This window comes from Polyodon spathula, chromosome 20 (genome assembly GCF_017654505.1).
Source record: "Polyodon spathula isolate WHYD16114869_AA chromosome 20, ASM1765450v1, whole genome shotgun sequence".
In the NCBI taxonomy this organism is placed as follows: Eukaryota; Metazoa; Chordata; class Actinopteri; order Acipenseriformes; family Polyodontidae; genus Polyodon; species Polyodon spathula.
The window spans coordinates 23,121,261-23,236,605 of NC_054553.1; the positions used below are offsets into that span (position 1 = coordinate 23,121,261).

Sequence of the window (115,345 nt, forward strand, 5' to 3'; positions counted from 1 at the left end):
GCTGAGCTACATTGAGTGAACTTAATTGGACAGTCTAAGCTGGGGAGAACAGTGGTTAAGTAATTATTTTATATTTTGTCCATTTCACCCCAATATTTTATTGTTCCAGAATAATAAATCATCTTCAAATATACTGTTTGAATAAGCAGCAACCCCTAGCGATACCCCAATATTATTTGTTCACTATCAACGCAGAACAAGTTTGTTGGACATTATTTTAATCTATCAGTTTACCACCCCAAAAAAGACTGGTATAACCTTCAAAACAAAACGAATGACCTACCCCAAATTATATTACATTTCACCATGTGCATGGGCATTTGTCAAAATGCAATAAAGAATTGTTCATTTCAAATTTTGTGGATGTCTCCTTTCGGAACTGTTTAGAAAGCTACACTGTTTTCAAGAAATGTAACTGCAATGTCTCAGTGTCACACTTCTCAGTTCAAAGTCATGAAACTATTTTTAATGTAAGCACCGTCTTTAAAAAGTTATTTGAATATTTAGCATATACTGAAGACTAAAGTTGTTTAAGTATGATTTCGCACTGTACTGGGAAGTGTGACAGAGCCATTGCAGTTAAACTTGAACATTTCATGAAAATTGACTGTTGAATATCCCTTCTGGCAATTGAATTTGGCCCAGAACTACATCTGTAGGTTTTGTATTAGTTCTATCTCTATTCATTCTTCCAGCAAAAAGAAAACTCCATTTGGAGAACAAGCCTGCTTGTATTTTTTTGCTGATGACAAAAAAGTTTTTACCTCATGCTTTAAGTAAATGTAATCTGATTTTAAACATGTAGAAACACGCACTTAATGTAAAATTGAATACTGCTGTGGGATGCTGTAGCTTTAAAGATATATAGAGCATACTGTACAACTTGAAAAACAAAGTTAGTAGCAGTAAAATTGAGTAGAATAGTTTGCCTTGTTTAAAAATGTGGAAAGAAACTGCACTGTACTTCAAAAGACACATTAAGTGACCTGGAGTTTCATAAGTTATATTAGAGCCTCTCCTGTTGAGATCAGAAAGCCACCATAAAATAAAAGTGTACTGACTCAAATTATTGAAGTCGTCAAGTTCAAGTTCAGGTCAAATTTATTCCCAGTCCTTCTAAAGCCTGTTTGATATTTTTGAGGCAATCTGTGATTTTTCGTTTCAAAGCTCTGGCATACTGAGATTCTGACATTACAACTACCTAAGGGTATGATTTATTGGTGAAGCTGTACAAACTACCACATTCATCTTAGGCTAATGTAACAAGGACTGTTTACCTTACATGCACTTCAGCACCTGAACAATAGAATAGTACTTTGTTTATTTAGTTGCCAATGTAATAGAACTTGAAGACCCCAGCTGTGTTTTGGCGCAACAGTAAAACTCACTGATCTAGATCTGTTCAAATGTGATTAAAAGAAAAATAAATCTGAGGTCCGATCATCAATGTTTATATTTTAAAAGCTTTTTCGTGATGTCTGTTCTGTGAATAAATGTTGTTTAGGAGAAAATAAATTACAAAAGAACAACAGAAAAAGGAACAAACGAGAAGAGGCCCCAAAACTCCTTGGATTTAGTAGCTGATTGATGTTAACGCTTATTATAATTCTGGCCTGACAGGAAGGTCACACAGGTTTTTCTCAGTTTCAATTAACTGGGACTTGTTTTCAAATATTATCTACTAAGGCTTTAATACTTTAATACTTTCATTACCTTATTCAATATATTTGAAAAAACCATAGGGGCATTATTCATTTTAATATTTTTGATTGTATATACAGTAAAAAAAAACAAAAAAACATGCATTTTAAAAAAAGAATTTGAATCAATTTTGCCCATTTTTTCTATACAATACGAAATGCCCAATGTAAATTTTGCCTGACTGCTGCAACCCGGCCACCTATTTGCTAGAGTGAAGATCACAAGTCAATCTATTCTTTTCTTCTGACTACCAAACTGAAGTAACAGATGTTAGTAGGCGAGGAGTGCCCAGCCTGGGAAATCACTGCTTATCTTACATAAGAAAACTTGGTGCCGTTTTCTTGGACGCATAGCAAAATGCACAGAGGATTGGTGCAACAGTCAAGGCAGTTCACCACCGCGATTGTGACACAGAAAGACAGATACACCACACTTTTTTGTTTTTAATGAGGACCTGACACACCACCACAAAACCAATGAACTTGTTATAAGCCAAACTATTCAAAAATCAAATTGTATTTTATTCATCACAGAGAGAAAAAAAAAAAAAGCCAACTTAGAAGTAAATCACAAGTTTAGGCTTTGTGAATATGGTCCACTGCTAAGGATTTGTTTTGCATCTTGGTTTAACAGATTAATAACTTCACACATTTTCTAAAAACAATGCTTTTCATTGTGAAGTGGTTTATCTTGTGAATCAATGTGGTTTCCACAGTAAATGCAGTATATAAACAATGTACAGGTGTGGTATTTTATGAAAGAGACTCTTTTTCTCTTGGGGGTATGCATAGCAATTATCTCAACATATAACTGAGTAAATAGATTACTTGCCAGAAATTACATTTAAACTTGTTTTAAAATGCTTTGAGCTGCGTTACCTCAGAAGTCATACAAGACAAGACCACAGCGCTTGCCAACTTGAACAAAATAAGAATCTTATGATAACAGAAATACTGGCATTGTTTTAATAAAACAAATATTCCCTGCAGTGTCACTGGTATAAATATGAAGTCAAATTGGTGTGCTTTACAAAAGAGCCAAAAGCAGCCTGCATTTGATGTGGTTGCCCACAGGGTAGAACATTGCTTTGCATTCTGACAATCTGTACGTTTTTGTGCGCTACATTGGACTGATAGTTTAAAAGCAAATTGAAATGTCCTGGATGTTAAATGTTATGGTTCTTTGAACTGCATTCTGCAGCAGTGTGTTTTTTAAACATTTTCAAACGCAGTATTAAAAGGTGTAATAAGTTCACATAATAGAGCCAACCTCTGCTTTGTGGCTATAGTTGCCCACAGGGGACGTATCAAATGACACCAAATGGACAGTCCATATTGGTGTCTTGATACCAGTGGTTACTTTTACAGCTTCTGCACTAATTAGGATTAACTATCTTCAAAGAAATCCAATCAAAACAAAAAAATGGACATGGAATTTATTACAACCATGCAGAACATTGCCAACTTTATACAACCACATAATTAGGATGATCCCAATTTTAGTCCCACAAAGACCCTTAAATGCTGATTTCAAACATTACATCATGAATAATAAAATAAACAAAAGGGAGAGAGTAGCAGAGCTGTCCAACAAAACTGAATACAATGTAAATATTTCAAACCTTAAAAAAGGCATTGCTTCAGTAGTTTTGCGTTCGTCTTGACTGCACCTTCTACCAAAGACTACTACTCTTCCTCAATAATTGGGATGCTTTTCCTTGCAGTTTACTACAATCAAATCACCGAAGAACCATCAGATGAACAACCCTGGATTATAGCATTTAACAGTATTATGACTAATGCACAATTAAGAGTTGTCCTATTTTGTTCAATTAATTAATTGACCAATGTAACCTCTCATAAGTACTTAGTTGTTTCAATTAATTAATTTAGGGTACAGTTGGAACAAAAACCAGGATACTGGCACTCCAGGGCCAGGATTGGAGACCTGTGTTAAATGATTGTATTACTCCCTCTAGTGGTTAATCACCAATTCAAAATACTTTCTTGTTTATGTTCAACAGTCACTACATGTTTATTCTTCAACACAATCTATCCATTCCTTTATGCTACAAAACAAACTGTAATGTAGTGTGAAAGTGAATGCACCACCACTTTAAAGATAAGCATTTCTGCAGAGGCTCACTTATCTACAGTGTTACACAACAAAACTGGACAGTGTTCCTTTTAAACATTTGGGGAAAAAATGCTCACGTGAATTTGTTTCGTTTATCATGCTTTATTTAAAAGAACAGGTATTTAACAGAATAGGTCAATAATTAACACAGGTTAAAAAGTGCCTAAGAATTTATCAAATTACTTCAGACATATAAAAATATCAGTCTTTGAATGCATAGGTTAAGTCATCAATAACGTTCTACTCATTGTACATACATAACAATTAGTACACAATGGTCACTGTTGTAGTTTTATGGCGAACCAGTTCGTGTCACCAGTACATGAATGGCTGACACTTGAAAGGTTCAGCAAGCGTATAGACATGTCAACCTTTCTTCTGAAGAATGGAGTAGCTTGTTATTAACAATTTACACTTCTTGCTAATGGAACAAAGTCTGTTTTAATACATTCCTCTTACACTGTATGTAGAATCAAAGCAGCCTGTCAGTTTTGCATACTGGCTTGCAAGTTTTAAACCTATTCTCTATTGTTTGAAAACCAAATTGCAGCCATTCTGCGTGTTGATTAAAGTGTGAACATACATTAATGTCTCCATCATCAGAATACCAGGTTAATTTCTATAAACAGTGATTATGTTCTTCTATCAATGCTGGTTATCCACCTGAGAGGGGTCAACACAAAAAGGAAGACACAAAACACAATCCAACCTAATTTCAGACCTTACTTGGAAGATACCTGTTAGTAGGAAAGCCTAGGATTTCAATAGTAAGGGTTAATGATCTCTTTGCACCGAGATTATATATATATATATATATATATATATATATATATATATATATATATATATATATATATATATTATAGTATATATAGTAGAGTTAACAGAAACAAATGGATACACTGTTATTCGTTCTCATCTTACGTTATACAACTCTCTTAGGCAAATATATCTACTATCAACTTTTCCTTTATATACCTCCAAATAATTGCACTTGACAGAATTGGAATGTACTGTCGTGTCACAGTGCAGTTACTGTAGTAGTATTTCCACCAGGTTATACCTTATGCAGTTTTATTTGAGTTACTTAATGGATAAAGACGATATTAAGTAATATCTTTTTTAGAATCAACTGAAACTACCGGCAAATAATAAAGGGTTTCACTAAATGCATGTAATAGTGGTATATCTGTACACACACACACACACACATATATATATATATATATATATATATATATATATATATATATATATATATATAGCATATTACAAGCACTTACTGTATATAGTTAAAGTAAAACACTAAGCAAATTAAAATGCACAGTGGATGAACAAGTTAAATGTAGCTATGTTATCCTCTAAATCTACATTCCATGCAGTTGCTCTCGTTTAGACAAAATGCAATAAAAAAAGAAGTATCTGAACAAGTGTAGTACTGTTCGTGAATCTTTCTTAGACCACCTTTACTGTGTTTTGATTGATTGGTGTTCACCCGAAGAACGAGCAGTGTTACTTAAAGTGTTTGCTACGAGGTAAAATATAAAGGTATATTAGTCACAGGAATCCATAACACTCAGATTTTGGTAAGAAATCAGCTATTGTAACATTATTGTTTAATATTAAAGTTAGCAATAACACAAAATAAACTATATTAAACCTGAGAAACTGATACATGAGTAGCAATACAAGCTGTATGATTGGTAGCTACAGCACTAATTTACCAGCTAACCAGTATTTAAATAATTGTGCTTTTCTGCTTAAAAATATCTAAAAAGTAACTTTCATAAAAATAAAAAATAAATCCCCGTTCAATCCACATTAAATTTATTTCATTTAAACCCACTTGTAAACACACTATAAAGTTGCCTCACCTTGACATTTGTAACAGAATTGCCATTCTGTCAAAATGCAGCAGTGTAACAGTCAGCGACCTGCCATACTGGAGAATGCTCGCCTCTATAGAATAGAAGCTCTAGAGCCATGGCACTTCTCTCGTGGATACCTCACAGCGTAAAGACCAAAACATTAGTAACTCATTAATTTAAAAAAAAAGTAGTAAAGCAATAAAAAAAAAATCTAGTATATATATATCACAGGGTAACGACACAAGGGACCACTTGGCAATGTAAAAGGGCTTCTTGATTTTAACATTTGCAAATAAAAAACTGAAAACTTTGATCTAAACACAGATCAACTTTGTCATTTAACATCTAACACTTTCACACATTTAATCACATAAATAACCACATTTAATAATGTAGAACAGATATATAATGTTATGTAAAAGGATGGACAAAAACAACAGTTTCTATTTTCAACTTCTGCTAGAAATGCTGTGCATGATTAGGATATGTTTTACTTGCAGATTTTTTTATGTTTGACAATTAAAAATCACCTACTGCAGGGAAGACAAACATGTCTATCTACATATTTATGTCTTTTTAGTATACTTACAGTAGTTATATGACAGCAAATAACCCTGTTATACATGCAAGAACCCTATATATTTTATTAACACAGCAACTTTAAATTAGTCCAGTGCATTGTGTCATTGTTCACATATTAAAATCAAGATGTTAATTCCTCTATTTGATATGAGTGACATTTGCTTTAAACTATGAAATACAGCTTTTAAAAAAAACTTTTTCAAAGTCTAAAATCTCTCAGTATTGGAGCCACAGAACTCAGAACCATGCAGCATAATTTCAAACATAACCAAATTGAAGGGGAAAGGTAACTGAAATAGTGTTTGATGCTATGCAACCTTGAAACTCTAAATATGATTTATGAGGGGGGTTTCTTGAGTGTTTCGAAGCAGAGGCAGATACAAAATAAGAGGGTAGTTCTTGGGCTGATACCATTTGTTAGGACATTTTTCCAACCAAAACTGTTTTTGTGCTTTTTAGAAAACAATTCCAATATCTATTTTTTTGTTTAACATATTTTTAAGGTTAAATATTTTACAAAGTCTCAAATGGAGTAGCAGACACTTTTCAGGGATTTCACCTAAACTTTACAAAAGGTCAATGTGTTTGTACTGTCACTGGTTTACTAGGTGTGTAGTGATGCATTGTGTATCGATAAATTGTGAAACCTTCTACACGATATATCGGCTCTTAACAGAGGTACGTATTGTTTGTACTGTGATACCAAAAGCATATGATAGTTCACTGTAGTTCACAATGTTTTATAGTCCGTATGAATACACACCCTCCCCATCTCATTTAAATGTTTTTAACAAAATAGTCCCATCATTAAATGATCATTTGATCTCATTATGCATCACACAAGTAGCCCATCAGGACCATCACATCTTGTATAACATATCATACCATGACCTGCATATCGTGATATGCATTGTATCGTGACACTTGTGTATTGTCCCCCCACCCGACTGTTTGCAAGTTGTTCAAAAATTATTTTTTGTAATCCACCACACCCTTTAAACAATACATCAAACTTGTAGTTTTTTAAATACCACATAACTGTGAAGTATTAATTTAAAAATGCATCTGTAGTGTTTTATACTGTTGACTGACACCATTATGGGGAGGTGGGGACACAATATAATCCACTGATAGCTGATAGAAAATGCAGTACCACTCTTTTGGAAATGTAACAAGCTAGCATAAACGGATAACCAACAGGGAAGTGAAAACAACACAGGATTAACTGTTTTAAACAGAATTGAAGTTTGCCTTTCACAGAGCCCCAAAACACATAATAATGTAACTTGCACAAATCGATCAGTAGCAGGCTAATATGTTAGCTTTGAAGCTTTCCTATTATAACAAGGCCTCTCAGTTAAGGAGGCTTGTCCACCTAAAAAAGACAGGGTTCCCGCTTTTTCGACAACGACTTCCAGCTCCTGAAAGTCCTGTAGTCTTGCAACATCTTTGTCCTGAAGAAAAAAAGAAAAAAAAAATCTACAAAGTAAGAAAAAGGCTAGAAAATGAATCACTCCATTTGGATTTGCTCTAGTTCCTAAAAACTGCATCAACAATGGCGAACATTAATACTGTGGACATAAGATTTACAAACCTGTTTTTTCATGCACTTCATTTCACTGTTCAGTATGTGGTAATGTTAATGTGTCAGCGAACCGCTTGGGGGGTTGGGGGAGTTAAAAGAGCGGACATATTTAGATTTGCCACTGGTTACAATATTCATATAGATTGCAGTACTATGCAATTTCTCAGTGGCTCAGTTCACTAGGAGTGGATGCAAAGAGTAACAGGTGCAAGTATTACACTGAAGTAGACCCGTAGTCACAATCTAGCAGAAAATGTGTTATTTAGTTTTATTTAGTTATACAACAAACAGTTTGACCAAATTCAGGTATTACAGATCACTAAATAGAATTTAAGGATGGATACCAATTATATATTTTTTAAGTGTTTAGCAAACTGTCTGAATGCTTTTCACAGATGTCTGGAGACTTTTGATTAATAATACAGATGGGAAACTATTTACAAATAACACTTCCCACAAAATACGATTTCCTAATGGAAGATTTCACTGTAAAGGAACCTGAGCAATCTACTGTAATTAATGTATTCCCTGAACTCTGATCTGGTGGCTGATGGACTGAACAGCTTACAGGCCTGTGCTAATTTCAAATCCTGTCAACAGTATTTTACACTGATTTTACACTTACTTTACTTTCTGTATGTTTTAAATGTGGAAATCCCTATATATCTATTATTAAAAAGCCAGTCGCTCAAATGGAGTCCATTTTAAAAACATGTAGGAACAATGCAGGACAATGCAGCTGTGTAGTTTTATAAATGAATAGCCTAACCCCAGACCATCTCAACTGACAGTTGAGATTTATTTTTTTCTAGCCCTGTAAAGAGACTAATATTGTTTTTGGTGTGAGGCTAAGATGCTTTTTTTAAATTTAAAATTATTAAATAAGTATTCTACTCCTGATTCTCTCCCAATTTGGGATTGCCCAATTATTATTATTATTATTATTATTATTATTATTAGCTCAGGGACCCAAGGCTCAGTGGGCATCCTCTGAGCCCACAGGGGAATCAGTGTCTTTTTCTACCCAGGAACTTGGGAGCAGATGTCTTAAGTCCAGCCCAGCAAATCTCCGCCCCCCAAGCTCACTCAGCGCCTGGCCTGTAGGCGTCGCTGCAGACCGGTGAAGAGAAACAACTTAAGCCGGATCCCACTTCCCCAACCCTGGGAGCACAAAAGCCAATGCGGCACCCCCACGGAACCCCCAGCGATGCTGGCTGCCTCGCACAACCTGGATTCGAACTTCCGATCTCTGGTTGTATGACTCACCTGGTTGTATGACTTACCAGGTGAGCCGTTCAGGGACCCCCAAGGCTAAGATGTTTTTGAGTCTTGTGACACTGACAAATTCTACTGGTGAGGTATGAATACATTAATTTGCCTAATTAATGTGTAAGTAGCAAGGTTCCATAAAATACAGCTTTATATATCTGAAAACAATTAAAAAGGTCTAATTAAGCAAATTACCAGTTCAATTAAAGGTCTGCTTAAGTAATTGAGAGCTCAGTTTGGAATGAAAACCAGCAGACACGGTTGGTCCCCAGGACCAGGGTTGAGAATCATTGATTTAAAGGGCAGATCTCAAACCCTAGTGCACTACAGAAGCCATTTTGAAAAGATCTTTTAAAACAGAGTGTAAAAAGTTGTCAGGATGTTAACAATGAAAAGAAAAATGACAGGAATGTTATTTAAACAGTTGTAACAACACATGGGGACGTGTACCACTATATTTTTCAGAACCCCACTACTTTCTCTCTAAAGCTAATAGGTATTCCAGTGGGCAATTCTACTTAACAGTATTGTAGGACGTCTTAACTGTATGCAGTTTAAAATCTGTGATGGATGAATAAATATGTAAATAAATAAATGGCTGTTTTTAGATCGTACCTTTCGCAACACTGTGTTTGGTAACTTTCGGATCTTCTCCACGTGGTCAACACTAACGCCAAGCTCTCGACAGCACACTCGCAGTAATGCTCGAAGGGTCAGTTCTTGACGATCAAGTTCAATTTCAATGAAGTCGTTCTCTTTTACTGCAGGGTCTTGGATTCTAACTTTCAGCACCAGTTCTGAAATGTACATTTATAAAACAGAAAACAAACTGCTGAACACAGACTTACACTTCAGTGTCTTAACAGGGTCCGCCAGTACAATAAAAAATATTGATCTATAGCGAGGCATTAAAAACCATCTACTGAAAACCTATGGTAATCAATCTCTATTGATTATCAGCACGTGGGATGGGATCATGTTAGTTACTCTTAACCTTAATACTACCCGTGTCTATTGCAGCATGGCAATAATAAGAGGTTGATGCCTGAAAAACTAACTGGATTCCAACAACAACTTAAAAGGTATCTTTTCAAAGCTGCTTCCTGAGTTCTAAAAGCTTGAAGATGTACTGCTGCAATCAGTAGATACTGAATACCTATTTGGATCACAGAATGCAAAGCTGGTTACAGAAGTCTGTGTCCCTGCACAAACTTATCCAAACTGTACCCAAAAGTTGATCAAGGTCTGGTAAAGCAGAGAGCACAGAAGGCTAACCCGTGGAAGAATGAGGTAAGCAATCACTGCAGCTTTAAACCATTTACAACTAAACAGTGCAGCAGTGGCTGCTGACAGATTTATAAAGCGCTCTGTATTTCAATTTCTCCATAGCAGCGCACAAGCGGGTTTTATTAAATTAACAGCAGCTTATCAGTACAAGCCCTGCTTCTACCATCCAATAAACACCAAAACAAGCAATCAATTAGGCTCTATCCATGTTCTATTTCTATGTAGTCATGCTTTTAGAGCGCCATTCATTTGTTCTTGATTTTTATTTAACAAACAAGTCCCCATACTATATAGCTCATTCTTTGCATTACAGTAGCCGCACAAAAACAAACATTCCACAAACCCTTAAAATGTGTCATGTTTTTGTTTACCTGGATATTACTATAGGGGCTATTCTCATTATCATTTGGTCATTGAGCTGTTGCTATGAATAATGGTAATTCGTATTTACACAAGCCATGGATGTGATCATAGGTTATAGATATTTTCAGCTCCCTGTCTTATTTAGTTATTTGGATACTATACATTTTAACTAATAAATGACATTTAAGATTGTATATAGATGGTTGTAATACAATTGTGGGGTTCTGGTGACATTAAGTTACAAAGTAATATATGTATTGATATTTGTTTAAAACATTTAATAGTTGAAATCACCTCGTTTGTAGGAGCACACAAGTTACAGCTATGCTGTACAGTCATTACAGAAAACTAAAATTAGCCAACTTAAAACCAATAGCACATACTGTACATTAGGTATTAAATACAATCTGCTTTTAAGTATTCCAATCACGAGGGTCTCTGAGTGCATGAGCTTGTTTTCCTTTACCTTGCATATTCATCGGAAAAGCCCCAGTGAAGAAGAATGGCTGAAACGTTGGCATGGACCCCATCGGATTGCTATTGAGCTGCTGAGGTACTGACTGTTGTCTGGTGGGTGCGACTGGTGAACTTGCATTCCCATTGGGGGCCAGTAAAGACGGTCTGTTCTGGGTTATGTGCTGCTGTGCGTACTCATGGTGAGGTTCTGAGGAGGTTCCGTTCATGGCTCCTGGTGGAAGCAGGGAGACTCCGTTCTGCGCAGCTACAGGTATGTGTGTGCTCACACTTTGTGCATCTGTGTCAGAGTGGAGGCTCGGATCCGGGGATATCGCAGGGGAAGAAGGGCTGTCATACTCGGATTCTTCTGATATGCATGTCGTTCCGCTGTGGGGTGCGTTGTGGGGTTCTGATATATCTGTCGTTTCAGTCTTAACATAAGGAAATGGGGGATTTGCTAGATAGTTTGGAATGATTGGCAACTCTGTTTCCTTTGTTTCTGTTATTTCAGTTTCTTCTACTGTGGGTAAAAAAAAAAATAATAATAATGAACAAATGGCATACAATATTATACACTTAAAACCAGCGCTCCAGATACAGTTTTGGAGCTGGGAGCAACTTAACCTCTAATTTTAGCACTGAGAGTAAAATGCAACATTACCTTGAAGTCATGAGTAATCTCAATAAATACTGTACAATCTTTAATGGTAATAGGGCAGGCATTAAAAAAAGAGCCTTCCATTTTAACTACAGTACAATCACGAGTGTGTTCTACAAGGTTCTTTATCGGCTCAGCGCCTTTTGTTGAGGTATCACACTGCAAATCAATTACGTTACTTATATTTTAACATTAAATTCTTAAACCCAGTGAACATGTTAAAACTTCAATATAAAGCCATACAAGACCATCCATAAGTGCTTTTTCTATCAACAAAATAAAAGTTAAACTGTATCACTTAGCATGAACTAATGAATTCTGCAAGAATTAGTTTGTACTTTTTTTTAAATGAAGTTAACCTTAACATTGTGATTGCATAAATATCATTTGCTGTCTATTTTCTTATTAAACTCTAATACTTCTAATAACAGTAGGCACAGATTGGTTTGCACTGTTAAAAATAAATATATTTCTCATCTACAATCTCCATCCACTTTTTTCAGAGGTGCGTTAAAGAACACAAAACTGCTTCAAGAGGCATTAGCTCAACTCTGATCTTTTGAAAGCAAAGAAGATGATCTATGGTATGCAGATACCTGCTGTTGTAGATATTAAATCAGGGAAGCTAGGTTTTTCATCTTTTGCTGAAGGGAAAGCTTTACCATATGTTTTGAGTGCAAGAAGAACTCAGGTTCTCAGGCGCTTTTCAATCTCATGTTGCATGTAGTAGGAGAATCTGGCCTACTATACTAGTTACAATTTCCGACAATATTTCAGTAATTTTATTATTACAGAATTATCATTTATCTGTACGACTGCTGTAGGACACCTGAAACTGATAAATAATATTAGTGAGAGAAAATAATTATCGTCCCAACCCTAGTTATTCTTATTGTAGCAGATGCTTTTATCCAATGAGACTTACAGAGAGTAGGGGGTGAACTATGTATCACAACTGTTGCTGCAGAGTCACTTACAATAGGACCTTTGTATTTACATCTCATCCAAGAGCAAAAGGAGATTAAGTGACTTGCTCAGGGTCACACACAGTGAGTCAGTAGCTGAGCTGTGATTGAACTGGGAACCTCCTGGTAACAAGACCCTTTCTCTAACCACTGGACCACCACACCTCCAAAAAATAGTATGAAAATTGTAGACATTACGATCTGTCACTGGTTTCAGTGCATATAACTAAAATGGTCCCCTTTGTGTTCCAAATGTATCTGTCAGTCTTCTCAGTTTGGGAATTTAAACTCATTTAAAATGTGGATCAATCTTCACGACTACAGCTTAGCAGCATCAAATGGCAGGTCTTTATATGCTGAGCATCAAAAGAATCATGTCACTTATATTTGAGCATCAAAAGAAACTTATCACTTATATTTGGATAAAATTCACTAGATGTGATCAAAAAATGACAAACTCTGTTTTAGAGCAGGTGCAGTAACTTTTTATTGTGCAGATTAACAATTGACATCAAGAAGATGCTGCAAAATGATCTGTCAATCTTGGACAGGTGTTGCGACTCTTGGTTTCCCAGTTCGTGGCCTGTCATTGACAGAGTACGTCTGGTTATACCATCTTGCCAGGTTTGAAATTGCTGGCTTTGAGCACCCAAGACAGTGAGCCACAGTAAGCTGTTTTTTTTTCTTCCGCAAAATAAATGTGTTATAATAGTGAATGGTTTCTTTTGATGCTCAGTATATTATAACACTCTACAATTACTATGTTCAGATCATGTCAATCTAGTTTTTCCAGCTTGAAGAACAATAATCGCAGCTCAGGTTATCTGATATACAGAAGACACCTTGCAGCAAACCTCAGCAATGTGACAGGTAATGATTAGAAAATACAGGCTACGGATATGTTTGGCACTGTAGTTTAGTAAGATAATACATTTTGCTAAGCCTTTCACTTGGATTTTATTTTACTGCTGCATGCATCTGCGATGGGCTATTTGTACTACCATCTTAAAAACAACTGTGTGGATTTCAGCAGTAACTCTTGCTAAATTATTTGATTTACACAAATAACTGGTCACACATTGAGAAAGAACGCAATAACCATTAATTGTTTTTGAAAAGAATCTTGGATACCACAAATTATGGTTTTGTTTTTCTTTTTTTGTCAAGAGATTTATTGATACGATTTGGCTTACCTCCCAGAAGTTTTCTGATATCAGGTTTTGAAGTCAGCTGGGCTGCTGTCTCTCCTTTTGAAGTAAAAACTTCTTTGTCAGCACCTGCACTTAACAGATAGGACACTATGTGTCTGTGATTTCGTTTGCATGCCCAATGCAAACAAGTCCTGAATGAAAAAAAAGGATACTGGAGTCAAGTGGGGTAAGGGACAATAAAAATAAAAAAAACACAAAATACCACAGAAAGAACATTGCTTTATTAATTGGGTTTGTTACGGTACATATTGTACAATAGTAACATAACCAGACTTACTACTTTTCAATTTTTATTTTACAGGGGCTCACAAAATACTGTAATAAATTACTGTGGTAATTTATACAAGTGGTTTCCCCATGATTTAGGGTGATTGCATGGGGCAGCAACACTGGTATCCAAAGTCAATAGGAATTTCCTTAGATTGGATATCTGGGCCCTGAACACATTTGATCAGAAGCAAAAGGAGGTTGAAAAATATTGCGTGATTAGGCAGCAAACCTCCTATCACCCGTAGCATTTTTAAGTAAAAAATAAATGCTATATTCTTTCAGCAGTAAAATGCTCAAATTGCAAAAGAATGGCCAAGTAATGTAATATCCTATAGTCTGCAATGTATGTTGTCACGTGACATGCCTTGTGATCTACTAACTAGACCTATATACGCTGTACATAAACCATAAACTCATGTTTCTTAACATTTTTGTAAATGTGTTTCCTTGTGCAAATGGTGGGAATTGAACCTGATGTATGAGACTGTAATGTACTGTTTGTAGTTTACAATACACTACTACAACTTTGCAACAGTTAGACTGCTAGTCTGGAATCTAGTGTAGAACATGTACAGGCAGAAACCTATTTTGCTTTTAAAATGCATTCTGATGTATTATTTTAAAAGAACTGCAGTTAGGTCCTCTCTGCAGTATTCCTCTACAGACGTTCTCAAATAGCACAAAGCCACAATACAGGTCTGTAACAAAAGAAGGACCACAAACATCGACTGTGACGACAAAACAATTCCATGGTTGCATAAAGGTTTTTTATGCAATGGATTTTATGTCATTTAGTGTGGCAGCTTATAAGAGTTGCAACCCAACAATGAAATGTAGTGCACTTAAATTAACATCTGTACTACTTCTATGGTAATACTGTAAATCTTGCCCAAACTATGAGATAAAAAATGTCAAGACTGAGCAACATCCTTACATTGAGGTGCAAGTTGCAATTCTGAGACCTGAAATTAACCCTGGGCTGTTTTCACTTGTTTCAAACATTGTCACTTAATTTACTTTCTCAAACAAATGGTGCAAATTGCATTTTGGATGTAACATCTTGATAAATGCGGCATAAAATGTATGACTTGAAACTACTGTGCGCTTTGTTTTATTTTTTTAAAGAACAGGCAGCTGTTCAAACACCTGGAAGCAGGTTATCCAGATAGTTGAGACCACATGTAGCAGTCCGAAAATTTGGCCTGGTTTTGGAGCCATGCCGACAGGCAAGAGTTTACGAGTTATATTTGATCTGTTTAAAACAGATTGGGCTTCTTTGTTCTTGTGTAGGTCATTGAATATCATTTTAGAAGAACAGCGGTCCTGCAACTCAGGATTAAACAAAACATTTAAATAATTCGAATTTATTGCTTCTGACCAGTAAACCAAGTTACTCAGTGGGTTTTATTTTACTAGAACTATAAAAGCATAGTCACAGCAGAACTTCAAAATTAGAAACACATTGGGCATAGAGGGTGTTGGTCAAATAGGTCTGAAACTTATTTTCAGCGATTTAATGTATATTTATTGTATTAATGTATTTGGTAAACTGGTCAGTTCAACTATAATAAAAAGAAATTAAAGGGTCAGTATTAAATAGAAACTTACACAACATTACAAATGACAGCACTGCAGCAGAATAAAGTAAAAAAAAAACAACCTTTGTATCTTTTTAATATGCAGTATGTCGTCTCTATGATTTACACAAAGTTGGTATTTTGTGCGCATAATGCCCCTTTGACCTTGACTTTGTTCATAAAATAAGCCTATAAGTTAGGTGAACTCAATGCCTAGAAACACCATTTGTTTTTAGTTTTCCAGGAAAGATGGTGTATTTTTCTTTTTCTAGGGATGTTAATAGTTTGGAGTATAAACATTTTCCAGTTGTTAAGTGTGTATAACTGTCCCTAAAGGTTGATTTCCAAAGATATGCATGTCCAATTAGAAAGGTCAGTTGTGCTGTTAATACAATTATGTACAGAGTAAGGTTTTGTATTCAATATTAATTCAATGTCTTTTTCATATACACAAACATGTTGTACGTACATAGTCTCATCCACATTATGTTTTCCCATAAACACATGTAAACCTGAAGTTGTCCATGAAATTAAAAACTCCTATTTGTTCATGACCAGTGGTACTCAAACCCAGTCCTGAATGCCTGTTCCAGCCCAAGCCTTTGTTCATTTTATATTCAGTTGAATTAACAATCTGGGTAGTGGATGAAACAAAGAGCAGGTCTGCAGTGCATGCCATTCAAGAACAACAGGAAAACAGTGGAAAGGGAAGATTTTATTATTATTTTTTTCTAAATCCTTCAAAAGTCAGGAAATACAAACATATTGGGAAAGTTAAAATAAGGAGGAGGAAACTAATATTAATAGACTAAGGTTAGGACATACAGCATTTAATCATCATTTATACAGGATTGGGAGCCATGAGAATGGGTTATATAGTAATTGTGGTGAACAAGAAACAGTGGAACATATATTTCAGGAGATCCAATACATATATTCATCAAAGAAATATATTAAAACAGAAAGTTAAGGGAAATAAAATTGAAGCAGGGTCATTCCATGCCAACTCAACCACAGCCTTTGCCCGACTGTCATTTTTTGTTTGTTTTTATTTCCCCTTCGAGCTGTGACCTGGGCTCAACTTAGACGCTCCCATCATGTGTTGCACCTCATTCGACTCATAACACAGTGTAACAAATTTTTTTTTTTTTTTGGTTCCTGGGTAGTAAGTGTTATTTTCTAATTGCTTATGCCTCAAAAGTATAGAAAATGGCTATTATTCCCCACAAACTTTGCTTTTGCGACCAGGACAGTGATATTTTGAAATTTACCAATTTTCCAGAACATTCCAGATAGATTCAGTGCTGAGTAAACTTGCAGTAACTTCTAGAACTTTCTAGAACTTTCCAGTAATAAATAGTAGTATAAATACAGGGGCCTTAAGCCCACCAGTTCAGTTTAGTTCCAGCTGCCTAAGTGGATACATATCTGCATTTTTCTGAGATGGCATCAAGAGGCTGCAATGGTGGCATTCCTGATGGGTCTCCAAGGTGGTTTTACCAAGTTTCCCTGCTATCTTTGCCTTTGGAACAGCAGGGACACCAAGGCGCACTACCACAGGCAGGACTGGCCACAGCGGACCGAGTTCTCTGTGGGGAGGAACAACGTCAAGTGGGAGCCACTGGTGGATCCCCGGAAGGTTCTGATGCCACCACTGCACATCAAATTGGACCTTATGAAACAATTTGTCAGAGCTGTAGATAAGCAGTCGGCAGCCTTCAAGTACCTTCAAGACTTCTTCCCTAAGCTGTCTGAGGCAAAGGTCAAAGCCGGTGTCTTCGTCAGACCACAGATAAAGGAGATCCTGGAGTGCAATGAATTCCCCAAGAAGCTCACTAGTCAGAAGAAAGCGGCTTGGAACAGCTTTGTCGCAGTGGTTCGGGGCTTCCTGGGCAATCACAAGGCCGAAAACTATGTGGCGCTGGTTGAGACTCTGGTGAAGAACTACGGCACAACGGGCTGTAGGATGTCCCTCAAAGTCCATATCCTTAATGCTCATCTTGATAAATTCAAGGAGAACATGGGAGCGTACTCGGAGGAGCAATGCGAGCGCTTCCACCAGGATATACTGGATTTTGAATGCCGCTACCAAGGACAGTATAACGAGAACATGATGGGAGACTACATTTGGGGGCTGATTCGTGAAAATGATTTACAGTATAATCGTAAATCTCAAAACTACTCACTTCTAAATCTTTTGTAGTCATTTTTGTATTACTTTAGTATAAATACATGTTAATTTGGATTCATATGTTGTTTTTTTCTGACTTTATGTGAATGAAAAGACCGTTTTCTCATTGGAAATAGGTAAATTTCAAAATATCACTGTCCTGGTCGCAAAAGCAAAGTTTGTGGGGAATAATAGACATTTTCTATACTTTTGAGGCATAAGCAATTAGGAAATAACACTTTTCATAATTTCAAAAATTTTGTTACACATTGTAATCAACAGAGCTTTCGAGAAAAAAAAAAATACCAGGAGCACCTAACTCACTTTTGGAAAGCTGCCAGACGAGAGGTAAGTGACAAGTTTTATTTGAACTTCAGCCCAACCCTTTACCCTATAGGGGATGCAGGTCCTAAAATGTTAGTATTGCTGTAAGAACCTTAGGGACCACTCTTCCAAATATTGTGAAACAGTAGTCATTGAACCCCTCTGAAATTTGACATTTTTGGTATTTCCACCAAGTTTAGGGTCATGTTTTTACCAAGTTCTAGAAATTAAAAATTTCCATTGGGGTATGTAAACTTTTGACTACAACTCTGTGTGTGTGCGTCCAAATAAAAAAGTAATGAGAGCCACTGCTGCCTCAAAAGGAGTATCAAAGAGCTGCTTAAGGAAAAACAGACAATGTGACGCCACTCGGTACATTTTGATGACATCGGTGTTCACGTTTGACTCCCATGTTTTTTACTTTTTTTATTTTTATAAACTAAAGTAATACGATTGAAAGCATATAACAAAGGATCAACTTGAACTTAACAATAAAACAAATACATGTTATCATAACCTCGGCTTATCCAACATGGGGGGAATAAAAACGGGTGAGTTTGGCAATGGGTCTGGTACCTTTAATTTCTGTACAACCAAAAGTCATGCAGTCTGTTACTGCAGTGTTCAATGTGCACAGCTTTTGTGTAAGGAAAATAAAACTGACTAGTGCACATCAGGACTCAAGCAGCTTATAAAATTGCACCTGGGGGTAAAAGCATTGCGTCTGAGGGAGTACTTAGCCTCCTCGCATAACTCTCCACGTTCACAGCTCGCAGTCAAATGATCAAATTAGTGCAGCGCACGAAATCACTAGCTTTACATTACAAGCACATATAATAATAATAATAATAATAATAATAATAATAATAATAATAATAATAGTTTCTCTGGCTTTGCTACTTTAAGATCCTTAATTGGAGTACGGTTAGGTCTGAGAAGATAAAGGAATACGATAACAAACTTACCATCCATTTATTTCATTTTGCGAATTGACATGAACTCCGGACTGGACTAAGGTTTGCACCTCTTCGAGATCGCCGATAGCAGACGCTTCCCTCAACCTCTCCTGCAATTCTTTATCGATTGACGGGCTTGTCATTTTATTAACAAAATACAAGCCGTATCTTCAGTAATAACAGAAATAAACGGTGTTATTTTAATTTCGTTTCTCCGCGCCTAATGAATCGGAAATGTAGTTAGAAATTTATATTCGCCCACCGAAAATAAATCAGCTTGATTGCGCACTTCCTAGAAAAAAGCCTTTTTAAACTTACAGTTGCAGCTGCTCATTGTCAGTTAATGCAACACAAGCCTATCTTAGTATGTCAACCTATAGTATCTCGATAAAGCAGTTGTTGCTTTACTGTACTTTACTGTGTTTGTCAACTAGCACTAATCGTCCCAGCGGGTAGATTTAACTGTAACAACTGAGAGCTGCAGTTTTAGTTCCTACCCTAAAAAACAACAACAACAACAACAAAAAAAAACACAACACTTCCGGACAGGCAACAGCATGCGTGTCAAACACCGGGGGGTGAGGAATGGGAACACAAATAAATTAATTAATTAAATTAAATATTTTAAAAATCACATGAACAAAAACATATGCATTTAATATTGCATTTTGAAATAATATAAGTAGTCAGTGCTGGGAAAGTTTTTTTTTTTTTTTTTTAAAGGAACGGGCTTTAAATGTTACTAATTACAAATCACAGTGCCGGTATTTATATTTTCTTTTTGTAATTTCCAGCTATTGCAGTTCTCACCCACCCACCATCTTACTGGGCGCTTTGAAACAGCAGCTCTAGCTAATCATCCACACTAGGGGGCGCACGTCTCAATTGCGAGGTACAGTGTGGCGCAATTATCCACATTTGGTTTTGTTGTTTCTACGGTGAGTGACCCATCTCGTGGTGCCTTGTGGGTAAAGCACATTGTGCTGTCCGCCATTTCGTTGCTGATTTTGGATCAGTGAAGACGAGTGAGTAAGAAGGAGAGAGAGAGAGAGAGAGAGAGAGAGAGAGAGAGAGAAAAAAAACAAAACAAAACAAACAAAAAAAAAAAAAAACACTACCGAGACAAAAATGCTTTCCGCCGCCCAGTTACTCGACGAGTTAATGGGCCGGGATAGGAATCTGGCACCGGATGAAAAACGGAGTAACGTGCGTTGGGACCATGAGACTGTAAGTTTAGATTAATAAATGTCACAAAAAAAAGCGGCGAAGGTTGTCTGTACGGCGGGCTGAGGGCGGCAGACTAAAAACAAAGGAACGGTCTGCAACGGAAAATCCGCTTCGTAGTCAACGCGGTCCTCGGGCTTAGTACTGTAAACCTAGTACTAAGTCTGTAAGTCTGAACATTGCAGCATTGTTGTGTTTCCCTAATTCTTATGCGGCACTAAGAAGTAAAAGTGAATGCAAATACAATATATACTGTACAGCGTGTCTCTTTCGTTTCAGTTTAGGTTTTATAGTACAACTGGGCTTCCTGTAAGACAATAACTAGAAATGGCAGGTTTAAAAATCCGAAATAATTAAACGTTTTGTTTGCGAGATTATTAATTTTGACAGGTTATTTAATGTATGCACAATGTGTACAACGTGGAATTGTCCACAATCGTGTTTATAACAAAAACAGCACTCGACGAGTATGTTATGTTATTGTTAACAGTCCACATTTTGTAACTGTCTTAACCATTTAAACTGTAGACAGATTTACTGAATTGGCCATTTTCTTATCCTGTTGCTCTAATAAGAACACCAGTAATTGGTATCTTATGGTTCTTTTTTTCAGGTATGTAAATATTACCTCTGTGGATTTTGTCCAGCAGAATTATTCACAAACACACGATCTGATTTGGGTAAGTGAATACTAGTCCCAGATTCTTCCCAAAGTTAATTTACAAACGCCAAGTCTTACTAAATACAAAAAGAGTTTGTACGCCTACGGTTGCCATTCTGTAATGGAAATCGCGTAAAAATAAATATATTTGGTAGCAAATAAGTGTTAGATGCTATACTGTACCTGTATTGTATGCTGTACCATTTTTTTAAAAATCCGTTGAGGAATCTTGTGGTCCTGTAGGCTTAACACAATGGTAGTAAGGTATAAGGTTTCCCAGATGTTTCATCAATAGATTCAATAGTTGCAACTTGTTAAAACATCTTATAATTCATTAAGTTCTTTAGAAGATAAATTCACTATTTGGCAATGCATTCCACATAAAACAGCAGAAATATTTTCTTACACATGCTTGTTGTTGAAATTGTTTTGTGAATCTGAATGCATTAGATATACACCCTGTTAACTTATTACAGTTGTTATATTTGAAACTTACAAATACAAATCAATATATATATTTTTAAATCCAAATAGGTCCATGTGAAAAAATCCACGATGAAAATCTACGGAAACTGTAAGTCCAGAATTCCTTCCTACCTTTTCCTTTTTTTTACGTAACTGATGAAAAATGTGTGCATTAACCAGTGATTTTCTGTTATGGCAGATATGAAAAGAGCTCGCGCTTCATGAAAGAGGGCTATGAAAGAGACTTTCTTCGGTATTTACAAAGCTTGTTAGCAGAGGTTGAGCGCAGAATTCGCAGGGGTCATGCAAGACTGGCACTTTCTCAGGCCCAACAAAATTCTGGGGTAAGTTCTGCATTGTGATTTTTAAAACACTTATTTTGGCCACAACCATGTAGGAAAGTATAGCTTTGTTTTTTAAAATGGGATGGCTCCACTTCGAAGTTTTTTAAACATTTTACACATCTAGTTTTAGGTCTGCAAGAGCCAGAAATAGGTAATGCGTTCTTTCTGCCTCACAAGCATCCACAGTTAGCAGGGAAATACTTAAAACTGCCACTCAGAGGACACATTGTGAAGCTGTAGGGCAGCATGACCTTTGCAGCGGGACATGACCATGTACACCAGAGGCAACCCATATTCAGTGTTGCATATAACTAGATTTTTTAGAATATGCTGTGTGTTCTGTAAACCACATGCCCCACATATACCTAGTTTCTTGGCATTGTACTATTGTTTTCATCGTTTTACCATTGTGGATTTTTGTAATCCATAAATTTAAACACTATGAACCACATCATCCACAGTACAAAATAAAAATTGGCACACATCAATTCAGTTTTTTTTTTTTTTTTTTTTTTTTTTTTTGGCATCTAGTCATTTTTAGATTTGAGTATTTCCTGGTTGAACATGTTTGGATGGAGAGCCCTGATTGCTCAGTTCAGTAGACATACTACCAAAAATAGAAGCTAACAATCTTGCATTGGTCAGGTGTCGCTTTGGGTGGAAAGTGTTCTTATCAGTTCTGTTATTTGTAATGCATCACAGCACATGGTGTTTAGGGGCCTTTAGGCATGTGAACAGAATTAGGAGGGAGAAAGAATAATTTAGCTTAACCAATTTCACAGGTGTGTCTGTAGTAGCAGGAGAACTAGTTGATGCAGTTTGCTGTGTAGTGGATACAGTCCAATGTGATTAGTAAATGAAGATTTTGAAAATAATTCATTTTACAAATAATTTTGAAGTGCCTTTTTGGTAAACCCCCATTCACTAGCGCCCTGAGCAAATCCTTATAAGTTACACAGACTGGTTTTCTTTTATGTGAGATTTGTACTTTGTTCAACACTCTGTGGTAAGTCTATTTATGTATTTATAATATTCCTCTCCTATTTGTTTAGCAAGCTCCAGGGCCTTCAGGCAAAAATGAGGAAAAAATACAAGTTTTAACTGAGAAAATTGAAGATCTTCTGCTACAGGTAGGTCCTTTCCATTTGTATACCCACTGGAAAGAGATTCCAAGCTGTTTCTATGACACATTTAAATACTGTTCAAGTGTAGTTAAGCATACATACATATACTTTCCTGGGTTTTATGTTATTTTATTTAATATTTTTTTTAAGTTGACTAGTCTTGCTGTAGTTTAAACACTGGTGTTTACTCTTGAAACGCTTTGCCATATTCTTCCTTGTTTTATGGTCCTCTATATGTTTGTCTGCACGTTACTGAATTGATTGCCTTCTAGAACTGTTGCAATTTAGTTTGAACCAAATTGCTAATTTACTAGATTAATATGAAATAAGCTGTTTTTTGTACACCCAGAGGGAATCCTTGTTTTGAATTTGCAATTTATTTATATTCAGCTGAATTGTCTTGTTGAATTAAATCTAAATTACCTTGCTTATGACACAATGAGATTAAATGCTTTTGAAATAAAACACAATCAATACAACAGGGTTCTCCCCAGGAATTCTGTATAGCCGGGCAGCAGAACATTATAGCCAGGAGCACTTAACGGAAAAACAAACTTGACTTAACCTTAAATATATAATACGACAACAAATTTAAATAATGTGTTGTCTTTCATTAACTGTATCTGGTTGCACTTCATGTTTTACGTTTTATTTTTAATTACTGTTTTTTATTATGGTAAATTAACGTGCTTATTTAGGCACTCTACAATTGATTTGACTGGGGAAAGATAACTTAGGGTTATTGGAGTTCACACACAAAAAAAACCGGTAACCATTTGTCACAAAGACGGCCGGAGTGGGTGGCGTCAGACCAGAGCCAGGAAATAAACAACAAGAGGTGGAGTTTGGTGGAGCTGAGCGAATGGTTTCGCTCAGCATTTAATAAATAAACAGAACAGAAAATAAAAAGGTTGTAACAAACAAAAACACAGGACACGGCACTTTCGCCAAAATAAATGGACAAACAAAACGGACTACACAGACACACACGGTGAGCTTCTATTTTTCTTACAATTATCACAATTACCTTAGTCTCCAATCCCGTTCTCCACTCACCGAACACACAACCCTGAGTGGGTGAAAACATGCAACTTTTATGCAGCTGTACCGAGACTCGACTGCTAATCAATCATTCAGTTGGAGTCGCGGTACAACTGCATGTGAATTAATAAAGTGCAATTCCCCGTGCTCGCATATTATTACTTTTTACTTGCACGTGAAGTGCTGTGCAATCCTCATGCCTAAATACAAATATACATTTTAAACATTTGTGTTACACAGACCCGTTTATATCCTGTGTACCGATGACTATACACCAACATTAAAACAACACAAGACAAAATACCACAGGGGCCGGCACTTTGCCACACCATTTCACTTCCTTTTTAGCTTAATTATTGAGCTTGTTTCATTAAAAAAAAAAATTCTTTAAGTTTTCAGGGCATTTTGTTAACGCATGTCTATTTTAGTTTTTCGCTATTCTACATTTTTTGAATGCAGCTGTTCATTTTAACCATTTTTATTTAACACATCAGTACTCGCACACGTTTGGTCACCAGCACTACTGTTGCAAGAAACCGCAGTGTAATTTCCAGCACCTCTGCACTTAAGCATTGGTATGTCAGCTGATATCCCATCACAAAGGTGTACACCCTCTATAAAAGAACCCACAATATCTCTCACAAGCACCTGGGTAAATATTGTTACAATATCACAACAAAAGGAATAGTTTTTTTTTTTTTTTTTTGGTGCATATGTATAGCTATTATGTATATCACCTTACAATACAGTAATATTACAAAAAATGCACTGAATGATAATACCAGAAAATAATCTTAATATTTTTTTTAATAAAGTAGTCAGCGCAAATACAGTATAGTAATTGGTTATTTTTTTTAGCAGTCATTTTTAACGTTTTAGCCTATCGAAGTGCTTAACACAGAAAACCCGCCCCTTCAGCGCTCTGATTGGTTAAATGTTGTGTCAAGGCGATGTGGTTCCAGGATTTTATTTTTTTTCACCCAGCAGCGTGCAACTGATCTAGTCTGCTAGAAACGCAATCAGTCATTGTTAAAGGCACAGTAGCATCTGCAAGAGGGGCGGAACTGTTTTTTTCAGTCCGGCGTCGACAGTCACTTTGCCACTTTGAAAAGGCCTGTGGAGAAACCAAGTGATTGTCGATTGTGTTTTTAAATTAAAATAGATTTGTATTGCAGTTTTTCAGTGTAGGTATACATCCTGTATATTGTAATCTAAAAATGATCATTGAAACTGTGTCTAACCACTCTTTACTGTCACTGGCTGCAGATCAGCTGGCAGTTTGTGCAATTCTTGTATACAGCCTGTAGGCTGTTAATTCGCAAGTGGTTATTGGAGAGTGTGGTTAACGGGTGTTTCTTTCAGTGAGATGTGAGGAATAAAATAAGAACAACCACATAATGAAGAGTGCCGTTTCATGAAGTACAGTTTGGTGACACTTCTGGTACTAACCTGTTTTTTGTGGTCTGATTTCCTGGTTTAATAGATTGAAGAGCTGGGTTCAGAGGGAAGAGTGGAGGAGGCTCAGGGAATGATGAAACTTGTTGAACAGTTAAAAGATGAGAGGGAACTGCTTAGGTCATCAACTTCTGTAAGTATGCCTTGCGATGCATGTGTAGTATTTTGCAGCAAAGGTTATTAAATGCCTCTGTTATTCATCCTGTATGTAGCTTTTAATATTCCTACAGTTAATATATAGTTTATATTTAATTCTTACTTTTTTATGTAATATGTAAACTATTACTATATGGTGTGGAAAGGGCATGCTGTAGCTTTCCAGCAGCTACTTTTATGGAAGAGGCTATGGAAGTATTTTCAGTATTAAAGTTGCAAATTATTTTAAAGAAGAAAAAAGTTGGTTGCAAGTGGTCTTGAAAATGAAACCTGGCAGGAGACTGAATGTATCACTTTTCTTTCTTTCAGACAATTGAAAACTTTGCAGCTCAGGAAAAGCAAATGGAAGTCTGTGAAGTTTGTGGCGCTTTTTTAATTGTAGGGGATGCGCAGTCCAGAGTAGATGATCACTTGATGGGAAAGCAACATATGGGCTATGCCAAAATCAAGTCTACTGTAGAAGAGTTAAAGGTGAGTGTTGCTTTAGTATAGTTACTTCAGGATTATCGTAGTGGGATGTAATATACATGCAACTATTTTTAGATGTGCCAAATACAATACAATTTGTAAGGGCTCTTTCAGAACATAGCTAAACAGAATTGGGGTTGAAACACTTTTAAAAGGTATTTGTTTCAAGAGTGGCAACCTCAGTATCCTATCATTGCTAATCAGCGTTCCCTCTAAGCGCGCATTTTTCACAGTAACACAACAACCTTCGCACTCAGTTTACTAACTTTCACAAGTTATAATAAATATCAACCTCAATCGAGACTCCAGTCTCTCGAGGTAAACCTATTATTTTGAGACCATTCTTGCAAAGTATTAAAATAAGCATATTTGTGTCTGTCTTGCAGCTGATTCTCTGCTTTCCCTCTGTAAAAATGCACGTCATATTAGTGCAGAGCTCGCTCGGGAACCTGCGAAACTACTGGTCCAGGGTGGGCAAAGCAGGCGTCTGGCGATTCTGCCTCTATAGAGAGCGCTGCTTGTGAACTTTACGGTTTTTAACTCGTCGTACAGCTGAATACTAAAATCAGTGAAGCACAGTCTTTCTGCGTTATTTAGGAGTAAAGTACTCTGGTAAACATAAATAAAAAAATGAAACAGTTAGTAGCCCTAGAGATGGTTACAATTGAAGGCAGTGCACATGCCAGTGTTTTATGCAGTAGTATAAAGCAATTTTATGCAGGCAGTTAAGCATGCAGTCTATGTCTATAACAACCAGCAGGGCTGCATAGGATCAGAGGATGATTCAAAACTGGAGGCAGAGCCAGTAAATGTCTTATTTAAATGTAAAGTAAATTGTAAAATTCTTGAGATACTTGTGTTGGAGTATTGTTCCAAAATTGTACAATGCAACAAAAATATATTAAAAGGGTTAATGTGTAGCTGAAGGTTTCTCCCTGATAATTTACCCTTTCTCGGTCAAAAAGGCAAGTTTCTGAATATCTAAAATGCTTAGAGGGAACGCTGATGTTAATAAAGTGAAAACTTAATGCAAAAGTTGGCAAGTAAGCAAAGGTTGTATTGGGATGACTGTTGCCAGAGAATGAACTCTAAAAGGAGTGAGTGCCTTGTCAGAAACCCCAGCTGATGGAGAATTGTTCAAAGTAATTGTATGTAATACATTGCAAGGTAGTTGCACTTTTTACCAAGGTGCATAGCATTATAACACAGGGTTAAAATTGGAGAAGTGGCTGATTTAGACTAGCCAGTAGATCACTGTGCCTCCAAGTATTCAGATTACTTTATGCATTTAAACTTGCTCGGAAATTCAACACTTCAGGATTTTGCTCTAATTGTTCAGTGGCTGCAGCTTTAACATGTCATAAAAATTAAAGATCATTAATGGATATTTGAATGCAATACGTACTTTTATTAAAGATAGGTGATGCATTTGTAGCAACGGTGTTACTTGTGCAATATTGAATCATATTTTTCTCCCCACTAGGACAAACTACGCAGGCGGTCAGAAGAGCCGGAACGTGATGACAAAGGAAAAAAAGAAAAAGAAGACCGAGAACGTGAAAGAGAAGAGAGAGAGAAGAAACGGCGGGAGGAAGAGAAAGAGAGGGAGAAAGAGAAGGAAAGAGAAAAGGAGAAAGAGCGGGAAAAAGAAAGAGAAAAAGAAAAGGAGAGGGAAAAGGAAAGGGAGCGAGATAGAGATAGACGTCGGCGCAGTCATTCACGCAGCAGACACTCCAGCAGAACATCAGAGAGGAGGCGCAGCCGTTCAAGAGAGCGGAAGAGATCCAGAAGCAAGGAACGGGAGAGGAAGCCTAGCAGGTAAATCAAGCAATGAACCGACATGGAAATGTGGCTTTGGTTTCAAGCAGATATGTTGTGCTTTTGGTGTGTATAATAAAAACCATAACAACTACGCACAGGATGGGGCCATTCAATTCCAGTCTCTTGTCCACTTCCTCAGAGCTCATCCTATTAAGCCCTGGGTTAGTTTGGTTGCTTTTTGCTGACTTTCCAGAGCCAGAATGTCCTTTTTGTACAGCAGAGTGATTTAAAATAAATTATACTATTTTTAGATTTGTACTACACTTGAGTTACATAAACAAGCATCCCTATTTAGGTTGTTAGCTCTCTTTCTTATCAGACCTGTTTGAGTTTAGTGCCATTCATTTTGTATTGGAAGCATACAATTTGTGTCTGGGATGCAAGCCTCTTAATCTGTATTTTGTTACCTTAACAGGAGCAGAGATAGAGACCGGCGCAGAAGCAGCCGGGACCGTTCAGAGAGGAAGCACAGATCCCGCAGCAGAGACAGGAAGAGGTCGAAAAGCTCAGAGCGTAAATCTCACAAACGCAGGAGCCGAAGCCGGGAGAAAGATAGAGACAGGAAGTCAAAAGACAAAGGTTAGAAGTGAAGCATGCAGAGGCACCACAGACTTGGTGGTTGTATCTTAGAACAATATTGATTTTAATCCCTCTCCTGAGGAAACCTCTGCAACCAAAAACAGTCGTGAGATACATGGCAGCAGAATAAGCCAGGAGCTGTCAGCAGTTATGGGGTGGTTAGTTATTTGGCAGCATTTTAAAGGTAGTCCAAAGCAGTAAAGTAACATGTTTTATTTTCACCTTGCCGGACTGCCAAAATTAAGTGTTTACATATTTGCCAGGAAACCCAAGATTGAGCGCACAATTGTGACTTCTTCCACAGTACAAACCTGGATGCTGTTGTTATACTGTGTCTTGGTTAAAGGAGTGGTACCTATGCGTAAAAATCTATATCCTATTGGCTGTAGTGGCCTATATGTGTGTGTGTGTGTGTGTGTGTGTGTATATATATATATATATATATATATATATATATATATATATATATATATATATATATATATATATATATAATAATTTTTTTTTTTAATTCAAAATTCTGGATATGCAAATATTTCAAACTTCTTACTAGTTGTAGAATTTCCATTTATTTAATGCAATTGAGTTTTTTGAAGTTATGGAAAAAAATTATTTGTTTATTTCATTGTAGATCGAAGGGATCCTGATGAGAAGAAAAGCAACAGGAAATTGAGTGGTGATGAAAAGCAGAGTGAAGTTTCCAAGCCAGAGCTAATGGAGGTTGATGATCCAAAGAGTGAGGTCAATGGCACCAGTGAAAACATACAATCTGAAGGTGACACTCAGTCCAATTAAAACTGATCTGATATGACCTCAGATCAGGCCGAGGTAAGTGCATTCTTCTAACGTTGGCTAGGTTTTTTGTTCTTGTTTTGTTTAATGGTGCAGCGTAAGTATGCACGGATGAAGATGGAACTAGCCCGATGAGAAGAAATAGAAAAAAACATACCCAGAAGGGAAGGACAGAGTAGTCCTGCCAAACATGTGGAGGTACCTTATTTTGTGTCGGCTATTATATAACTAAAGGACATCCCAAAACTTGTGCCTCTTACCTTTTTACTGTAGCGCAACTTTAAAATGTTTCTTGTAAAATGTTACCTTCACGCCCCCTCCAGTGTCTGTCTGGTTTTTTCTGTAGTCAATTTAAATACTAAACCTTTTTCTTTATTCGTTTTAATATTCTGATCAAATTCCTATTGATTACCATTAGAGGCACATGTATTATATATATATATACTCTTGCTACTTTTATTTTTTTTATAAATGACAAGGATGTTTGCAGTTTTTTGCTTTGCCTTGCATTCTAATGCAGTTTGTTCTGTAACTCGAGAGCCAGTAGCACTGGATTGATGGAAGTGTAGGGTTTATGAATTATTGCAGCTGACTTCCATACCTCACACAGCGTTGGTGTTGTGAGCGACCCATGAAAAGCCAAATTAAAAAACAAGGATTCAGTCAAACTGTGCAGGTACTCAAGCCAGGTACTCCTTTCTCTACCCACATCCATGTTTGAATGCTGTTGCCTGTAAACTTTAAGCTTGCTGTTGTGTATTTTTGTTTTAATAGCGTTGTTCAAAAGGTTTTTTCTTTCTTTGTGTACTACTTGTTCATGCATTATCACCATGAAATTCTTTTTCAACTGTATGTAGGAATGCAGTGCTGCCAAGAATTAGTTTGCTTAAAGAGTAATTCCAATAAAGTGGCATAAAAAGCAGCTTCTTATTACACATTCAGTGCATTCAAGCCTTAAACTGAGGTATGTGTTACATTTTTCCTGCAGTGTAGGAATGTATTTTAATGCTGTGGTGGCTACCGTAGTTTGATAAAAAGCTGAAGCCGTTCCATAACAAAAATACGTTAGAAATCGAAAGGTTGAAAGACCGTAAGAATTGACAACCAGTTAACGTGTGTTCTGGGTTTTACATTTAAATACTAGAAAGAACTATTGCCCACTGTGTGGTTACAATACATATTCCAGTTGGGTGAGGCTGGGGAGGACTGGAGCATAAATGTTTTTGGATACAGTGTTTTGCCCTTGTGTGCTTTGACTAAATCAACTTGTCTGTTTTCTGCGTTTTTAATTGTGTGGTTTCCTAACATTGTCACATTGTAGGGTGGAATCCGAGAAGTCTGCAGGAGGAAGAGCAACTGAAGACAGTCTGGCCTGAAGTTAGGATGTCGCTGCTTAAAACAAGGTGAACAAGAGCTGTAGTGGCCCAGAAAAAAATAAAATGTAAAATAGTTCAGTTGCCATTTTCAAGCTCATTTGAGGACTGGTTACATTACTTTAGATAAATTGCCACAACACATACCACCAAGAAGTAAATTTGCTATTCATTTGTGTAATTTCTGTTTACATGTATTTATAAACAAACAACAATTCTTGTACATGTGGTTTGTTCAGTTTGTAACTTCAGGTTCTACTTTAGTCATTTGAAGACACCACACTGATTGTTATGTTTGTGTACAGTGTTTGGATGGAAACAATTTATTCTACTTGTTTTCCCCATTTTTTTAATTTATTTTTTTCATGCAAGGTATAGTGCAAAAGGCCTTTGGATCACTTCTAATTTTGAAAAGTGTGAATGAGTTTCTTTTCATTGTGTTGGGATTTTAATAAGACCTGTGTCTTTTCATGTTGATTATGAATAAAAATAAACTTAAAAAACGTAAGTGTCACGGTCCTTTTATTTTTTTTTTTAAATCTGATGCAAGCCTTTATGGATTGGTATTCAAGCAGGTTTTGCTATGTTTGTTGCAATCATTAGTATCTGGCATGGGTAGAACAATACTGTGGCCTCTGATTAAGTTGATAAAGAGCTTTTGCCTATAAAATGTACAAGTGAAAAGCTCATTACATAATACTCTCAATGTACTGCTGCACATATGAGTTTGTTTTATGGCTTGGAGAAAGGATGCTGTTCATACTGGCTACAAAACATTTGTGTGTGTTTTTATTGACTTGTACATACAGTAGTTCTGTTCTAGCAGCTGTGGCAGAAGAAAGTTGTCTTAGGTTAATATAACTGATTGTAAGAACTGGGCCAGTTCCATTAGGAACTAGCAAGAAACCATGGAGATTTAAGCAAGAGCTTTTAACTTAATAAATATGCTGTATTTTAATATACAGTTTTTTTTTTTTTATATATAACCTGTACAGTTGACTGTTCTCGCCTTTTCAGCTAAATAACATATTATGCTATCCCAAGTTGAAAGTATGAAAAAATCAGAAGTAGTCATGATTCATTGGGAGTGTTACTCAACCAAAATACGTTTGTCACAGATTCAAAACTGGTGAGTACATTACTCAGCAGTGTGTACAATTTTTTCCATCCCTCTTCAGTTAGCTTTGTTTGGAAATACTATTAAAGTATTTAACATGCTGGGTCCAAGAACCTAACTACTAGTTTAAGTATTTTAAGGCAGGAAAATGGCCCTGTGGACAAGCTTTGAAGAGAAGTTGCAGAAGTAATAACATGTATGAAAGTTAAACCCTTGAAGAAAACACTATGTAACAATTTTTGTTTCTGGGTAGTAAGTGTTATTTCCTAATTGCTTATGCCTCAAAAGTATAGAACATGGCTATTATACCCCACAAACTTTGCTTTTGTGACCAGGACAGTGATATTTTGAAATTTACCTATTTCCAATGAGAAAACGGTCTTTTCGTTCACATAAAGTCAGAAAAAAACAACATATGAATCCAAATTAACATGTATTTGTACTAAAGTAATACAAAGATGACTACAAAAGATTTAGAAGTGAGTAGTTTTTTGAGATTTACAATTATACTGTATTTACAGTAGAATTGTAAATCTTGAAAAACTACTCACTTCTAAATCTTTTGTAGTCATCTTTGTATTACTTTAGTATAAATACATGTTAATTTGGATTCATATGTTTTTTTTTCTGACTTTATGTGAACGAAAAGACACACATTTGCCCATTTTCCCATTGGAAATAGTGATATTTTGAAATATCACTCTCCTGGTCACAAAAGCAAAGTTTGTGGGGAATAACAGCCATTTTCTATACTTTTGAGGCATAAGCAAAAAAAAAAAAAAAAAAATTACACAGTGAAATTTTACTTGGTTACTTGCTGGATCCATTGCATAACAGAAAAAAAAGTTAATGGCTTAGAAAGTGATGCATTTACAACAATAAGAGTGACACTTTGACAATTTCTGTTTTTCTTTAATAAAGACACTTGCACTGTAACAAAAAAATGGTTACAGATATGCATTGGTATACAAATTAACCGCATCCTTGGTTATCATATATATAGTAATATATATATATATATATATATAATATTATATAATATTTATCTGTAAAAAAAGTTAAACTTAAACTTAAATACAGTACAAAAATATAGAGAACAAATATTTAAGTTGTAAAAAACTTGGTTGCTAGTCATACTTGCATATGTACGAAATCTGATGTGTGCAGAATAATCCATACATCATGACAACATACATTCACTGCATTGTCCCTTAACAGTGGAAAAGGCATTGCAATTTGTAGCAAATGGTTTTAGGCCAGTCCAGCATCTTTGGCCATACCGTAGAAAATTCCTTTCTTTGCTATAAGGTTTGTCGGTGTGTCAAATTCAGCTATTTGTCCCTTGTCCAAAACGAGAACCCTGTTGGTAATAAGAAAAAAAGATGAATTCACTTGCTGTAGCTTTGTAAAGCTTCCAGTACACTGCACGGGTTGGTTATGATTGGTATGATTTATCAACTCTTTCAGCTGTTTTTGGCATTAATTGTTATTTGGTAAATCTAAAATGAAAGTTTAAACCCTTAAAACTTGATTGTACTTGTGCAACCAAGGGAACGGGATATACCACAATTATACACATCTTAATATTTTTAACACAACTGTGACAAGCTGAATAAAGTGTTATTGTATCACTCATACTAATGTATTCTGCAATTGGACAATGTATAAAGAATACTATAATGCAATGAGACATCAAACTTTTACATTTAGTTTCCCGGTGCCCTCAGTCACCGCTGTCAGTTGGAAGTGACAAATCACATCTGAGTAGGTCTGCAGCTCGTTTTTTATTTTTTTTATTTAATAAATATGACTGCTTCAAAGAGAAAGATCAGATGTTTGGCAGCATTTTAAGATTGTTTCTGAATAGGGAACCCCACAGCAAGCTATTGTAAAAAGAAGGGTGAAAGGAAACCGTTCTAATTTAAAAAGTCACCTAGATTGGTCGGGTCGGGTCGGGTCGGGTCAGGTCAGGTTGGGGGGGGGGGTGACAGACAAAATCTAGTACTCATACCCCAAATTCTCTTTAGGTGTGCTGGTTTATTAGAATTAGAATAGCCCATTATTATAATACATATGATTCTATGGATAAGACCCTTACCCTTCAATCAATGTACTTATAGAATGCAGCAACAAAGTAATTGGACAAACTAAATATATACACAGTAAATAAAACTACCTTGCTTAATAAAAGTAAACATTAACCAGAGGCCACGTTGTTTCTTCTGCTAAGTGGTCTTCTTGGTTTGAATAGCCTTTATACATTGTGTTTGAAGCATGATGATATTGCCAAGCATGTCTACCATACACATCCCACTGCTGCAAATGCTGCATACTTAGTATGAAATAGTAAAACCGTCATGATACCTTGAACATATACAGAATGACATCATAGCAAACAGCCTTCAAATGGTATATTTTATATTTTGAGTGGTTATGAAGTTAATATTGTCCATCTTGTATTGTCAATATGCAGTTACACATATCTGAATATAGAGACCTCCTAACTGGCACTTCATTTAAAATCATGCATCACATATCAACCCATCACAGTGAAGTACCTCTTATCCTATGTACAAATGTCATCCTGTGCATAGAACACCACACCTAATTTCAAAGTTAAACTTACACCCAACCCCCTTTTGTAAAATGGGGCATCCTATTAACTTCACTACAAAAAAAAAAAAAAAAAAAAAAAAAAAAAAAAAAAAAACTTCCATTGTACAGCGACTCCTGCTTACAAGCTTCATTAGTGAGTTAGTATGTTGTGTTGTAGGGTGTCTCTTATTGTATAATGAACACCATTTTGCACAGGTTGAGCAACCATAGTCGCTTTGCGGTCCACTCGCCCAAACTTCCTGAAATTACATGTCTTATACAATAAGCGACACCTTAAACAAAACCTTATTAACTTGTAGTAACCTTTTAACTGAGACACCACTGCAGTAGTTAAGTATTATCCAGGACATGACTCTTTGTATATTTCCCTGTGGTAGTTTGAGTAGCATCAAAAGGTTAGGTTGCTGTACTGGGATACTGAGCTTTCTTAAAGACATAAACCCTACTACTTTATCCAAGATAAAAAGGGTTAAATGTAATTACTATCCCTTGGTAACTGGTTTCTCAAAACCTGATTGGAACTAATCTTGGACTACCTTATGGCAACATTAAGTAGACCAAGGTTAGTGCTACATGAAATCAGCCAAAACTGCATATTGAGTAAAGCTATAAGAATTTCCCCCGTACTTACCTTGTGTAGTCCAATATAGTATTAAGCCTATGTGCTATAGTGAAGACTGTACAGTCTTCAAACTGGGTTCTGATGGTAGACTGGATCAGATCATCTGTCTCCAGATCTATAGCAGCAGTAGCTTCATCCAGGACCAGAATTCGAGTTTTCCTCAGCAGGGCTCTTGCAAGACATACAAGTTGTCTCTGGCCAACACTGAAGCCAAAAGATAAGTTAAAGTTGTAAAATAACTTACACCTAAGCACATCCATCACAGAAAAATATCAGCATGCACTGCACATCTCAATTAGTAAAATGACAATGCTGGTCCATTTATGAAGCAAATAAAAACAGCATACAACTACGTTAACATTCTTCCTGGACAAATCCTTTAGTGTGACCAAAATGTCTTAAACATCATGCAAATCATGATGGCTATTAGGGAGTTAACAGGTATATTCATTGTAATCCTTGTCAGGTGTGGCTTGTCTGGCTCTGGGTCCGGGAAGGGGGGGGGGGGGGTTAGCTTATTTGGAGCTTTCTCCCCTTTGTGCCAAAGTGAGCCATTGGTAGTATTGTTGGGTGAGATGTTGTACCACCAGAAGTTGTGCAATGGCTGTCATGTAAAGTTAGCATCCCCTCCCCTTCACGCTAATTCATCATTGTGAAAACGTATTTTTCAAATTTTGCTGTACCTGAGATTTTCTCCGCCTTCAGAGCACTCATGGTTTATCCCAGCAGGCTGACTGCTGACAAACTTATTCAAATGAGAAAGCTCAAGCACTTTCCAGATGTCTTCATCTGTATATTTCTCAAATGGATCAAGGTTCATGCGCAGGGTTCCAGAGAACAGCACAGGGTCCTATATTTCACAAAGAGAATGCTTTACAATTAATATTATACTTTAAACCACATTAGAACTTTGATAGGAAGGTGTAACAGGTACACTATTAAAACAATAACATCATACAGCCCTGCTGGTGGTTTGTTTAAATGCTGAGCAGAAATGTCTATGTATAAGCGAATATGGATAATTACATACTATAGTAAATTGATCAGAGGTAGGGCTGGGATTTTGTCACGAAAATTTGTACTAAAAATGACAGAGCAGTCATGGTAAATTTGTTTAAAATCACGAAGGAAGGCTGAAAATTGAACTTTTTTTTCTACATAAAAATAAAATTAGCCTGTATAGAAGTAGGAAAAAATGAAAATGATTTATTTATTTAGATTTTCACATCATTAGGTTGAAGCTGTAATTTGTAAGCTTCACAGCATATAATATAAACAAAAATGTTAGTTTTACAGAACATTTGGAGGGTTCTTTACAGGACAGCAAGCAAAAACTAGGTTTTACATACTTTTAAAAAATAATGTTTTAAGTTTAAAAAAAAAAAAAAAGATTGCCTGTGTGCATCTGTTGCTTCTGTGGTAGAGTTTGCAATTATTTTACATTTTGGTTTGTTGACATATTATTCTGATACAACATATTGTACATTGAGAGGTTTGATGCTTTTGTGGAGCACTGGTCATCCCGAAGTATGTATGCAGAAAATGATCTTTCTGCGTCAACACTATTTACTGATATTGACAAGAACCTGATAGCAACTACAGCAAGTGTTAGGAATCTCATTTCCATGTTTTTCCAGAACTGGTAAACTTCACATTTCATTTCACTGACATTTTCATAGTAAGGTATTCACACTGTGCTAAACAGTTGTCTTCAAACAGTAGAATGGCCTCAAACACTTCTTTCTCAGCTATGCTGAGATATTTCTCTTTATTTGAGCCAAAGACCCTGATAGGCATTCAAAAATGCAGCTGCAGGTTGACAAAATCGGGCAGTAGAGTCCCGTTTGGGACACGATGCCTCCAAATGTTTATCGCAGCTGGCTTTATGACTAATCTACCAGTATGTTGCACGTTGAACAAATCAACAAACCTCTGCTTTCATAAAATACATTTTGGGGTTTTGTGACGCTCGTAACTGCACTTATTTTTGCTGTTTTGTACATTTCTAAACTGTTTGCAATGTGGCAAAGTATCGAGTAATGTGAACAGCTGCATTACAAAGTAGGGCAACCATGCAAGTTCAACATCATTAGCACAGACATGAAAAAAGCGTTTCTTTGGGTTTTTTTTTTGGATGAGATGGAGTAAAATCACAGAATCTGTGACACCCGTGACTTAATCCTAGCCTTAATCATAGGCCCCACCACACTTGTGTGGAATTTGCCCAATGAGCCGGCTAAAGACAACAGAAGTCCACTGCCCTTTTTTTGTCAGATTTATTTATTTCTTGTTACATGTTTTTTTTATTTTTTTTATTTTGTCTAAGGTAAAACTATAAAAAGCCAATTAGACATTCAGCCAGTGCCATCCTCAGAGTACCAGTACAAGAGGAAAGCACTAGTCGAAACGTGTATACAGTACCAGTACACTGAAGGAGGCACTAACTGAAACGTTGATCCAGTAGACATAGTTTCTATGAAGTTTTACCTTACAATTCGGATGGAGTGTTTTGAAGTTACCCCTGTGTCCCAGGGATGCACAAGGCATGCTCTTAAAAAGTGACCTCTTTCAGTGGACTACAATGATTATTTTAGAAAGAGATACACAAATAAAGAACATTAACAGTAGTGGTACAGTAGACAATGACATTACTGTGGTGTATTCCTCTGTAATAATGAAACTCCCTATTTCAAGTCATACCCTTATCCTCCTGTCTCTTACTTAATTGACTCAGGACACTTTCATTATTACCTTGTACAAAGACACAAGTCGGTCACACAGGTCAAAGGGATGGTCCTCGCACTGCTGTTGCACTGACCCAGTGAATATTTCAGTTAGATATTGGAAAGTTGTTGGACACAGTGGCTTACCTGAGGAATGATGGTAAGCTTGGATCTCAGGTCATGGAGACCAATCTCTGAAATCTTCACCCCATCTATAGTGATCTCTCCTGCTGCAGCTTCCAGGATCCTGAAGAGGCACAGAGTCATGGACGACTTGCCAGCTCCGGTCCGCCCCACAATGCCAATCTACACAATTTGGACGAGAGCATACTACCAAATAGTAACTCAAGATTCATACCATTGTCTTATCACACTTCAAATTGGGTGTTCAGTTATGTATTAAAATGTATAGTTCAAACCACCTGGAAAGCTTTAAAAGAACAAATACTAAGTCTGATATTTGTGGTTTAGCCAATTAATACTTTAACATTAACAGGTATAACATTTTACAGGAGTTGGTATTTTCAATGTGGGCTTGTAAAGTAACAATCTTATGTGAATTTTAATTGGCAAACTTTATGGGGCATTACACCTTTAAGAATGTGAAGTGGAAAAAAAGTCGACTACAAAAGTGACAGTCGGCCTCTGGTAGATGACTAATCAGAAGACACATTCCGGCTTTGAGCCTAGTACAATTTGATTTCATACCAAGACACAGGCTGGATGTCTGCTGGCATTTATCACGCAGCAGTCCTGCAGTGTTGCCTCCAAATCCTTCACAGTGGGGTTTTGCAGCAGCTGGGAAAGCTCAGACTAAACTGTGCTGATATTGTGCATTATGTATTTGGTAGCTGTAGTTTTAAAAAAGGTCTTCAGACAACTCTGATAGACGGTAGCTAGGAGCCTTGACCATGCAATTCTTATGTAACGGGTTTATTCCTGAAAAGGGTGCCTTTGTAACTGCAGGTTTCTGCCATATGGTTTCCATGGTTTTCCAAGGGGGAAACCAGAGTATATGTTAAGAAATGTACTGCCCAGTTGATTTATAAATCATTATGTGCTAACATAATGCATTCCATGTTCTGTAACACTTTACACTTAAAACGGTTTAACAGCTGATGTATGGTCCAATGCCTTACCTTCTCTCCTCCTTTCACCTGTAGAGTCAGGCTCTTCAGTACCAGATCTAGTCCCTCCCTGTACCTCACACTGTAATCATTGAACTCCACCTTCCCATGGGTGGGCCAGTCCTCTGGAGGCCTTTTGTCTGGGACAATCCATGGTGCCTGTTCAAACATTGCAGTCCAGGTTAGGATACTAAACGCCAGCTTGCAAGTGATTGTAACAAACAAAATGATCGTATAAATCGTTCCTGCTTGCCTAGAACTTAAATGTGGAGTTTTGAAAGAAAAAAACAGTTGAAGAAAAACTGTTACATCTGATAGCGCATTAGGTTACAGAAAGGTCTCAGTTTCTATGAAACTCTGAGGAAATCTGTTACACTTCATTGGTCATTTCACCTCAGCAGTGTCTTCTGGGCCAACACATGTTACTGGCTGAAAGGATGTCAAGCAGCTGTTTGGTGAATGACAGGACAGGGACAATTTCAACTTTAAACGACCTCGGAAGTGCGTTACTATGAACACTTTCTTTAACCTAATGCTGTACCAGATTCCATGTTTTAAAATAAAAAAATACATATTAACTGTTTACTGTATAGTTGAGGCCTTTAAAACAAATGGAACTGCACAATAGGTAAGATTTGTGAAATTAATTTTTTAGCTACAATCAACCTAACCTGGTACTGGTATTGTCAAATAAAATTTTTGTAAAACACTAAATTCTTCTTGGCTTTTGTTTATGCAAAACATTTCTTCTCAATAGTTAACCAAATACCAAAGTTAATGTACTTAACAATGAAGGGTGTTACTGTTGAATGTCTTACATTTCTGTATTTTCCACTGCAGGCTAACTGAAGGCAAATGTAGATGTTTAAATTCAGTCTGTAAAAGGGTTTCTCTCATTTTCTTACCTCAGTCTCAGTTTCAGAATACTCCTTCACTCTTTCCACCGCCACAATGTTACTCTCCAGGTCAGAGGTCATCCGAACCATCCAGTTCAAAGACATTGTGACCTAGGATATGTAAATCGAACATATTTCTCCACACACATCCAGACCTGCATCACATCTAAGTTTATAGCACTGCTATTTTTAATCCAGGCCCTAAAATAGAGGATATTGGATGAAAGAGGATAGAGGATGAAAATCCATGCCATTCAGTATTTATGTCACAAGCAGATGCTGTGCATTATTTTTACACCTGTCCTTTATGTAGACTATGGATATTGGCATGCCAAAGGGAACTGCACAATGCCCATGACTACCGTATCTCATGGTTTTTCAATAGATATCTTGCTTATGACACAAATAATTACATTTTCTATAAATAGGATATCAAAAAGATTTCCGTAGCTACCAAGAGCTCATTTGAAGGTACCACATGATAATCTATTACTTTTTACAAGGCAATAAGAAGTAGGCAGTACAGAGCTGGTCCGTTTCAACAGGTGTAGAGAAGTGCATTTTTCAGACCCGGGGTTTGTATAGTCTTTTTGAAATTCCTCCAGCTTAAATGTTTGGTATTTTGTGAATATCAACGTTTTGTGAATTGAGTTTGTTTTAAATGATATGCAGTGCTTAGCAAAAGAATGTAATTGCGTTGTAGTCTTTCATAACAAAATAATTCACAGAAATGTAGCCCCATGAATGGTATAAAAAACATTTATCAAACTCCTTTTTTTTTATAAAGGCGCAGGACTGTAATTAAAGCATCATGTTACGAATTTGCAAACAAAGTCAGCAAAAGGTTTGTTCTTGATTTAAACCTTGCTGCTGCAATTTATACAATATATACCTGCAATGCGTAAGACACAGAGAGTCCAACCAGGCCTGGGGTCAGCTTGCTTTTCTCAATCACTGCGAACAAGGCAGCAAACAGGACAACGCAATTTCCAATGAATTCAATTCGAATGCCAAGCCACCTGCAATGACCATGAGCAATAAACACATCACAGGACTGGCGCTCTTGGAAGAGCAAATGAATCTATAGTGTGCACAAACTCATGCAGATGAATTTTGTTGGAATTGTTAGTAATCACTGTAAATAATGATCTAAGTAGTAACAAAAGAGAATCATTCAGAACACATGTAATAGGATTTGAAACAGGCAAGACATGAAATATGCAGGAAATGACAAAAAGATCTTACCTGTTGGAAACAATACCTGGGTAGTAACTTTTCTGGTTTTCATCCACTTTCTTGTCACTTATGAGAACGAAAGCATCTTGTCGCCCGTATGCACGGATCACACTGGTGCCTGTGATTGTTTCTGAAAAGTGGGAGTATATAGGAGATCTGCTGACAGACTCCAGGCGTTTAAGCTGACGAGACGTTGCCACATAAAACCGCTGTAGTGGACAAAAAAAAAGTCAATTAAAACAGCTGAAAATTCAACATGAAAAATACATGTAATGGGCTGATTCATGAAGCATTTACTTCCCTGTTAAAACTGGTAATGTTACATAAGTAGGAAGTTGCGAAGGTTTATGTAGGAGCTCTTATAATGAACATGTTGACTTATTTATTGAATTATTATTTTTTTTGTAGCATTAAATGACCAGGTACTGTAGCTTCAAATTTCATAGTGATCCACAATTTGTGCAACATTGCAAGCACAATCATGCAAATGTTAGGTGGACAGTAAATAGGTAAATAAATAAATAGACAATGTTTCATTTGTTCTTTAGAAAATTGAGAAAAACTGGAATGACTGCTTACTGAATCTCACCCATTTGTTTTAGGAGAAAGAATCTATTTAAAATACTAAATCATAACAATCAATACATGTATTTATAATGAAATCACAAGGAGACTGCTTACAAAAGGGCCTTTTCAATTAGGTAAAGGGTTGATGGCTTTTTACAGGCTTGTTAGTCTGTGTTTTAGCAGTATGCAAGTTTCAGCATCTGTATTTTTGCAAAACACTGCTAAGACCCACACTAATTTTAACACAGCCCTGTAAGGGTTAAATATATATAGATGCAGTTGTTAGTTTTAGTGCAAAGCAGCCATGCAAAGAATCACACAATGCAAACAGATATAAATCAAAGCAACTCCAGACAAACTCAGCAGCACTGGGGGTTTCGAGACTAGGAAATCAGTAACAGGCAACCTGGACTTAACTTGAATTACACCCCTGCAAGGAGTACTAAATTACATTTTAATCACCTGGACTGTTACCATGTACAGCATTTAGACAGAACCCCAAAAACTACAAAATAGGGAAAAGGTATACATTACAAACGACCCTGTGTTTTTTTTAAGATAAAAAAATGTATTATTTAAATTTGGCTGACTTCCATTTGAGTTACAACCAGGTCTTATGTTGTTTTCTCCAACTTATTTCACTTATTGTGTTTTAAGTTGATCACTTTAAACAAGACCTTCATGTTCTTGTCTATATATCAGTACTATGCCAGTACTGGCTTCAGCTAGCTCTCAATATACATTTACCCATAGCCACAAATAACGTAAATAATATTACGTTAACATATTGAATCACATACTGCTTTGTACAGTACTTAACGAAAAATATATATATACACACACACACACACACACACACACACACACACTGAGTGTACAAAACATTAGGAACACCTGCTCTTTCCATGAAATAGACTGACGAGGTGAATCCAGGTGAAAGCTATGATCCCTTATTGATGTAACCTGTTAAATCCACTTCAATCAGTGTAGATGAAAGGGAAACAGGTTAAAGAAGGATTTTTTTATGTGTGCAATTCAGAGGGTAAATAGGCAAGATAAAACATTTAAGTGCCTTTGAACAGGGTATGGTAGTAGGTGCCAGACGCGCCGGTTTAAGTGTGTCAAGAACTGCAACGCTGCTGGGTTTTTCATGCTCAGCAGTTTCCCGTGCGTATCAAGGATGGTCCACCACCCAAAGGACATCCAGCCAATGGCAGGCCAGTGGTCAAAAATGGCTCATTGGTGAAAGAAGCCAAAGGAGGCTGACAAGAATTGTGCAGAGCAACAGACGGGCTACAGTTAGTCAACTGACAGTGTAGTACAACATTGGCACCAAAAGACCCATTAACAGAATTCACAACTCGTTGTACCTTGACACGAATGGGGTATGGCAGCCGACAACCTAACAGAGTTCCACTTCTTTCAGCAAAACACAAGAAACTGCGGTTGCAGTGGGCTAAGGAACGAAAACACTGGACACTGGAGGATTGGAAAAACATTGCCTGGTCTGATGAATCCCAGTTCCTGCTGTTTCACGCTGATGAGAGGACTAGGGTATGGAGAAAACCACATGAGTACATGCATCCATCATGCCGCGCGCCAACATTGCAGGCTGGTGGTGGTGGTGGTGGTGTGATGGTGTGGGGTGTGTTTTCATGGCACACATTGGACCCCTTGATAAAAGTGCAGCAACGTTTCAATGCCACAGGATATCTGAACATCACTGCCAATCAGGTGCATCCCTTCATGGCAGCAGTGTATCCATCTGCTAATGGATTTTTTCAGCAGGATAACGCCCCATGCCACAAGGCTAGGAATGTCCAGGAATAGGTTCCACGAACATGACAGTGAATTCAGTTTATTGCAGTGGCCTGCCCAGTCACCAGATCTCAATCCAATTGAGCATCTGTGGGATGAGACGGAATGAGCGATTCGGAATAGAGATCCACTACCAGCCAACTTGACACAACTGTGGGAAGCATTGGAATCAACATGGGCCAGCATCCCTGTGGAATGCTTTCGACACCTTGTAGAGTCCATGCCCCGACAAACTGAGGCTGTTCTGAGGGCAGAAGAGGATGCAATTCAATATTACGAAGGTGTTCCTAATGTTTTGTGCACTAAGTGTGTATGTGTGTGTGTGTGTGTGTGTGTGTGTGTGTGTGTGTGTATATATATATATATATATATATATATATATATATATATATATATATATATATATATATATATATATATATATATATATATAATATAGGAAAATAATTCCATCTTGGGTTTCTGTGACACCAAGAGGTCCATCTATTATTTTTTTTTTATAATAAATGGATACCTTTGTGATGCTAATATTAGACGAGGTTCATTAGTGTTTTGTTTTGTTTTTTAACGTGTTTCAGTGCTGTACATACGTTCTATGTCGTTATCCGTTATCAGAATGATTGCCTTTACCTTGTTTTAATTTTCCATTCCTCTCCAGTTTCTCGGAGATACGAATGTACAGCTTTACATGGTTTTTTTTAACATATTCTCATTGTGTTGGTCATTAAAGAACATTTCTGTAGTGGGTGTTGTCGAGTGATTGAAAACGAGACATTTTGTGTTTGAATTGAAAGCGATGGTCTCGAGGAGTCGAATAGGTCAAAGTTGAAGTGTATTTTCTTCTAGGGGAATTATCACTTTTTTATGTCACTGCTGTGGTATTATGCCTTTTTTTCCAAATAGATCAGGAAACAAATATAGCCTTCATCCATGTGTGTGTGTATGTATATATATATATATATATATATATATATATATATATATATATATATATATATATATATATATATATATAGTTTTAATTATGTCTCAATCCTAAAATTCTAAGTGATGCAAAACTTTTGGCCACAGCTGTAATTCCACACAGTGCACATACACACTGCAGCGTGCCACGCTATGCTACCGTCCTTTATATATGGGACTATTTAAATAACAATTGACTTGCATGTACGGTGGGTGGTACCAGCTACACATGTGATAAAGAGTGTGTTAATAACTAAAGTGATATTATCATTGACTCCCATTATCTACCGGATATTACAATAAAAGCAGATGTTGACTTTAACAGATTTCGACTGTATTTTACTTTACAAAGCCTGCGCTGTTATACCTGCTGGTCCAATATAAGTCACAGAGTGTGGCGTACATCTTACCACCTACTATGGGCAATACTGTGCTTTCTGACACACTACCTTTACAGTGTAACATGGAATATCTGGTCAATACAGGCTATTGGAAATGTAACTGTATTTGAAGGCTGTGTAAAGAGACGCCTTCCTGTGCTTGGGGGATGAAAGATGACTTATGATTCCTAACTGAGGTTAACCAGATATGAAATTACTTCTAGATTGGTGATCCTCAAAGCTCGCTGGCCTCTAGTACTCCTGTACCTTTCTTATAAGGTTAGAGGCATGGTATTTTTTGATTGGAAGGGGTTTAGTATTTCAGTTCTCTAAATTGTGCACCACCGACACAATTAATGGGTAGAGGTATTTTACATTTAACAAGGAAAAAAAAACTACAAATATTTTAGGAAGTGAACAGGGTGACAAACAGTTGTTTTAATATCCAAATAAAAGGTTGTGAGCCATGCAGTTATTGCAGCCATTTCTATTCATTAAACAGTATGCTCACAATATAATGCAGCACACATGTCACCAATATGAAATAAAATTGTACTACATTTGTTTTTTACTATTCTATGTAACATACAATTCCCCACATTTACACCATCTACTACCGAACAGGAATACGGTTCTTTTTTTCTACCTGACATCATCTCACTTTTCCAATTCACATATTTCCAAACTGCTTACAAAATATTTGGGATAATACCAAATATTTTTAAACCAAACTGGTAAAATAAAAACCCTAAAAAAGGTCCTTCTGTAATTACTATTAAATAAAATGCATTTGTAGACATTGTATGCAGTTTGGAATGCTGTGGGGTCAGTTTGGCTTGGGCTAGCATTAAATATATTTTGTATTTGTATTTGAAAACTATATGTAAAACAGAAAATATTTCAGTCTTTATTCCACATTTTACTATTTTTTTTCAAAATGACTTATTTTGAAACCTCATTTGTATTTATTTGTATTGTTTTTGTTTTCTTCTTCATTTGAGGAAATTGTCTGCAGAGACAAAACATCCAAACACACTGTAGTGTGCAGGGGTGACTAGAAAGACAATTACCTTGTCAGTTTATCATGTTAATTAGATCAATAATCAAAATTTTTAAAAAATCATGTTTGAACTAGTATTTGCTACCTGCAGTTAGCCGTTCTTTTTCCGTTCTCTCCCACAGTAGTGTGGAGATAGTTGAAGTAATCTCCACAGATAGCAAGATAGCAGTGTAGCTTATCCATTTAAGCTTTATTGACTGTCAGAAACATGATTACCACAGATAATATGAATGTAGACCGAACGATTAAGATGTACAAGTGGATGATATCTGAGTCAAGGGTCACACATGACCTTCCTGTAGTTACAGTTATTATATTAGTGTTTTGGCCTCGCTACTTATTAAAGATTTTTAAAAAATGGTGCTGTTTCCGCATTAAGACTTCAACTCAATCAGTCATCTCACTGAGTTGCCCAATGTGACACTTTTAATCCAATCTGTATTGTTTTATCACAGAATAACAGGATTTGGAATCCCAATTTAAGTGAATTGCAGAATGGCAGAAATTATTGACTAACTGTACCTAGTTACAGTTAGCCCAGTCATTCATTCATATCTAATGTCTAACACGTGCAAAATCTATTAATACCATTGAGATATTCACTTGGGATGGAAGAACACACTATACATGGATATACAATTGTGAACCAAAATTAGTTTCAACATTGAAGACGGAGAGAAAAAGTCAACAATTTGTCTCTGAATTTACACATTTCTTTTACTATTTCTAAATTGAGCACTTTTATAATTATGGATAGATTATCTTTACATTTACATTTGTCAGTACATCTCCATAATCAATTATTGTTTCAAAACTAGAGACAATACTGACGAAAGTATGTCTTGATTTGGTTACAGATCCTGAAGACAACGGAGCAATATTTTATGGCAGTTATTTTTGTGGACTCCAAACTCTAAAAGTTAATAACCCTATAAAATCCTTGGTCATTTGTTTCTGCATATAGAGATTAGTTTAGTTTAGTTTAGTTTATTTTTCACAATGTCAGGTAGTTATTAAAGAACAGCAGTCAAAAATATTAGCATCGAGTCCTGTGATTGACACAGAGGATGGATACTAACAAGACTGACCACACCACACAGGTATTAAAACATAGAGAAAAAACAAAACACATGGCATGCTATATCACTTAGTTAGCTGAGTTGCTCCAATTTACCTGGACCCACCAATAGAACACCATTAATGGCACTATCACTATGAGGAAGATGGGGGTGAGGGTTGAGCATATGAGCAGGACAGAGGCAGTGTACCAGAAAGTCCGCATCCAAATGTCAATATTTTCAGGGATGTGGGTATCAATTGTGTCGATGTCTTTGGCAAATCGGTTCAAAATTCTCCCAGAGGGAGTGGCTTCAAAAAAGCTTAGAGGGGATAGGAGGGTGCCCTGAAGCATTTGCTGATGAATCATCTGGGACGCTTTCAGCATCAAGTAGGCCCGGCTTAGAAAACAGGTAACGAAGATAAGAAGACCTGTGTGGTATAGCACAACAAGAACAACCGTGATTCAACATGCACATAGGGGGAAAAAAAGAGGTACAGTTCTTTAGAATCCGTGATGCATTCAAACATTTTGTCACCAGGTGGCACTGTGTGCCATTCAAAAATCTCATTGTTAAAAGGTTGTGCTTTTTTTCACTATAACGCTTTGCAAAGTGATAAGGTAAGCAAACTGCAAGTCGTATAAGACTTGAGCATTTTGAAATAATTCATGATAATTCAACTTCAAACATACCCGTCAATGGTATTTACAACGCATTACAGGTAACCTCGACCTACACTCCCAGCTTATATTGGCACCATCATTAAGCAGTTCCTATGATACAGCCTCTTCTCAATCGGGCATCAGACCTGTGACAAACTAGGTCACCATCACCACAACACATTAAACAGAAGTTTCAAAAGGTGTTCTGAAGATCTTGCCTTCAACCAACCAAAAGAAAAGTAAGTGGGGCACCAAGTAGTAACAGGAGAAGACATATTTGGCTCTGAATATGATGTGAATGTAAACAAACTGAACTTCTAACAAAGCAGGAAGATTTATGTTTTAGTGTAAAATTGAACGACAGACACTATAGCTTTAAAACTGTTTGAAAAAGAAAGCCAAGAGGCATTGCCAGGTAGTGTGATCTGTAAAGAAACAAACTGGATTAGCTGATCTGCTTCTAAAACTATACAAGCACTATTAAACAGCACACAAGCAAACCGGGATCAAGTCAAAACACTCCCTGTTAATACTGTGGATATAAATGATAGCGTCAATGTACACACAGGACAGGTAATCCATTTGGATGTTGGGAAATATCCGGTCTTCATCCTGTAACCAACGCGTTAAACAATCTAAGTTATTATGGAGAAAAACAAAGCTGATGGTCTCTTCAATATAAAGTACCATACAAAATTAGAAACAACTTAAATAAATGAAAAGTACGTCAACTAAAACAGAACAACAAAAAATGTATGTATTTCTTAGTTACAAAACTGCTTGTGATCTTTTAACTGCTATTGTAAACAGAGAGTCTGAGGTTTGAGATTCCCAGCCCCAGTACTGCCATCTAGTGGCCAACACTACACAGCAGAAATAGAGATAACCATAACCTTTGCTGTAGACAACAATAAAAGAGTTTAAAAAGCAACTTCCCCTACACAGGTAATAAAAAAATTTCTAAACATGTATGCCCAATCAGTAGCAAACTAATTTCACATGACTTCCTGGTTGCAGAAATCAGGGGGGAAATCATATAATCACGAGATTCAGAGCAGACACAGCGATTGGAAGATAATTCCAAGGCTTCTTCAGAACTCCCAACAGCCTGTGCCAGAATCAAACAGTTGTCAGGTGTAGCTGAACAGTTTCACACATTTTTTTTTTAAATACAACAAATACGAGAATTTGGCTTTTGCACATTGTAGAAAATCAGAATACATTTTGGAATGGATGATGCATGGCACTATACCTCAGCGAAGCGCTAGTTGAATATCTGTATACAGCTATTGCCATGAACAAACGCTAGCTGGAACCAGCAGCAAGCCACAGCATTTCCATGAAAGGAAAACACATTGCACAGTAGTGCCGATACAAATACACTAGAACCAATCCAGAGCCAAGGTAATGCAATAAATTCGATCCAACCAAGAAAAAATACATTTTATACACACACACACACACACACACACACACACACACACACACACACACACACACACACACACACAGACATGCTCAAATTTGTTGGTACCCTTACAGCTCATTGAAATAATGCTTCAGTCCTCCTGAAAAGTGATGAAATTAAAAGCTATTTTATCATGTATACTTGCATGCTTTTGGTATGTCATAGAATAAAGCAAAGAAGCTGTGAAAAGAGATGAATTATTCTACAAAGATATTCTAAAATGGCCTGGACACATTTGTTGGTACCCCTTAAAAAAGATAATAAATAATTGGATTATAGTGATATTTCAAACTAATTAGTTTCTTTAATTAGTATCACACGTCTCCAATCTTGTAATCAGTCATTCAGCCTATTTAAATGGAGAAAAGTAGTCACTGTGCTGTTTGGCATCATTGTGTGCACCACACTGAACATGAACCAGAGAAAGCAAAGGAGAGAGTTGTCTGAGGAGATCAGAAAGAAAATAGACAAGCATGGTAAAGGTAAAGGCTACAAGACCATCTCCAAGCAGCTTGATGTTCCTGTGACAACAGTTGCAAATATTATTAAGAAGTTTAAGGTCCATGGAACTGTAGCCAACCTCCCTGGGCGCGACCGCAAGAGGAAAATCGACCCCAGATTGAACAGAAGGATAGTGCGAATGGTAGAAAAAGTACCAAGGATAAGTGCCAAAGAGATACAAGCTGAACTCCAAGGTGAAGGTACATCAGTTTCTGATCGCACCGTCCGTCGCTTTTTGAGCAAAAGTGAGCTCCATGGAAGAAGACCCAGAAGGACTCCACTTTTGAAAGAAAAACATAAAGGCAGACTGGAATTTGCTAAAATGCATATTGACAAGCCACAATCCTTCTCGGAGAATGTCCTTTGGACGGATAAGTCAAAACTGGAGCTTTCTGGCAAGTCAAATCAGCTCTATGTTCTCAGACGAAAAAATGAAGCTTTCAAAGAAAAGAACACCATACCTACAGTGAAACATGGAGGAGGCTCGGTTATGTTTTGGGGCTGCTTTGCTGCGCCTGGCACAGGGTGCCTTGAATCTGTGCAGGGCACAATGAAATCTCAAGACTATCAAGGCATTCTGGAGCGAAACGTACTGCCCAGTGTCAGAAAGCTCTGTCTCAGTCGCAGGTCATGGGTCCTCCAACAGGATAATGACCCAAAACACACAGCTAAAAGCACCCAAGAATGGATAAGAACAAAACATTGGACTATTCTGAAGTGGCCTTCTATGAGTCCTGATCTGAATCCTATCGAACATCTATGGAAAGAGCTGAAACGTGCAGTCTGGAGAAGGCACCCATCAAACCTGAGACAGCTGGAGCAGTTTGCTCAGGAAGATTGGGCCAAACTACCTGTTAACAGGTGCAGAAGTCTCATTGAGAGCTACAGAAAACGTTTGATTGCAGAGATTGCCTCTAAAGGTTGTGCAACAAAATATTAGGTTAGTGGTCCCATCATTTTTGTCCATGCCATTTTCATTTGTTTTATTATTTATAATATTATGTTGAATAAAAAATCAAAAGCAAAGTGTGATTTCTATTAAATATGGAATAAACAATGGTGGATGCCAATTACTTTTGTCAGTTTCAAGTTATTTCAGAGAAAATTGTGCATTCTTTGTTTTTTGTGGAAGGGTACCAACAAATTTGAGCATGTCTGTGTATATATATATATATATATATATATATATATATATATATTATATATACACACACATATACACACACATATGGTATCTTTCTACTAACCGTTACAGCTGTCCCTGTGAAGCCAGTTCTTGGTTTTCCAGATACAGTAACCTTCTTTACAAACCATATACTGTGTATTAGTGAGTTGTCCATTCAAAGAGTTTTGCATATAACATTAAGCAGTGCAGCGTGGGGAGGAGAACGGGTAAAGCGATTTGCAGCTAGAGAGACTGTGAAGATGGGAGTACACGACAGCCAGATACAGAGAAGAGAAGTGTTTTGAACACAGTGAACCTGCAAGACTCCTTGCTTAAAAGGTGCCCCACCATCAAGTGAATTTAAAACACTATTGGTTTCTCATTCTCACAGTGATGGTGCTGGGTTTAGGATTATAATATTGGAAAGAGATAGTCTAAACTTTAACTCACAGCTACTAAAAATAAAACAACACATGTAATCTGATTTCCATGTATGAAATATTTATAGACTTTTTTTCTTTTCTAGAAACAAAAAGCATTTTTAATGAATATCAAACTGTATTCAGTCCTTTTGTACAGACTCTGGTAGTGGATGGAATCCTATGCTGTGACTTTGTTTCTCAGCCTACCAGGATTGCTAATCAACTTGTTTTCCAGAAAGATTTTTCCATCAAAATGCATTCAAGTTGATTTTTTTTTTCTTTTTTACTCTTCGTTACCTTTTTATGACGTTTGCATTCATTAAGTGTGGTTTTTCTTGGTTCCTAAATATAGTGTTGTCTTCAATGATAAACATTTCAACTAGAATGTCCATGTCGTCATTAAAGTGCTTTCATCTGGATTCAGGAGCTGCTCTCCAGTTATATATATATATATATATATATATATATAGTATATATATATTATTCTATATATATAGGGATATATATACTAATGTGTGGCACATAATGTGTAAAGGACAGATACCGTCTTAGATTTTTCGTCGAGGACTTTCAGTGTCATGGAACTGTGTCTGTTGTACGTTATTCTTGTTGAGTCTTACTAATGTATATCATATAAAGGTAAGGGGACTGTACACAGAATTGCAAGCTGCTTTGTGTAATACCATGTTAGCTAGTTTTATTATATGATAGGGCACCTTTAAGCGAATATATCTTTTTTTTTTTTTTTTTTTTTTTTGCATTTGTGTGTGTAAAAGAGTTCACAAATACCTGCACAAAGAAGTATGCAATTGCCAGGGGCACAATGACCACAGCAAAGAGAGGGGTGTTGGTAATGATTACAATCATGGTGGCAACGGAGGTAAAAAATGTCGCCAAGAACATGAGGATGGTGTGCGGGATGACCTCATCAATCACGTAAATGTCCTTGGAGAAGCGATTGATTATGCGGCCTAAGGGGGTGGTGTCAAAGAAAGCCTGTGGCGTGCAGAACTTATTCTCCAGCAGGGCTGAGTGGAGCGTTCTGGCGGCGCCAATGCCACCCAGTGCCAGAGTAAAGGACGAAATCATTACCAGGACGCCTGTTTCGAAAAACAAAACAACAATAAAAAAAGCCACTGGCAACATTTACACTGAAGTTTACAGTGGTACATTTACATTCTGAATATTACTTTTACTTGATGAACTGTTGTTTGGACATGCATGCATTACTTTTTGTTATTACTGTACCATAGTATATCACAGCATTTTATAAGAGGAGAGAGTAATACTGTCTGTAGCCCAAATTAGGCTTTTTCATTAGTTGACTCTTATCTTAACTTTTATCTAGTCTGTCTGCTCGAGCTCCCTGGGCCAGTAGGGGGCAATGTAGCTCTGTGGCCTCCTTAGCACATGGGAGTGCCAGAGCCAATGCTACATTTCTTGTGGAATCCCCAGCGAAGACCAGCAACTTGGCACAGCCAGGATTTGAACTTGCGCTCCCCTGACTGCAGTGTTTATACCACGTTATTGGGGACTTTTTTCATTTATTTGAAATGTTTCACCATGGAATCAGAGATTGAGTTTACTAATATAAATTTTCAAGTACAGACATTCAAAGAGATAGATGCTCTCCCAGAACAAACCTGGAAATTAAGTAAAGGTAATGATAATACTGGCACTTGGTTTATACAGCTTTTATAACTTCAGCTGTGCCACAAAAATGCATCAATACAAACACCTTAATGAGCTTGTGAGGGTATAAAACACTGCTCTCTTCCAACACACATCGATATTTATTTAATTTATATATTGTTTGCAGACATTGACAAATCTGAAATCTGAAGACCGTGGTGAAGAGCAACTTGCCACTTAAAAGTGTAAAAAGTTGTAAACATTGAAATGACAAATTACAAGAACAACGCCTGCAGGGAGCTCTAGTAGTGGCTCAAAACAGCAGACCTGTAAACAAATCTAATACACTAATTTGTATTTAATAAGTTATCCCATGGCAGTAACTTAGTGTTAAAAGAGTGGAACAGCTGGGAAAACATGAGATCAAATAGAACTCTGTAGTTTTGTACAACTACCAAGTTGCAAAATGATTTGCATATCTAAACAATACATTTTCCCTTACAAGTGATTCCTACCTTGAGTTAGCCCCAGTGCTGCATACACCCCAACTCTCATGCTTGTTTCTGTTTGAGTTCCGTTAACAACAGAGTCACTCGTCCATTCACTGAGCCATACGTTAGCCCCTATAGCAGCAGCATTCTGACAGCAGTACAGGAAACATATGAACACGCACAAAACAGGGCCCACTGCTTTCACATACTCCCAAAACACCTGCAGCTTCACCTAGGGTAGAAAGAGGAGGATATCCAGTGATTTCTTATTCACTACAGAAACACAGCAGTTCAATCTTACATTTTAACTTTAAATTTAATGTATGTTTTAATGCAATAGGGTAGAGGGTGGGTGCGAACCGAAGACTGGTGTCTTAAACATGGAAGAGCTTTTAATCTGTGAGGTCTTAATCAGAGGTGTGATATACCCCCCCCCCAATTTAACTTTACAATGGCACCTGCAGATTCTATTACATCTGTGCAATATTTTATTCATGTGTATTTTCAGACAAATAATATAAAAAGTATGACTATTTGAATAACTGGTTAACTTAACAAATTCATTCACAGACGTACTGTATAACCTAGAATCACAACTCAAGCAAATCAATAAAATGTAATTTGCAATACACTGTGCACCCCACAGTGTGCTGCGCTGGGCTGGCTCACTCACTCTCCCCGTCTCTGCGGTCTCTGTGTGAATGAGCTTCTGAGCTGATGATCTCTTGTCAGGTGGGTGTTCAGCAGCTTTCCTTTCGCTGCACTTTCTCTTTCTTGTAGACATTTTTTTGGGGTTCTCCAGGTCTACTGAAATGACACTAATTTGCCTGAGAAGTTGTAGAAAGCAAACATGAAAAAGAGTTACAAACAACGAAAAACAAAAAAGGGGAAACAAAAATACCCCTTCAAATTACTAAAGCATTCTGCGAAAGGCATTTTTGCTCCTTACTGCTGTCTACAATTACCATTCAGCTACATTCAATGCTACTACTGTTACACAGTGCCAAAGTAAACCTGAAATACCTCGAAGCACCTCAGAACATACTGCTGGTTTCATGCGTTGCAGCTTGAAGTGTAAACCCAATCCTTATTTTTTTTCCCCAGCAGAGTGCACCACAGCGCTTTTAGGAATTCAATGGGCTCATACTGTTGTTCCTTAACAAGATGATTTCTGCTTCAGAATTGTTAGACTGTGTACCTGAGTGAAGCTGCTATATATTTCACAAAGTCTATTCACTTTGTCCTTACCTAAAGAACTGCTTGCGAGCTTCATTCGCTACTGGCTCGTTATCTATCATGTCGACGTGGTTACTCAGGGTGTCTTCTGGGAAATCCTCTTCTTCCTCCAGCTCTGCAACCAAGTGAGATTAAATCTACAGTGAGCATTTAGCAGTGTTGCAGATCTTCAAGCTGAACAAGAGTGCCATGTGGCTTGCAACAGTGTCTAAACCAGCATCCTGCATCGCCTTGCACACTGTACAGAAACATAGCCGGTTTCAGATTGTAAAGCTTTCAGAACATTATTGGGGGGACTTCTCACACAATCTTGGTGGTTGAGACCACAACTGTTGCCCATTGAGGAAGAGATGTACAGACAGGGAGACTGGATAGAGGAGGGACATTACTGCTTGCAGTGACTATGCAAGGGGAAAGAAGTGAAAAGAAAACCACTGTAACAGCACTTTAATACTGACAAAGAACACAACCTCATTCATTGGCTTTAAAGAATAGATGAATAATGTACTAGGTGTCACAGAACAAATAGGAAAATATATGTATAACATTTCACATACATACTACACTGAGTCATGATCAAGTACAGTAGTGTGTAAATGTATTAGAACACCCCACCGCTTCTGTTGTTTTGATTTGTTGTGTATCTGAAATTAAACCACCGCAACTCAAAATAGGCAAATTAGTGATTGTCTAATTTGTTGATGACTTTAACAACACGCAATTAATTTAAAACAGTAAGAGAAAGGGAACACATAGCCACAAATGGTAAAATGCATGAGACTTTGTTGTTTAAGATGCCTAATTAAAGAACAAAGTGGTCTAACATTTTCACACGAGTGCCTATTGTTTCTATATCACTGATTACTGCCCAAAAATTGAAATTGTCACACCCAGAGGTTGTTATGCAGGTAGGCATACAAAGGATATAAATGACTAATGCTGAGGTGTTCTAATACATTTGCACACAACTGTAAGTGCTAGAAAAACTACAAGCCTTTCACACTCCTTTTTCCACGACTTGAATTGTAGCAAATTACTTTGCCTGAAGTCATATGCTTTCTGACCTCTTGGGATCACTGTAGAACCATGCCCATACACTTTCCCTTCCTAGCCTGCAGGAGCGCAAAAGGCCAATGCAGTGCTCCCTGATTGACAGCTCTCCATCACGAGATTCGAACCAGCGAGCTCTCGCTTGCAAGAGTAGTTCAGCCACAGAGGAACTAAACACAGTCATTGTAATGAAACTAAGAGGCAAGCTTTAGAATACATTAAGCAGAAATATCTACTAACAGCCTAGGGATTATCATGCCAGTAAAAAAATAAACTTAACCACCTTTCCCCATTAACTCCAAAAAGACAACTTACCTACTGCTTCTGGGCCGACATCTAAAGCACAGCATTGGAAAGAAAGCAAGTTAAATGAAAAGAATATAAAGACTGGCATACAAGAGACAGATAAACTTGGGATTGGAAAAAACGGTGTTCCCGTGCATATTATGACATGTTAGTGAGGACTCAGCATTCTGACAACCGCTTGCTGTTTGTTTATTCTCTTAGGATTAAAGGGAAACTAATAGTAATTCGTAATGTGAGAAAACATCACCTGGTGACCTATAATGCATTTATTATTTTGTCTGTTTATATCTTTTTTTACACTATCAGTTTGTGAGGTGGTGGGTGTCCATTATTTATTGTATACAACAATTCTATTGATCGAAATGCCAGCTTTTTTATCATTAATAAAAATACATTAAAAAAATAAATAAATAGGGCTGTCTCATGTATTGAATTTTTTTAGTTTTCTGTCGTTTCTGAAAAATCTACAGCGCATTAGTAAAATTATTGAATTATACAGGATCCATGCAGTAGAGGGTGTGACTACTGAGGAGCTATAGGCATCCAGACTCTTTATACCAGAACAGCACGGAGACAGCACTACAGAGTGGCAGACAGTTTCATTTGCACATCATCCTCCACATACCCTCCAGTTTTCACGATGCTCTGACAATGTTGCGCAAATTATGAATCACGTTGTACAAAAAAGCACCATGCAGAACATGTAGAATAGAATATGTTAAAGCCAAACACGTAAGCACTGTACATTTAAGCCCCTATTTGTAGTAAAACGTGTATTGATTTTCATAGGGTGCATGAGATAAAACCAATATATGTTAGGTATTTTTTAACAAAACTCCTAAAAACTATTAAGATTAAAATAATTTTAAAAAATTCAAACAAAAACAACAACAATGGATGTACCTATAGCCTCGTCTTCCTCCACAACGTCTTCGAGTGCATAATTTCGGAGGAATTCTGCAAAGGCACCATTCTGTGTCAGCAGCTCCTGGTAGGACCCCATCTCAGACACACTCCCATCCACTAGCACCACAATGTTGTCAACCAGCGGCAGGAAGGTGATGCCATGTGTCACCAGGATTCGAGTCTGTTTAAAATGAAGAAGAAAGTCAAGTGCACAGCAGCCATTGACCAGCACTGGAAACAACCAAAGCCAGTCCAGTCTCCAAAGCTTTAACATTTGTGCATACCAAATACCATGATGTTCACAAGAAAAGGTGCGCACTATTACAAATATTAGTGTTCTACACTAAGAAATGATATACCAAGTTCTGTATTATATGCCAAGCGTGCGCTGCACTAGGCTAATAGTATTCTATATACCGTATTATTTTGGTATGGTAGCATAAACGAGACTTTTACACAAATTATGCATTCACATTGTAAATATATTTTGGGTGCCGCCATATGTGTACAGATGTATTTGCTGGTAAAACACTACAACAGTAATAAGCTGGAAACCCCACATGGTGATAGCAATGTCTTTGCAAACCTCATTAGCTAATCCCATCCTTAAGCACTTACTTTGTCTTTAAGTAACCCCTCTGGACCAATGACTTTGTCAAAGATATGTTTTGCTACATGTGCATCCACTGCAGACAGAGGATCATCGAGCAAGTAGATGTCTGCTTCACTGTAGAGAGCCCTGGCAATGCTGACACGCTGCTTCTGACCCCCGGACAGGTTAATACCCTGATGACAATGCAAACACACACCTTGTGAATATACAGCTACAAAATACAAGCAACAACATCTTAATGTAAGACAAGAAACAATTGCACACAAAAACAATCCTACTAAAACAATTATTGGGAGGCATTTACTGACACTTAATTTTGTAATTAAACATGCTGTTGCACTGTAACTACAATACCAGGTGTAATTAATATGTAATTACTATGCAACTACATTATAATTATGGTGTAGTTTGACACACTATATATATATATATATATATATATATATATATATATATATATATATATATATATATTCATTACAGTTACAGTATACAGGAAGGGTTGTGCCGTTAATTACAACATATAGAAAGAAATTATATTAAAAACAAAATATTTAAAATAAAGAAATATTATCATATCCAGGGCAAGGCATGTCGGAGGCATATACTTACCCCGTGCCAAGGATATAAACATAAAAAAGTACTGAAAATAAAATTGAAACCACACAAAGACTTGCATAAATAATTAAAGGCAAAGCACAATGAAAACGAAGCCCATGTAAAGAATGCCAAGTTCCAACAGCCAATGTGAAAAATATGGTCACCGGGATTTAAATTTGAACATATTAATTTTAAAATATTAGAAACGTCACAAAAAACGTCAGAAATCTGCACTAGAGGGCACAACCACACAGTAGATGAGAACAACACATTCAAATTGAACAGTTACAGTTGCAAACAGAGAAAAGCAAAACATTGAAAACGGATTTTGTGTAAATCAATCTGTAAATTAGATAATTACACTATTTAAAATAACAATAACCCCTAATTAATAAGGCCTTATGGTAGTTGCACAGTACCCTGATCAGGGTTCTATTGCTGAATTGAAACATTTGCCATGGAATGTCCATACCAAGTCTTGTCGTAAGTGGATGTCTAGTTAAAACGGTGCGACGTAGAGAGCACTGCTTCCCTGATTTCACAGGTCTTACCTTCTCTCCTATTTCAGTCTGGTCCCCCCCTGGTAGCACCTCCAGGTCTGTGAGAAGGGCGCAGGCTTCCAGGATGCTGCTGTACTTCTCTGCGTTGTAAGGCTTTCCGAACAGGATGTTGTCTCTCAGAGTGGCGTTCTGAATCCAGGCCTGCTGTGACACATAGGCCACTGAACCCTGAAAAAAATCAACACAAAATGAAAGACGATTTCAATGTTAAATACAAATAACCTGAACTTTTTCAGTTGGTCCCTTGAGTGGTTGTTATAGCAACAGTAACAGTGGGTGAAACTGAAATTCATAATCAGATTAATTGTTCATATATTTTTGCAGTTTCCTTAAAAAGATAACCCATATCAAGTTAGATTTATATTATAGCACTGACACTCTTTTTGACGGTTTATTTCAACTTTATTTATCCTGTTGTACCCCAAAGAGTAGCCTTGTTCAGTCCTATAAATTCTTCCTCAGAGGCTAAAAATGCATCCCTCCATTTTGCTAATAATTAAAAATGGATATAAAACCATTCAGTACAGCATTTTAATACTATAGCGAGTCTTATATAAATACAAAAAAAAAAGTTGACTTGATTTAGTATTTGTACTGATTTTGTATTTATTTCAAATTCTAAATTAATTATTGTGCACAGTGATCTACAATTGATGAAATTCACTGACATTTATTTTCAGTTAAACTTTTACATCCTTAATATTAATACCTACCTATCCATGACCATTTCATTATATACAGTGCGTTATACAATGTGTATGTGTCATAGAGTGAAAGTACAGTTGTCAAAGTACAGTATTACTCTCCCTACAACAGAGTGCCAGGTATTTGAAGTAACAAAGGGCAATGATTATTTCAATTCACAGCACACCTGAGGCACAAAGAGCTATATTGGTCTATAGGTCACCTCTGTTGACTCCAGATAATCCAAAGCAAAAACCAGCCATACAGTATGTTTAATGAAGCATCAAAACAGTGCTAGATATGATTTTTTGCAGAATGTTGTAATGTGACTGTTGCTTCATGCTACTGATTGTGTTGACTGACAGGAAATGAGAGCATTGTAAACATGTTTTATACAAGGATGTGGATTCTGACCATTGCTGGTTTGAATGCAAGAGTAACTCACCCTGATTGAAATCTCCCCTTCCAGCTTTTCCATTTCCCCCAGGAGAGCAGAGACCAGAGAGGACTTCCCACAGCCCACATGCCCCACCACAGCCAGCAGAGACCCATGAGGCACCATCAGGTTGATACTGTGAAACACAACGCAACAACAGCCATAACAGGTATGTTATACACCCACCACAATGATGCAAGCACAAAATATAGTATCCTTATAAAATACCTTTTGCTGGTTGCAGAAACTGAAAGAAACATTTAAATATACCTTCCCATGTTTCAATATTAATTAGGTCAGTTGAATTTTTCTCTCCCTATGTACAGTAAATGTGTCACACAGATCGATGAACAGAAAGACAGGTTTCTACATATATCTCTGTATTCCAAAACTCTCAATTGTGTGTTACTGAATGTCTTAGCCACACCTGGGCCATTGTAGCTCCAGTGGACCCATATTCTGTGGAGATGTTTCCTTAATTTGCACGTAATTTGCAGCTGGTAATTTACCTAATTGGCTAAGCGTTACTAACCATTATGGCTAGATATCAAGATTACCAGCCATGTGCTGCACACACCCACCTGTGGAGAGTTGCTGGGTCGGATTTTGCCCAAGTGAATTTTCCATTCACTACGGTGACCACACAGCCTGGAAAACAGAGGGCAACATGACATTTAGAACCTGTTCAGGTATATCTCATTGGCCAGTAAGTGTTCCAGCGTGTGCAGATATGTTGCCATACATACGGCTTGGAAATTTCAGAACCACTCTGCCTGATTCACTTGACAACCAATTCACTTTGGGAGGAGTACCATTTACAAGAGTAGTAATAAACTCCAGGGTGTTTAAATAAGGTTCTTTAGCAGCATTTGGCTTCACCTCAAACCAGTGCCCCTAAGCGTGCACACACTGTCGTGTTTCTGCTAATGGGAGCTGGAAAGACTATGTTTGTCCTTTAAAGTGCAACAATGATGACCAAACAAAAACCTTTTTAAAAAAGCATTAAACGTTCACATAATGTCTCACAAGTAAGATTAAAAAAAACAACACAAAACAGATATTGTGAACTTAACCTATCCCTTATATTAAGCAAGAATTCCATACAGTACTTATTGATGTGTGAACAAGTCACTTTATCACAGGAAACTGATACACTTGTCAGTTAGTGTGCAGTAACTGATAGGCAAAAATGGTGCCACATATTTTTTTGGTACTTACTAAATCAATTCTCAAAACATAATGCCCATGGTATACAGCAACAGTGTGTATGTAAAATCTTGCTCGAAATCTGCTTTGAGCTGAAGTGGTACCACTGGACAGCCTTCCTTATTCCAGTCAAATCAAGTGACATTGTGTGACCTTCCCACTTGGCCAGCCCCCTTTACTCTGCAGTGTCCCACAGAAAAAGGCCATGGTACCCCGTCGAATGGGGTTGCAACTCAACAGGTCTACTGCGGTAAAAGTGCAGTGCTGCCTTGAGTGTAAAATCAAAATTTTTTTTTTCCAGCAGAGTGCGCCCAAGAGCTTTTAGGGATTTTAACCAAAACATGTGTGTGTGTGTGTGTATATATAATTATGATTGACAACCATACTTGTAATGCATAGGATAACAGTATTTGTGTACATTTATATAGAATGCGAGTGGGGTTGGTAGAATTGAAAGGTCATATAAATTGTCATTTCAATGGAAGGCTGTTCAGTCCCTGACCTTAGGCAGCCACACTTAGGCAGATTTAGAGAAAAATGGTCAAACTCAATATTGGAATCCATAACTACAACTATAAAATAGTACAGAAAATGTAAAAAAAAAAAGAAAGAAATTTCTCTTTAACTTATACAGTGAATAAACAGAAAAAGATATCTCAAACCAGGTTTGGGTAGCCCAACAGGTTTCTTGACAATAAACGTGCACTTAACTATTGGAATAGAAAAGTTAAGGGAAAGAAAATCAAACAAATTGAATGACTTGAATAAGTGTCTACCTGAGGCTATGTTCTTTTTATCAACACTGTCGGGGTCCAATTCATCATGACTCAGGAAACTTTGAATGCGCTTCAGGGAGACGCTAGCCTGAAGCAAAAGAGAAATTATGGTTATTGTCTTAAATATTTGAACAATTTTCTCTTGGTATGTGTACAATAAAAGCTGAACCAAATTGCCCATTCCACATGCCCTCAAGGCAAGCCTTGGGCCACTGCCCTTTCGACTGGCCATGCTTGGCTACTTTGCCATAACGTGATGAAGGGATATTTTCCACAGACAAGGAGGGAAGACTCACTGAAGCAATTGCACTACATTGTACGGCTTTGATTTACAAGATTCCCTCTCACTGTGTTTAATACATCTCAGAACATTACAACTGCAAAAGCTCAAGGGTAATACTTATTAGTGTAGGTTTAGTAACTTGAAAGCAAATTATAAAGCTCTTGTCGTGTGTAGTATCCAGTTCACTGTGCAATTAGTAACTACTGAAGTTAACAATGAAACTGACACTGCAGAATTACAAATGCAACACTGCAGCTATGGCCAAAAGCTTTTTATTAACTTATAGAATTAACAAATGCTGCTTCATAAAGTCGAATAAAACCTGATGAATAATATTGCGTTAACATATTGAAATACATACAGCTTTGTATCTTCTTCAGGAAAAACCTGAAGTACTGTACTACTACTATGGCTTCCAATAGATATTGGCAATACCATTTTGTAGTTTATTTGATTACATAATGTTAAATAAAATATCTAAATTATGTTGATATATATATATATATATATATATATATATATATATATATATATATATATATATATATATATATATATATGTCTCAATCCTATAATTCTGGGTGATGCAAAAATGTTGGCCATAGCTCTACACGTCCTGTGCTGTAGGTCACACGGTTTGATTGCAGCTAGACCATTGGTGAGATTTTCAGCACAGAGATGTTGCATTTGAAAACTAGACAGCACAAGTGGACATGACTTTAATGCTGTAGGTATTTCCACTACAACGTTGCAGAAGATCACAATGGTTCATGAAATCTGTGCTGGTGTCTTAAATGTTTTATGGGAATGGGTTCCTTCCACATGCGTTTTCACTTCCTGCATTATAGCTAATAGGGCCCTGTAGCAGGGCGGTAGGAAAGCCCTGCTGTTTAATCGTATTGTTTGTTTATTTTTAGAACAGACTCTCCCCCTCTGCCCCTGTGTTATTTTGTGTTTTGTATTATGATTTATTTGTTTATATATATGAAGTCGTAGCTGCGTGTTAGGATTTATTATTATATGTATTTGTACATATGACAACGTAGCCGTGCGTTTTGTTTTGTTCCGGTTTTCAGCACTCCAGGTTGGGAGTTCGGAGGAGTGAACGAGAGCGGGAGAGGAGAGTACAAAAAATAAAAACTAAAACTAAAACTTAAAGGATCCGTGAAGGCTACTGCCCAGCCGGACTTTTAGGATTTGAGACTTGTTTTATTTCAAACTTTTGGTTTGCTCTGTGAGCGGTGTTTTTTCTGTTTAAACCTGTTATTTTATTTTTGTATTTAAATAAACGCCGCACTGCAATACTATCTGGTTTGTTTTCCTTCCTTTGTTTACTGGTACTCAACAGACCAAATGACAACAGTTCTTTTAACCCTGAAAGCTGTTCAGTTTACCTGCACAAGACTGCTGATGACCTGAGGAAGCATGTTCAAAGGGAACCTCAGGATGTTGAACAATGACAAGGAGACAAAGGCCTTCTTGGCGTCAAGTACATTTTTGTCATCCACCGTGACGTATACAGCAAATGTTGTCAAGGCAACCTAAAAAACAAATAAATATGTGAATTAGTTTTAAAATCTAATTTAAAAGTACTCAAAAGCCTTTGCCAACCATGAGTAGCACAAATGGTGAGAAAGTCCTTGATTAATGTAAAAGAAGCTTAATAAATTCAGTGACAAGCAGTTGAAGAAAGACTAAGTCGAAATAGTCATTGAATGCATGAAGTTTCTTTTAGTATTTCTATATTCAACATTTTTTAGTGTTAAATAATTATGCATGATCTCAATTAATGTTAATTGAGGTCTGTGGGCCATATTTTCAAAGCATTTCCTCCATTCTCTAATAAACTCAGATTTTTTGACAGGAGAAAAAATCATGTTAACAAAACCCATTGAGAGCACTTAAAAGAACTTGAAAAATAACTAAGTTGTTTGATTGTAGTTTTGTAAAATGAAGAAGTGTTTATTTAAAAAAAAAAGAACTAATTAAAGACAATATGAAAATATGGGCCTGTGAAACCAACCCATAATGCATACTTCCACTGCATTATCAAAACACCTACATAGATGATATTGTAATTATAAGGGAACAACCTTCTTAAATATTAAAAAAATGGATTGTTTCAACTTGACTGGCAAAGTCCTAAGCCCTATTATAACCCTAAGTGTTCACAGTAAACTATGCAGTTCAGAACCAGCATGAGAAGGTACCAGGAATGGGGCGCTGGTCCAGGCGAAGATAGACACAGCCCCGAGATAGGCAGATTTCCTCAGCACTTTCAGCTCCTTCTCTCGGATCTGCTTGACCTTCTCCTTAAACGAATTCTCCCAGGCATAGAGCTTTAAGACTTTGATGCCATTGAGAATCTCGCTCATCAGTTTGATCCGGGCATCTTTGTACTGCATTTGTTCCACCTTAAAAAGAGAAGAGAAAACAAAACTGACTATCCGCTCAGTTTTTTGGTCATTGATTCAAACATTACCAAACATGAACAAGTCAATGGAATATTACAATTATTTTCTTCATTAAGAAAGTGATTTGCCTGTGCATCCATTAAAAAACTACATAATATAATTGTTCTGTATAGAATGAAAAACTCCCTATAAAATCAAAGCTAGGGCTACAGTTGTTTTCCTGAGGGTTCTGTGACAAATCATTTTCTTGGAACTCACAGCAGTCCAATAGTTTTATACACACACACACAGGGTTAGAAACTCACTACACCTGCTACTTCAAGGGTCAATTAAGTATATTACTGAAATGATCAAAAGCAGTAAGACCCTGTTAAACACAGCTGCATGAACAACCTCTAACAATACAGACTACAGTCTTATTCCTGCTGTGATAAGTGAGATTAATTCAGAGTAGATTTAGCAGGGGCTCATTTCAGTTGTGAAAACCCTGCATGAATTCTGTATGAATGAATTCAGTATGTTGAGGGGGATCTGAAGTTAATAGGGTGTAGGGCCACTATGGACATGGTTACCGTGTTTGGTATGGATGGATATGTTTCCTTCACAGTTTTCACCTGGTCTGGGCGCTTATGTCACACTTTGCAGTCACCTTCCTGTTTTCTTGTGACAGACAGAAATCTTGACAAGCAAAGTCAAACAGGATGCTCTTTCAACCACTGCTTGGCCAACTATGTTTTTGTGGGTTTTTTTGTCACTGTCATCCTCTTTTTAAACATTAGTTTACTGCTGTCATAGAAGCACCTGGTGTCATAGAAGCACCATGGAAGCACCTGTCAACTGAACACCACTATCAGCCCTATCTTATTCATCATGATCTTTCCATTTGCATAACAAACTGCCAGTCGTGTGGGACAGCCTTTTTTAAATAGCACTTTAGAGTTTTGAAGGGAACTGCTTATCCAAGAAAAAAGAACCTTTGCTACGGGCCTTCTTTAGCGAGTCTATTCTAATCTGGAAGGTGTCGCTGTGTAACTCGGCTTATTTAAATATTGTTTTCAAAAGCCTTGCCATTACTTTCTCACAATACAGTCAAGTGTCTGACCTTTCTGCGCTAACAGCAACATTCCAAACATTTCATTGAAGTAGAAGGAATTATGGTCAATATTGATAGAGCACTATCATGCTGGTAAACTCAATGCATTGAAAGCAATTTGATAACAACACTTTATCAGCCACTAAAAACATGTTTTTTGTGAAGATAAGTGTCACGTGCCAACAACAGCAGTCTTGTTTAACGCTTACATGTCTATATAAAAACCCTTCATGCTAGTTATTTTATTTAGTTTAGCTTTTACCCTGGTATTGTTTGCATGATAATGCTGCTGTTTTCTATGCTTACAGTAGGCATTTAATGTCTGTTGCCATGGGTTACCATTATTTTGTACTTTTCCAAGTGAGTAGTTAGAGCAATAGGCTATGACAGGCTTGCCTACCTGAAAAGCCCTGGTCTTCATGGCAATGGCTGCATTCAAAGGGATCAGCAAAACCATCACTGCAACACCAGCAAGGACAGAGGGACCCAGTTTCTATAAATAAGAACAGCACAAATAAACCCAATTCCCCAGTCTGTGTCTAAGACTTCCAGACAGTGAGGAGGTAGCTCTATTTTGCAGTTTCCAAAGATACAAAGCAGCATGCTGAAGAGACTCGCATGACTGTACTAAACACTTTGGAAATATGCACCATTCAAAAAGTACAAATGCTCTGCGAAGAATGCTCCATTAAGAACTTAGAATTTTACAAAAGCTACAAATCACAGCTTTTTTGCGTTAATGTCTTCATTAGTCATTATAATTTTGGACTTTTTACTTGAAGGTGGGAAACAAACCAGAAACTAACTTATATATATACTTATAATTATAACTTATAATATATATATTCAACTGGCTACGCTTATCTGGTCAGCAAATTTGACTGCTTATATATAGTCTATGTGACATGTCTTCCGTCCACTTCATTACAGAAATGTGATTATTTACATTATAAAAATTGCAAAAGAGCATTGAAAAAGTAGCACTGCCGTTGTTGTGCTTACATCTCAATTAAAACTTATATTGAAGTCATGTTACTTGAAACCATAAAGGAGTTTCACTTTTACAAAGGCTGTCCTGTACAGGCTGGGGTACTGTACGGGGATGCAGGGGTCACAACTAAAGAAATGTTCAAAAGGTCACCTTACCTGCCAGAGAAAGTATAAGGCTAAGATGATTTGGAGTGGGGCTGACCAGAGCAGGTTCAGGAAGGTGGTGAGATCCATAAAGCGCTGGGCATCGACAGACATCAGGTTCACAATCTCTCCCACTGTGGATGAGCGCTTGGCTGAATTTGTGATCACCAGAGCCTGCAGAAGAATCCGTTACAATCAGCAAGAATCGGTTAACTAGGTAAAACCTCCTGTGCATTTAAAAAATCACTGGTTGTGTACATTCATCTTTTCATTAAAATCGACAGCTCTTATGTTGCTTAAATTCATTGTTTAATATGCCACTAATTAAAATGCTCATTGCTTATATAACTAATGCATTCATAACTTATATATGAAGTTTTATGTATTTAAGTCAGTCATGCATTGCTTTCTTTTTGATACTGTCACAGTGGTTAATTATCTAGATTGCAGTGTTCGTTGCAGAGAGTACTAAAAGCAATCCGGAGAGCATTTAACCACAGTCTCACTATTTACTGTTGCTGCTGTACCTCATGTGTACTGTGGAGCTGATTTGACCAAAACATAGCCCTCCAGGCCACGCTCACCTTTCTGTATACAGCCCCTATGATAGCAGTGCGTAGTCTCATTCCAGTCACAAAGCAGTACTGGAAGTGCTGGTGGAGGATGATGGTCTGCAGCAGCGCACAGAAGAACATCAAAAACGCCAAGGCAAAGCCCCACCAGGAGGGGACATCCTTCTGCTCCGTGAAGTTAATCAACAAGCTGTGGAACAAAACAATGACAATGCGGTTATGCCCCACAACTTTAGACACTCAAATCCTGCAGTCAAGTCAGGTGGACAAAATTGTTAATGATGAAGGCCTCAAGTCAAAAGAAAAATACTTCAACTAACGCCTTTATCAGTGTGAATTTCACAAATGAACTACTGAAACACTGATGGAGGCATTTGCCTGACTGTAAAGCCTACTTTGCCTGACTACATCTGTTGCTCTAAATCATGAATTTCACAGAATAGCAATCAGTTATTACTGCGGAAGCATTTGTAGACAGGCAGTCCAAATAATATGAATAAAGCTATTATTTAGCGTATTTCAATATCATCTTCACATGTGCGGTTATTCTTAACATCTGCTACAGTACAATAATACTGTATATTTCACACATTAGCCTAGCATGCAAATGCATTCTGCTGCATTTCATTATTTACCATATTGCTGAGCCAGGTTAAGTCACAGTCATTTGCAATTCAAAATAATTCAGATTGATGATAAGGAAAACTAATAAAAGGCTCTAGTCTTTATTACATTCCAATATTTGCATACTTTCTAAATTAAGCCTGGCAATACAATACAAGGGCTGCCTTTTTACATGCACACAACATGTCTTGAACACAATTTCCTGGCCCATATTACAAAACCCTTTTTACATGCTGAATTGTTTTTCTCCCCAGTTTCGAATGTACAGTTATGCTCCCTTAATGCTCCCCACAACAGCACTCCAGTACATATAAGGTTTGAATATTAACAGCTCAAATATTTTCTAGCATCTGCCACAAAGTTTACAGTCAATCCACTGTTCTCATACAAAGAGAATACCTGTGGAAGATGCGGTCAAACACACCAGAACCAAATTCTTACTTCAGAAGCTGTGGGTTCACGAAGGATATCAGGTCCTGCATAAGTTTGTATACAGAGCCAATTAAAAAGTAGGAGCCATAGGCTTTCAGCAAGGCTTTCAGGAAGGACGGCTGCTTCGTATCATTCTTCCCCAAAAGCAACACTTCGGCCTCCTCAGTCCCTCCATCTACATGGTTCAGAACTTTGTTGGAAGATTTGGAGTATACGGCCTGGTTCTTTCTATCAAAAAAGAACAGTGTGAGAACAGTGAGGGAAGAGAGACAACAGGAGTAACTGAACTGAGGAGCGAACAAGCAACACAGGCCATTTTATACTCACTGTTTAAAGAGCCCATATAACCAGCCCTATGGGCTTGAATTTTCTTGACATAAATGTTTTAATTGTTGTAGCTGACAAAATAGTTCCATAAATGCTACCTGTCATGGACTTCACTATATAGGTCTCAAGTGTGATGTTCTGAAAAAAAACATGTATTTTCATTTTAAAACGTGACAGCTGGTTCTACAATCTCTGTTAAATCTCTGTGTGCATGTCTTGCTTTTATAATGTCTGCAACTGGAGAGACCCCTTTAACGCTTTCTTTCCTGTCATTAAAAAACCAGCTGCTATTGACTGACAAGCTCTGCAGCCAGTAATACGTATTGACCCTCAGGAAGTGAAACAGTAACCGGTTTCCTGAAAATAAGGAATGTAAAATTAGAACTTTCTTTAACCTAGTAATACCAGATATTGTGTTATCATGTGTTGCTAGAACATGCGTTTCTTTCAAAACTGCACATTTGAGATAGCTTATATATAGACGAAACGTCCAGATAATTGATTTCTAATCAATTATTCTACCTTTTTAAGTACCTAAAATATTCTTTTCTTTTTTCAAATTGACGTGCATGAGAAGAAAACACAGCTACATTTACTTTATAAAAACACATGCTTGCATAATTAATAATTTGACAGTTAAGAGAGCGAATATGTAGAAGCATCATTTTGACACAGTGAAGTTATTAAAATGTATAGAATCAAAATTGCTTTGGAAGTCCAATTTCTGTTAATATTTACGTCATTTCATCCTTTCTCATAGCTTAACAAGTGCTATCTTATTAACATATGCTAGTGCCCAATTATCTCTGATTTTCTCCCCAATCTTCCAATTACGTTTCCTTTACGGAACAATTCGCCACAACTCAGGAAATCTGAAGGTCAGCGGGCATCCTCTGATTCCACAGCCAAGACAATTGCCGCTTTCCACCCAGGAACACACATCTATGACAGGGACATCATGAGATGCCACGACAACAGATACCTTTGTACTTTCGCTTTTTCTGTCTCCCAATTTTTAATGAGTGTTGGCACAACTACTTCTGAGGTGTCTTTCTTGTTCAAAGACCAGAGATCCTTATCTTCAAGTGGATTTCTGTAACCCTTGATAACCATACTGTAAAGAAAATAAAGTCAATATGAATTACTAGAACTTGACATGTACACCTTTATTCAACATAAGGTATGGAGCAATGCTAGTGCATTATGTGTTTGGAATACCTGAGTAGGATTTATTGATTTATAATGGTTTTGGAGAGTAACAAATCTCGGTCAGATTATACCAGCCTATGAAAAAAGTCCACAAAGGCAGCTATTGTGTACAGTTAATTACAATACTAATATGTGGACAGTAGGAAAAGTTAAAACTCTTCTACAAAGCCTGACATAAAAATAAGCACTGAACAGGAGATGAAATAAATACAGAGCAAAAGAAGCTTTCTGTATTTCTGATAACATTTTAAAGGAAAGACAGACTTAGAATGCTGATCTCATGGAACTGTGTAGTAGTTTAGTGATGTGGACTATTTATACACTGGGGGTTAAACGGAGACCGCCAGACTTGAGTGAGTTAACCTACAGCGCCACCTAGCCTCTGGAGACAGGAATGACACACTTACCTAGTAAACCACCAGAATGTCATTGTGGAGAGGAATCCAGCAGTGGACTCAGGGCAAGGATTCTAAAAATGATGATCAAGAAAGAAATGAAACTGAAATTAACGACAATTACATCTGTAGCATTTCTTTCACAGTGTGTGCCATTATATTTAGCCTCAAAACAGGGCAGTTAGGTGTTTTTTTTTTGATTCACACAGTAGGTGCAATAACCAGGGTGCAACCCTTTGTGTTCCAGAACAATTCATTTTAATGTGGGAACAACAATGGGGAAGAAATTACTGTGGCAACTACATCACAGGGATTTGGCCAAATGCCTTGCTAGCCACCTCAAGGAGAATGGCTGGCAGGTGACAAAGTAGGGAGAGCAGATAAAGATAAAGATGACGCTACAAGCACTACCTGAAGGAGTAGCTCACAAAAGAGTTCCATAAAGTTTCTACGCCCTGCGAATTCATTCATAATAGAGGTCTCAAATGTGCAGTTTTGAAAGAAACACCTTATAGTTAGGGCTTCTAGTTTTTGGTTTTTATTTTCCATCTCTCTCCCTCCCTTTAAACCTTAATTGATAGTTGTTAAGCCTTAATGGAAAACCAGATTGTTTAAATTACCGACGCACTACTAGAAACTAACGCAGTGGGCATTAATAAGCTGAATTATGTGATCAGAGACAGATCAAAATGCAGGTTAAAAAAGAATCAGGTGAGAGCAATGCACGTCGTTTGCTAACTAAATCAAAATATGAGGGTAAAAAGAAACAACTTCCTTTAGTAATTAGTGTTTAATTAAGAAAGTGAATCAGTTCAAAATATGTTTAAAAGGACATCACAAGATCAAACATAAAACCCGAAACTAGACGCCCTAGTTATAGTAAAAAAAATGCTATCTGGTATTACATTAAGTTATGATGTTTACAAGCCACGCTTTGGAATGTCTTACACCTACTGAATCATTTCACCTGGAGAGTAAAATTGTCCCCACTCCTTCACTGGCTGTCAATGACAATTGTCTCTTCACCCAGCAAATCTAAGCACTGTGCGCATGACCAATGACCAGGTCTCTACCCCTAGCCCATTTTCCTCCCTAACTGCAGGAGTGAAAAGCCAACGTGGATCCCCAGGCCAGACGAGCAACTTGGCATGAGAGGGATTCAAACCACGCTCACCGACTCCTCCTGCAGTGCTTTTACAAGATGAGCCACTGCATTTTAACATGACCATTAGATTGTAGGATCCTAAAACTCTGATTAAAAGATATTCTCACTGAGGAATATAATAAGCAGCAATAATCATGCACATGGTCAATGTTATTAGGCACTTACTGGGTCTGTGACAATGCTGGAGAACAACGGAGGCTTCTCATTAAAGCACGAGAGGATCAGCTGAAAGAGCAGCAGCCCAAAATAAATATAGAAGGTGGTGAATCGTAGCTGATCAGTAACTCCCTGTAACCAAAACACATACCACAATCATTAGTACACTTCAAATTACATTGTCATCTTTTTTTTAAAACTGTTATCTTCGTACCAGTCACTCTGAGTGGTTCTAACTGCAGTTACTCTAATAGTTTTTGTTAAGGTGTAAAATGAGTTCAGGAGCTGCTCTTCAGTTCCTGTTGCCTGTCATAGACATATATAAAAGTGCCAAAGCCATTGAGCGCACAGCAGTGTATTACCAGCAAAACTAAAGGACACCAAAGTGGCCACTAGGTGGCGCTGGCTCTTTCTTCTATAAAGACATCTTGACTGATCTAGTCTGTGTTACATATCTCTATGGCAGGGAACTAAAGAGCATCTTAAAGCACCTTACCACAGCATGATATAAAATGCATAGAGTAATTAGAACCTGAATAATATTGTACATGTATTAATATGCATGTTAAACTTTGGAAACTGTCGCTGCCTGATGTGAGCAGTGTAACCTCCCCTGAAGGAAGCAGAAGATGGTTTAGCCCACATCTGTTCAAATCAAGTATTAGAAGGCAAGCACTTTCTAAATCAGTCTCAGATTAACTGTCAGAATTTTTTTTTTTTTTTTTTTTAATATGTTCGATCAATACTTGATCAATTCTAGGCTGATAAGCTGTCTCCAGAGTGTTTTTTTTTTTTTTTACAGCAACATATAATACTTTCACAACAATATTTTGTCCTTGAATCAACCCTGATTAACCCTTAAACGTCTGACATTAAATGTATGTATCAACGTATGTAGGTCGAGAAGCATGCAACTTAAATAGTGTCTTTTACTGATCAGTATTATATAAAAACGCAATAGCACATGACAAGGTGTCCAAATATGGTCCAATATCTGTAGATTTTGGACCATATTTCAACATCCTGGTGTGTTTTATTCCACTTATGAAATGGCCCCACCCTTCCACCCCCACCCAAAGTGAACTGGATATTAATCCGATACAGCCTTCTGAAATTTCTTTGTATCAGTCAAATTATTATTCTCAATAATTTCTAGTCAGTACAAACTATTGTAATCCACTCTCAAAATTTTCACTTACTTTCAAATAGGGCCCAAAAACTTACTGGAAAAGCTCTTCTTGTGCAGAGTAATACTGCATTCTAGTGAGAGCAGAGGGTAGTGCATTTGCTGCAAACTACCTTGTTGACAATCTGTATCAATTGTGTTACAAGGTAGGATTAATTGATGGGGATCACACAAGTCGTACACAATTGTTTACCAAAGGTCTTGAGTTCTTGTTGTTCTTTACCTTGTCTAGTGCTTCTCGGATCCTGGATCGGAAAGGCACGATCGCGCAAAGCAACGCTAACATCCAGAAGATGAAGAGCAACCCCGAGGACTGGACTCCTCTCAGTCGTTCGTACTGAATCAGCACTGTGGCTAATAACTGGAACACAGAAAGAGATGGGTTAATCTTTTCAGTGCCTTAAGAAGTCATTAGAATATACTGGTCAAAATATCACATCATCAAATCAATCAAAATATCACATCATCAAATCAAATTGTATTTATATAGTGTCTTTCATACAGAAAGTATCTCAAAGCACTATACGATACAAAGCAAAGAAAACCACAATAAAATAGGTTTGTCTAAGGATCCTAAGACGTGTCACAGACACAAACCTGCAAACAGACCATTACATTAAAAAAGTCTTACAAAGAATATGTTAAAGATAGCAATTAAAAGAGATTTTAAAATGCTGGTAAAATAAGAACATATATTTTTCAATCTTGACAGAGGAAAACCAACATTAAACTTTAAAGCTGCAGTGTCAAGCACAAAACCACATCATGAAAAAACACATTTGCTTTATTTCACCTACAAAAGTGTTTTTTCCTGATGTGGTTTTGTACCGGGCACTACAGTTTTAAAGTTATGTGTTTGTTTTGTGAAAATATTTGAAATGACAAAAGTGGACATAATGCAGCAGCTTTGAATTGTATTTTGCCATTCATTAAATATGTTAACTGCACTTCTTGATTCTTTATTGTGACTGAGCTGGGTGATCGTTCAAACAGGGACATTTACTCTGCAGAATCCATTAAATAAACATTTGCTATTATTTTAAAACCTATACATTTGAGACCTGATTAGTAAATAGATGTGAATGGCATTACACATTTTGGGAATTATTTTGTTAGCTACAATTAATTTAACACTTAATCATAATACAAATCTATCTTCATGTGGTACAGAGCTCCCTCTTTGTAAGGCAGCCCTTTATACTGTGGAACAAGTTATAAGGTGGTACGGTCATAGCTCCCATTTGCCACATAATGTCATTACACTAACACTAGTATTCTTGTGATAAGGCAGAACACAAACAGCACAGTCTCTTAACTATGGCTCCCGAATACAGCTTTATAAAGGGGGAACACTGTATATATCAATCAGTCACAAGAATAAGGGACACACAAGTGTGTGCTATATATTGCAAGTTTCACTTTATTTTATGTTATGTAACACTTCTGTATATACTCAAAAACAACTTCTGCCCCTCCCCCCCCTTATCAGGAGGGTGGGAAGTAACACTGTTTAATCAAATGTAGAAAGATGATATGCTTCTATAATGAAGTCCTAGCCCTGCTGTCTTTAAATGAGACTCAGTCTTCACTGATGAAAGCTATGTTTGTCCACCGAGATCAATTTATCCAATAACCTTCATGCTGCGAGCATGTCCTGTTTAAATGCTGACGTTTCTTAGCAACTTCAAGAAAGCCGATTACGCCATGTTTGAAATGTGCTTCCTTTTGAACGTTCAACCTTTTCCTCTTTAAATAAAACACTGTGTACCTAAATAGCAAAACAGATGGCTTTTTTACATCAATTAATAAAAGGTTACTCTGTTGGACTTTCATCACAATATAATCTCAAAATGCAGTTTTGTATTTTCATAAAAAAAGCAAAAGTGAGCAAGTAGAATATTAGCACTTATATTCAAAGTTAATTTTAGTTTATTAAATTAACAGGTCTTTATTCTTAGACATTTTGTGCTGGAGCTCTGAAAGTTTATGTATAAAATACTTGCATCTATTTTATCATAACTGATGCCACAACAGTAAATACAAAAAATAGAGCCATCAGTATTATGAAAAAGCAGACCACCAAGACAGTATAGATATTAAAGTGTAAATGAGACATACATACATACATACACACACACGCCTCCGTATATCACCAGATTCTGATACTCAGACTTGCACAATTGGATAAGCAGTTCAACATATATGGGAAAATGTGCCAAATATGTGCATTTATTTATGGATTAAGATACTCTCTGGTGCTAAAAAATATTTTAATGATCTAAATATTTGTGTATTCAAATACTGACAGTTGCAGCTTTCAAGTTTATTGTAAAAAGTTATAGCTAACTTGAACTCTGTAACAGCTTAAGCTGAAAACAATTACAAGGTCTAAGTACCGTATTTGCTCGAGCAGTCAAGAAATTTAACCCCAAAACACAATCTTGAAGTTGGGGGGGGTGCCAACTAATACACGAGCAAAAAAACCTTTAATTATGCCAAGTGCTCCGAGCCAACGACTTAATATAATGTACAACTTAAATCTCTTCATTTCGTTCCAGCCTGATGGTGGCATTAATGGCTTTTACAACATTCTTCACAGTACTTGCCATTTAAAAGTGTATAATTGAACCAAAACAATTGTCTTTATAAATTATTTTTTTTAAAAATCCTTACGAAACTGCTGTTAGCGCATTCATGCCGGCACTTCAAAAAAAGGCTGTTTAAAAGATTTTTCAGTCACTATTGCACTAGGCTGATCCCAAGACTTAATGATATGAGCTATGAGGTTAAGAGAATTGAATCTCTTCAGCATAGAAAAAGAAGAGACAGAAAGGACTTGACTAAAGTTTATAAAACACTAAATGGTACAGACACAGTTAACCCAAGTCGCTACTTCAAATTCAGCACAGCAGAACAAGAGGGCATGAATGGAAGTTTACACTGGAAGGTAGGCACTGTTTTCCCAGAGAGTTATAAATGCATGGAATAGTCTACCAGGTGAACTAGTAGGATCTAAAATACTGGAAACATTTAAAAAACATCTAAAATTCTGTCCCATTAAATTAGGGTGGATTTAGACAAGTCTTGATTGGCTAAATGGCCTCTCATTCCCAAACTTTTCTTATGTTCTTATACACATCCCCTCTGAAAGGGATTTTAGCTATAACAATTCAATAAAATGTTACCTGTTGCTCAGTGACATTCATTATACTTAAACACATTATAGTAAACATGTATTTTTATTTTAAAACATAATATCTGATATTACACTAAGCTAAATAAATGTTTGCAAGTAATGTTTTCAGATAGTGCTGCAATTCCTTGGTCTCCTGGAGGGTGAAATTGTCCCCACCCTGGCAACGGTTTCCTTCCTGTTATTATTCAATCAGATGTGCCCCCTATTGACTGAAAAAGCATTCATGTCAAAAGCATGCGTTGACTCAGAAGACACTGCAGAGGCAGAATGCAAGTGCAATCTATACTTGGTCACACTTCTGTAAATGCAGAGGTTGAAATGCAGGGTTTAATAGTAGGCACTAACCATGGTGATCCCAAGAATGAGTGGCGAGACGATGTTAACAGGATACTGAACTCTGCTTTTGCCGAGTTCGTAGAAGAGGTCTAGCCAACAGATCAGCCAGAGAAGAACACCGAAAAACTGCAAAGAACAACACACACATGAAATGTTTCCACTTTCTTTCATTGACCTTTAACAACAGTCATAACATCCTGCTACATATGACCTAGCACTTTCTATATGCTGCAGATGGAATTTCAGTTTAACTAAATCTAGATGTCTTATACATATTTTCTTTTCCCCATTTGCAATACAGCTGGTGACTTGTCTAATGCTTTAAATGTACAGTAATAGTGTTTCATGCTGGCACCTAGAGATTAAAAGGTAAATTAATCGTTAAGTGTTGTGTTTTTTTTTCATTAAGAGTTAAATACGACTTGCATTCAGGGTCTTTTTTTTTGGTCTTCGAATTTGGGGATGCAATTTAAATTCAGGGGTGACTTAAATTTGAATAAATACTACAGAAATTTCTTCTGAGATAATGCTTACTCTTATTTTTTCTAGAAAGTATCTTTTTTTGATAACAAATTTGCTTAAAAAGACTATATGCTGCCAGCATATTCAAATTATTCTAAATACAAAAGCCCCTGAACATCCATTTATTTACATACCACAGTCTGTTCATTGTGCACAGGAACATTAACATTTCAATGTGTGGAGCACAGCTGCCTATGGTGTTTTGAATGAATGGTTGATGTGGGGAGGACAGCAATCAACACAGGACCGAGCTAAGCAGTTGCACATATACAGTATTCCACTCCTCTAAATTCATAAAGCAACATCTACAGATGATTCAGGTATAATACTGGTTTCCTGTTCATATAGGAACTATATTTATGAGCCCACTGCAATGGTATGCAAGGAAAACTCAGGTGAGTGTTCCCAAGAAATAGCCATCAGTTACAGGTGCACTACCATAGAAAAGCATGTCAGTATGTAGAACAGCCTATCAAATGCCCATGCATAGATTCTTCTAAATTGAACAAGTTGGTTGTGTGTGTATATATATATATATATATATATATATATATATATATATATATATATATATATAGAGAGAGAGAGAGAGAGAGAGAGAGAGAGAGAGAGAGAGAGAGTTCTGTGTAGGAGTGTTTGTTTCCGATTAATTTTCTAAATGTTTTGACTTTAGCATTAAACACACTGCGCTGTTTAAACTGTAACATACTGGGAACATTGATTTTGAGTAAATACTTTGAAGAACCCGGCACTTTGTGTACAGCAATTCATTGTATATGGAGAACCGTTAAACGTTCGGGCAAAATCCGAAATGTTTAACCTTTGTCTAAATGTTTTAACAATTAACACCCTAGTTAGGTAGTGTACGCTTGACAATCCTGTACTTACCGTTTTGAACTTGTTGAGAACAGACATCATGATGTAACCCTTGTTGTTTTGCTTGAGATAGAAGTGGTAGAAAGGAAAGGAGACCCACAGGAAGATGCAGGGGATCCATACCAACACCGTGTTCTGAAAGCATGGCGTTAGATCAGGACTCTCAGTGTGCAGAGTTAAATTGGCATTCTGTTAGCAAACAAGGAAAAGAAAAAACAAAGCGTTTAGAGACACCAACCTTTCAGATCCTGGTGTTTATGCTCCACAAACCAGAAGCAGCCCTGCCACCCACACTGTTTGCTAGAATTGGGTTCAGTGATAGTTCAACCTCGTCTGCCACTGCTGATGAGAGGAACACTGATACAAAAACGCTGGAAGCTAGAAATTCACAGTAAATACATTGCATACAAATGTTTTAGGGGCTATTTGCTATTAATTGATATAATAGTTTCCAGGAGCCCAAACAAATACAGAAATTATTGCGGCCTGCAGGCTATTCTTTATCATAGGCCATGTTTGTGCTCCTGAGCCTTATGGCTGAATTAAGAATACATGTTTTGTATGTGCTGGGGTTATTTCAAGTGTCACCAAAATAGGTGGTTTTTGTATCCGTGGGTAATAACGGTTTTGATCAATCATTGATAAACGCATTGCTGTTTTGTAGAACAATGACGAATGAAAATACTAAGAGTGATTGGAGCTTACAGTATAATTTCAGAAATGTCCCACATGCATAACCATTCACTTTATGGGTAGTTTTGAAAGAAATCTAATGTTGACATGTATTTTCATTTTAAAAACATAATATCTGGTACTACACTAGATTAAAGAAATCTATGTTAGCAGTGAGTCTTGCACTTTAATGGTCATTGAACCAGGACAGTGAAATTTTTCCCACCCTTTCAGGGCCTTATTTCCTGTCAGTAACCAACCAGCTGCTTCCCCTAATGACTGACATGCTTTGAAGCCAGTAAGACGCTCGACCCCAAAAGACAGTGCTGAGGTGAAATGACCTAGGAAGTGCAAGTGTCTACTGGGAGGCATGACTAGCAAAGTAAGAGCGTCCTTTTACCAAGTGATACCAGAGTTCATGGTAACCAAACGTGTATTCTCAGATTTAATATAGTGTAAGATTCATTAAAGTATTGTTAGCTGCTGTACAAAAACTTTTATATTGTAGTACTGTAAACAGCACATGTCAATGGAAATAACAGAGTTTTAGATCACAAGAAATAAAGTTTAAATTTTAAGGCACAAAGTTTATCTTTGGCTCTCCAGGTGGCTTTCTTATTTCTGGAGTAGGTTCCTCAATCCAGTTAAAAAGAAAAATGAAAGTCTCTACTGTAGAAAATTGCACGTAAATTATGGAAAGACAGTACAGTGAAGCTTTGACTTTGTAAAAACCAGCATAACCAGGTGTAAGACCAATTCTATAATTGACAGTTTAGAGGTTTATCTAGGTTGATTAGTTCTCTTATAAAAATATTTAATTGACGTGTTCAAGATCATAAGAACACACATACACACAAGGAATGTTTATTCAATAGAAGTATTTTATTAAGCACACAGATATTAAACAGGAATCAAAAAAGTCAGAAAGTCAATCTCTTAGTTTTCTAAGCATAAAACACAAGTCAAAGCTATCACATTGATTGAAGCAGCTGGCAGGGACAGTGAAATATGACACTGCTTATACTTATCCAAACCCACATACACACCATAGCAGCAAAGCAGACTGTGACTATCTAGTAGCTTGCTAAGCCACACACACACACACACACACACACACACACACACACACACACACACAGCCTAAATTGAAATGATTCAGACAATCTTATAATAGATCACGCTAACCTTACTAATAGTATAATGTTTAATGATATAACAAGTTTCATACAACAATATGAGGTAGATTACTTATAGTTAAATTCATGAAATTTCACGGAAAATTTATTTCACACACAAGGTGAGCAAACTAAACAATTAACAGTTCAATTCTATGTGAATATGTTACAATTAACTCATTTAGTTCCGCGAGAGGAAAATACAACTGGAATTATACACAACGGCTCCTTGACTCTTGGTCGCCTGGTTGACACTCAATCTGTTGAGGTGGCTCTCCCCTCAGCAACTAAATCTTCAATCCCCAATAGGATCAACAAACAGCTGCAACAAAGTCTTAAATCCCTGATAGGATCAACAAACAGCGCCTACGCAGGTAGCCGGGCACAGTCTCTTTGGATACTGTGGCTTAGGTACAGTAGACTTGCTTGTCTGATAAAAGTCTCTAAGTTTTACGGCAGTAGAAGTCCTCTCGCCAGGCCCTGCTCTTGGTAGCTTACTTGAATGCAGCTTGCCTTCTCTTCTTGGGTCGCCTGGCTCAAAAGAGTGACAGCACCTACTTTAACAATCGATGTGAAGCGCAAAATGTTTAGTTTTGGTTGGATATTTGTAGTCTTTCTCTCTGCTAAGTAGCTATCCGCATGAGGTCATTTGTGTATCTTGCCTCTTAAGACTCACAATCCTTTGATGTTTAATGTCCTTTTCCGCTCGGGGCATGGATGCTTTATGTCTTCCATGAGTCAAACCCCTTGTTGTTACAGTTATGAATTAACTGTACATAAATCAACTGTCCCTTCAGCCTAAACCAGTCCAGACGCCACCTAGCCCCAGTAACCTACAATTCAGTGATTATACAGTTCAGCATGTCTGCCAGGAAAGGGGCCCTTTTCTTCAAGGCAGAGATGTCATTAAATAGTCCAATTACATTTCTAATGCACTTTAATTTATTAGGATCACATTCAGGGAATATGTACCACACAGGCTTGCTCCTTTTCAGCATTTATCTTTCAGGTCTCACAAAAAACAGTAATAACAATATAAAACTCAATTTTTGTTCCTGGGTAGGAAGTGTTATTTCCTAATTGCTTATGCCTCAAAAGTATAGAAAATGGCTATTATTCCCCCACAGACTTTGCTTTTGTGACCAGGACAGTGATATTTCAAAATATCACTATTTCCAATGAGAAAACGGGTGAATTTGTGTCTTTTCGTTCACATAAAGTCAGAAAAAAACAACATATGAATCCAAATTAACATGTATTTATACTAAAGTAATACAAAAATGACTACAAAAGATTTAGAAGTGAGTAGTTTTTCGAGATTTACGATTATACGTAAATTTATCCAAAGTCAACAATAGGAAAGTATCAGTTATGACTTGCACCGGTTTCATTTGCTGTGATTTTCCTTAGCTTGGAGAGCCAAAACTGAACAAAGGTATCTTTATCAATGTTGGCACAAATCAATTTTTTATAAATTGGAGAAATGAGAGGCACTCAATTGCATCCGAATTTTTTGGCCAAATATAGTTATAATAGTAAAGTTTATTTAAGGTCAAACAATTTTTTAAGGAAGTACAGTACTTCCTTTCCGTAAAGCAAGATCACAGTGTATGTCTAACAGTCACATGAGAAAACCATGCACCTTGTGATAGTCAACACCATTGGTTTGGAGTGAAATCTAATGGATTGCATTTTTAAAAGGAAATGTCATATCAGACCAAAAAGTTTCTAAAAAAAAAAAAAAAAAAAAAATGTAAAAAAAAGTCACATGGCCCCAATATGGCAGCCTTCTTTGGTCGCAGGTCAAAGTCACATGTGCTTTGAGATTTTTCCGTTAGTGGTGTACTGCTAAATCGGTAGCATATTGGAATTGGCACCGATATAAGCTATCGGCTGATTGTGTTGTTCTAGCCGATTATGAGTACCGATATGTAATGTATGATTTAACTTTTCACCACATAAACGTTTCATTTGATGCGTGTACCTAAAATACTGAGACAGGAATTGTCCCTGTAGTCACAGGCAACACACATCCAGCAAATATATGTCTTGAAAGTGTGCTGTTTAGAACTGCTTTAAAATCTCTGAAACCAAGAACAGGACAGCTGATTGTGCAGCCCCACACTGAACATGATGACATTTTAGGGACGGTCAGTGAAATTAAACTAAAAAGAACAATCTCAGACAGAGCAGCTGACTAGCCCAAGCACTAAAGTGTTCAAATCAATTTGATGGTGAAGATCCCAGCACAAAAGAGTTAACTAAATGCGGAATAGAAGGTACAGCTCTGGATGATCATCCGTTTTTGACTGTAGAAGACACTGGATTTCGGTCTCATTGAATTTCTGGAGCCTCGTTTCAAACTCCCCAGAACTGTCCATGTGGTTTTAAAATGCATACAAATGCTCACTGAAAGTGATGATGTATCAAATACAACTTTGGATTTCATTGTTATGCAGACAATACTCAAATATGTTATTTCCTACTAAATCAGAGATGGCGGTTTCTGTACTACCTCAGTGAAATTCAACTGTCGAAAAATAAATCGCAATAAGACAGAGGTGCTAGACACAACTTTGTATTGAAATTTCCTTTGATGGAAATCTTTTTACTCCATCTCATACTGTGAACAATGTGGAAATCACTATGGATTCAATACTAAAGAAATTTCAAAAAGCCATTGAAAAAGACTTTAAAGAATTCAAATTAAGTTTCTTTGAGTATTTCTCAATTCAGCACCAGTAAGTGTTTAATAGTTATGGATGACTGTTTCTATAATATTAGAGGAGTCATATGCGGATACGAATGAGAATCGTATGCGTTGTCCTCCAACTCTGCAGCTCTGCGGTGGCTGTATGGCAGGCCTGCAGCGTGAAAACAAAACAGTCGGTTGACGGCACACGTTTCAAAGGACAGCGTGTGCTCGTCTTCGCAGCTCCCGAGTCAGCTCAGGGGTGGTAGCAGTGTGCTGAGCCTAAAAATAATACAATTGGCTATTTCAAATTGGGAGAAAAATGCGGTAAAAAGACATTTATACAGATTTATTTTGGGGCACCATCATTATGTTAAAAGTTGCAAATGACCTCCCCAGTCCTTGGTCGACTTCAAAGCTGCACATTACCAAGAAAAGATAAACCTCCTATTAATGATGCTAAAAAGCATCAATTAACAAGCTAACTTCTCACAGATGATATACTGTACAGGGACCATCAGCCGTGCTCATTTACACCTGCCACACAGGAATTCATTGCACTTCCTAACATAACTTCATCACACTAAAACCCCATCAATACTGGTACAGTACATGCATCACACATTGCAATAATTAAGAACAGACGAAAGCAATAGCCTTTTCACAAAAGTGATACTAAGTCTGGTGGAAATCAGTATGACTAATAAATGGTATTTATATTAATAAGTGTGATAATAGGAGATTGTTCCCATTACTGTATATTACCACATACAATATGAACAGTATGTACAGAATATTATACAATGTGAATTTGCAATGACATGTTTAATCACAATTTGATTAGCCATTATCCAGATACCACTTATGCAAAAATGTAAATGTGACATACTGACCAATGTATAAAATGGACAGGCAGTAACCCTTCTATAGCCCCAGAATCCGATACTCCTAATACTTTTTCTTAAATCATAAATATCAAGTTTCATAACAACTGCATAAGCGGTTCTCCGGATGTATGTAGAAATCAGTAAAGTGTGTAACATGTACAACTGCCTCCAGTTTCATCCCCAGCGGTAGATAACAAGGGGAGGGTGATGGTAACAGTGATATTAAACTGACTTGACTATGTTGGCAGAGAACACTTTTCAGGAGCAAAAGGCAGACTGGTTTCATTCAACAGCACTTCTGTTTGTTTTTGCACTTCAGTTTCTATAGCATTATCCTTTTCCTTCCCTTCCTATCAACACAGTTTTCTGGTTCCTTCTATAAGTAATACAAAACAGGAAACAAGCATATCAGGTATTTAATTAACTGTTTTTTTTCAAGTTGAAAAACTAACAGATTAAATGTACTCAAAAGGCCTTTCTTGCTTGAATATCTGGCATTGTCATTGAAGCATGCTAAACAAATGACCCTGTTCTTTAAAGTCGACTGGTTGACTGACTGTACCTGAGTGTGTTTATTTTAGTTTATCTACTCCCTCAGTTGGCAAACACATTAATCATACAGTAGGTGCAGCTTTGTATTGCTTTGCATCACCCTGTGTGCTTGACATGTTCTGTATTGTAAAAGAGCATGTGGACGGCATACATTTTCTCTACTGTAACTGCAGAGCAAACAGTAATGTATAGGAAACGGATGTTTGTGTGGTAATTTACTTAGAGCCGTAAGCTTTCACCACTGAAACGCTGATATAACACTTTGAATTTTACCAGAGATTACACTCAGGGTTAGCTGGTAATTCCCGATGCTATTAATGTAATGATCAGCCCTTACCATAGCAAAAAATACAGAGAGAAATGTGTGAATAAAAACATGTGGTGCATCAGATATCATATGTGATAACTGAATGGTTTATAAACAGGAAGCAAAATGTATAAGTAGAAAAATTATGGAAGAAATTTATATGAAAGCAGGTATTGTTAACATTTTCAAAAAAATTGGCTGGGAGTTACAAAAAAAAGTATGGTTAAATACTGTAGCTGTGTACAACGGATACCAAATACAGTATAATGCCAATAATTACTTTTTTTTTTGCTGAATCAGAGAAAAAAGTGCCCGTTCATAGCACAGTATTCTGTGCAGTACAAAAATGATAGCCCAGTCCTGAACATGTCATTTCTTGACAGATTCAGCCTCATAAGCCACCCTGTTAGCAGGGGTACTATAGAAGGCAGTTTTTTATATGTATATGTTTTTGTTTTCTGTAAACAATATGGCAGTTAGAATATAAATGTTTAATTTCCTCTAATGTAAATCAGAAAACATTATAGCTAAACTGAAAACAGTCCTAATATTAATTAAGAATCAACTTATTCTCAACCTAGACACAGACCCCAATCTTGCATCACCCTATTGAATTAACTAATTTTGCTTCTTAAAGTCGAATAAAACCTGCTGAATAATGTTACTTTAACATACTGAATTACACGCTGCTTTGCAGTTTTCCATATACTTAATGATAAACTGACAAGAATTGAAAAATGTGACATTTCGAAATCTAACATAATACTGTGCTAATATTCTGGCATCCAGTAGACACTTGCGGTTTTGTAGTTTCTTTACATGTTAAATAAAATTGAAATCATATATATATATATATATATATATATATATATATATATATATATATATATATATATATATATATAGTAAGTCAATAAAATTCCTAAAATTTTAGCAAAACTTTTCGCTACAGGTACATACAAGCCCAGAACTGTACCCCTGTACCATTTTCAGTCCAAGGCCTTAGTAATATAAACTTAATCGAGACAAATCGATAACCTGCATAATATACAGCCCACAATTAAACGTTTTTTGCATAGCTTGTATTCAAACTGTTGACCTAATGAAGATGTGCTTTTGGCTGTATCAGTACATCAAACATCAGTATCTGTCCTGACTATTATTACAGCAATTATCAACCCCCCAACTGAGTTTTATTTTAAGTGCCAAAAAATAGACCGTACAAGAAGCAAAATTAGGATTAGTTGAATATAAAATAATCTGAAAGTCGTTTAAAAGCCCAATGCTGGTCTCTAAAACCCTTGTCCTGGAACTATGGTGCATCTTGTTTTAACGGCACAGTATTCCTATTTTTTAATTTGTCATCAGCCAGCAGGCTGTATCTTTATTAAAGTACCTGTAGCTAATTAAAAAAGCCTGACTCTATTAAGCGGACATGTAGATAATGTTCCAGAGGGAACATTTCTTGGGTTTATTGAAAAAAAATGTAAATAATAATAAATAAATCTTGAGTCACAACAAATGTGTTTTTCAGCATAGATCATATTTATATACTGCTAACTTGCCAAAAACAAACTATACAGGAAGGAGAACAAATACTAGCACATTTTTTTTTTAATATGCTGTTGGCATTTCCAGAGGCACAGCCTGTGTTTTTTTGTTGCCAAAGTAATCAAGTGTGAAGTTCAGTACAGCACTGCAGCCAGTTCAATGCTGAAAAATATGCATCATAAAAGAACACCAACTTGATAGAGGTCTGAAATACCAGTTCTCTCAACAAATTTATTCTTTCTGTCATTCAGAATCACATTGGTTATCATTTTCTGTTCTGACAGATGTTTAAAAGTGTCCGTTGGCTACCTCTAATCACATCTCACTCACAATTTTTGTTCTGTTAGGTTTGCAAGCAAAGGCAGGAAACACAAATCTTAACATGTTTAAGTAAAATAAAACGGTCCTTCTAAACAATACCCTACACCAGTGATCCTCAAAGTAATTTGGGCACGTGCATAAATTGATCTTACTTGGCTGTTTGCAGGCGCGCTGACTGTTGTGTAGGTTCTTATCTTAAACACTGCCTTCTCGTGACATATACAGTGTGTATATATATATATATATATATATATATATATATATATATATATACATACACACATATATACATACACAATATATAGTGTTAATATTTATATAATATTATATATATATTTTTTGTTTTATCTAGTATATATATATATATATATATATATATATATACACACACACACACACAGCCCTGGAAAAAATTAAGAGACCACTGCAAAATTATCAGTTTCTCTGGTTTTACTATTTATAGGTATGTGTTTGGGTAAAATGAACATTTTTGTTTTATTCTATAAACTACTGACAACATTTCTCCCAAATTCCAAACAAAAATATTGTTATTTAGAGCAATTATTTGCAGAAAATGGTCTGGTCTAAATAATGCAAAGAAAATAAGTTCATAATCATTTTTAAACAACACAATACTAATGTTTTAACTTAGGAAGAGTTCAGAAATCAATATTTGGTGGAATAACCCTGATTTTCATGCACAGCCTTCATGTGTCTTGGCATGCTCTCCACCAGTCTTTCACATTGATGTTGGGATGACTTTTTGCCACTCCTGGAGCAAAAATTCAAGCAGCTCGGCTTTGTTTGATGGCTTGTGACCATCCATCTTCCTCTTGATCACATTCCAGAGGTTTCAATGGGGTTCAGGTCTAGAGATTGGGCTGGCCATGACAGGGTCTTGATCTGGTGGTCCTCCATCCACACCTTGATTGACCTGGCTGTGTGGCATGGAGCATTGTCCTGCTGGAAAAACCAATGCTCAGAGTTGGGGAACATTGTCAGAGCAAAAGGAAGCAAGTTTTCTTCCAGGACAACCTTGTACTTGGCTTGATTCATGCGTCCTTCACAAAGACAAATCTGCCCGATTCCAGCCTTGCTGAAGCACCCCCAGATGAGTCAAATTTTCAGCTTTGCCCACCTGGTCGTCTAATGGTTAGACGGAGACCTGGAGAGGCCTACAAGCCACAGTGTCTTGCACCCACTGTGAAATGTGGTGGAGGATCGGTGATGATCTGGGGGTGCTTCAGCAAGGCTGGAATCGAGCAGCTTTGGCATGAATCAAGCCAAGTACAAGGTTGTCCTGGAAGAAAACTTGCTTCCTTCTGCTCTGACAATGTTCATTTTACCCAAACACATACCTATAAATAGTAAAACCAGAGAAACTGATAATTTTGCAGTGGTCTCTTAATTTTTTCCAGAGCTGTGTATATATATATATATATATATATATATATATATATATATATATATATATATATAGAAGAGAGAGAGAGAGAGAGAGAGAGAGAGAGAGAGAGAGAGAGAGAGATTTAGTGGGAGTTATTCCTGGCTCACTCTGATAAGGCCAAGTCTCAGGCAGTAATTGTGCATGCTGCGCTTATTCTTTTAAATAATTTATATAAAATACGCAATGCAAATATTTTTGAAAGGCACGTTTACACAGATAACCATGAATAAACTAAAATAAAAGTATAGATTGCGTCTCACTTTGTTTCAATTTGGCAAATTTGTTAACACTACTCTGTTTTACAGATCTCCAGTACAATTATTCAGAGAAAGTAGATTCATAACTAATCCTACTACGGTGTTTCACTTGTCTGGTGAAATTAAAAAATATAGGAGATAGAAAATTAAATTCTAAATACTGAAATGTATTATTTTTCTCAATAACAGTCAGCGAAATTCAGTGCTTATCCAGCATATTAACAGCCTGCCTCTGCTCACAAATGATTGGACAGCTGTCAGATCTGTCACTTCATGCAGAATACTGTGTACACCCTCTGCTTGCCTATGATTGGACAGCTGCGTAAAACCCGGCAGATATTTGACTCTCCTATTGGTTAAACTTACTGTAAGTACCTGCAGCTAAAACAGACAGTTTATGTCCCACCCAGGTAACTTATGATTGGGCTACCGCAGAGAAAATGCAGATATTCAACTGGTTGATCGTATAGCGGAAGCCCTTCAGGAAAAAAAAGAAAAAATGTAGAGTACGTACAAGCACAGCATAAGCAAGCAGCGCTGTCAACAGACTGCTGTGACGCTTTTGTTGGAAAATGGGCACGATGACCTGGCTTCACGGGCACGAATTTGCCCGCGGGCACCACTTTGAGGACCACTGCCCTACACAGTAGAATGTGTGTTATTTATTTCAGACCTCACTGATACTTTGATTTTCTTTGTAGATAATCTTTTTGATAGTCAATTTTTAAATTGTTATAGGAACCAATACACATTTTTTCAGCAGTGTTTGTACAAATATATGTACCAGCATTATAAAATACTAATCCAATTCAATAAAATACAAATTACAAAGAAACATGACTCTTGTAGGACCATATATTGCATCATAATGCTTACAAGCATGCATAAACACATTGCTCTTCATGACTCATCATACGTTAACTAAAAAACAAAATTGGATATTACTCATTGATACACTCCAGCAATTAGTCAGTGACTGCATGAAAAGACTATATTCTGAATGAATCAGCAGTGTTGCAAATTGATAGTTGGCCTTTATTCCATTTTAAGGTACAGTAAGTCTCTGCCCACTGCAGTGGTTCATATCACTGGAAAATCTTAAATATCCAATTCCATACAAACCAAGAGAGCTACCCAGTCCTGGTCTATATGTGTGTGTCCTATTGTACTTCATTCTGAATGTCTGCGAGCCATTGGATGAGAAACGGATGTGCTGTGCGCCAATTGAGAAGGCAGTAATGCATCTCTAAGCATTTAGTCTCTCTGTGAACGGGCTGACTGTGGGGCGACATCAGGCCAGAAAGGAGTACACACGCATACAAGAAGTACTGGGGAAACTGAGACACTGCGGCGCTCAGTGAGTTCATTAACACAGAAAATAAAAGGTTGAACAAAACAGCACACGGCACTTGACGCCAAAATAAACAGACAAACAAAACGAACAGACACTAAGACACAGGGACGAACACTAAACGAACAGGTACCGTACTGGTCCTCCAGCACGACGCAGCAATTGATTTTATTTAATTTAACTTTATTTACCTTACTGTCCTCACTCTCTCCCGTTCTTTCGACCTGAACACACAAACCCGAGTGAGTAAAATGTGCATCTATATATACTGCTGTGCCGGGATTCAATTACTAATTAATTATTCACTTGAATCCCAGCATGTGAACTAATTTTTGCTCACATACTATTAAATACTTTAAATCCACATGAAGTGAAGGGCAATCCCTGTGCCTAAATACAACTATATATTTTAAATCACCTGTGCTACACAGACCCATTTATATCCCGTGCAGCAATATCTATACACCAACATTAACACACAACATGCAACATATAACACACAAATACACACAGGGGCGGGGCACGGCGACAGTACAGCACAGTGCATTTTCAGAGAGAATCATTTTCTCAATATAAAATGAGCATAAAATAGCTTGAATGTCACCTTACTGAAGCAAACCACGAACCATTTTGTGAGGACTAAAGGTAAAAAGACATTTGTTCACACTTTCAAATCAGTCACATCTGAACCCTAAGGATGAGAGTTCATCCTCACTGATCTCTGCCTGGCCTCGGCTGGTGACTGACCATTAGCGTTTGTTGTGACGTTGGGAAGCAAACCAACTCCAGACAGTTTTTCCCCCCTGCCTGTCGGAGCACCACTTCCGATCTCCAGCCAAGATCAGCAACCAGCAAACACCTGATTGCATGACTACCAGGTGGAGTGAGGACCTCAGCACTGCTCTTTTCTGACATATATAGAAAAGGTCAATAAGGTTGCATGTTTTTCCATGTTCAGTGAAACCTCGTTGTAAAGGCCAATCAACGACCAAATGTGTCCCTAGCACGGGGGTGGCCTTACTACTGAAGGAACATAGTCAAAACATTTGTCAAATCATTTTTAGCTGTCTTTTAGCATTAGTAAATACTGGGGGTAGGTATTGGGCCTGAGGATCTTTACTGCAATACTGAAGACAATATTGCAGTATATAGGAATTAATCACTGAATGATGCTGATGTGGATTTTTTGCTACCAAAATAAATCAACATGCATAAACTGTGCTTTTGCTCATTAAGGAGTATGAAGTATTAGAATGTAATATGGCAAATTAAACTCTCATATGTAATGCCCAGTAACTCATTTGTGCTGGATCCTCTGAAGTATGTGCATGTGCTCCAAATTTGAAAAATAGAAAAACAGTGCTGGTTTGAAAGCTATTTAAAATTCTCTAAAAATTAATTTAAAATTTAATTTTTACATTTTTATTACAAATAATAATAATAATATATTAAACATGAAAATTGCACCCTATGCCTGGCCATAAACAGGGGTTTAAAGCTGCTTTATAGATCGGTCAGTGCAGAGACCCGGGGTTTGGAATAAGAGACTGGCCTTGCTTTTAAGACTTAATACAGTGGTTTGAAGTATTCATCCCCTACCAATAATGTCACATTTTGTTGAATTACAAATAATGTGTGCACAGTTATTCAAACAATCTTTTTTTATTCAAAGCTGTAGTGGTTAAACTGATCCCTGTTATATGAAGCAGAGTTAAATGTCAGCAAAACTTGCAAAGAAAATGTACAAAATGAGATTTACTGGTTGCATAAGTATTCAGCCCTTTAAGTCAGTACTTGGTAGAAGCACCTTTTGTAGCAATTACTGCTCTTGAGTCTTTTTGGATAGGTCTCTACTAGCTTTGCACAGTAGGATGGGGACATTTTCTTCACGGGAAAATTGCTCCAGTTCTGATAAGTTTGTTGGGGATCGTCGATGGACTGCAATCTTCAAGTCTCGCCATAAATGTTCAATTGGATTCAAGTCAGGACTTTGACTGGGACACTCAAGAACATGAATTCTCTTCTTGTTCAACCACTCCAGTGTGACTTTGGCTTTGTGCTGAAATATGAATTTCCTCCCCAGTTTCAGAGTCTTGGCTGACTCAAACAGGTTTTCCTCATGGATTCACCTGTACTTTGCACCACCCATTCTCCCCAATACCCTGACAAGCTTCCGTCCCTGCTGAAGAGAATCATCCCCAAGCTGCCACCACCATGCATGACAGCTGGGGTAGTGTTGACTGGGTGATGTGCACTGTTGGGCTTGCGCCACATGTAACGCTTGGAATTTAGACCAAAAAGTTAAATTTTTGTCTTCTCTTACCACAAAACCTTTTTCCACATGTCTGCAGTATCATCTACATGGTTTTCGCAAACTTCATATGTGCTTTAAGATTAAGCTTTTTGAGTAATGTCTTCTTTCTTGCCACCTGTCCATACAGGCCAGCTTTGTGTGAGGACTGGCTTATTGTTGATGTATGAACACATACTCATCTCAGACAGAACTTTGGAGATCTCTCAAGGTCCTGGCTGGCTAAAGAGTGACATTCTGAACCAGTTTCCTGCTTGCCCAGCTGCTCAGTTTGGGAGGGCAACCTGATCTGGGTAGTGTCTGGCTGGTATGATGCATCTTCCACTTCTTAATGATGGACTTCACTGTGCTGAGATGGATAATCGGCACCTTTGAACATTTCTTGTACCCTTCTCCTGCTCTGTGCCTCTCTACCACTTTATCCCTGACTTGTTTCGAAAGCTCCGTGGTCTTCATGGTTGCTTTGTTGGATTACTATGCAAGTTGCAGCTTGAAAGACTTTATATACCTGAGGGAAATTATCTACAAGTTAAAACACTCTGAGTACACACAGGCTGAAACCATTTCATTAACTATTAAATGTTACCTCAAGTTCAATGTCCAAATAAAACGTGAATTCATATAATCTGTTTTAGAAAAATCTATAGTATAATTGGTGTTCCAGTACTTTAAGATGTAGGACTACACCGCTGTATGTAAGGCTGATGGTACCGCCAGCATGTTTGACTTTAGCCTTGCATAAACAACATACTTTAGATTTTTTTTATTAGGAAATGATTCCACACGTGACTTTGCTGTGCAGAATTTAAGCTGCTCAAAATCTGTGTGCTTCTGACATATTTTCTTTTGTGTTAGCACAGCTCACATTACGAGTTCTCACGGGAAGTGATTATCCTGCGAGATAATAGCCGACATTTTCCAGTAGACATTTCCCTGAATCAGTTTAACCAAAAATACCGGTATTGTTTAAATACTGGTTATTACACTGCCTGATGAATATCGCAATATACCGGTATAATCGTGCACCCCTGCTAAATAAAATTTATTGTAACTAAATTAATATTTTACTAATTTATAAATTATTTCTTTAGAAGTTTGTTTAGTCACTTTATTAACCTAGTTAATTGAAATATTTAAATGTTGCATATATACTAGTTAATGATTAATGTTGATCTGTTTGCGAGGTTCAATACGCTTGAGACTGCAGATGGTGGCTTAAATACTAAATATTTAACATATTCCCCATAGTTTTTATATTTTTCACACATCATATGTAAATAAACAAGGGAATTACTTTTTTTACTCAGAAATGTTTGCCAGGGGAAAGATCAATTTTTCTTTCTATCATCACAGTGTATTCATTTCAGGTTCCTTCCTCCAACAATGCTGGTGATGAATGAATGGTGTATTGCGGGAACAGAAAATTAGCACTGTTTCAGATGACAGCATGATCTTGATACACTGCAATCTTTTTATTTTTTTCTCCTGGTGAAAGATCCTGAGTAAATGTTGAGAAAAGTATTGCCCAGTTGATGTATGCGATAAAAAGAATTGAAGAGTTGGCAACATATTTAAAAATATAACACTGCCATACAGACAACACAGGACACAGCAAAGGTAACAAAATGTTTGGGTTTTTTTGTTCTGTAACACTATTGCCATCAAAAGGAGAAAATCGTCACTGAAAAAAGTAGCCTTAGTTGTGAAGTGGTTTATAGAGGTAGTTTTAAAACAAGGTTGTTCAAAAAATACATTATCTACTGCACTTCATCAACAGATAAAATTACCCAAATTGCATGACAAAACAGAAAAACGACTAATGTGTAATTTCTTAAAGAAGAAGCATAGCCTTTAACTAAATAAAGTCTGTCTGTTTCACAACTGGGACCCCTGCCATTTATAAAACACTGTCCAGAGCACTTCCAGACAGTTTGGTATTCCCTGGTTTAGTCTACATATACTGCAATAAAGTATACAAGAATTGTACATCTGACAAGTTCTTTAGTCATATCGTAGAAGTGGGGAACAATGACTCTATACCTTTTGTTCAACACTTCCAGTATTTTCGGGGCTGATCAAATGTTTTCTTAAAACAACAGATTGAATGTCTCCCTTCCACCTCTCACACAGACTTAAGAATTGTCTGACGTGCATCTCAAGCCGATTCATTTCTGCTTTTTCATTTTGTGCTGACTCACCTGCCAAACCACTATTCACCATTCCAGAAACGGTTTCTGTTCTCCCTTTCTGCAGTCAAACAGCATGCGGTACACAAATATACTTGAAAACAAAAGTTGTTTTTTACTGGCTTTCCCAGAGCCCTGGTGTGTGAACCCAGATTTTTTGGTTTAATTTAACTAGCCTCAGGGATGAGTTATCAGGTTTAACAAAATACACATTAGTGAATCGCAGGAGCCTTAACACATTTTGAAAAGCTCATTAGGGTGTGCCCATTTCTTGATAAAATATTTTTAGGCTGTTGTTTAATTAGAATGTGACATAAAAAAAAACCACAAATAATTAAGGGTCTCCTAAAGAATGTGCACCTAAATTCTTGTACTTGTTAGTACCATTAATTCAACAAAAAAATTAACTGCGCTTTGTTGCTATTTTATACTTTTCCAATCGGTGTATTCAAAACAGGGCCAGGTAGAGTTGAAGAATATAACCATGGATTGAAACAGTGCCATGAAATGAGCGTTCAACAGACTTGATCATTTGATCCACGAAGGCAGAAAACTGAAAATAATTCACAAGGCATATGTTGGCCAATGCTGATCCCCCTTTGTAACATTGTAGCCAAGAGCCATATTTAAGAGGCTGTGCTATTTCTCTTCCACCTAATGAGAATACCAGTGTTATTGTAATGGCACTGTAGGGCAAATGGGACCCATGCCCATACTGCCTAACAACCTGTTCCACAGTATAAAGGCCTGCCTTATAAAGAGTGAGCCCTGTATATAGTCCAGGTGTCTGTACAAACCTACAGTATCATCTTTTTACATTTTTCCATGTATCTGGAAAACCACTTAACCAACTGAGATTAAACTGGGTAGATTTGCATATGCCGGACACAAAGTACATCCTCTTAGGACGGCGGCTCCTCCCTCTCTGGCTCTCGGGACGGCGGCTCCTCTCTCTCTGGCTCTCGGGACGGCGGCTCTTCTCTCTCTGGCTCTCGGGACGGCAGCTCCTCTCTCTCTCTCTCTCTCTCTCTCTCTCTCTCTGGCTCTCGGGACGGCAGCTCCTCCTCCCTTTCTGGCTCTCGGGACGGCAGCTCCTCCTACCTTTCTGGCTCTGGGAGCGACGGCTCCTCCCTCTCTGGCTCTCGGGACAGCATCTCCCATGTCTACCGCCAGGTAATTAACCACGAGGGCAACCTCTGGGAAGGACGCCGGGTGGTGTTGTTCCTCCCACTGTTCCCACCTCTCCCCATCTCGACGCCACAGCGTGTTGATAACTATGGGGAGATTGTGGATGAGGTCTGCCTCAGGGTGCATCGACCAGTCCCAGATCTCCTGGGACGGTGGTGAAGGTGGTGGTGCTGGGGGTAGTGGGGTGGCCCCTGATGCCCAGGGTGAACACGGCACCTCTTCCTGGGCCTGGATTGTAGGGGCATCCTGCCCAGTTGTGGCCGTCCTCCTCACACCGGCCACACCAGTTTGCCGGTGGCACGTCTGGGCAGGACCGCCAACGATGGTCCTCCTTCCCACACCAGGAACACCAGGGGAAGAGGCTGGCCGGGTCCTCCAGCGGTGGCTGCAGCAGCTTACATTTCTTCAGCTGCTGCTTAAGAAGGGATAATTATAATAATAATAATAATAATAAAATAATAATAATAATAATAATAATAATAAATATATATATATATATATATATATATATATATATATGCTGCTCTGAGCCTCTAGGTGGCGCTATCCCACTACTAACACCAAATGTGGCAGGCTGGTGAGTGGATAGAGGCCCAGAGACAGACTGCAGTTCCAAAAAATACTAATTTTATTATAAATAAACACAAAAATAAAGTGCACAAGGGCTAAACAAAAAGGTTCAAACACAAATAAAGCAATACAAAAAGAAAACTTACAAAAATAAGGTTTCCAGGCTGGGCGATGCCTTTACTGGATTCAAAATTTTAAAAATACAACCAGACCAAAAACCACCAACCTGCTTTCTCAGCTCCCTCCTCTCCAAATGAGAAGTACAGGCCTCCTTTTATGTCAGGTGGCTGGGCGCTGATTGATCGTTAATTAAGTTAATCATTTAATCAACTAATCAACCCCAGCCATCTGAACATAATAAACCCAGGCAGGTAGGGGAAATTAACCCCACCCCTGCCAATTTCTAAACGGCAGAGCTTTGCTCTGCCACAGTCTCAGAGATAAATGGCCATCCTTATTCATGTGCATCGGGTTTTCATTACAATATAAAAGCACCCAATCAGAGCTTGCACAAGGGAGACAATGGAGCATGTCCAACTTCTCAAATTAGGTTGTTCCTGTTTTTCCCACAATCCAGATTTAATTTCTAGCCAGAAGAGGAAACAAGCTTGTTGTGCAGCATTTTTTTTTTAAGCATGTATTAGGCATTTGATTAAAACAAAATTAAATAATGGGAATCAAAACATGTTTGCACCACCTACTGTATCACGCACTTGACAGTACTTCAAAACGCTCTACAAAAACCACAACCATTTCCACAAATCTCACAAAAGCAGTATTTCCCAGCAGCTGCCGCAGTCATTTGTTTGCACCGTCTTGTGGAATGCCTGGAATGTACCAATTCCATAACCTTCAAATGCACATTAACATTGCAAGCAGATATTAAAGTGATATTAGAGACGTGGAGATATGAGCAGCCCACTTCAATAGGCAGGCTCTGAATCAATGACAGCTTTGTGGGCAAGGAGTAAAAGGACACATGGATTGTCACAATTTCCTCATAGAGTGCTAGCTACTGTACCCTTCCTTCTGTATTGCGTGATGATTCAGGGATCCATTAATGTCCACTTGTAGAATGCTGTCTTTACTCCATTCTGCAGCACAGTTTATGCTGTTGTCCCATTGGTTTGCTAAAGACTCCCCATCAATCTCATCTCTTCTCTTCTCCTCTCATCTCATACTCTATCAGAAATGCAATCCTTCTGGAGCGAACTACAGCGAATATCAATACAGTCACCCTAACAGTAACAGCTGTCTGCCTTTCGTTAACTAATATTACAGTATGTTACATTAATTTGTGTAATGTTGACCTCTAACTGGGTGTGTATTTGTTAATAAAACAAGCAGCTTAAGACTCCAGACTTCTTTCTGTACTGCCTGACATGAACTGCAACTGTACCTAAAAGCAACCACGAAAGAAACCCGTTCAATTATAGAACAAGGTAAAAAAAAAAAAAAAAAAAAAAAAAATGTTTTTTTGGGTTTTTTTTTTTTATAGTGATAGCGTCCTGTTGATGAAGGTTCTTTCATCTGGTAGATTATCTGGATGTCAGCTAGTGCCCTCATCTCGAGTTGCATAACTCCTGTCCCCGCCATTTAGCAGACAGTAGAGAACAGCTTGAAAATAATCTCAACAGTTCAAGGGACAATCTTACACCTCATGGCCACCTAGGCCAATACGTTAAAATGAAAGGCAGTTCCAAAGGGTACATTTTGACATCTGGAGGAATAAAATGCATTAAATAAGGAAAAACAAAGCATCTAAACAAAAACATATTCTACTTTATTGACATCAAAAGTGGACTTAAACCTATACATTACCATCTGTACATAAGTGTTTATTCAGTAACAATTAGTCTATTTGTTTATACATCATCCATATCAATCATCACCAAACAGTTGGATAATCAGAATATTTTCCATGTCTGAATTATAAAATCATCTTTAACCAACGTCATACTTGTACAGTTAATTATTTCGATTTTGTCATTTGGCAAATATCTGAAAATGTGCAATAGCTTTTTTTGCAGATCAAAGTATTCCTGCTTTTTCACAAAGTTTCAAGGTATTTATGATGCTGTTAAAATGATTTACCCTAAAAAGCATCTGAAGGGTTGAATATATATAGAATGTGTTTAGAGTACCAGAACTCTGTTTTAGATAATCTGTTGAAGATTTCTGTGTAGCTGCAAAGCCACTTACTGCTAGTTCCATGTTGACACTGTGAAACGATAACTAGAATATTCAGCTGCTTCTGTTCCCATGGGAAACTCTTGACACAAAGCTCAGGTGATCATAACTACAGACATGCAAACTGTTTAACTGCAGTTCAAGCAATGAGATTAAACTTGAGGCCAGTAGCTCGCTGACACCCACTCTCGAGATAATAGGATGCCTACTCAACCTTCAGTTCTCCTAGGCTGTGTGGGGAATTGCTGCAGTGAGGGGGGAAATAACTTGACATTCTAAATTGGGGACAAAAATCAGGTGTAAAGTAATTGGGAACTCTAAATTAAAAAATAAATAAAACTATCAAGGAAAGTGAGTTAAAGCTGTAACCACCAAGGTTTGAGATAACGACCAAAGAAAGTGAATAACATAGTTATCAAATGTGTGTTTGTTTAAAACAATTGGGTAAGTAACTGAGAAGAAGACCGTCTCGATGGCACAAGAACAAGACAGAGTTGAATATACTGTAAAGTCTCAATAGCTGTTTAGGGCCATGCTCGAAATGCTACAGTATATGTAAGAGGTGACCTGTCTTTTAGTTCTTAGTCCACCCCTCAGCCATGTGTTTACTTTATGCACAGATATGACGTCAGATCTTTGAAATGAATATCAGGACAATGTCCACTTGGTTTTAATTAGTGCTGGGTGGGCTTTTTAGTGTTTATGTACCTTATACAGTGAGCACATGCACCTGCTGGACTTGCGTGACTATACTGTAAGCAAAATAGTTTATGAATAGACCATCAATAGACCTATTCAATTCCCAGATTTATTTCAGACAGTTTTAACGAGAGTATTTTAATACTGACTGCCATTTACTTCTTGCGTTTTTTGTTTCCACATTGACTATGCCCTCTCTTTCATTTGTGATGGCTTTGTATTAGAATAGAGCTAGATTGCTGTGTCTACGCTTCAATGAATTACTCCCACTATTTGACTTGATAGCAATTAACGCAACACGCTGCCATCAATATACATATGGTGTGTGTGCTGTATTATCACTCCTCTGCTGCATGCGACACACAGCGATGAACAGCCAGAATCAAGAAGTATGTAGAATTATGCCATATTTTACACACACACATATATATATATATATATATATATCCTTTCAACTGGTTAATATATAACAAGCATGTAGGGGTTGTCTACCTCACTAAATCCAGGACTGTGATTATACCACATGAAAATCAGCTTTGTGGATGCGATATGTATAGGACAAGAAATTTTGCACTGGCACTATAAACCTTACATAGCATTTGACATTAGCAGCAGAATATTGATACAAAAATGGCTTAAAATGAAAAAATTGTACACAGATGGTCTTCTTGTGTTGTTTATGCATATTATGAAGGTCACTTTTTACAAGGTTTTGGTATTGAATGTAGCTCAGATCCCGATTGGCTGGGCAGTCATTTATATAAGCTTTTCATGTTATGTTGACAAAAGGTAATCTCATTCCAATACCTAGCCAAATACCTAGTTTACTGTTGTGTTATTTGTTATTATGAATGAAACACTACATCATAAAATGTGAACAAAACTAAAGACTAATACATACTTTTGTCGTGTAGACAAATGTTTAACTTTCATTATCAAAGTTTCAATATTCAGTCACTCCAGTTCTGTAAAACTGTTATGTACGCAGGTTTTTGAGGGTTGCATGGTTAAAAGGCAGTCTATGTTTCAACCATATTTGATGTTGTTCCCTTTTGAATGTTTTTTTTTTTTTTTGTACTGTTCTACTGTCGCTCATAGCAACATGATCTGACCATTTAAAGCTGCTATTCAACAAGTCATCAAGAGCTGTACAGGTTTAGCATTTCCCTTATAAAAGTTTACCATAGTAAAAGCATAGCAAAGTGTAATAGTGCATCATGAAAACATGTTAAAGCATATGCAAGCATTGCCAAGCCCAGAGAGGTACATTAAATCATATGCATAAAAATATGGCAAATCACCAATGCATAGTACAGTATAACAATGGGAAAATCACCATGAAAATGACTATGCAAAAATATAGCGGTAAATCTTTTTAAACAAGTATGCCATTGCTAATTCATTTAACGGTGTGTTGGAATATTCTGTACAGCAAATAATTTTTCTGTAAATACAATGTTAACATACATGTTTGGCAATACATGCACAAAAACAGAAGGCTGCATCAAACTGCCATAATCTGTATTTTATTACTTGCAGACTGCCTTAGGAAACAGATGGAACTGGTCTTTTCCTTGATAGGAGTTTATCAGTCCAGTTTCTCAGTATATATGGAACCCTATCATAAATACTGTGGTAAGGTCAATCCACAGATTTCTGCTGCCACTGAATATGACTATGACATACAGTATGCAGTAAGCTCTTCTTAAAACACAAGAGTCAAAAGAGCCCCCAAGCCCCCCCCCCCCCCCCCCCCCCGTGTTACAGGCAGTGAACTGTCTTGTTATGCAATGCCTCTAGAAGTGGATTTAGATAAAGTGTCCTAAACCTCAGAGGAACTTTTCATTCCCCTGTGAACCCGTGCCCTAGAAACCAGGTAAACAACTGACATTACCACTACAGCTAATCCCATTATGAAACCCTCCAGTGAAACAAGCCCAGCCAAGAGTATAATTAAAGGCACCATATGGAAAATGAATGATGTTGTGTGCAGTATTGAAGTAAATTCCAGTCAAAAGTAACCATTGCTGCTTTGTAAAATAAAGCTGTGGGTCGGCGAGCAATGCATGTGTGTGAGGGAGTGAGGAGTGGGAGGGGGGTAAGGGATAGAACTAGGTTTGTTTATTCCGCAATACAATCTGTAAGTGTTTCTGTAGTATTTTTTATTGCTGTTCTTGCTTCTTATCACTACAGCACATTCTCACTATAACGAACCTGTTGTGGTCCAAGTCTTTTGTTCTTGAGGGGTTTGTTATAGCGAAAGGACAATCAAAATGAACAACAAACTGCTGGAGCAGAAACAGCCATAGAGAAGGCAGAGACACACAGTATGCAAGATGATAAACAGTTAGGAAATTAAATGTAATGCAAACGATTATAAAACGTATTCCTTTAACCCCACCCAATCACAGTAATACTACTGTACAAAAAAAGGCAAATAATTGTATTTTTATTTTGATATCCATAATTGCCTCCTCCGATTGTCTTGTATCTCGCTATAAGTATCATAGCAACCAGTTTCAAATTCAAAGCAAGTGCATGGAAAAGTGCTGTAATTATAAACACATACCTCAGCAGAATTATAATGTTTATATCTGGGGTCTAATTTCAGTGGGTGATGTTACTTGCACAAATTATCTTTTTTTTTTTTTTTTTTTTTTTTAATATACATGTGTGTGCTTCTCAAACTCCTTATCAAACTCTCTCATTGCCAGATAACCAACATCTAACCCACAGAGATCAGGAAGCTAGTTTATACACTCATTTTGTTTACTAATTTGACCTAGTGGACCACTGAAGACAGCCACAGAAACAAAAAGGCTTACTGTTCTTTGTGCAAATGTCTACTTTTAGAGTGGAATATTCAGCTCAGTACGTACTGGGTTGCCAACCGGAAAAATAAAATCTTCTTGAAAATGTACAGATTTTGGCACACCTGGTGAAAACCGAATTAAAACATATGGGTTTACTACTGTAAAATGAAACAGGTGGAATTTTAGAAAGATATTTTAATCAATTTAACATGGGTAACTAATGTGTTTAATGGCCAGTACACAATTTTTTTGTATTCAACAATTTATGCTACTGAGTACACATTTTCAGATCTATAGTACCTTGTATTTATTCATACCCAAAGACTGAAGGGTGACTATCACTGTCCCAAGTTACGCCACGTTGCTGCTGAAAGCTTCATCTAAGGGAAGTAATTCTCTGAATTCAGCTCTGTAATTGAGCTTTGAAATGACTTTCTTTTCCACACATTGTACTTGTTATTAAGCAAAATACTCCCGGAGCGTCAAGTGGTGTTGGGAATACTTCACTCACGAGGCTGGCTGTAAACAACTCACCCATCTCCTTCAGGAATTCCTTTGCGGAATACGTTCATGGAGCATCCTCTACTCAGTCCAGAGCATACAATATTAGAAATACATGCAACTCCTTTTTATACACTGTTAAAAAAGAGATATAATTTTGTCATCGCATTATACGTACTTGTGCATAGCATGCTCCAAAAAGTAGTTGAAAAATGATGACAGATTTTTAAAATAATTTGTACAGAAAAAGTGACACACACATACCTCAGAATTTTCAAATTTGATTTCCACTATTACTGTGCGTACCAATTCCTGGAATGGATGCTGTAGTTTATATATGTAAATGTATGTCATTTCCCCAGAAAATTCAGGGATAACACATTGATACTAAAAGACACATCATTTGTCTCTTAGTCAGCTTCAGTAATGCAATACTGGATGACAATTGATAGGCCAAACACTCTCCTCTTATTTGTTAGCGTTCAAGTGTTCTTATAACACGCACGCCCACCCACCCGCACGCACGCACGCCCGCAGAGAGCCAGGCTTCATTTCTTACTTTGCATCCATTACATATTTATTTTTAATTTATTTTTTTAAAGTGAGGACCATCTTTAAATTACTTCTCACTTCACTATGCTTAAAATAATGACGAACAATACAAGATTACATTTAAAAATTGGCTAAATTGCACAAGTGGGCCTACATATGGAACAAATAAGAATGTTGTACCCTATGGTAGTTCTATTAAAGGTCAACCATTTGTAAACAAAATTCCCATTTTACCGACCCTTGTCCTTTCCTTGCAACATCTCCGATACGTTATTGAGGCTAGTTCACCTGTTACAGGTGAGGTACCATGCCCTCCGAGTTTGACGTTAAGTGCAATTTTTTCATAGCTGCACGAACCACTCATATTAGGAAACTACAGACTCGGGTGTAATTTAGTCATGCTGTGATAAATGTGATCAGTTCAGAGCACATTTACTAGGGCCTGATTGTTTAAACTGATACACATGGTCATTTCAGTAACAGTATAAACCTACACAAGGGGAGTTCTGAAAACCAGGACTGGGTGCTGGGCGTGCAAGTTTAAAGCCCTAGGTCTCGTGGCTCACTTTTCAACAACCATAAGTAGATGTGTGAATGTATCAGTAAAACACAAATACATTCCGGTATAATAGTTTCCCTTTCTACATATTTGCACATTAATTTTGCAGTTGCCCATTTAAAAAAAAAAAAAATCTTTATATCCTGCTTACATCATTGTTTAAAATGTATTCAAGCACACAAATGGCCATGTTTGTGCTTGCCAGATTTATCAGTCCTAACCAGTATACAAGTGTGACAGGGTCTTCCTCGGGTCACACGTGTGGGTAGCCGCTGTTCAAGCATACAGAGAGACTGAGGTGGTGTTGAAACGCCGGCACAGGCGCGCAGGATTTATTAACAAAAACAGAAAACGAAAGTAAAAAATAAAGGCGGTCATGTGACGTTACCAGCGATGGTAACGCACAGAGGACAAATACAGCAAACTGTACCAAAAGTGCAAAATAAAACACAATACCACAAACTCTAAATCAAAAAAGGTGCCGTGAAAACGGCAGGCCTTGCAGCAGCCCCGAGCAATCTCCCGCGGATGTTTTTAAACTGACGGACACTCGGTCGAGACCCGCCCACGTGCTGATTGAGGACCAGCACAGCCAATCACTTGCTGCCCTTCCTCAACCAAGCATAGCCGGCAGCAAGTCTCAATCGAGCGCCCGTCTGTAAACAATAATACAATCAAACTAATCAAGTCCCAAAACAGCACAAAATAAACCCTTTCCCACATATAAACCACACCAACACTAATTTACCACTGTGCAGGGCAACCGCACTGCCACAACAAGATATTAACCCAGCCAGAAAAATCTTGTTTGATTTTACAGCATTGGAGAATCACCAGGATTGCACCACCCACCTACATATGGGTATCCTGGTTTGACCCTATAATTATGTGGTTGATGCAACTGAACAGAACCCTTACTGCTGTAAAATACTAAAAAAAAAAACAGATTGTGCTAATCAGGGTACAGGGTTAGCAAATCAACCCCTTGTTTTGTAATCTTGTAAATATCACTGAAATATTTTAGTGATTCACTCCTTTCTTTAGGATGGTAATTTAGCGACACATGGTAAATTGTACTTCTGATTTATTAATTAAAACAATGCTCTAGCATGTATTTCACTATTTGAATAATGAAAACATATTTGAATTTAATAATCACTATTACCGTGAAACTGGTAAGATTGCAGTCAGACACACACACCAATGTGGCACCTTTAACCTACATGGCTGTTAAGCCTGGCACTCACAATATGAGATCATGTCACAGAACTGCAAGCAATGTTACCTCGCATGAACTTGCCTATGAAAAATGGCAAAGCCAACTCAAGCTGACAGCTAATATAGCTAAGTTGCCAGCGAATGAGATTACACGATGTTCAATTGCTGTGGCTGAGTCAACCATACCCTGCTGCAGTAACAGACTTTAAACTATAGCAACTGAATAACATGCAATAGTACAGTTATTTGCATCGAGACTTGTGGTGATATTTACTGCCTATTTCCACTACTACTTGTGAACAAAATTAAATAAAAAAACATTATGAGGTGCAAGTCACTAATAAGTGCTTAGGAATTACCTTCTGTACCCCAGAATGTCAGGGTCTCAGTTGTTTGGGTCACAAGATTATAAACCCTATCCTAATCTGTGGTACAACCACGCCTATATAATGTGTGTGTGTGGGTGGGTGGGCACTACAAGAAAATAGTCCTCTCCTTATTAAAACCAGTGTCTTGAGCACTTGACAAAACACATTGTGAATAGCAGTGGTATACTTAAAAGATACTCCTAGAATGTTCATGGACCACTGTAATTATTCCACATATGAAGATGGCTGAATAACCTCCAAACCCATAATGGGGCCAAGTGGATAGTTTACAGATATCCTTGTGTGGAGAATAAACACATCCCTCATTGATGGAGAATTCTATTTAAATAAAAGGTACATTGCATAGGAAAATGTTTAACCCTAAACTAAACAACTGAATTTGGTTGCAGTACTTTGTTGATGAAATGCTCCACATCTGCTGATCAATGTCATTTGGAACGGCGAGATTCTCTCCAGATCTTCACTGGCTACGCTTACAATGACCTTTTTGCACCCAGACTGAAACGTTCTGTTTCTAGATTTGTGATGTCATCATAACGTCACCCTGCTCTAGAGGAAGGCCTGGAGGGGATAGGCCAGTGGTACGATTAAGATTGTCTGTGGGTCAAAATGCATCACATTCAAGGAACAAATTGCAGACTCCTCCTCTTACTGAGACAGAAATACACTTCCTTATCTCCTGTAATATTGTGTAAAGAAATCCATATCACACTACATCAAAACATATAACCCAACTCAGTAGCAAACAAATATATAGCACACAGAGCTACATCACTCATCAGTGCTTCCCCTTGATTGTCAAAAGTACATTCTCTGGAATTTCAAAACATACATTGCTGAAAGCAGGTTAATTTGTTTACTGTACAACTGTATACATATACATTAGAGATGCAATATACAAGTTGATATACATTACACACCTCTCTAGACTGTAGCTGATAAATAACAGCCACTAACTGATCTCTCCGATAAGGTCAATCAATAAACCCTTACAGTACCTTAAGACCAGTGCACTGAATCTCACTGTTTCAATTTTGCTTGGTTTAGTAAATTATAACAGCCTTTTACAAGCTGTACATGTACTGTAAATGGCACGCTAGCTTTTAGTTGTGATATGTAAATGGAAGGGTGGCTCTGGGGGTGTGATACGTATGTAGCAATATGTAGGTATGTTAGGTGCCTTGTGAATTTTGCTAGTAAAAGTGTAAGATATCAGAAATTAACAGTTCAACTGTATAATAACAGGGCGGTGATAAGAGTAGGGAAACCTTGGGAAGTTCATATCTGTCAAACTTGAATTTATGACTACTTTATGAAATACAAAATAATATTCCTGCAAAATGCACATTTCTTTTAAATATCAATATTACAGAGAGGGAATTTTACACTCCCTGCAGTGCAAAATATGTACAGAATACAAAAGTGTGACTAGTACTGGTTGAGTAAATGAGTGATATTTCATTTTGTGAACATGTTAAGCGCTTTTCTCTTACCTGTTATAATGTACCATTTACAGAACATGGAATTTGAATGGATGCCCTCCTCAGCTATTAAATTCAATTAATTAAATTACGACCGTCTGGCTTCTTAAGCAGAAACTGACAGATCTGCTTCGGTCTTACAGGGGACCTTGAATAGCCTTTTCAGCACAGAACGTTCAAGCAAATATTAGCCTATGTTTTTTATTCTCGTTCGGTTAAATTCAGACAATGGGAGATGTTATAAAATGCTTACTGCTTAATAAAACGGGCATAATAATAATAATAATAATAATAATAATAATAATGCTAGTGTAGCTGCCACTCTACTGCGCCTGTACATGGATTTCTTGTACAGTAGCTGCACAAGTGGAGATAGCAGTTGGCGATCAAGCAGCAGTTAACTGTATTGTTTACTGTCTAATTACTTTTAAAATATGTGCTTTCGTAATGATGTAGCAGTAGCAACACAACTGATTCATAACATGCGCTACCATCAGATGTACACAACTGATGCGCATACACACAGAAGTACATATTTTTACAGTACGGTATGAGGAGTATGGGGAGACTCTTAACAAAACATTTTGGATGCAGTTTTAAGGTGTGCATACCATGCACAAAATAACTATACGTAAATGCAAACATAAATCATTTATTATGAATTTCACCTTCTCAGATATTACAGGTTTAGCTATACTCTGTGTTAACATCCATCTGAGCGAAACCAGAACTCGCATATGTAAATGATTCAAAGAAGCTATGTCTCGTTTCCTCGGTGGGTGGTTCACCTTTTTTTTTAATTGTGTGCGGGCGTACTATAACATACAGTTCATGTACTGTCGTCTAATAATACCATAACTAACTTACCCAGAACTCTGCTCCACAAAAACGCTTCATTTCTTCTCGTCGTCTTCAGCGATCTGAAATATCGTTCTTGGTGTAGACAAGCAAAAGAAAAAAAAAAAAAACGATTTACTCTACCGCGTTCTACTCTGCTACTCCTGTCCTCCTTCCTCCAGGGGCTGAGGTGAACCGTTTGCTTTCTTACTAAACCAGAGCAGCACAGAGAAGTGGGTGCGGTAGACGAGACAAGGCCTACCTACGGTGATTCATTTGCAATTCGTGCCCCGCCTCCAAGCACAGCCCACCACTGCTTTCAAACTTCTCCCGGAGTTTGATGTTGAGAGTGAAACGCTGTTATGTGGCACATATCGAAGGTTGGATGTCATAGATTTGTGTTTATTTTACAATAAAAAAAAAAGACATCAGTATCGCCTTCAGAAATGCAAGAAATAACCAACTGGTCATTCTGGTTTCTGACGATGTACAATGCCTTAGAGCTGATTATAGATTAATGCGTACCTTTTTTGTCTGACAAGCGAAAATTACAGTTTGATGGTTTTTTTGTTGTTTTTTTTAATTTGATAACTCTATTAAATGCACAATAAAAAAATTAATAAAAAACCGCTTTCCTCTTCAGTGAATTGACAAAATTGTATTTTAACACTAGACTTTATAATGCGACTACTAGGAGTAAGACAATGACTCACGCTAGTCTTAACAACTCAGTCATCGCTCCTGTTCCTCAGATTAGTCGGCCCGCCACTGTACTGTTCAAACTTGAAGGCTGTGTTATAACATTACGAGGCAAAGGTTGGCATGCAGCTACTGACACCAACAGTAAGTCTCTCTAAAACCAGCCCCTGATGTTTAAAATTATTTTCGGTTTTTCTTTTGCAATTACTCCAAAGTTGAGTTGTATTATTTGATAATAATAAGAAAAAAAAGAATTTTAAGAGCTTCTTGCTCCCACTAGTGGTTAGGAACTATTAAAGCAGTTTCTATTTTTTTTTTTTGTGATTTATTTGTTATGCCACTGTACATGGGGTACCTGTAAGGATACACGCAAAGTGATTTGCGGGTGCAAAACCCCCATAATATGACCATAAAGCGAGTTTAGCAGCTATAAAGTCTGATATTTCAGCGGTGATGGATGTTCACCTGGCATTCTGCACCTGCTATCAAATTTGCCATCATTAATTCATTAAAATTATATTGAAATGCATTAAAATGAAGAACAGACCATGGAATTGGGCGGGATCTGGATACTAAGTGGGCGCAAACATAATGTGATGTAAGGATTTTGCCTTGCACTTAAGCAATTGCTGGCCCTCCAAAGACTTTACACCTCTTCTTACAAGATGTAAACCATTGCAGAAGCAGGTAACTAAGAGCTGTATAAAAGCACACACCTGCAGAGTCCTGTCATTGGCTTCAGGATGGCTCCTGTGGTACACTTCCTGATGCGGCGACACATTCGGAGGAGAAAGGCAAGACGAAGAAATCCCTGTTTATTCAAACCCAGGGTCACTTTGTTTGAGATGCCGGAAGATGCGGTGATAAAGCGTTATCGTCTTTCTACGCAGGTCATCCTTGACTGAATAGCTGAATTGGGTGATGAGCTAGACCCGGCAGCGTCAATCCTATGGCGACCATATGGCTCTGTGTTCAGCAAGACAGTCTGGGATAGAATGCATTGAGTAGACAGTTTAAAAGCCTGAACTATCTCAAACCATTATGCTGAACACGGAGCCATATGATAAACTTACTTATAGTGCTAGGCAAATTTATTGATATCATGCTAAAAAGGGCAGGCCAATACATATAATTTCTTAAGGATACTAGCATGTTGGATGCGGCTTTTCCAAACAACTCCATTGAGACCCTTATTATCATAACTGCGGAACGTTATCTGCGCGTGTTGAGTAATTTGCATTGCTCTTAAGCTTACCTATGGCACAGTGCAAAATAATTACCTGGCCGCAATGCAATTAGAATTTTCCACCTGCAATTATTTGCACTGCTCCTAAACTTACATCTACCCTTTTATATATAAAACTGTATTTTTCCTTGTTCATGTCAGGTTCGTGCTGTGGAAAGAGCTTGGTTGGCAGGTGCCTCCTGCAAGTGGCCCTTGTCCAACAGGGGTCGGTAGCTCATCCAGATCCACTGTAGAGCTTATGGGTGTAATTAGGGATTACAGGGTGGTCAGAACCAGTGGCATATAAGTCCCTGTGTCACCTAAAGGTCAATACTGTAAATCCTCCCCTGTTGTTCTGCATTCCTAGACAATGGGTGACATTTTGGGGTATCACCAATGAGTCCCTTTGCTCATCAATGGGGTTCTAGATAATGAAAAAAAAAAAATCAATTATTCATATCTGCTGTGTATGTATTCATTATGCTGGTACTCTGTGTGCAGTTTTAAAAGTAGCACATACTCATATTTTAAGAGTTAAGGAAAGTTGCACACCCTTGGTCATTTAATCCACTTTAGCACTGATCTTGGACTACCTAAATGGACATGACTGATGTTAATCAGAGTTTAAAATGATTCTCAGATGTTATTTTTTGCAGTTACTCCAAGGCTGTGTTGTATTCCTTTTTTGATAAATCTTTATTAAGGTGCTTGTACATCAGTCCAGGAGTTGTTCTTCAGCTCCCGTTGCCTGCCGCTGACAGATGCAACGCAGTCAGTGAACCCGGTTAGATTGTTAATCTAGTGCCCTCTGCTGGGCTAATCGAGCCTTCGTCTTGCACTTGCTTAACTTCTAAACCAGACAAAACGAGAGCTGAAATTCATGGATAAATGCATTTCCATCTACTCAGGCCGGTCAGCTGCACTACTGCGGGAAAAGAAAGCTTATGACTTGCTAAAGGGATACAGCACTCGGGCCTAAATTTAAAACCCGTCCCGAACCCGACCCCGAGAACTTTGAAATATTTGCATACCCGACCATCTCCACAAATATATTCCAAGCATACGCCACAGAAATTAAGTAGCTTCAATGTTGAGTATTCACGATTTCCAGTTAAAACGTAAATACATAAAGAGAAAAATCACCCTCCATTAAATTCATTTACTTACTTTCCTAATAATCCAACACCTCATGATTTACGACAGCAGGCTTCTTCAAAACTGTGTAACTGGCAAAAACCTCTAATTAAATCCATTTTGATTCCATGTTGTAACAATAAAATGTGGAAAATTCCAAGGGGGATGAATACTTTTGTAGCCACTGTACTTGTGTGATCCATGTGTTACAGGCGTTGACTCTTCGTGTGAGTCTAGCAAAGATTATTGTTACAGAATTCTGTTGTTTCCAGGCATATTGCTCCTTGCTTTCCATGGTGACAGGTAATATTACATTTTTATATATATATTTATTTTCAAAAAAAAAAAAAAAATTATCCAAAAATTCCACAAAACAAAACAAAAATACTGCTCTGAGCCTCTAGGTGGCACTATCCCACTTCTCACACCAAATGTGGCAGGCTGGCGAGTGGAAAGAGGCCCAGAGACAGACTGCAGTTCAAAAAAAAATAACTATTTTATTATAAATAAACACAAAAATGAAAGGGCACAAGGGCCAAAACAAAGCAATTTCAACACAAAGAAAGACAAAAAGCAAAACTTACAAAAATAACAATTTCCAGGCTGGGCAATGCCTTCACTGGATTCAAACTTTCCAAGCAACCAAAAAAAACCCCAACCTGCTTCCTCAGCTCCCTCTCCCCAAATGAGAAGCAGAGGCCTCCTTTTATATCAGGTGGCTGGGCGCTGATTGATCGTTAATCAACCTAATCAACTAATCAACCCCAGCCACCTGAACATAATAAACCCAGGCAGGTAGGGGAAGTTAACCCCATCCCTGCCAATTTAAAGGGCAGAGCTTTGCTCTGCCACAGGGGGGAAAAAACCCCAACCCAGACAATAGTAGTCCACTATATGTAAAAACTATATGACAAAATGGCGATAACCAGACAAAACAGGTTGCGTGATTCTTTTACTCTAATCTTGTGGCGTTATAATAAAACTTGATATATCCAATTTTGAAACTGCAGGAATGTCTAAGATTTGCTCAAAGTTGAAAGTAATAAATAAGTCTGAGAAACAGAGCACTTCAGCATTTTAGTTAAGTTAGGAGGTGGGGTGGTACAAGACTTTTGTACACATTTTGATCCCAGAATACAAATGTGTGGGGCTACATTCTAAATTAAAAATAGAAATTAGCTGGTGTACACACTAGTGCTCTAAAATGAAAACCCTTATAACATATACTGTACTCATTCACATGCATCCTGTGTTCTAACGATGGGTCTGCTTATTTCTCCATATACTTTGTGATGGATAACAGGTTGTATTGCAAAAAATGCAAACTATGAATGTTTTATTAATTAATATTTGCTGTATATGCATAGCTTTTTCCTTTGTAAAAGTGAGCATTGGAAAAACTTTTCATTTATAAAAATAATGTAATTTGTATACATTTTGTTTGTCCACGTACGTAGTATAGCTTGTTATACGTATATTTTTTTTAAAAGCAAACGTGGTTTAAATGCTATTAAATATTTGCATGGAATGGCTTCTAAATTTCACTCCTAAAGAAAATATAATAAAATGCAATCTGTGATAAATCTTACTAAACTATAACTGTGCAATGTGAGCATTCATAAAATTACAACAACAAAACAAATTGGTAGCATCCAGCATTTTTACATAATGCTGTTCCAAAACTAGCCAAGATGCTCTTGCAAATTTGCATACTCGACTGAGTTGGTATGCTCCTGACATAGTTGCAGCGGTAAGAGGTTATACATATAATAAGAACAATTTGGGAAGGAGCAGTCACTCTCACTGTAGTCCCATTGCCTCCAGGTCTTCTGTCTGTTTTCCAGGTGGTTGATGGGATGTTGCAGTTAAACATCCTAAATAGATGATGTATAATCATAGTGTAAAGGTCCTCATTTCAATACAGAAGCATGGGCGCCGATCTCTACTGTAACGGGAGGGGGGGGACGTGTGGCAATTTAGGGAAAAAAGGCGTGACGTCACGACAGATTCATATATATACACAGGTGGCGAGTATTGAAATGGTAACGATAAGAAATGTTCGTAACATAAATCCCAGTTATTTCACCCTTTACAACACCCCCCACCACACACACACACACACAATTTTGTAAACTATATATAATATATATATATATATATATATATATATATATATATATATATATATATTTATATGCCTTTGGACGGAAAAAGCACAGTAGTACTGTACTCCATTAATTGACTCATCGCAGTGTAACCAGGGACAACGTGTGAAATCGGTCGGCTTGAAAACGCTTTTATTGGTAAAATCGGTATAATACTGGAAAATGGCGCAGGTTGTTTTGGATTTTGCAGCGAAACGATGCTTAAATTCCCTTTGCTACCAACTAATTCACTACTTGCATCAACAGCAGCAGCAGGTTTCTAAGTAGTCGATATAGCCGACCAATATATAGTTGTATTAAATAATAATATAGCTGTATTAAAATAAATACATCTACTCTGTCTCCTACTTTATGCACATGTGTTGTAGCTAGCTACATAATACAAATTGTGACGGTTCGAAATTATACTAGTCTCAGAGATTAGTACCTTTGCAAAACTATAAGCTGCATTTCATCAAAACATTTTTCTGCCTCAGTTTTGTTTCCACTTCGAGTTTTTACATCAGTCCTCTTAATTAAACATATTCATGTCAAAGCGTTTTCGGTAAATAACAGAAGATTAATTAAATTTCCCAAAATCATGCGTGTGTAACATTAGCCCTTTTATTTTAGAAATAAAATAAATAAATTTTAAAAAAGTCCTACCTCACTAACTTCTGTCAGTTTTTGTTGTTGCGCTCTATTGTTATTTTCTGTTTGTTTGGGTGTTTTGCGGATACCTTCCTAAAACAAAACCGAACATTATTTTTTAAAATCAAAAACATTTTGTACGCAGCAACTTCATCAATATCACGTGTGCAAGCAATGAGGCGTGTCAGGGTCACAGGCTCAGACTAGATCATTGTGTAAAATAAGGAAGGGTGGAGAATCTGGTGCGTTGTAGTCCCAACAAAACAAGTTAACCATTCTGAATGATAAAATATATTGTTAAGGGGTCGTAAAAGAGTGTGTGTGTGTGTGTGTGTGTGTGTGTGTGTGTGTGTAACAGGAAAAGGTAGTTATTTATAAGGGAGTTTGAATAAGAAAAAGTTTAAAGCACTGTAAATAACAATGTCCCATATACCTAGTAAAAATAAAATGAATATTGTACAGAAGATTGACTGTAATTCAACCAATGTAAAACGATCTTCTGTAATTCCTCTATTTGTACTGTAGAGGGAGACATTTAACTATATATCATTGGTAAAATGTATTAGTGAATTGTATGCATGCACAGAAAAAAACAGATGAGGAAATACTATATTTAAAAAGAAAATAATTTAAGCAAAACTTATATAACTAAATTCGCTATATATATATATATATATATATAGTATATATATATATATATATATATATATATATATATATATATATATATATATACACTTATATACACGTTTTTATACACACACACAATGTTAATATGCATGTACAGTATTTAGACATTTGTAATCGATCACAGTACATTTTGCAGAATACCAAATTAATAGCATACTGTGTCCAGCTAGTGCTAGTAATTAACTACAAATCTTTTTGTTAGTTGTGCAGAATTATCACAGCTAGAAGTCGGAAGCACACTGCCTGAGTCTGCATCCTGAATCTTGTGTGCAGTCACAGCACTTACATCTCATTGATTATCATTGAGAGCACAACATGAGAACAAGGGGTTGCTAATTTAAGGCAGAATTCAGTTGTCCCTTATCAGCTTTATGCATGTTAAGTTAAACAAAAGTTTATGTCTGAGTCCAAAACATTGTACTTTGTGTAGTTTAATACTGTATACAGTCAAGACTGCTTTATATCACTGTTAATAGCACCCTCTTCTTTATCAGCACAATATCATACCCATTTAAATTTAACTGATTTGCAACCCAACTTAACGTAGGCTGACTTTGGTAAATAAAAACATAGCATTAGCATGTTTACATGTAAGTAAGTTACTATACAGAACTACATGTATTGAAATGTTGTGACACGGTAGCACTGTATAGCGTACAGAACACTCTTTACTGTTTATTGAATAGAAAATGCATTCCTGCAAGCATTATTACGGATGAGATGTTAAATCAGTGTCCTATTGTAAGTGACTCTGCATATAATGCACAGTTCACAGCCTACCTCTGTAAAGCACTTTGTGATGGTGGTCCACTATGAAAGGCACTATATTAAAAATAAATATATTAGTAGTAGTAGTAGTATCAATGCAATACCTGGAGCAAAAGTGCCATTTGTTGTATCAATACTTGTTTTGTTTTTAATGCTTATGTTGCCAGGTTATTGGTGAACTGCTCTGTGCCTTTCATGTGAAATCAAGAGGGTTTGAATATACTATATTGGTCTGCCTGTCCTAGCACGTTGTAAGTACTGTAGGGTAGCAGTTTTTCCACAAAGGTGCATGGCTTTGATTAGTAATTCCACTGTGCTATCAACACTTAATATATAAAATATGTTATGTGAAGTCTCCTAGGTTTCAGTAGCCATTATACACGGTATTTGCTTCATTTCTATGTTCAGTTTAATTGTCAATACATTTCTGAAGTTACAACACTGGTCATCCCTCGGTGTTATTCAGCACCTGGATAATTTCCTTTCAGACAGAACTTCAAACTGTGCCACCGTGCTTTGCAGAAACTGTGGTACAGGTAAATGATATTAAAATACCCTATTAAAGAGCAGGCATCAAAATACCTGTGCCTGTTATATTGTATTCAACCTTCAGAAATATAATTGACTATAAAGAGGGTTGGGGCACTGAAACGGGGTAATGGAGCTAATATTGAGCAACAATTGACTGGTATACAATGCTGAAGATGTAATAATACTTTGACAAAAATACATCAAGCTCCTTGGAAATTCTGCATTGTAATTTGTGTGTCAGAGAGACACGCAGTCGCAAGGAACCAGGTGTTCAAATCCATTACATACATAACACAACCTGAGCTGTGACCAATGCTCGCGCACACCCCTCTACACTTAGCCGCTGCTTAAATAAATGACCCTATTTGGCGAGATTACTTCACGATACTTTCCCTGACAGCCCTCCACTCACGACACTCTTCACAAATGAAAACCGAACTTCATCACATCGCGTCATAGCGTTTATTTTCACTGCTGCTGCACAGATGCCAGGATCTGTTCTACAGTTTGACAAACGGTACTTAAACGTGGTGATAGAATTATTATTATTATTATTATTATTATTATTATTATTATTATTATTTTGGTTTTGCTGTTGTTTTCATATTTATTGATTGATTGTGGTTTTTTTTTTTTTGTTTGTTTGTTTTTGTTCCAAGTGATAAAATGCTAAACTATTGTAGTTACTTTTTAAAGTGATACCCTAATAAACACCATACGCGTGTCTCCCTTACACCGTAATTCCCAAGGGGGAGGCGATCATAATGGGGCTTAGGCTGGCGATCAAGAATTAAGCTGCTACTATTTCTAATGGCCTACATTCGATTTAAAGGGCATTTAATTGATCCCATTTAATACAAGTAAATGCTGTTATATTTATTTGGTTTCACCATATAATAACACAGCAATATTTCAATTCAATACACGATTTACATCATTAAAAATACAAATATATAAAATAATAAATTATAAAAATAATGAATACGGCTACACATTAGTCACCCCGTGTGACAAATACATCTACAGTTATATTGAAAATATACAAGTAATAATACACCATAGAGTATTAGGCTATATAATAAGTATAGCCCTTCCTATA

At 37.1% G+C, this 115,345-nt stretch overlaps 3 protein-coding genes across 8 annotated transcripts; 1 reads left to right on the plus strand and 2 right to left on the minus strand.

The window, feature by feature from the left end:
* Positions 1-5,116: 5,116 nt before the first annotated feature.
* On the minus strand, positions 5,117-19,965 carry LOC121295161 (ankyrin repeat domain-containing protein 40-like). Its single transcript, XM_041219554.1, has 5 exons — positions 19,388-19,965; positions 14,064-14,212; positions 11,258-11,767; positions 9,757-9,938; positions 5,117-7,741 (listed from the first exon to the last, which is right to left on the minus strand). Exons 1-5 carry the CDS (start codon positions 19,519-19,521, stop codon positions 7,598-7,600), a joined length of 1,119 nt encoding a protein of 372 aa, XP_041075488.1. The 5' UTR covers positions 19,522-19,965; the 3' UTR covers positions 5,117-7,597.
* A 379-nt stretch (positions 19,966-20,344) lies between these two features.
* LOC121295632 (luc7-like protein 3) lies at positions 20,345-31,354 on the plus strand. 2 transcript variants are annotated; one of them, XM_041220527.1, is made up of 11 exons: positions 20,345-20,605; positions 21,216-21,282; positions 21,798-21,837; positions 21,928-22,072; positions 23,125-23,202; positions 25,721-25,825; positions 26,158-26,319; positions 27,800-28,134; positions 28,553-28,716; positions 29,348-29,544; positions 30,830-31,354. In XM_041220527.1, the coding sequence occupies exons 1-10, from the start codon at positions 20,507-20,509 to the stop codon at positions 29,509-29,511; spliced, it is 1,359 nt and encodes a 452-aa protein (XP_041076461.1). In that variant the 5' UTR covers positions 20,345-20,506; the 3' UTR covers positions 29,512-29,544; positions 30,830-31,354. The 2 variants fall into 2 exon arrangements, with proteins under 2 accessions (XP_041076461.1, XP_041076460.1); XM_041220526.1 differs by lacking the exon at positions 30,830-31,354 and having other exon boundaries at positions 29,348-30,361.
* Positions 31,355-33,064: 1,710 nt separating this feature from the next.
* On the minus strand, positions 33,065-106,627 carry LOC121295431 (ATP-binding cassette sub-family C member 3-like). 5 transcript variants are annotated; one of them, XM_041220028.1, is made up of 31 exons: positions 106,435-106,627; positions 77,711-77,887; positions 76,310-76,426; positions 72,992-73,129; positions 71,592-71,714; positions 70,274-70,335; positions 69,640-69,771; positions 68,340-68,558; positions 67,287-67,464; positions 66,715-66,876; positions 65,969-66,061; positions 64,272-64,475; positions 63,456-63,602; positions 61,779-61,866; positions 60,378-60,444; positions 59,806-59,932; positions 58,668-58,844; positions 57,522-57,689; positions 56,901-57,084; positions 54,654-54,756; positions 54,079-54,232; positions 53,430-53,637; positions 47,181-47,494; positions 41,228-41,427; positions 40,875-41,001; positions 39,992-40,093; positions 39,099-39,245; positions 38,107-38,265; positions 35,920-36,086; positions 35,246-35,440; positions 33,065-33,358 (listed from the first exon to the last, which is right to left on the minus strand). In XM_041220028.1, the coding sequence occupies exons 1-31, from the start codon at positions 106,462-106,464 to the stop codon at positions 33,250-33,252; spliced, it is 4,578 nt and encodes a 1,525-aa protein (XP_041075962.1). In that variant the 5' UTR covers positions 106,465-106,627; the 3' UTR covers positions 33,065-33,249. The 5 variants fall into 5 exon arrangements, with proteins under 5 accessions (XP_041075962.1, XP_041075963.1, XP_041075964.1 ...); XM_041220029.1 differs by lacking the exon at positions 47,181-47,494 and adding an exon at positions 52,072-52,382; XM_041220030.1 differs by lacking the exons at positions 47,181-47,494; positions 53,430-53,637.
* Positions 106,628-115,345: the final 8,718 nt, after the last annotated feature.

Excerpts from the sequence above, each read along its gene's own strand:
- LOC121295161 (XM_041219554.1), bottom strand. The coding sequence starts at position 19,521 with ATGACAAGCCCGTCAATCGATAAAGAATTGCAGGAGAGGTTGAGGGAA. Across the intron at positions 9,939-11,257 it reads TTTTCCGATGAATATGCAAG|AACTGGTGCTGAAAGTTAGA; the intron begins GTAAAGGAAAAC and ends TGTACATTTCAG. Across the intron at positions 7,742-9,756 it reads CAAACACAGTGTTGCGAAAG|GACAAAGATGTTGCAAGACT; the intron begins GTACGATCTAAA and ends TTTTTTCTTCAG.
- LOC121295632 (XM_041220527.1), top strand. The coding sequence starts at position 20,507 with ATGCTTTCCGCCGCCCAGTTACTCGACGAGTTAATGGGCCGGGATAGG. Across the intron at positions 22,073-23,124 it reads AGGCCCAACAAAATTCTGGG|CAAGCTCCAGGGCCTTCAGG; the intron begins GTAAGTTCTGCA and ends CTATTTGTTTAG. Across the intron at positions 28,135-28,552 it reads CGGGAGAGGAAGCCTAGCAG|GAGCAGAGATAGAGACCGGC; the intron begins GTAAATCAAGCA and ends TTACCTTAACAG.
- LOC121295431 (XM_041220028.1), bottom strand. The coding sequence starts at position 106,464 with ATGAAGCGTTTTTGTGGAGCAGAGTTCTGG. Across the intron at positions 77,888-106,434 it reads TTTGTGGAGCAGAGTTCTGG|AATGCCAATTTAACTCTGCA; the intron begins GTAAGTTAGTTA and ends GTTTGCTAACAG. Across the intron at positions 64,476-65,968 it reads TGAAGACCAGGGCTTTTCAG|GTGGAACAAATGCAGTACAA; the intron begins GTAGGCAAGCCT and ends TCTCTTTTTAAG.